Source organism: Anas platyrhynchos, chromosome Z (assembly GCF_047663525.1).
Source record: "Anas platyrhynchos isolate ZD024472 breed Pekin duck chromosome Z, IASCAAS_PekinDuck_T2T, whole genome shotgun sequence".
Lineage (NCBI taxonomy): Eukaryota > Metazoa > Chordata > Aves > Anseriformes > Anatidae > Anas > Anas platyrhynchos.
In genome coordinates, this window is record NC_092621.1 from 61585587 (window position 1) to 61729765 (window position 144179).

The window sequence follows — 144179 nt, forward strand, 5'->3', positions numbered from 1 at the left end:
TGTAGTGTTTGGGATTTCAAATGAGAATAATGTAGATGAAACACCAACTTATTAATATTGTGACAGTACAGCTGGAGTAGCAGGTCTCCAACTGTTCCACCTGAACTGAGGGGGGATTCTTCTGCTCCCTGTCCCAGACTTCCAGGTTGGGAGGCTGAGTACCCTGAGGATAAGTGATCTGCCTAGTAAAGACAGATATAAAGAAGGCATTAAGAACCTCAGCCTTTTTCTTATCCACTGTAGTCATGTTACTCCCTGCATCCAGTAAAGAATGGAGATTCTCTTTGGCCCTCCTATTAATATATTTATTTATTTATTTATTTATTTATTTATTTATTTATTTATTTTGGTTATCCTTAATCATAGTGGTCAGGCTGAGTTCATACTGGTCTTTGGCATTCATTATTTTTTATCTGCATATGCTGGCAGCTTCTTTGTATTCTCCCTGAGTTGCTTTCCACTGGACAAAAACTCTCTTTTTCTCCCAGATACACAAAATGTTCCCTGTTCAGTCATGCTGGTCTTCTTCCCCAACAGGTCGTCTTACAGCACACGGGGACAGCCTGCTCCTGCACTCTTATGACTTTCAGCCTTCCTGGGCCCCTATGTCATCGAGGACTGACTCCCAAGGGACCTTCCCTACCAGTGCCCTGAACAATTCAAAGTCTGCCCTCTGGAAGTCCAAGGTAGCAGTTTTACTGACCTCCCCTCCTGACTTCACCAAGAATAGAGAACTTTACCATGTCATGGTCACTCTGCCCAAGACAACTCCCTACCACCACATCTCCCACCAGTCCTTCTCTGTTCATGAACATCGGTTCTAGCCTGGCACCCCCTCTGGTAGACTTAATGTCAGGAGCTGGGAGGGGACAGAGCCAGGACAGCTGATCTGAAGTGGACAAATGGGTATTCATACGATGTCATGCTGAACAATATGGCCTCATGCTGAACAATTAATATGGGGAGGCTGGCCAGGAAGGGGGGGACCTGCTGCCTGGGGATAGTCTGGTCATTGGTCAGTGGGTGATGAGCAATTGCATTGTGCATCACTTGTTTTGTACATCTTACTAGTAGTAGTGCTATTGTCATTATTATTATTATAATTTTTCTTTCTTTCTTGTCTTAAAAAAATGTCTTTATCTCATCCCACAAGCTTTCATTTTTTTTCCCAATTCCCCCATCCCACTGAGGAGGGGTAGGGTGAGTGACATCTGTGCAGTGCTTAGCTGCTGGCTGGGTTAAACCACAATAGAAGATCTGAAAAAAATCCATGTTGTGGAAAAGTTATACTATATCAAATTTCTTTTTAGGTGTGTTACTGGAAGAGACCACATAGCACAGAGTGCTCAAAGGAGAGTGTCTAAGTTATGTCTTACCCACCCTTATCACTGTGTTTTGTACAGTAATAAATAATTCACTGTTAGAGCTCAGAAATTATCCTCTAGGTTATTCAGACAAAGTGTCTTAATTCAACTTTGCACTGGTAAGTATCAACCAATCAGAACAAAAGCCTCTAAATTTAACTTATTTGGGTTCCACAACTACTGGCAGAGGAAGAGATATCTTTAGACCTGTGGAAACACAGAATATGCAAGTATTCCGGTAGTGCTTGGTTTCCATTTTGATGTAATTTGTATATCACACTCTTACAATGATTTACAGTTTATGTAATTTTATTCCAATGACGAAAGTCTGTTCTTCTGGCTATTCAAATTAAACTTCCACTGGGAGAAATGAATTAGACATCCCCAGCTCCAGCATGCCATTGTTGCTGAAACATACAAGCTACTTATCTAACTGGAAAGGAAGAAAAATAATTTGTCATGATCTGTTGATAGGTAAACAAGAAAAATATGAACTGTCAATGAATCAGGTTGGAGACGTTTCAAGAAAAACACTGACAAAATCAATATTATGTCAAGTTTTAGCCCACATCTTCATTAAAGACCCAGAAATGTAGTAAGCAAACATCAGTGAAGACTAACATATGAAGCAGAGGCATTGGGAAGGTTAGTACAATAGCTGGAAGACTAGCAAAATGGTTCCCCTTGTAAACTGCAGGCTGTTATACTGAAAAGAGTATAATCTGAATACAAATAAAGTACATATGAACAGAGACTTGGAAAGGAATAATGTTGAAAATGATTAAAAAAATATTAATGTACAGTTTATGGACCACATGTTTCACGTGACAGAGCAGGAACAACTCCATCAAAATGTAGCCTGCATTTGTTAAAAATGAAAAGGCCATGCAAAATACCAACAATGATCCTGTTGCAGTTTCATATTGCATTCAGCATGGAAAACTCATGTCAGAAGTCAATCAACAAAACAAACAAAATTCACCAATGAGCAATAAAAGTTACTGAATGTCTAGGAACATGATATTTCTGATTTGCATTTCAGAAAGTTTGAAAACCATAGATTCTGAACTTTTTCTGTAACCAGATAAGATTTATCCACCTGCATGCAGAATTTCTCACGTGAAGAATCAGACGTATTTGTACTTGTAGGCATTTTTATTCCATAGGTCCTACAAAATAAGGCTGTCTGCTTTTGGAGAAGACACAATATCAAACAGTTTTTTCCTTCTGGCAGAAGTGGTAAACCTCTGTGAGCTGTCATTACTGCCCATGCCCAGTTTCCTGAGTTCCCAGCTCAGCCTGGATGCATGTTCCTGTTCACTGGGAAGCTATTGTTGATCATCTGTACTTCTGCATCTATGGAAATATGGGTTCTGAACTTGAAACATACCCTGAGTTTGAGCACTGTCATAATACTTATAGAAGCTGAGAGACTGCAGTGGCTGAAAAAAATAGTAAAGCAACACAAGACCACAGGAACTGGATTGATGCCACTTTTTTGATTGATGCTTTATCAGTAACAGGAAACTACTATTGAATTTGCATTGGAAGAAATTTCATTTATAGCTAATTATGTTACATTTCTTATGGTAGGGACTTTTTTGTAAGGATTTTCTTTGTCAACTATATAAGAATATTATTGTATGTAGAGACAGACAGGTTAATTATGTTGTATTTGGGGTAGATAAAAGAATACAAAGCAGTGACACAGAAGGAGTTAAGAGTAATTTGAAAAAAAAAATCAACATTATCTTCTGGAATAGCTTATTCAAAGAAGTATGTGCTTGTCTCACCAGCTGAGATATTTAAAGTTAGACTGGACAATATCTATTGTGATTATCAGAAAATTATCTATACAGACACAAATGAGATGGTCTAATGTTCCTTCACATATGCACATTCTAGAGTATTGTGACATAAACACTCATATTTTTCTTATATTAACAGTACATATCTAACAGGTTTGCACATATTTAAGTTCAGAATTGTAATGTCATTAAAATAAACTAAATTAAAATTTATCATTTTAATATTCATTGCGATGTCAGTCACAGTTCCTTGAGAACCACAGAATCATCTATAGATTTTAATAGATAAGGTTTACATCTGTAGACATCACACAAGCAGACATTTCTGAGTTTTGAACTTGAAATGTGCTTTTACAGAGAAGTCGTACAGACTTCAAGTAGGATGAAATTAATGAAGTTATATTGCAGAAGCTAAGGTCAACAGGGTCTGTAGTAATAATATTCTGTTAAAGATACTCCAGAAACATACAGAAAACAACATCTTTTAGGTCTGATTTCAAAGCATAAGCAAGCTTTATCTTCCATGAAAAAACTTTTTCCTATTATTGTTTAAATTTTATAGCACTATAGTCTTTTCTATATAAACTTCAGTTTATTACCACTCAGCATACATATTGCTAATTAGTTATGGGGCAATTTGTTATCATAAATTAGATCAACTACTAAGCAATGAAGAGAATCTTGTAATTTTATCAGCTTTGAAAACTGCACTGGATAGGGGCATTTCACAATTTATCTGCTGTCTCAGTCATCTACAGGAATTATCTACAGAAATTAACATAAAGTAAAGTCTCACTGATGAAAAATGAGTTGTTTAGTCCCATTATTGCATGGGTGCACACAAACCACCCCTGCCATAGCAACATTGTGTCTAGAATTAATTATAAACCGAACTGTCCAGAAAAGAAGATAGTCATTGAAGGAAAAAATAATAATAATAAGTTATAAAAAAATATAAAATATGCAGAGAAAAAGGAAAAATAAGGTACAGATGAAACAACAAAAGTAGTAAGCCCAAAGAGAAGAGTAGGCAGGAGAAGGAAAAGTGATCTTTAGATCATTTGCTGTTCATAGTCTAAGACAGCATAGGTTTCAGACTATAATTTTTTTTGAAAATTTGCAGCCCAGATGCAAAAATCTGCTATTTGTATACATCGGTCAATCTTCCTCAAAACCACAGTTTAGTCACTCTATTTTATTTATTTGCTTATTTGTTTGTTTTCTTACAGAAAAGCATTTTAAACATCTACTTCTCAGAGTTGTTGTTCTGAAGAAGTGCCTTAAGAATCCAAGCCTGTGAGATTTCAGGCTGTGACTCTATCTCACAAATGCAGACAACTTGGGGCTACATTCAGTTGAGGTATGAAATGCTGTCTTCTCCTTGGCACAGCTGAACAGATAGCTTTCAGCATCTCTCTGCTGTTGGCTTGTCTGATTCAGTCTGAATCAGCCGACATATGCCTGGGTGGATCAGGAGTGAAATTCTTTGTTCAACAGATCTTATACTAAAATAACTGTTAAGCAAGGACAGAAACTTAAACACAGGTTTGCCAGACTTGTATTCTATAAAGCATCATTCAAGCCACATGTAAAGGGAGTCTGGAGATTATTCTTTTGCCTTCAAGACGTAAAGCAACAGATAATCATACAAGAACATCATGAGCACTTTTTTTTTTTTTTTTTTCTTTCCTTATCATGTGTCCCAGCCAAAAAGCAGGAACAAGCTGCCATTGAACTTTTGTTGCAGCTATGAGAAAACAAAGAGTAGTCACAGCTGAAACCAGAAAAAGGCTATCCACTACGGCTTAGAGTAACCTTACTAATAATATCAGCACCAGAAGGCTGAAAAGTCCTAGACAGATATGGCGACAGCACAGGCAAGGGAGTAAATAAATACAACCAGCTGAGAAAAAGAAAAGCTATTCAGTGTATGTTTTATTAATTATACATGAAAGACCCATGTGATTAAAAACATGTCTTGGAAATAGAAGTTCTTGTCAGCTTAATGCTATTAGATGCACAGGGAAGTTTACTAAGTGCTACTAAGTGCACGGAGACCATGTAAGACCATGGGAATTGATGCGAAGTGGTCTGCTCCAAGAGCACTCTTTTTAAAAAGTGTTCTAAAAAGTGTTCTCCAATATACGAGGTTCTTGGGGTAAAATGCTTGAAGTTTTCCTACTTTGTGCTTCTTCAAATTCTGAACTATTTTTTGTAATTTTTAAATCTTTGAAAAATAAAATGAAAAGTGGAAACCTGCTCAAGTTAAAGCTCACATTAAACACAAAACTTATTCCAGCAGAACATTCAAGTTTTTTCATTACTTGCCTACAAGAAAGTGCAGCAACTCAGATTTTCCCTAAAGACTGAATCTAAACACAAAAATGAAAAACAGCCTTACTCAGGAGTAGAATAATTACATTTCTAAAACATTTTTCACTTATTTAAGCAAAATTCATTATATTGTGCTGCAGCCTTGACTGAACCAGCCAACTCATATATTCATACACACGTACATATGTATGTTTTTAATTCCCATTTGTTATTTATTTTGCCCTAACATCTTACCTTTCTATGGACTCTGGGTCCTCAGATCATCTTTCTTTCAAAGCTGGGATAGCACTTAATATGCAACTGTCACTAACATATACAAATAATTAATTATGTAAATAAGTGGCAGGGAAGATTTGAGAGGATTAATATGCCCTTCAAAGGTCATTTATAAGAGCTGATTAAATATCTAAAAGACTCTGGTTTTGAAACAGTATATGTGGCCTATTTTAATTATTATTTTTACAGGAATCATCATTTATATCTTGAGATCCAAATATCATTTTAGTACTGCAGTGCTAAATACTAATAATAGGGCAGACAGTATACATCTTTAGATAGCAATATATTTAGACAATTCTTACACACTTTATTGGCGTGTAACATAGTCCCCTAACCCACTATATACATTATGTCTGCCAAAGCCAGCAACAACAACAACAACAACAACAACAACAACAACAACAACAACAACAACAACAAGATAAAAAAAAAGATCTACAGAGGCAGCAGATGTACTTAACAGCAGAGACTTTGTACAGCCAAGGCATGCAAAGATGTATACAGCAGTTTTGTCTGCCAATGCACAGGCTGGGCCATCCCTTACATAATTCAAAGCAGGACAGGGTTTATTCTGAACCTGAGGTTGCTCAAAGAAGTGTGGTTGGCCCAGGCTTCTGGAAACAGAAAGAAGTTTAGTCTGAGCTATGGTCTGGGCTCTGTTCTTTTTTTTCTATATATATATCTTGCAAAGGAGGTCTTCTCTTCTAAAGGAAGTAGTACACTTAGGTGAGCTGGTCTAAGCAGCACAGTTGCCCTGACAGTTGGAGGTAACTGGCACTTAGATTGTAGACAGTTATCAATTCATGTAGTAACTCAATTCAAAATCGAGACAATGAATTACTTTACATATGTTGCAGTGCAATGTATTAAAGTATATGACATAAAAAATAGACAAATAAATGATCGGATAACTAATAATAGAATATTTGATAAATAGAATATTAAATAATTGTTTGTTTGTTTGTTTGTTTGTTTGTTTTTTACTACAGAATAAGAAATGTGCAAGTATGAGAGTATGAGATGCTGAAATGCTGGAGATTTGGGCACATCTTCATGCAGATAGTCATGCTCTCTCTCTGAGTTTCTGACTGTGAGAAAGCTACTCATATAGCCAAGCAATCACACTAACATGCAGCTGCCCTTGTGATAATAACTTCACATCAGAGAGCCATGTCCTCACTTTTCTGCTTGGCTTCAATACAGCACTATTTCATGCCTTCACAGCTCAGATCACACAGCAGACGCTGTAGGAGGTACGTGATACATGTAGTGCATGATGCACAGCTTCACAACACCGTCCTTGTTCCTGGTGTTGGGATTTTGGAATCACTATTAACCCTTTTGCTCCTATTTCTGCAAATACGAATCTGAGTTTGACAGCTTGTCTGTGTTGAAAAAAACAAAACAAAACAAAAAATACCCTCTTTATTTCTGTCCTCCTCTTCTGGAAATGTATGAGAAAATTCATTACCACTGAAAGTCCAGACTTATATTTGGCTTTGTTTCCTTCAGGGTAAAAATATAACACTAACATGTATCCAAGTTAGACTAAGGAGTAAGAGAGGTTTTGCAAAGAGGAAGACAAGTGTATCATCCAAAACCCTTACTTCAGTCTAGGAAGACATATTCTTTGGATCTACCCTTTGCTTACTGAAAGGGTTGTTGCTGTTACACAAACAGGTAAGCATTATCAAGTAAAATCAACTTTTCAATGAGATTTCTTATTTACAGTGTAGTATTTTGCTAGAGCTTTCACAGTTAAATCAAAATGTTGGAAATCAACCTCCTTGGTCTTTGGGATGCCTGAAATTAACTATGAAGTCAATAACTATTATTGTAAACAAATTATCCTAAAAAGGAATACACAATATTGTTTCTGCAGCTTTTTTTCAATTGCTTTAAATCATTTTTCTCATATTATAACTCAGCTGAACAACACAGATTTAAAAACTGTGTGTAAGTGTTTGATATTTAAATTAAAAGAAAGCATGCAGGAAAACATTCCACTAAAAATAGTTTTAACAATTCCAAAATAGTTTTTGGTTTAGTTCACAAGTTCGCTAAAATAAATAAATAAGAAAAATAGAATAATATAAAATAAAACAAAAACAACAAAAATAAAATAAAATAATGAAGCTTAGTGTGTTTTATTGAAGGATAGAACATTTCATTTTGGCTGCTTAAGTACTCAGAAAATGAAGTCAACTGTTGTGGTTTAACACGGCAGGCAGCTAAGCACCACACATTTGCTCAGAGCTCCTCCTCCCCCCAGTGGAATGGTGGAAAGACCAGAAAAAAAGAAGGTAAAAATTCATGGGTTGAGATAAAGATAGTTTAATGGGACTGAAGAGGAAGGGATAATAATAACAACAACAACAAATAATAACAATAATGTTGCTGCTGATGATAAAAGATTATACAAATAAGTGATGTACAATGTAATTGTTCACCACCCAGTGACCAATGCCCAGACAATCCCCAAGCAGCAACATGTAAATTGTTTTTACAATAAACATTATATCAGGTTGGTCAATGATGTTCACCAGCTCTTCCTAATAGAGCAGATAGTACTGGAGTATTTCATACAGTTGAGGACATCTGTTGCATACAGAAACCCATATGAGTCTGTATAACAGTAAGGGAAAAAAAAAAAAAAAAAAGTTTCAGACCTTTCACTGATGGGTTATGACTCAAAGAAAAGTAAAACAAACAAAAAAAATGAAATGAAACTCATCACTAAGATCTTTGTTTTTATTTAGTCTTTATATTTGAATCTTAATCACTGTTGCAGCCTAAATGTATACATGTATAACACATTGCAAATGAATATAGTGTCTTTCACAGTGTCTAAAAAAAATAAAGCCTACCCATTTTGTTTTTTCAGGATTGTTCTCTTCCTGTTTTGTCTAGCATGAAGCTTCATCTTCCCACAGACATTTTTTGTTATAGAGTAAGTGTTACTAGTCTACCAAGAAAGGAATCTTATTTTACCCAGTGAAGAACTTCATGAAAATAAAGTTTTAAGTCAGGATTGGTTAAAAGCTCTTAGCAACTCTTAACTATTAAAAGCAGTACAAGTGCTGGTGCTGTTACATATGTTGACAGTGCATCAGAAATGTGGATCAGCAGCCTGTCTATACAAAGCCTGTCTATAGGCTTCAACATCTGGAATCAGATCTCCACCCAAGAGATCTCACACCCTTCTGTTCATGCAGAGCTCTTCTCTGTGGTGAATGTTTACCAATGAAATTGCATTTATGAGGCTGCAGAATACAATCCAAAGCACTTTTACTTATGGCTATATAATTCATGTGTCTTAATAATTTCTTTTGCCAGAAATTTTTTAAATCTCATTCTCCAGAGGATCTTACAACAGCTCAAGACAGACCTGCTAACTTCACTGAAAACAGACGTAGTGCAGTGGTGGAGGAATTGTAACAGATCACTAAATAAATAGTATCAAACAAACTGCATCAATGCTTGAGGGCTTCCATGGCCAAATGAAATGGTGTAATTCTACAAATGTGAGGAAAAAAAAAAAAAAAAAAGCATTTAAAAATTAACTAGTTGCATGTCTGCTTTATTATGTAACTAACCTCTTTATATGATTATTGATATGCATTAGATATTCTCCCACACTGCGATCATAAATTCATTCTAGCTTAGTGTCTTGCTCCTGATTATATCATTCAGTCTTCAAGATGTGCTGGAGTCCTTTGATAGCAGACAGGTGGAAATTTTCCACTGCTTTTGTTCTCATCTTTCTCTCAAAGAGCTGAAAATTATTTTTAGCCCTGAAACAAGGGATTGAATATTCTTTTATAGAAATGTATCAATTATTACAACTTTGGAATGTCCATTTCCTTCTTACTATGAAAATAACTTTGAACTAAAATATTTCAGAATATTTGCAGTCCCTTTGCATGGGCAAATAATGCAACTTGCTGCTAGTACTTCTAGGAACTTATCTTATATTCGTCTGCTGCCAGATGAATCTTTTGATAGTAAAAGTCAACCACCTTAAACTTTATATTCTAAGTAACTCCTAAGCAAATCTGACAGGCAGAAGGTTCATGCAAATGGCAAAATATCCCCATGAACTCTTCTGCTCCTCACTTTGCAGGCATTTAAGTTCATGTAGCTGGAAGGCTGTATTAAGTCTCCTGAGTGTCTCTATATGCATGAATCAGAGACACAGCAAATTCAGAGAACTGAATCTGGATTGAAATTGTTTTTTGAATTACCCAGGGCAATTCAACTGTCACTCATTCTTGCATGCCAAAAGACCCTACTCTACAGTATGGTAAACTATGAGGGATAATTTATTATGCAGCATGCTTTTAAATATCATGGAAAATATGCTTCATTAATTGATTCACCTCTACAATATGTTTTATTTGGCTGCCTGGAACTGGTCTAATATCCTAAGTTCTACACAAGCCTGTTGCTTTTACCTGGGGATTCACAACTACAACAAAGAACAGTAGACCTTGAAATAAGGAAAATAAAAATAGGCACAGAAGAAGCTGCAGCAAACTGCTGTTGAAAAGTGTAGGTGTGTATCACCTATAATTTATTAGCAGCAGTCTCTGGAGAATTGGTTGCATTCAAAACTCTTAGACACATCTGGATTTCAGAGGAGATTCTTTTAAGTGTCAGGTGCCAACATTATTTTTTTTTTAAAAATGGTTACGTAGTTCAAGAAAGGTTGGGAATGGATGAACACTGGACTGTGCTAGATATTCCCAACACTTTCAGTGACTGAAAGAAAGAATTTCAGAGGATATCAGGAGGGTGCTTGTATCAGACCACCCATTTCTCCTGTGATTTCTTTCTCTAACAACCCACGTATTCATGACATGCTTAATGATGAATAGAAGTAACTGTTATGAGAGCATTCACTGTTCTTTTGTCTTCATACTCACTGGGGAAAATTGTTCAGAACGAATTAGCCTAATTAGGTATGATTTTATCACATTCAGATTTGGTCACATAGGAGGTGAAGGGTGTCTCCTTTCAGACTGTTGCTGATGCAGCAAAGACATGGTATGAAGTCCTCTGGCGTCTGTTGTGACTCCTCCCAGCATCCTAGAAAAGCTCCCAGCAGCCCCTGGTGTTCTGCAATGTGACAAGGTGCCCAGGTAGAGTGGGCACTGACAGACAAACTCCATACTATGCTGCTAGCTTAGAATATTTCATCTCCCATGGGTTAAGCTCCTTTTCGTCCCTGAAGCCGTGTGGAGTATGGATACAAAAAGTTGCATAAATCCTCTTTATTTCCATCTGTTCTGGAATCACACACACTTTTTCATGTTTCCCAGTGATACCATGCAAAAGATGAGCTCTTTGCCTTGCTGTGCAATTCATTTAAGCGGTGTCTTTCTTCCTAATACAAGAACCCTCTACAAACACTTTGCACAGCCTTGTATCCAAACAGTTCAGTTATTCCTACGAAAGCATCTCCATTGCTTGGTGATTATTTAAAACAAAACAAAAGAAAAGAAAACAACAAACAATATTTGCCTGAAATCTTAAGCAATAGCAATCATATTACAGATGTCCTTTCCTCATTATTTTGAAGATTTGCAATTAAGTGGAGGATTCATTTTAAATTGTTCTAATTGGTCTTGCAAGCACTTTGCAGTGAGGAATATTCAAAATCTCCATCTATAGCCTTGTCCTGACATAAGGCTTGTAGGATGTGCCACATTCTCCCTCTTCCCATCTGTTTCAACCCCTTGCTCTTCTCAAAAAACAATCCTCCTCCTCAGGCATTTACTTTTTTTTTCTTTTTTTTTTTTTAATACAGTTTGGAATAAATTGGCTTTGGAGAGGAGTAATAATTTTGACATTGTGGCTATTTGTTCTTTTGTATTTTTACCAGTTAGTCTTCCTCCTCCAGCTGCCACAAGAGTATAACGTGTCTTCGGTGTAGGAAATGGAGGTATAAAGGTATTAAATAACTTTTTCAAGGTCACAAAAAGAGTTCATCCAACCAAATTAAGCTTTTCTGAATACCAGGTACTTACAGAAAAGATCATCTATCTGCTGTAAAGAATAAATGCCTGAGAGTCTGCAGTCCTGAGAAGGTACTTCAGAAAATGAAGTGGGAAAACATGTTTAATGATTGCCCCTCTCATACTCATTTGAAAACAGACTAATGTGTACAGCTTATGTATCTCTAAAAAGTAACAAACTTAAATGAAAGCTAACATAACCAACTATATAAAAGAGAGACCTTAACTATACCAACTATATAAAAGAGTGCTACCTGTAATGGTAGCACTGTGACCTTCCTTAAGATACAGAGGACTGTACTTACTAAACTAGCTTGGTAAGCTATTTCAGGCTATGTGTTTGAAATAAGGTTTGTCTTTTGGGGCTGCTCAGTACTCAGGAAAGTTTAAGATTTTAGTTCTGTTCTTCTGTGCATAAAATAGAAATAAATATACTTGCCCTTTGCTGAGAATCTTTGTAGGATTGTAGGAGGAAAAACACAAGAACTAAAAATTATTAATGAGATAAACAGCATTTGTAATTAAACTCTGAGAAGAAAGCCAAAGTGATACTGGTCAGTTTCTGCATGGTGTTATTCTTTGCTCTATAATGATATGTTTACCTGAGTGAATGAAGGCTTGTTTACCCAAGGGACACTACAGAGTTCTTTTGAAGTCATAACAGCCTGTAAGCTAGGCACATAATTAGGCAGTTTTTAATGACATAAATGATAGGCTATTGTGTATCAAGTAATTACGGTCTTATCATTCCCCTACTACAAATAAAGCACAGAAAATAGAGAAATTACTCAGAAATAACCTTCACATGATGCAATACCACCCCTTCAAAGGAAGGGGTTTGAGGCAGCAATGGAAGGAGCTGAGAAATGTAGGCTTCAGACAGCATGCTCAGCCTCTTCCTATAAGAGGTATAAATACCTTATGGCAGATATTAAATAGTCAGCTCCTTAATACTTCATCCCAAATCCATGCTCTTCACAACTATTTCCCATGGTAGCAAGGCTGTTCTAGTCCTGTACAGCCACAGGGCAGCACTGCATTAATTCCCCTGCTTCCTCTGCCCATTGATATTTCTTTCAAACTTTGGATTGCTAGCCTCTACCTGCTGCAGAGTTAGTGACAGCAAACAGAAATTGAAGAGGGAATTATCACCGCACAAGATACCAGGAATTGTATCTCTGTACCAAGCTGAGAATTCTGTTGAAAATTCAGGATGGGATCTTTATGAAATGATCCCATTTCACAAATTCAGGCTGCATTTTCTCTAAAATTAAATTTTCTTTTGTGTCTGTTATTTTGTGTCTATCTGCTGAACTACTGGCAATTTGTCCAGCTAAACTCAGCTTTAATACTTTTCACTGAACTGCCAAGAGTGTTTGTTTGATCACAGTAATCCCATCCAATGCATCGTATATCATCTGATTATGTTTCCCACCATGCCAAGGAGAGTCTGATCTTGTCCTTCTTCCAAGTGTACATCAGATACCGATAATGATTCAGAAGGTACCACAGCACAGCATATGGCTTCTCCTGCCCTCAGCATGAAATGTACAGTTGAGAGGATATTTGGACTGGCTCATAACAGATCATGCAGGCTGGAAGTGCTTTCCCAGAAAAAAAAAAATAATAATAATAATTTGGTGAAAATTTTCTTGTTGTTTTAGAATTTGTTCTGCTTGCCTTTTACTTATTGCATGAGATTTTACTCTACTGTTTTGCAGATAGAATCCTTACCAAATTTACCATTGCATGGATTTATAATTGTTGTATGACCTCTGGTGGTGTAATAAAATACTACACATGTGATCCATGTATAATACAGTTTAATGAAAACTGCAATCCACATACACCAATCTGTCTTGATGGATGGATTTCTATTAACCAAAGAGTAATTGTTGCCTATGAAGCCTTCAGTCAGTAAGGAATCAATCAGTCATAAAATGAGTGCATGCATTTGGGGTATCTCTTAATTGCTGGCCAATTTGATTTTCATAAACTAAAGCTTTTTTTATTTTTTTTTTCTGATGTGACTTTAAAATTCCACATTCAGCAGTAATATACAGATGCTGGTACTTAAAGCATAGCTTCAGTTCTGTCATTGTTGATGTTTGGCACTGAAGAAATAAAGTAATTAACAAGTCTCTTCTATTTGCTTGCATGTATAAGAGATCTTTGACAGTGTGTTACATGCATGCCATTAATGAATTGATAAAAGAGATTTAGCTATTAGCAAAATTAGTCACTGGATATTATACATCAGTGTAAGTATAGGCATTCTTTAAGCAGCACAGGAAAACTCTGAAAGCATTGTTATTATGTGTAGGTATTTTCTATGATCAACTGTCAAGTGTAAAAATTGTAAAAAATAAATAAAAATAAAAATAATAATCAGGAAACAATAATGTATCATTTTTCTAAAAGTGGCTGAATCTTTATGTTTCATCTTGTATATTACTTGCGGCCATGACAACCAATGACAGTAGCAAGACTGCAATGCCTCTGCAGTCTTACCACAGCAGCAGCCTACTGATGCACTGCATGCAATGTACACAAAGGATGCATGCTATAAAATATCATGCAAACACCTTCCCTTAGGTGTCTGTATCAGAGATGTTAACTTAGTAAATTATTGGAACCAAAACTAGAAACAACTTCATTTCTGTCTCTAAGGTAGTCCAAATTGTCCAGTCCTTTGACTAAGGTATCTAACACCTAATAGGATTAGTTTTTATGCCATTTCTGAAGCTAGGAGAAGTTTAAGGGTACTGCAATGTCTTTCCTTCCTTCCTTCCTTCTTTCGTTCCTTCCTTCCTTCCTTCCTTCCTTCGTTCCTTCCTTCCTTCCTTCCTTCCTTCCTTCCTTCCTTCCTTCCTTCCTTCCTTCCTTCCTTCCTCCCTTTTTATTTTTATTTTTTCTATTTATAACAGCAATCTCTCATCACCTGATATATATCATGTCAAAACACTTTCAGAAATGTCTTAACAGGTAAGTAACACTAGCCTTAACCAAACTGCAAACAAAATCTTGATCTGATTAGACTTTTAAAAATATTCAATTTATATTCCGGTACCTCTCAAAATAATTCAGCAATGTGAAATTGTTTTGATTTCCTCCTTTTTTTTCACCTGCTCAACTGCATTTTCTTTTCTATCACGTTTAATTTAACCTGTGTAAAGTGTTGATTGCTTTCTTACATTAGTTGTTAAAATGACATGATTTAGTTAAAGGGACTTTTAGAAGGACATGCTGGTTGTACTGGTAATGTACAGTGCTTTTCCATTTAAATCTGAGTAAAACCTAAGCATAAGTTCTTCAGAAGATTTCAAATGACCAGATAGGTGGAGAACAAGAAATCTTAAAATCTAGACTGTCAAGCAATCAGCCAAACTCAAAATGAATAATAATAATAATAATAATAATAATAATAATAATAATAATAATAATAATAAATGGGAATTTTGCTCAAACCATCAAAGCATCAAACCATCTGTTGTGTGTATCTAAATAACACCTTTTGAGTATACATTTTTTTCTCAGATTTAGCCTACAACTATTTTGAAAAATTACTACCTCAGTATTGCTGCAGTATAAAACTAGAGTAAGAAAGAGTGGAATCCTCTTAAAGTTTACATGTACAGTGTAAATAAGAAATATATATATATATATATTCTGTCATGGGTCCTTCATTTCTCATTAATATTGTGGAACAAATTAACAAGGATATTTTGAGCCTTACTGGGGGGTCTTTCCCAAGGCCAAAAAGAAAAACAAAAATCCCCAGTTTTCTTGCTGAAGAAATCAATATATCTTTGTATGCTAAGGAGTATATGGAATCGAAACACAAGCTCTCACATAGGACTCCTGGGCAAGGTGCAGAAAGAGCAGCCTAATTCGCTGTGACAGAGAGAATTATATTTGTAACTAGGAAAGCAAAGGATATTTTATATAATAAACATCTTGAGAAATACTATATATTTTTTTTCAGTCAGAGGTCTGAGCCTGTGAACACAGGCAAAATGGAAGAATTTGTTCCTACAATAAAAGTTATAGTACCCAACTTCCTATTCATCAGCTTCCAGCTGGACAGTAATAGGAGCAACATCTCCTATGCACTAATGTATATATATATATATATATATATATATATATATATATATATATATATATATATATACCAAGCATTTTAAGTAAATCTTGCTATTTATTTTTGATATTTTTAATTTTCTGGGCTATTATCCTTGAATGACAACAATTGTGTATCCTTCAAAAATATAAAATAGTGCAAATTTCTTTCCAGATCTTTCCTCTTCTATATCAATCATCTTACTCCTGTTATACTTCTTTGAATTGATTTGATCTGTCCAGCAAATTTCAGCATGAGCCTTTTTGTCCCCATCAGCTTCTCTTTCCCTATAGGCCATGTTTTCAGCTTGGAGCTACCTGCAACCATAATTTCAAGAAGACAGCAGAAACCAGCTGCTGTTGCTGCCCTGAGCCACCAGCTGCACTACTCCATCACTCTGCGTGATGCCAGTAGTCAGTGCCTGGCAGCTTGCAGAGCTATTGCAGGGCAAAATGAACAGCCAGAGGTAAGATAAAGGCTAGTCACTGAGACTGAGTTCTTACATATTCTGCTTACATTTCTTCTATTCTTTTTTTTTTCCCTTTACTGGTAGCACAATTGTAATGTGTGTTATATATATATATATAGTCTGTGTATATGAAGCAGAAAGCTTGTTATTTTTTCCTGGTTCAATAATCCTGAAGTTCAAAAGTATTAAAGTTACTTGATAAAAGTAAAAATCTGGAAAAAAAAAATGGAAGCAGCACAGCCAGCTTAGTCTGGCAGAAAGATTCCTGCAAACCATGGGAGCAATCACAGAATGTCTTGAGTTCTTAGGGACCTTAAAAATCATCTAGTTCCAACACCCCTGTCATGGGCAGGGATGCCACCCACTAGATCAGTTTGCCCACAGCCTTGTTCAGCCTGGTCTTGAACACCTCCAGAGATGGGGCATCCACAGCTTCTCTGGGCCAGCTTGTTCCAGGGCCTCACCACCATCTGCGTGAAGAACTTCCTCCCAACATCTAATCTAAAACTCCCCTCTTGCAGTTTAAAACCGTTCTCCTTCGTTCTATCTCTGTCTGCCCAAAGAAAAAGTTGTTCTCTATCTTTTAGACCCTTTAACTATTACCCTTTAAGTATTAGAAAGCTTGCTTACTTAATACTTACCCTTTAAGCAATAGAAAGCTGCAATGAGGTCTCCATGGAGCCTTTTCTTCTGAAGGTTGAACATCCCCAGCTCTCTCTGCCTTTCTTCATAGCAGAGGTGCTCCAGCCCTCTGATCATCTTTGTGGCCTTCCTCTGAACCTGCTCTAACAGGTCCACAATCTCCTTGTGTTGGGGGCCCCAGAAGAGCTATGAGGCTTGATTTCTCTCTCACTTATGTTTGTTTGTTTGTTTGTTGTCATATCACTTACAATTTTATTCAGATTTACCAATTAACAGGGTAGATATAAGCCTGCAATGGGAGACACATTCTATGGCTTTCAGTTTTGCTCATCATTGTGTAAATGATAGAATCTCTTACCAATTTAATCATGGTCAGGATTGGCTCTCCCCTCCCCTTTCTTGCTGTTCATCCAATATAGAGAATTTAGAAAATAAGTAAATTTCCTGCTTTCATAAATTAAAAAGGAGAACAGGAGTGCATTTTACTTCAAAGAAGCTACCTCATGTATGATATTAAAAAAGGAAGTATCTGAAGACCTCTAAACTTCTTATGGTATGGCTTTCAGAATTATTCATACTGCTAAAAAGAGAAACTTTAAAAATGTAAATTGCCATGCAGAATCCCTGGTAGATGCCTTTTATAGTAAATACAGTTTTCATAGAAGGAAGAAACAATCATTAAATAACCAGGTGCTAGCCCTGATGGTTCTCTCTAACAGAATTTTGAAAAGCTAGGAACGTAGAAAATGAAATACGTACTAAAATATATGTTGATTTTAAGCCTGAACAAATGTTTATATGGAAGAAACTTCGGACCTTACATGTTGAATAAAAACTATATGCTGTAAATAAATAAATAAATAAATTCTTCGCTGTTCCTTGAAATGGTCTGCCTTTCCATGGTGCTTACTAGGCTCTTGACCCACCAAAATATTTATATGTATTTCTCTTGCCACAATAAATTTTGCATTGAATTCAACATTAATGTATTCTGAAAATTTCAAGAGATCTTCACATTAATTTAAATCTAGCTGGCATAAATCATTGTCTACTATTCTGACTGCAGAATAGTTTATCTGTAGCTGTCCATTTTCCATATAAAACCACATGAAATGAATTTTTCCATGCATAAGCAGTACTGAAAGGTAAATGTCTTTTTAAAGGCTTGAGTAAAATCCATTCAATCTGCATAAATACATACTGTGTATATTTTTCTCCGTACCTGTAGATATGTAGAGAGAGATACTTCATTCTTGTATTTTACTACTCAAAATAGATTACTCAGAATTGGCTGAACTTCAGACTTGACATGTCTGGAAATTGTTCTTCCAGATATGAGTGGGGAAAGTACATCTTTACATTTCTGAGGACAAACAAGAAACAGCAGAACTTTTCTTTCTTAGACCTCTTCAAATACCACATAATTTAATTTCACTGTAATTTTTCACACTTCCTATCAAAATGATTATCAGGAAGATTATGAGGCACAGGAAAAAAAATAATAATAATAATAGTTGTTCATAAAGGTCATCTGTACTGGGTTTACATAGCAAGGTATGGTAGTGGAGGGTAAGGGGAATCTACAGGGGTGGCCTATGTGAGAAGAACCCAAATGTTGGATACAGCCAGTTCCAGCAAGCTCCAAGAGGGACACTGCACTGAGCCAATCAGTGATGCTGTTGGTGTCTTTGTGACAACATATCTAGGAAAGAGTAAAAAAATGCTGCACAACAGCAATGAGAGAGAGGAGTGGAAGAAAAAAAAAAAAAGTGTGAGAAGCAGCCACACAACATCAAGTAAGTACTTCAGGCAGGCAGATGAAGGTCCCCTGTGGCCTGCAGACAGGCCCCTGGTGGAGCAGGCTGTCCCCCTGCAGCCCATGGGTCCCCCATGGAGCAGATCTCCACGCTGCAGCCCCCCCATGGGTGGAGGAGCCCCCGCTGGAGCAGGTGGATGTGGCCTGGAGGAGGCTGCGGCCCATGGAGAGCCCCCGCAGGAGCAGGCCCCGGGCCGGAGCTGCAGCCCGTGGAGAGGAGCCCACACACAGGCACCGTCAGTGAAGGACAGCACTTCATGAGAGGGACCTCACAAAGGCACAGGTGAAGAGAGGGAGGAGAAAGGAGCAGCAAAGACAAAAAGTGTTGTGGACTGATCACAGTCACCATTCCCCACCCTGGGGAAGGAGGTAGGGGAGTCAGTAGTGAATTTGATCCTGGGAAGGAGGGGAGGAGGAGAAAAGGTGTTTTTAGTTTTATTTTCTCACCATCCCACTGTATCTTAAGTTGGTAATAAATAAATTAATTTTCCCCAAGTTTTGCCCATTACAGTAACTGGTGAGTGAGCTCCCTGTCCTTATCTTGACCCATGAGATTTTCCATCATATTTCCTACTCCCATCCTGCTGAGGAGGGAGGCTGAGAGAGCAGCTGGGTGGGTGTCTAGCAGCCAGCCAAGGTCAAACCGCCACACTATCAAAATAAACCTTACGTTGCTGTTTCTCTGTATCTCAGTTATCTGCCAACAAAATACTACAGAATGATTTAACAAGGAAAATAGAAAGAAGATTCTGACACTCAGGAGAAGATACAGAGATAAGTGTAAAGAAAGCCTTAAATTAAATTGGAAAGCTCAGATTTTAGATGCAGCTCTCATTTGGATTAATCCCATGTGGACATAGATGTGCACATATCCACTGCATCATTCTTTCTGGTGAATGTATAGTATTCTTTCTGATGACTTTATATATATATATATGTATATATGTATATATATATATGTATACATACTGTATGGATAGGATAGAGCAGGTGCAAGAATAAAGAGTTCAAATTTATTTTATCATGATATTTCATGATATATCAATATATTTAAAAAAAATCTTAATTTATCAATAAAGATCGTCATTAAAGGAGAGATAAGATCCATATAAACAGTAGCAAGTACTTTTTTTGCTCTGCTAAGTACTTTTTTGCAGAGGAAAATGTATTATACCACTATCCTTTTAGGATACCAGGAATATAAGTATGTAGCATATGAATAATAAACACATACAATTAGAGCAAAAAGGAGTACAAAATACAAGTACTGAAATGAAGGTATTTTAAGAAATTGCCTAGTTTCTACTCACTTCCTAAGGTGTAAATCAAAAGTATAATGTTTATAAGAACAGTATTTTTTAGTATCAAAAAGCAAAACATATACTGGCAAAATAACAACTTTAAAAATTACATAACCTTTGCTAACTTGTGTTTCCATGAATGTAAGTGCAATTTCTTGTGTTATATCATAGCAGGTTTTAAACCAAACAGATTCCACAGTTAAATGTAAGCAGAGTTCTGAATTCATTGGAGCATGGTCCAAAGAAATTAAAAGGATCTCCAAGGTTTCCACAGTAGAAAGAATCTGCAAAATGAGTTCATTAACAAGAGTCATGAGCACCTTGTGATATTACAGCAGATATACACTGTATTCAGAATTCTAATAAAAAAAAAAAAAAAAAAAAAAAAAAAAAACTGCCTGCTAAATTATGAAGAGATAAAACAATCTGCTTCAGAAATGAGGTTCTCTCTCTGACGAGCTGTATTGAACAATTACCCTGGTTTTGTGTCAAGATGTTACAGTGTTTTATATAAAATTGTCTGAATTAACATCAGAGTTTACTGAGAATGTATAATGAAAGTTGTTTTGAAGATAATGTCATCTTTCTAAAGTTTGTGTAGTATCAATTTCTACTAGATATACTGATTTTTCTACCATGTCAGTGAAAGCAGCCATATAAAATAATGGTTGAAAAGGTAGGATTGTTTTTCATGGTTGAAAAGATAGTTAAATTGTTCTTTCAACTATTTTTTCTTTGAAAATAAGTGATGGCTTCTCTCAGTTTTTGGCTAATGATTTGTGTGAGTCTTCTGTGCACGAAAGTGACAGATTTATAGATCTCACAGGCAAAATTTAGCCAGGCAGTTACTATGCAAATTTCCCCAATTTTGCCTGTCATTGTGCTTTAATCTTTACTTCATCTGCTTTATCTGCCAATTTCTCTATAGGAAAAGAAATCACACAAATCCTGCAAGGAAGAGTGGAAACAGCCTCACACAAATCTTTCAAGTTCAGCACATCCTCTCCCTCATCTTGATCATCCATATGTTATACGATGAAAGAATCAGCCTTTCTCCCAGTCAATTTCTCAACTTCCTCCACTTGTCAAAAGAAGTGGTATTATTATTTATAGCATCACAGCACCTAGAGATCTCAAGTAAGATGAGAAGTCAGGGTGCAATTTGTCTTAGTACAAGTAGATTACTAGCACTGATTCAGATGTTTTGCTGTTTGGAAGAGGATCACCTGAACTCCTGCTCTATCAAGAAACATTTTTGTTGCCTTCACCTACACAGGCATCTATGTTCAGATATTCACATGAAGAAACAGGTTTGGATTGCTTCTGTTGCATAGAGTGTCCATGCATATACATGTTTTTCTAGTCATTTAAACCATGGCCCAGACTGGCCATAATTCAACTCTTACTTATTGACAATTGCAATAAGCTCTTGTTTTTCACATAATCATTAGCATTTGTAATAACAGAACCCACCAGCTGGGCCTCTTTTGAATAGGGCCTCTCTCAAGGTGATAGCAACCTATGAAGTGCACTCAATCATGCAACGGCATGCAACAGCAACAGCATAAGCAGTAACATTAGAAAAAGACAGAAAACTATCTGAATTTTGTTGGGACTCAAGATCAGGTAAAAAGAGAGAGGGCAGGATAGGTTATACAAGGTTTGATGGGAGGCAGTGCTCAGGGCAAGGGGGAATTTCCATTTAGAGGTGGTCATAGCTGGGCTATCATAAGGGCCATGAACTTCCAGATCAATTTAAAAGCCTGTTCTAGTGAGCAGAAACATGCTGATATTGACAAGGTAATGACAAGCTTCAGGCAGCCAACCAAAGCATGACTCCATGTTTGAAAAGCAGTATGCTATTGTCATACTATATTGGTTGTTATATTGTCAACCAATTGCAACCTTTGGTTGCAGGCCACAAAGGAAGGGCAGCAACCTTATGGAAGGATGAGAAAAAACTGGGCTAGGAAGTGCTGGGTGAGCCACAAGTGCCTTGGAGCTTAATGAAGATCCTGAAGTAGGGCACATTAACCCGCCATTATGCCAAGCAACAGGTATCACAGACACCAGTGTTAGTACAGAAACTATAGTGGTTCATCAGGCACAAGATATTGCTGTCACATACTGCTATGCTAATCCAAGGAGATTTGACTCAGCAGATGAGAATGCTCTCAGAAAAGGAAAGCACAGAGAGATTTGTTTAATGCAGCAGGCTGGGGGTGCAGCAGGAGCTGGGAGGGGACAGACACAGGACAGGTGACCCGAACTAGACAAAGGGGTATTCCATACCATCTGATGTCTTGCTAAACAATATATAGGGGTGGCTAACCAGGGGAGGGTGGGTCCAGACTGCTCGGGGTTAGGCTGGGCGTCAGTGGGTGGTGAGCAATTGTGTTGTGCATCACTTGTTTGTACACATTATTAGTAGTAGTACTATTATCATCATTATTGTTATTATTATTGTTGTTATTATTATTTTCCTGTCTTAATAAACTGTCTTTATCTCAACTCACGGGCTTCACTTTCCTGTTTCTCTCCCCCATCCCAGAGAGGGCGGGGGGCGGGGGGAGGGTGAGCAAACGGCTGTGTGGTGTTTAGCTGCCAGCCGGGTTAAACCATGACACTAGTGGAGCAAGAGGAAGAAATGCTTCTTTGTGAGAGCCATGGAAATCGATCGACTGTTCAGGTAATGGAGTTCAAGAGGGTGCCTAGACTGAGAACAGAGACATGGAAATTGGGCATCAGTGTGTCAAATTCTCATACAGCACATAGTTGTCTTCGATGGCTGAGATGGTGAGAGCTTGAAGGATTCATGACAGATATGAGAATGCCCAAATTTCCTTTGTAGGAAAGACGGGGAGAAAGCCAATATTTTCAAGTGGTCAAGGTATACAATATAACACTGTGAAGCCTACTCCCTGTAAGTAGCACAGTTGTCAAGGTTGTCTGCTGGTGCATAAACAGGATAGATGAACTGCAAGTCTTTAGAAGCACCTATTTTAGTAGAGACTTTTAGCCTAAATGTGGATGTCCACTCTTGGCCCAGTGAATTGCACCTTCAGAACCACGGTGCAAATTTACAGTACAGTTCTTATCCACAGTAGTTTATGTCTGTGAACTCTATATTACACCTTAGGAGAAAATCTGTAAAATTCTTATTGTCCTTTCCTCACCAAAATAACAATATAGAAAAATAAATTCCTCTGAGACTTCAAATTTTTTTTAAAGTTTCCTCTCACCATTGCCAGTGAAAGGAATACTAATTTATTTCATAGAAGATGAAAGTAAGCTATTATGTCTCCAAATCAGCACTCTTAGCTTCCAGTCATTCTGTAAGAGCAACTATTTTGCAGATTTATGTTCCTTTTTAGTCATGTTCGTAGAGTTCACACCCAGTCAACAAGTGGCTAAAATGGGGATTGAGGAGTTGGTGACACCATATTGAAATACTATTATTATTGAAATAATCAAATAATACATCTTAATAGAAAGTTGATAACACCTGCTCATTAGGTTGTTTTGAATATTAATTTGATTTTAAAGGGATAGATAATTGGTTTGACAGGAAATGAGGTGCATGTGCTCAACATAAGACTCAGTTCCATGTAAATGAGATTTCTAGAAGTCAACATCTAATTTCAGTTATAAAAGTCTATTTTGCCATCCCAAGTAAATGTGCAAAGATTTCTACCACTAGTGCAATGTAATCTTAAGTAAAAGCAAATCTCTAATATTCCTAGGTTTTATTACAAAAGAGCAGACAATCTAATAATACAAGCTCTGTTAAACTGGCAGCCCAATTTTTGCATTTTCATACTCGTATTTTACAGCTGTCAACTCCAGTATTTTTTAAATGAGATACAATATGACAAAGCATCTTTCCAAACACAGGCTTCTTTAAAGTTTAATTTTCATAGAATCATTGAACAGCTAAGTTAGAAGTGACCCACAAGGATCATTGAGTCCAGCTCCTGGCTCCACAAAGGACCACCCAAAAAACAGACCATGTGTCTGAGAGCATTACTCAAATGATTATTGAATTCCAGCAGGCTCAGTGCTGTAATCACTGCTCTGGGGAACCTGTTCCACTGCCAGATCACCTGCTCAGTGATGAACCTTTTCCTAACACCCAGCATGAACCTCCCTTGATGCAGCTTCATGCCATTCATAAAATCACAAAATGTCTGAGGTTGGAAGATATTGTCTGGTCCAACTCTCCTGCTCAAGTAAGGAAACTTGGAAAAATCAGGTTGCCCAAGACCATGAACAGGGTGCTTTTGAAGACTTCCAAAAAGGGAAATTCCACAACCTCACCAAGCAACCCGTGGCAGTGTTTCATCACCTGCATAGTCAAGAAGTATTTCCTGAAGTTCAGAGGGAACCTCCTGTGTTCCGGTCTGTGCTCGTTGCCTCTTTTCCTGTCACTAAACACTACTGAAATGAGCGTGTCTCTGTCCTTTTTGCACCCACCCTACAGGTCTTTATATACATTGATATGATGTCTCCTGAGCTTTCTCTTCTCCAAGCTGAACAGCATTGACTCTCTCAGCCTTTCCTCAAAGGGGAGGTGTGCCTGTCCCTTCATCATGTTTGTGGCCCTCTGTTGTACTCTTTACAGTATGTCTGTGTCTCTCTTTCACTGGGGAGCCCGGAACAGGACACAGTGCTCCAGCTGTGATAACACCAGTGCTGAACAGAGGGAAGGAATTACCTCACTCAGCCTGCTGGCAATACCTTGCCTGATGCAGCCCAGGACCCACTGTGGCAAGGGCAAATTTCTTGTTCATGTTTAACCTCATGTTCCCCAGCACCCCCATGGTCTTTTCTGCCAAGCTGACCATTCCCAAGCAGGTTGTTCTTCCCCAGGCGCAGGACTTTAGTTTCCTTTGCTGAACCTCCTGAAGTTCCTGCCAGCCCATTTCTCCAGCCTGTCCACATCCCTCTGGATGGTCCTTCTGATGTGTCAGGCACTCCTACCAGTTTTGTATCATCAACAGATTTGCGGAGGGTATACTCTGCCACATCGCCTAGATCAGTAATGAAGAGGTTAAACAAAATCAGGCTCAGTACTGACCACTGGGGTACACCACCAGACTGTTCAACTGATCACCTCCCTCTGGGCTTGCCCATTCAGACAGTTTAAAATCCACCTCGCTGTCTGCCAATCCAGCCCATATATCAACAGCCTGTCTATGAGATCCTATATGGCCTTACTGAAGTCAAGGTACACAGTATCCATTGCTCTTACCTCATCTACCATGCTTGTCATTTCATCACAGAATTTTCTCTAGTTGGTCAAGTTTGACTTCAAAGTTACAGTCTGAGGCAAAGAAGGCATTCAGTACTTCAGCCTTTTCTATGTCCTCTGTCACCTGGTCCCTCATTTTTTTCAGTAGCAGGCCGACATTTTCCCTCATCTTCCTTTTGTCACCAATGTACTTATAGAAGCCCTTATTGTTGGCTGTCATCCCCGGCCAGATTCAGTTCAAGTTGGACTTTGACTTTCCTTTGAAGAGGCCAAAATCTGTTCTCCTGAAATACATGGTTGTGAGCTTGCTTCTCACCCTTATCTCTGCCATAATGATGCTAGACTCCACTATCTCATGGTCACAGCAGCCTTTGATCTTTACATTCCCCACAAGCCTCTACTTGTCAGTAAATGTAAGACCCAGCAGACTGCCTCTCTTTGTTGGCTCTTCTGTCATGTGGAAAAGGAAATTATCATCAACATTTTGTATTACTTATGCCCTGCTGTGCTGACTCTCCAGCAGATATTGCAGTGGTTAAACTCCACCATGAGGACATGGGCCTGTGACTGTAAAGGTGCTTCTATTTGTCCACAGAGGGCCTCATCTGCTTGTTCTTCCTGGTCAGGAAGAACACCCACTATAATGTTACCTTTACCTGTACTCTCCTTAATTCCAGCCCCTAAGTTCTCAGCTGGCTCCTCATCCATCTCCAAGCAAAGCTCCATGCATTCCAGTTGCTCTTTTGTATCAAGGGCGACACCCCCTCACCTTCCTAGGCTGTCCCCTCCCCATCCTATCAGACGGTCATTCCAAAAGAACATATATCTCTCTGCTGCAACACTCCAGTCATGAGAGCCATCCCACAACATCTCCACAATTTTACTTAGGAATGACACTACACTTAAGACTAAAACAACGCAGAGCAATATTTCTACTACAAAACAAAACAAAACAAAAAAAAAAAAAAAAAAAAAAAAAAGAGTGACTTTGCTTTGTCCTACGCATCAACCTTGTGGGCTATATATCATAGATATCGCATATACATTCATCCATCATTTCTGTTTCCTTTCTGCAGGATTAAAACATCTTTTCTTTTGGTCTGCAGTTCAGCTAAAATATATCTAAATAATAATAATAATAATAATGAGAAGAAGAAGAAGAAGAAGAAGAAGAAGAAGAAGAAGAAGAAGAAGAAGAAGAAGAAGAAGAAGAAGAAGAAGAAGAAGAAGAAGAAGAAGAAGAAGAAGAAAGCACATATAAAAAGTCTTTTTAAAGTGTTTACTAAAGCTTCCATACAACTTATTCTACTTAAAGTTCTATGTCTAAGTAAAAGTGCTTCAGTGTATAGTTTACTGTATAGCTTTTCATCTTATCTGGTGTTACCAGTATGATTCAGCTCAACAGAAAGACTTCCTTTTTGTAAAAATATCTTTATCTTAACAGATTATTTTAAAAGTTAACATTCTTATTCTACATCAATATTCTGTATTTTCACTAACAGGGCTAATTAAGAAAAAGGTATAAACAAGATGTTATTTAAAGCTTTGAGATTACTAAGTTAAATTTCTATAATATTCTTTGTTATTTCTGAGGTAGGTCATAAAGAAATGTTGCATAAAAAGCACAAGATGAAAGGTGTTCAAATGAAAATGATTTCACAATTTAACAAATTAAGCTCAAAAGAGAAGATTCAAATAGAAAATGTAGCTGATTCATTGGTAATGTCAGTATATTTTTCTGAAGTTTTGTTCTTCAAGTAAGAAATAAAAGCCTTTTTCATCTTGGCTTTATTTCAAATTTTGTAGTTGAGAGCAATCAATTTAGCTTTCTAAGATTAGTTAGAAAGGTTTAAAGTAATTAACAAAAATATAATTTAAGAAAATTACACCTTTTTGAATATCACATTTGCACTGAGACAGCATAATTGCTTCATTCCAGGTTATTGGAAGATCCACGTGTTCCCCAGAACCTAGATCACTAAGACTGAATTTTATCAGTTTGGAAGGAGAAGGTTCATTTTTGGTTTTGTTTCCTTGGTTCATTTAGCTGATAGTACATCTTTCTCACATTTCTCATGAGCAAAAGCAACTTTATTTCAAAGAATAGTGCACATTTTAGAGACAAGATTAAAAGAGCTCACCGATGCAAAACTCAAGAGTAGAAATTAATGAGATATCACTGTTAAATTGCTAGACTTAGTACTTAAGGAAGAATAGGCATTCAAACCTATAATTACAGTCTTATTACCCATTTTAAACATGTACGAACAAAAACAATTACTTACAACCTCTGTTAACAAATCTGTGACTTCAGCCAAGGTAGTGCAAAGATACTACTATGACAAACAATGTTGCCATAAAATCCCTGGGAAATCTGAAAATGCATTACCCTGCATTATTTTAGGGTTTTGTTTCTCACATTTTCATAGATCAAAACACGTTTTTCTCACTAGACGCCCACTAATGAAGTGTTTTATAACCACACTGTCTTTAATAGCCGAAACATTGGCACATTTTTGGTCATTTAATGAGGAAAATACCTAATCATTAGAACCGTTAACATTTTGCCTATATTTAGCAACTCCTGGGAAACACAGAAGCTTCAAAACATTCTCTACTTTCTTCTACTACCATCATTCTAGCCCTGATACTGGTGGCTGATACTTCATGAACCAGTAATTCCCCCAGTAAGGAATTCAAATGAACCTTTCTCTTCTCAACATTCGTGATGTTAATGGAACAACAGCACCTTTGTATACAAAAGATATTATCTGCTTCAGGCTTAGGAAAACTAGGCAGTTGTCTACAGTGGCAGACTGACAGTCTGGGGTGAAATTACCTCAGAGAGGGGCAGTCAAGGTCTTACTGACTAACTTGTCTACACCAGATCCTCAAAAACCTTTTCTTGCTTCAGAAGTAGGTCTGACTGGAGTAAATGTGTTTGCTGGAAGAGGACAATTTCACAGCTGCAGCATGCCTTATTTCCAAGCCTCTCTACAGTAACATGAAGCATAGTTGTCCAGGTCTTGCTTATTTTATATTTACCCCTAAGGCAACAAAATTCAATACTGTCTACAATACAGAGAGAGTGTGAGCCACTTCTGGCTGGAGACTGCAGAATTAGCAGTGTCAGTAATTTGCAACACTGAGACCTATTTTCGTTTTTATACTTTTGTTAACTAAAGGAGGCTGCTTCTTTATTGCCAAATATGCTGTAAAACATTCTGATACTGAAAACAATCCAGACTAGGACAAAAATTAGTTGCTAAAATCAAGCCCCAAAACAGCCAAACCTCATGAAAATGCTCATTTTGAGGGGCCAATTATAGGAGTTTCTGAGTTCTTTTAGCCAATGCTCTTTTCCTGCCAAGTTTAATAACTGAAACCCCAAAAATAACCCTCAAAATTCATGTCCATAATTTCAAAATAGGGTCTTAAGTGTGCTTCGTAATGTCTGCATTTTACATTTGGAATGTAGGACAAATTATATTAGTACCACAACCTCCTCTTTTGAGCTTATTAAATGCCAAACATTTCGCTTTCATAATATCTTCCCAATTTGAATGACCACTCTTTCTACACAATATCTATTTTTGGCTTAGGAAGCCCCCAAGGAATCGTTTCTGGTCTCAGACTGTGGTGTTTATTGTTTTTTCCTTTCAAACAGTTGCAAAGATTTTAATGGAGACAATAAAATAAAACATAAAATTCATCAAAGCAGTATTACAGATAAACTGTTCCTCATAACACTGCTGAAATTCTCTTGCACAAATTTAGATTTATACAAATATAAGCTAGTTAAAATCTGTATATTTTTTTTCTATGCTCTAAAGTATTATGGAAGCATTAGGACTGGGACCTCAGACAGAAAATTATCTTTTTGATTATACATAAGCCATTTACTGATTTGACATCCTATTGCTGCACTATAGAAGTTAAATACTGTTAAATTACACTTATATTTTCTAGTAGTCCCTGTCATACCCCATGATCATCGAGTAAGACTGAAAAAAAAGCTTGTATTTTTTTGTAAACACCTACTCAGGCAGTGGTTTCACAGCAGTTTAAGCCAGTCATGTTTACACAATATCATGCTCTTAAAGGGTTGTGTTTTCCCAACCCCACAACTGCACTGAGCAGTAGTGACCACATTGTAAATCGGTTCAAGAAGCTCATGTGTTTGAAAACTAACACTTCCAGAGGAAAATAAAGAAATGAAATGTAATGAGATTAAATGCAATGAAATGAAATGTCATAAAACCAAACCAAACCAAACCAAAACAAAACAGACCATTCTCACACAGGCCAGTTCTCTTTACAAGTTGAGCACATAGTCCCACAGAGGATGGTGGAAGGATCCCACCTGTCCAACAATACTGCCCTGCAACTATACCCATAGCAGCCCTGGAGAGCTGTGTGGTCTTTGAGACCTGGAGTGAATTCCTGTCCTTGATGCCATCAGTCTTAACATTCTCCAAGTCCTCTTTGATTGTTGCAAGAAATGTTCAATCATGATGAAGCTTAGGGGGAAAAAATTTTGCATTACCTAAAAGTTTAGCAACAAAGCAGTAGATTGCATTTTAAATCATCCTCTGTTTGCTACTCATCATATTAGACTATCACAAAAAGCATAGAATGGCTGGGGTTGGAAAAGACCTTAAAGACCATCTAGTTCCAACCCCCCTGCCAGAAGGGTTGCTACAGGCAGTGATGCTACTAGATGTCATTAGATTAGGTCACCCAAGGCCTCATCCAAAATGCTTTTGAACAGCTCTGTGGATGGGGCATCCCCAAATTCTCCAGCCAACCTGCTCAACTGATGCAGTCACTCCATCACAGAATGCCACCGGATTGGTAAGGTACAATTTGCAGGCACTCCTTGTCTTGTATATGCCTTAACATTGCTTCCAGGTAGAGTACCCTCCTCCCCCCAATCCCCCTCCAATCCCCCCCCCCCACGCACACACACACACAGTTTCTAAGGACGTTGTCCCAGGGGATCTCATCCACTAGGTCTCAGTTCACTCTACTAAAAGTTCAGGGTCCTGACTTTGATCTTTGTGAGGCTCATATTCCTTGAGATCATGACCTCAACTGGGGCATAGCCCAGACTGCCTCCAATCTTATTGTGGCAGATTGCTGGATAAATAATGTGATGAATCATACCATCATTAAGGTTGGAAAAGATTTTCAAGACCATCTGGTCTAATCATCACCCTACTACCAATGTCACCTACTGAACCATGTCCCTAAACACCAAGTCCAACCTTTCCTTGAATGATGGTGACTCCACCACTTCCCTGGGCAACCTGCTCCAATGCCTGACTGCTCTTCCTGAGCAGAAATGTTTCCTAATTTCTAACCTAAACCTCCTCTGGAACAGCTTGAGACCATTCCCTCTAGTCCCATCACTAGTTACCTGAGAGAAGAGGCCACCCCCAGCTCCCCACACTTTCCTTTCAGGAAGTTGTAGAGAGCTATAAGGTGTCCCCTTAGCTTCCTCTTCTCCAGACTAAACAACCCCAGTTTCCTCCACCACTCCTCATAAGACTTGTTTTCACCAGATTTGTAGCCTCTCTCTGGACATGTTCCAGGGCCTCGATGTACTTCTTGTGGTGAGGGGCCCAAAGTTCAACACGGTTCTCAAGGTTCTACTCTAAAGTTCTGCTCACCAAAGCAGAGTACAGGGGGACGATCACCTCCCTGGTCCTGCTGGCTGCACTATTCCTGATACAAGCCAGGATGCTATTGGCCATCTTGGCCACCTGGGCACACAGCCAGCTCATGTTCAGGCAAGCATCGATCAGCACCCCCAGATCCTTTTCCTCTGCACAGTTTTCGAGCCACTCTACCCAAAGACTTTAGCATTGCATGGGGTTGTTGTGGTCAAGGTGCAGGACCTGGCACTTAGCCATGTTGAGCCTCATCCCATTGGCCTCTGCCCATTGACCAATCCCATCCAGGTCCTTCTGCAGGGCCTTCCTACCCTCTGACAGATTGACACTTCCCCCCTACTTGGTGTTGTCTTCAAACGTACTGAGGGTGTACTCAATTACATCATCCAAATCTTCGATAAAGATATTAAAGAAGATGGAGCCCAACATCAACCCCTGTGGATACAGATAAAAGATACACCCTGACATATACACAAAACCTAAAGAAGGCTGATTACCATACACTCCCTGATTTTGTTTCATTTTGAGGTCAAACTACAAACTTCATAGTATGACAGGGTTTTATCTGTTCCATGCATTGTATTTCTGCATGGAGGTGATACACTCATTAGAAGGAGCTACATCTGGAACTGGAGGTTGCTTGGGGCTTTACTTACTCTGTCATTTCATGACTTTCTAGACCCTAGTTACTGTTTCTTGCATGGCTCTGCACAATGCAGCTCACTTAGCACTAAGCTAGGCATCACTTAATACTGTTGTGTTTTGCACAGAAGAGACATATCCCTGGAGCCTTCCCATTGATTTGTCTGGGCTTTAGATGATCCCTGTAAATACTAAGATGAACTTCAAAAGCTGACAATTCTAATTATGCCTGTCAGGAAGTTTTTCTCTGATATCCTGGCACAATAGCATGCCTCGCAGAATAGAAATGGTAAAAGGTTGTTTTGAGGAGCAATGTCACTGTCTGCAAGCAAGATCACAGCTTGACTTGATTTAATTTCATTTATGTCACTGCTTTTACTGTCTCAGTATTTTAATTATTAAAACTAAACTTTTGTTTCTACTTCTATAGAAAGAGATGATGGATGTGGACAACCACAGGGGAAAATGAATAAATAATGTATATTATGTAGATAGCAGAAAAGTTGATTTCTTCCTTCAGTACACATTGTGCATCTGGCAAGCATTTTTGCAGCTAGTTCTATAAAATATTCTTCCTCTTCTGGACTTACTACTGGATATGTTTTCACAAAATGGTTTGCTGCAAAGACAAGCTGGAAAATTAACAAACAAACAAAAATAAACAAACAAAAAACTGCAATGATGTCTCCATGGAGCCTTTTTTTCTGAAGGCTGAGCATACTCAATTTTCTCAGACTTTCTTCGTAGGATAGGTGCTCAAGCCCCTTGATCATCTTTGTGGCCAGCCCTCCTCTGGACCCACTTTAACAGCCCCACATCCTCCTTGTGCTGGGGGTTCCAGACCTCCAGGTGGGACCTCACATGGGTGGAGCAGAGGGGGACAATCACCTCCCTTGACCTGCTGCCCACCCCTCTGCTGATGCACCCCAGGATGTAGTCAGCCTTCTGGGCTGCAAGCACACACTGCTGGCTCATATTGAGCCCTTCATCCACCACAACCTCCAAGTCCTTCTCTGCTCTCAGTGAGGGCTGCTCTCAATGAGTTCTTCTCCCAGTCTGTACCCATGTCCTGGATTGCCACAATCCAGTCTAGCACCTTACACTTGGTCAAGTTGAACTTCAATAGATTCACATGAACCCACTTATATATCTTGTTCAGGTGGCTTTAAATGGCATCCCTTCCTTCTGTTGTATCAACTGCACCACTCAGTTTGGTGTGATCTGCAGTCTTGCCAACTGTGTACTCAGTCCCACTGTCTATGTCATTGATAAAAATATTAAACAGCACCGATCACAAGATAGACCCCTGAGGGACACCACTCATCACTGGCCTCCACCTGGACATAAAGCTGTTGACCACAATTTTCTGTCTGTGACCATCCAGCCAATTCCTTATCCACCAAACAGTTCACCCTTTAAATCCATTTCACTTCTATTTGGAGATCAGGATGGCGTATGGGACCATGCCAAAGGCCTTATGGATATCCAGGTAGATGACATTGTTTGGTCTTCCCTTGTCAACTGATTAAGTCATTCCATCACAGAAGGCCACCAAATTGGTCAGGTACGATTTGCCCTTGGTGAAGCCATGCTGGCTTTCTAAGGTCACCTCTTTGTCCTGTATGTGCCTTTACATTACCTCCAGGAGGATCTGTTCCACAATCTTCCCAGGCACAGAAGTGGGGTTTACCAGTCTGTAGTTCCCCAGGTCCTCCTTTCTACCCTTTTTAAAAATTGGAGTGGTGTTTCCCTTTTTCCAGTCACCAGAGACTTCAGCTGACTGTCATGACTTTTCAAATAGGATGGAAAGTGGTTTGACAACTACATCAACCAGTTCCCTCAGGACCCTGGGATGCATGGCATAGACTTGTACATGTTAAGTTGCATAAGGTGGTCTCAAGCCTGCTCTTCACCTGCAGTTGGAGGGACATTATTCTCCCTGCTCCTGATGAGAGGTTCAAGGAATCACAAGACATGGGTAGCCTGACTGTCAGTGAAGACTGAGGCAAAGAAGTAGCTGAGTACCTCAGTCTTCTCTCTGTCTGTTCACTCTTTGAAAGTACAGGGTCCTGACTTTGCACCTTGACAGGCCCATATTCATTGAGATCACAAACTCAGCTAGGGCATGGTTGGTGCAGCCCAGACTGTCTCCGTTCTTAACCTCTTTAATGAGTTTATCTGCATTGGTGAGCACCAGGTCCAATAACGCTTCTCCTCTGGTTGATTTGTCCAACACCTGGACCATGATGTTATCCTCGATGCATTCTAGGAGCCTTCTGGATTGCTTACAGACGGCTGTTTAGCTTTTCCAGCAGGCATCCAGGTGTTTGAAGTCCCCCATCAGGACGAGAATGTGTAAGCATGATGTTTCCTGTAGCTGAAGCAAGAATGCCTCATCCACAGGCAGCTCTTGATCAGACAGCCTGTAGTGGACCCTAAGGTCAAGGTGTCCTTTGTTGGTCCAGTCCTTAACTTTTACCCATAAGCTCTCAACTTGCCTGTGGTTGTTTCTCAGAGGCATTTCGTTGCAATCAATCCATCTCCTAACATAGAGAGCAACATCCCCACCCCTCTTTCCCTGTCTATTTCTTATGAAAAACTTCTGGCCTTCAATTGCAGTGTGCCTGCTGTGTGATCTGTCCCACCACATTTCTATGACAGCAATCAGGCATAGTTTTCTGATTGCACAATGGTTTCCAACTCCTCCTGCTTGTTTCCCATGCTGCATGTGTTGGTGTAGAGACACTTCAGCTGGGCTGTTGGTCAAGTCACCTTTTCAGTGGAGCCCTTCCTCATTCTTCTGGAACAATTCACAGATGTTTCCCTCTTGCTTCCTAAAATGTGGTGGTCCCAGGTTCACTTCCATCACTCAGAGGTACAACCCCTTCCCCTTCCACATCTAGTTTAAAGCCCTGCTAATAAGCCCAGCCAGCTTGCTGCCCAGAACATTCTTACCCACCTGGTCAGGTGCTTCCCATCTTGCCTCACCATGCTGGACTCTCAAATGTGCATCTGAGGTAAGAGAACCCAAAACCTTGATCATGGCACCAGCCACATAATTAATTATTCACTTAGTCTGCTCATATCTTTCTTCTTGGGTCCCAGTCATCAACTGGGAGGACAGAGAACAGAGAACTTGTGCTCCCAATCCCTGCAACGTCTTTTTGAGGGACATAAAGTCCCTTTTGGTATTTTGGAGTCTCATTGTTGCAGCCTTATTTGACCCTACATGAAAGAGTAGGAATCAGCGGTGGTCTTCTGGCCCCACTGGACTTGGTAGCCTCTTTGTAAGATCATGAATGTGTATCCTGGGCAGGAAGAAAACCTCTCTGGAGAGCTTATCTGCATGGACAATGGGTGTCTCAGTGCCTCTCAGCAAGGAGTCTTCAATTACTAACACCCTTTGTGCCTTTTTTGTGGCAGTGGTTCTGATGCAGGTGGTTGACTGGGCCAACTTTGCATGGCTGCCCTTTCCTAGGTCACCATTATTCACACGCTCTCCTATTTCCAGCCCTAGAACATTGTATCTGTTGTGTAGAGGCACGTCAGGGGCAAGGGAATCCTCCTCCTGCTCCGAGCAGAGAGGAGGGTCCTGCCTCCCTTGTTTTTTGCATCAGTCAAGTTTTGTCAGTTCAAGGCTGAAAGCCAACTTACCTTCCCGTTGCCAGGACTTCAGGCAGGCTATTTCTCAGTCCATGTCAGTGCCAATGATACCATTTATCAATCTCCCACTCAGATTCCTGGATGTTATGTTGCCTGGTGAGTTCCTCTTGTAACAGAGCCACCTGCTCAAAAAGTTCATCCAGCCAGGCACACTTGCACCCGTTGCACCCACCTTTGCCTTCAGGCCATAGGAGGACTTCCAGGTTCAGGAGTGCCCTGGAACTGGGCAGCTGTTTCAGTCCTCAGGAGGTCTGCTTGGGTGTAGGCACGTGCCAAGCAAAGCTGTGGCCCCTCTATCTGGGCTTCAGCCTCAGCCTGGCAGGCATGGAGGATGGACACCATTTGTCTCAGTAGAAGGCCTTTTCCTCTCTTGCTCTCAGAACATAAGAAAGCAGCCCACCTTCTACCCTCCCAGCACCAACTGCAGTACCAGCTCCCGTTTGCTCCTGTTCCCACAGGGCTGCCTTTGTACGTGTGGGGGTGGCTGCCACTGCTGCTGGGCCTGCCCGCCCCTCCTCAGCTGCTGTCAGGAGCAGGGTTCAGTGCAGGAACTGATGCAGCTCCTGGTGTAGGAACCCCTCTGCACAACCCAGCCTATACCTCACGTGCTGGGGGTGCTGCTTACAAGCAATGCGGCTTGTAGTGCTTGGCTTCATGTGTAATTCAATTAAAGCCTACATTTTAAATGTAAATTTAAATGACCAAAAAATTTCTAGGCTGCTGAACCGGTATCCCATGGAGCTTAGGCCCAGCATGTACACAGGGCTTTGAGAATAACCAGGAGGTGCATTTCAAAGCAGCACGTTGGAATCAGCAATTAAATAAAGTGGTAAATTAAAACAAACATCAGTAAGTGAAGACAGGCGAGAAATAATCAGCAAGTGGCCGGAGGCAGGGTACCCATGAGACAAAACTGTAACTGGAATCAGCAGAAAAGAGGCGTGTGAGACATAACGTAGGACACGGCAACTCAGCTTTGTCCCCAGCTGTGCATGGGGCTGGGGACACAGGCAGCTGGCTGCAGGCTGCCCTTCTGCTCCCTTCCTAACTGCTGCCGTGCACCCAGAGCAGCTCAGCTGCATGGAGGAGAGGCCCGCGATGCCCACAGGGCACCTCATCACCCTCACACACCGCGCTGTCATGAACAGCGAACGTGTGCTTTGGTATGCCTGCACAGCAGGCGAGGAAGCAGCCTGACAACAGGCAGAGCAAATCTATGCTAGCTGTAACACCATTAGGCAGGGTGCCAGCGCTCGGCCAGCAGCACAGGCTAGGGCTGGTATATCAGGAAGGCGTAGGGTCCTATGCTGAAGCCTGGGCCAACACACCGCTAACACTACTGTTGATCAGGATGGCTCAGTTGTGCCTGCACAGACAGCAGCCAAGCCTCTGACTGCGGCATGGACATGCTTTTCTAGCAAGTCGCAGGGTGCCTCAATGTGCCAGCAATGAAATAAAGTTGATCCAAAGAGTTGTTCAGCCTTTTCCACTACTGGGACATATTTACTGTCCTGTAATGGCTTCAGGCTGAATAAAGTCTGTAGTGTGTTTTCTATCTCTGATTTTTAAGATTTAGTAATACATAATGCATGTCAGAAATAGGAAATATTGAATGATTAGATATGGCATTTCAGCATTCCCCAGGCTATGTAAAAATTAAATCAAAGTACGCCGTACTTTTCCCACAGTCAGAGGAAGGTCCCAAGGCAAAATCATCCTCTCTAATCTACTTTTCTATTTCTAGTATGTATTTTACAAATAACTTTTGCCTTATCAATTATTTTACAGATACTAACTGAAGCCTGTGATGCATTATTGAAAAGAAAGAAGATGGCTCATTTGTAGCCTTATGTGTAGAAAGTGAACTGCTTAATTGGATGCTTCTCACAGGCTGCCACAACTCAGTTTAATGAATATTTAATGACAATATAATGTAGCTATTTTTAACCAATAGCTGACTACTGAAAAAAAAAAAAAAAAAAAAAAAAAAAAAAAGCTTTACAAATACAGTCATTTGAATCCAAACCAGTGCACTGCAATAACAACAACAACAAAAATCACAAACTGAAAGCCCTACCAAACATGTATAAATCAAGAAAAGTTATCTAAACCCACTAATTGTCAAATACTTTTTTTTGTCAGTATCATGACCAGCCACAAGAATGTTAATGCTGTCAAAAACAAAACAAAACAAACAAACAAAAAAACCTGTCATAGCTCAATGTTACATTAAGAATTATTAAGAATCACATTGTATTCATGACCCAATGCTATGACAATTTAATGGCTTATTGCACACATTCCACTGCAATGATTGCTTAACTATGCATTTCTTACAAGAAAAGTGAGGTTATTACATTTAGAATACCCTAAGTCTTCTGAGTCTTCTACATATTCTTCATTTAATCATCTGTGGCGATCAGCAGCAGGCAGCTTCCCATATCTTCCTGTCTGCCTTTTGAAAGAGATAGCTAATGAATCTAATGCAAACAGAATATAGCTCATAAATATTGTGAAAATGACCTGGGGCTAACATGGTAGTCAAGCAACCAGTTCCCTGCTAATCACTTCAGCTAGGAATGCAGATAGGTTAGTGTTTATCCAAAAGTCTGTTCTGAATGCAGGCAATCTAGTCTGCTATTAGGTGTGGCCTAGTGTCATGACTCTATCAGCAAGCTTCAGCTGGGTATTTCAAAAGTGCAAAAAGTTTTGACAATTAGGAAATGATTGATGAAGTCTTTTTTTTCTTCTTTTCTCTTCCCCCTCCACCCCCAGCTCCAAACTTGTAATTGTTGGCATAATGTGCCTTGTATGTACTTACTCTAATGCAAAGGTGAACGTTCTATCAAGGTGAAGATCTTTCCAGTACTGAGTTTCACAGAATTAACTGTGTTCTGTACCTTTTTTAAAAAAGGCCTAATTCCTTTATATCTGCTTGTATCACTTCTCATCCTCTATTATGAAAAATTATCATTAAAATTGCCAAGCATACCATCCCAGTCACTTCTTTATATACTTAGTTTTTATTTATTTATTTATTTATTTATTTTAATCTAAGCTGATGAACCTTCTTAATGGAAGGAAGAGACACAACATATTTATCACAGTATGGCTTCAGGAAAGGACTATCAGAACTGAGTACAGCATTCCAGATAAGGAATATATTTTCTCCATATATCCAGATATATACAGAGGGAATATTTCTACTACATCATTTATAAATAACTCCACATTTTTTTCCTTGTAGATTAAATTAATTTAAAACCCAAGTCTATGGAACATTAATAGAACTACTTTGTATTTTAATTTTGTAAGGAAATTTCTTCTGACCAATGACAGTATTTGAAACTATATCTATATAAAATATGGCTAAAATATAACTTTTTTTTTTCAATTGGCATCTTAACACATTTTGATGTAATTTTAGATTGTTCTTTTCAGTGATATTTCTTTTGTCCTCATAATTTATCTACTCATCTAACCCCACTGGGTCTGCCTGAGTTGCTTCACACTTTTCTTTGAATTTGACTAACCAACAGAAACACGTGTTATTTGCAAAATTTGTCTTCTCAACATTCACATACTTTTGCCCATTGAGCAATAAACGCTTTAGAATCACAGAATCACAGAATTTCTAGGTTGGAAGAGACCTCAAGATCATTGAGTCCAACCTCTAACCTAACACTAACAGTCCCCACTAAACCATATCCCTAAGCTCTACATCTAAACGTCTTTTGAAGACTTCCAGGGATGGTGACTCCACCACCTCCCTGGGCAGCCTGTTCCAATTCCTCACAACCCTTTCAGTAAAGAAGCTCTTCCTAACATCTAACCTAAAACTCCCCTGGCGCAACTTTAGCCCATTCCCCCTCGTCCTGTCACCAGGCACGTGGGAGAACAGGCCAACCCCCACCTCTCTACAGCCTCCTTTGAGGTATCTGTAGAGAGCGATAAGGTCACCCCTGAGCCTCCTCTTCTCCAGGCTGAACAAGCCCAGCTCCCTCAGCTGCTCCTCGTAGGACTTGTTCTCCAGGCCCCTCAGCAGCTTCGTCGCCCTTCTCTGGACCCGCTCAAGCACCTTGATGTCCTTCTTGTAGCGAGGGGCCCAAAACTGAACACAGTACTCGAGGTGCGGCCTCACCAGAGCCGAGTACAGGGGGACGATCACCTCCCTAGCCCTGCTGGTCACAGTGTTTCTGATACAAGCCAGGATGCTGTTGGCCTTCTTGGCCACCTGAGCACACTGCTGGCTCATATTCAGCCGACTGTCCACCATCACTCCCAGGTCCTTCTCTGCCTGGCAGCTCTCCAACCACTCATCTCCCAGCCTGTAGCTCTGCTTGGGGTTATTGCGCCCCAGGTGCAGGACCCGGCACTTGGCCTTGTTGAACTTCATGCAGTTGACCTCAGCCCATCGGTGCAGCCTATCCAGATCCTCCTGCAGAGCCTTCCTACCCTCGAGCAGATCGACACATGCACCTAACTTGGTGTCATCTGCAAACTTACTGAGGGTGCACTCAATGCCCTCATCCAGATCATTGATGAAGATGTTGAAGAGGACCGGCCCCAGCACCGAGCCCTGGGGGACGCCACTAGTGACCGGCCTCCAACTGGACTTGACTCCATTCACCATGACTCTTTGGGCCCGGCTATCCAGCCAGTTTCTAACCCAACGAAGCGTGCGCCAGTCCAAGCCAAGAGCAGCCAGTTTCTTGAGGAGAATGCTGTGGGAAACGGTGTCAAAAGCCTTGCTGAAGTCAAGGTAGACCACATCCACAGCCTTTCCCTCGTCCACCCAGCGTGTCACTTTGTCATTTAGGGACATTTAGGGACATTTGTTTAGGGAACATCACATCTAGAGTACCACAAAATAACTTCAGCAATACTGAAAACAATCCAGGAACCATTGCTTTGTTTGCAATCTCTTACCAGTTTCTTATCCAGGACAGTCATGCAACTCTGACCCCATGAGTATCTGCTTTCCAGAATATGATCTTATCAGAGACTGCAGTCAAAGGTTTTTGAGTTAAAAATTACAGCTGGTAGTTTTCCATTCTCAGTTGTGTGAATGGTTCAAAAACAATTATCTGAGACTGCAAAGGTATGTTTTTGTTTTGTTTTGTTTTGTTTTTTGTTGTTGTTGTTTGTTTTGTTTTGTTTTGTTTTGTCTACAGAAATAGGGTTGGTTTAGCTCTTGTACTTTATATTTCATGATTGTTTCAAAAATATATATGATGGTTCAAAGAAAGACCATTGAAATAAAATTTAGCTCATGCTTTTAAAATTAATATCTTTAAAATTAATATTTGTAAGATTTTACTGTCTTGAAAAATCTGTATGAATTCTATTGAGACTTGTCTGTCTTTCTAATAATTATTTTGTATTTTTCCAATGCCCAGAGAGGTTGTGGATGCCCTATTCCTAGAGGTGTTCAAGACAATGTTAGATGAGGCCCTGAGCAACCTGATCTAGTGGGTGGCATGCCTGCCTATGGCAGGAGATTGAAACTAAATAATCTAAATCCCTTCCAACACAAGCCATTCTATGATTCTGTGATTGTCATGCAGGACAAAGCATAACATTATTACTTTTATTTTTTTTCCATAGGATCTCAGTTACTCCTTCCCAAATCATAAAAGGATAAGAGTTTCCCCTTTTGTCCGTGTATACTACCTGCAGTGTTTACTGAAGAGAGACAGAGCTGCAGTTCTTTGCTTTAGTTATGAGCCATTCTTCCCACAGAGTTGGAGCCGTAATGGCATGACTTTATACAAAATGCTTCAGATACAAATTCAGCTTGGGAGTGAAATTGATGTCACCCCAGGTACAGCCCTTTTCTAAAGACTTGGTGTACTATTCCATTTCTGACTTAACTGCCAGAGCCAGTTGTCCTACTGGCAGCAAATGTGCTGCATAAGGAACCCTGCTGTATGGTCAATATGTTCCCAAGTAGCCATGCTGCCAGTTTGTTCATTTTAGATGTAGAATTTCTATGAAGAGTCTTCATACCACTATAAATTTGATCTGAGGGGGAAAAAAAGTACATCATATTAATATCAATTCTATGTTAAAACAACTGTTCCGTTTGATTATCTTTCTGTGCTGACAGAATGAGAAATGATTTAGACCAGTGGGATGGCAGATTTTGAAGAGTTTCTGTACAGAATTCATATCTCCCTCTAGTTATTTGACTTTCACTGTATGTCTGATGGGATTGTACCATCTATAATTTGGTATAGTTTTTGTCTGGTTGTGTATCTAAAATCTTACATTTCTGAAAAAATTAGCTTAGAAGAGAAGCAAGAGAAGTTCTAAGTGAAAGAATTCAAATAAAAATAAAAGGGCTGTTGATCATGAGATACCAGTAGCAAAATATATATATATATATATATATATATATATATATAATATAATAATAATAATCTATTAACAAAGGTAGAAGACTCCAATAGTCCAAAGATCTTGCAGGATAACTAGGAGCTGAAGCCATTTAAAACTTAGCATAGTTAGATAACAAGAGATTTACAATGGCTTGTTGGTTTTAGGGTTCAGAGGCCTGAATGTCCTTCCTGAAGCTGTCCTACATGCATCCCCACATAATACTTGTGAATACCAGACATGATATATTCAGTAAACTAATAAAATCCGTCCGCTTTTCACATCAATATTCAAAGCAAACAAATAAATAAACACGACAGTATTTTATTATTTTATTCAATGTACCATGCCTTTCAGGCTTCCATTTCCAGGTTTTATAATCTGTTATGTAAATATTCCAAAAATAAAAAATAGATAGAGGAAGGAAGTATTATAGGGAGTAAGCATCCTTGGGAATCTCTCTATTTTGTACCTTACAGATGGCTGAATTTTGCTTTTAGCAAGCATATGTGTTTTTTTCCAAATCTTAACCACACAATACAGTCATTTAGGAGATAATGTGTTAGTTAAATCATAAGTTCTTTGCAGGAAGTTAGTTATCTCAAAGAAATGAAATTTTAACATGCTGCTATACATACTTCTTAATATGTATTATTATCTTATTTCTTAATTTATTGAGTTTGAGTGGCAGGGCACACAGGCAGGACAAGCATGGAGGTTCAGCAGGATTGGCCATTTCTATGTTCTGGGATCAGCAGAGTAAGGGCCTTCTTCTGAAGAAATGGCCACCAGCCAAACCTGCTGGTCTGCGGATGAAACCCAGATGGGTGGGTCACAGCCTCCCTGGGCAGATGCCTCCACCCAAACAGACCTCCCAGGGACTGAAAGAGCTGCCCAGACCCTCAAGTTCTGGGGAGATCCACTCTCTGGAAGTGCCCCTGGGGCCTGAAGGCAGAGGAGGGTGTAATGGGTGCAAGCATATCCAGCTTGATGAGCTCTTTAAACAGGTAGCTCAAAGTTGCAAGAGTAGCTCACCAGGTAGCGTAGCATTCTGGAATCTGAGTGGGAGATTGACAAATGGTATTATACACTGTCATGGGCCAAGCAACAGCCCTGCCTTAAGTCCGGGAAAGGGGTAGGGAAACACGCATGCAGCCCAAAACAAGCACATTTGAAAGACTCATAGGGTGAGGGAGAAGGGACTCTTGTCTCTAATAGGAGCTGGAGGAGGAGTCTCCCCCCCTGCCCTGAAGTGCCCCTGAACAATAGATACGAGGTTCTGGGGCAGGAGAGAAGAGACTCTGGGAGAACTAGTAAAGACTTCAGAAAGACCAAGCATGGGGAACTCAGAAAGGTCGACCACATGAAGTTGTCTCAGTCTCCCAACTACATCAAAACCAGTGCCACAAAGAAGATATGAAGGGTGTTAGTCATTGGATACCCTTCTGAGAGGCACCAAGGCTCCTATTTGCCATCCAGACAGTCTCTCCAGAGAGGTTTGCTGCCTGTCTTGGGCCCGTATATCTGATGTTATAAAGAGGTTAAAAAGATGTGTTGGGTCCCAAAGACTACCACCCCTTCCTGCTTTTTAAAGTAGGATCAAATGATGATGTAGCAAGGGAACTCTAAAATATCAAAAAGGATTTTATGTCCCTGTCATGGTTCCGCTCGAGTGGGCAGCTGAGCTCCACGACAGCCGCTCTCTCACTCCCCCTCCTCCAAGAGGAATGGGGAGAAAATATGTGAAAAGGGCTCAAGGGTTGAGATAAGGATGAGAAAATCACACAGTAAATATTGTAACGGGCAAAACAGACTCAGCATAAGGAGATAGTAAGATTTATTGCTCATTACTAACAAGCTAGAGAAGTGAGAAACAAAGGAAAGAAACCAAAAGCACCTTCCCCCCCATCCACCCTCTTCCACCTCCTCCCCCTGAGTGGCGCAGGGGAACGGGGGAATGGGAGTTCTGGTCAGTCTATAGTGCTTCTTCTCTGCCTCTCCTTCTTGGTCACTCTCGTCCCCTGTGCTGTGGGGTCTCACCCACGGGATGCAGTCCTTGATGAGCTGATCCGGCATGGGCTTCCCACAGGCAGCAGCTCTTCCAGAGCTGCTCTAGATATGGGTCCGTACCACGGGCTCCATCCCTCAGGAGCAAACTGCTCCAACCTGGCTCCCCCATGGGCAGCAGCTCCTGCCAGGTCACCTGCTCCACCGTGGTCTCCTCCACGGGCTGCAGCGTGGAACCCTGCTCCACCGTGGTACTCCACGGGCTGCAGGAGGACATCCTGCTTCACCATGGTCCTCACCACAGGCCACAGGGGACTTCTGCTCCGGCGCCTGGAGCACCTCTCCCCCTCCTTCTACACTGACCTTGATGCCTGCAAGGCTGTTCCTCACTCCCTTCATTCTCCCAGCTGCTGTGTGGCGCAGCGTTTTTTTCCCTGTCTTAAATATGCTCTCACAGAGGTGCAAAACAACATCGCTTATTGGCTCAGCTCTGGAAAACAATGGGGCCCTTCCCAAACATGGGGCAGCTTCTAGATCTTTCTCACAGAAACCACCCCTATGGCCCCCTGCTACCAAAACCTTGCCACGTAAACCCACTACAGTCCCTTGGAAAGATGTTGAAGGGATTGGAAGCAAAAGTAATGCTCTCCTCTATCCTCCCAGTTGGTAACTGAAACCCAGGAAGGAGGAGACAAATGGGCCGAGTGAATGATTGGCTGTGAGGCTAGTCCTATGCCCAAGGTTTTGGGTTCTACAACCTTGGACACACTTTTGAGGGACAGGCATGCTGACACAGGATGGGGCACAGCTGACCAGGTAGGGAAAGAGTGTCCTGGACAGTAAGCTAGCTGGGTTTATCAGGAGGGCTTTAAACTAGATGTGATGAGGGAAGAGGATACACCTCTAAGTGAAAAAAGTATACCTGAGAACACTATCACTCTAAGTAGCAGCAGGGAAATACATGTGAACTGTCCCAATGCAATGAGGAAGGGTTCTGGAAATGTGATACTGCCAATTGCCCAGATGAAGAGCCTCTACACCATCACACACAGCATGAGAGACAAGTAAGAGGAATTGGAAGCCATGGTGCAATTAGACAGATATGACCTCAATGCTATCACTGAAACGTGGCAGTATAGATCACATAACTGTAACATTGGAATAGAAGGCTACAAACTCTTCAGAAGGGATAGACAGGGAAGGAAGGGAAGGAGTATTGCCCTCTAAATTAGGGAAGGGATTGATTGTGAAGTTACCTCACACATGGCTGAGAAACAGCCATGGACAGGTTGAGAGCTTGTCAATGAGATTAAAGATGGCACCAATAAAGGACAGCTTGTGGTTGGCATCTACTACAGGCCACCCAATCAAGAAGAGCCAGTGGATGAGGCTTTCTTGCTCCAACTACAAGAAGTATTGCACTCGCATGCTCTCATTCTGATGGGGGACTTCAACCACCCAATGTCTGCTGGTAACACTATACAGCAGGTCGTAAGCAATTCAGAAGATTCTTAGAGTGTGTTGAGGATAAATTCCTGGTCCAGGTATTAGACAAACCAACCAGAGAAGTGTTACTTGACCTGGTGCTCACCAGTGCAGAAGACATCAAGATTGTAGGCAGTCTGGGCTTCAGTGACCATGCCCTGGTTGAGTTTGTGATCTCAAGGAATACAAACCTGGCAAAGAGCAAAGTCAGGACCCTAAAATTCTGAAGAGCAAACTTCAATCTATTTAAAGACCTTGTGGATGAGATCCCCTGGGACACCATGCTTAGGGACAAAGGATTTGAGCAAAGTTGTCAGCTCTTTAAGGATGTTTTCGTTAGAGCATAAGAACTGTCCATCCCCCTGTGTAAAAAAAAGTGTACAGGGAGGGCAGACAACAGGGATGGCTGAGCAAGAACCTGTTGGTCGAATTGAAGTGCAAGAAGGAAATGCACAGGCAGTGGCAACAGGGACATGTGGCCTGGGATGCTGCCCAGTATCCAGTACTGGGATGCTGCCCAGATGTGCAGGGATGGGATCAGGAAAGCCAGGGCACAGATGGAACTGAGTTTGGCAAGGGATGAAAAGAATAAGAGAAAGGAATCTATAGGTACATTGCTCAGAAAAGAAAAGCCAAGGAGTCAGTACCCCTTCTTAGAAGATAAGAAGGATGAACTAGTAATGACAGACATATCATTAGATATCATAAAGACAGACATGTCGTTAGACATTATTGTATGATTCTATGATATGATCTTAAAAGGATTTATTTAAATTTCACATACATGGACTTTCTTTTCTTGATTTTTTTTTGTAAAAAAAAATCACAAATATTCTTCCCAAAATCTCTTTTGGATTCCTTCATACTGTTTATTAAACAGCACTGCAAATCTGTAGACCACAGGAAACTTAGTAACTGGCATCTTCTAGTTCTCAGATTGATCAAAAAAAAAAAAAAAATCAAATACAGACTGAACTATCAATTACAGACCTATGAATTGTTGCATTTTTTGTTTGTTTGTTTGTTTTCTGAAATGTATCCTGATACCATGTGAATTTTCCATTCAAAATTGGCATCTAAAAATGCCAGTATGCTGTGATATTCCCAATCATATTACAGGATTACACTTTTGAAAAGACATAAAAGTGTATGTAGGTGTGACTTTGAGCAAGTCACTTCTCTATATGATTTATAATTTATTTCTTTGTAAATATATATATATATAAAATATAATATATAAGCATATATATTAATATATAATATATATTATATATACAATATATATATGTTTATATATAATATATAATATATAAACATATATATTATACAAAATATAATATATAAACATATATATTAATATATAATATATGTTATATATACAATATATATATATGTTTATATATAATATATAATACATAATATATAAACATATATATTATATTATACATACAATAACATATATATAAAATATATGTTATTGATAATGGTATGAGGATGGAGGATCTTGGGAAGCAGATATTGGCTACTTTAATTAAGCTTTTAATTCACTGTGCGTACCATGAATGAAAACGCTGTATGCAGTGTGCAGAAAGTACCCTTTCATATATTTAAAACATGTTATAATTAATTCCTTTTGTAATGGCTGGAATACAAATAATGATTATTTACCTACAGAATATCTGAGCAAAACAGGATATCTACACTACTAAAAGCTTAAAGACAATGCTTACTAGGAGCCTCTTACTGGCTTCAATACTTGCCCCCACACTATTTTCATGACCTAAAATGAGCATATATCTGATAAAATGCATCAACATAAATACATTTAACCCATTTACAATCTTAGACATCAAATATCCATTAATGTAGCTATAATAAAGATATCAGTCATTGATAGAGTTAGTGTTTCAGCTTCTAACCTGACTTCATTATGCCTGCTTTGTATATCCGTGTACATCTGACCTAAATTAACAGAAGATAGAAAATTAAATGCAAAACTAGGAATTAAATATAGCCATGGTATGGAACAGCAAAATTTAATTGAATTTTTGTAAAAAGCCGAATTTTGGAAACAAGATTTGCTAGATTATTCCCTACTAAAAGAGCATCGACTTAGATATTTTTATAACTTCTTATATATTAAGTGTTATATGTATTTAAATTAACTAATTTTTTATATGTCCTTCTGGAAAGAAAAGTCCTCAAGCTTTTGTTCCAACAACTAGACCTGATGATTGAGTATCTGTTTATTGTGGAAGTCTGGTGAAATTTAAATTATTTGTGGCACTTGAGGTGTGCTTTTTTCTTTTCAAAACTATACTCTCTTAACTACAAGCAATATTCTTAAAGCACTTGGATGGCATTGCATGACAACTGCAGGAACCCAGAGAATCTGACATTTCCCATCTAGTAAAGCAACTTATTATGGTTAATTATAAAGGTGTATAGTGTCAAAGCAACTCATTATAGTGTCAAGACACTGTCAATGAACTAACATCGTCCTTTCAAAAAGAGAAAATAAATAGAAATAGATAGTAACATAAATAACCACCATGCAGTCTTTTAGCACTTCAAAAGTTTTAAACTATTTAGGATTGCAGAAGCTTCAACTGTCACATAGAAATAAACATTTCAGTAAGGGTACTACAGAATCCCAGAGCCTCTAGCCTTTTGGCACAGTCCAAAAGCTTGTTCACTAGACATGAAGGACAGCTGTGGGAAAAAGGATTTGGCCATCTACCTTCAGAGACAATTACAAGTTACTGTAATGATTGTGCTAGGAGAAGCAATTGAGTAATGCACACTTCTGCCTTGTACCCTTGACAACTGCACCTGCAGTTTGGGCATGAGTGTATTCAGTGACATGAAGAATATTTGAAGGCAGCTGGTGGTCATCAATCAGAGCTTCCCTAAATGCTGGGTTGTTTTTTATTTTTTATTTTTTTTGGGGGGGGGGGGATTTTGCCTGATATGACAGGATTCCATTGGAACAGAGTGTACAAGAACTCTCTTGGAAGCTTCTCTGTTGGAAGATTAAAATAGAGACAGCCTAAAATGGCGCCTACATTTGGTACATGCTTCTAAAAATCATTAAATTTTCTGGAGGAAAAAAAAATACAGTTTATGCTTCCTAATGTTTTGAATTTCACCATGATGGGTAGGACTATAAGGTGGCAATTGCATAGGAAAGAACAATCATGACTTTATGACATTCAACAGAAATAAGCAAGGATATTCTTAAATAGTGATGGCTATATATGTACCTTACATATATAAAAATATATATCATAATTAGGAAAATAATAGTGAAAATTACTGAAAGAAAGAGTTTAGGCAGAAAAAATCAACCTGTAAGTGACTCAAAAGAACAAGAACCTCTTCTAGGACCTGCAGGATGACATAAAGCCTGAAAAAAAGGATGCGCAGCAGTTTGGAAGGATTTTTGCTTCCTTCTTTCACCTCCCAGATGAGAAATCATCCTTAGAGAGGGATGAAATATGGAGGTCTCCCTCCATAGAGACCTGTTTTAACCTCTCATTATTCATGATTTTTTCACTGCAGAGTATGGAAATCTGGAAGGTACTTTAAGTGAAAATGAATCCCAATTCATTTATGAATCAAAGATTCATACAGCCATCTTGTTCATGATGTGACAAAAAGCAATGACAAAGGCTCCAGACACATTAAGCAGCTAGCTTCACTTTGCCTTCAGTGTCTTCCTCTGGGCCAGAGAAAGCTAGTCCAAATCTGTCATTTCAGCATTGTAACCACAATGGCAGAAGACTGATATTTTGAAATTCCCTATGGCCCCTCTACCAGTCTCTCTGCTCTTTGCAAATTTCCTTTTATTTCAGTGTGCTGGGTTTATTTTTGTTGTTGTTGCTCTGTTTTGTTTTGTATTTCTTGCTGCAAGCTTGCCTGTGACTAAGTCAGGAAGAAAAAAAAAAAAAAGCCAGCAAAAATGTATCATTTGCTTTCTTTTATTCATTTGCACAGACAATAATAGGCTTGCAAGCATTTCCGTCATCACATTCAGAATTGTAATTTCTCTTTTTTCATTTTCAGTGACATTTGGTGTCAAGCCTATCACAAATTCACCACAGTGTTTTGAAGACAAAACAGCAGTAATAACTTTGGAAGAGCATGACACCCATATAATATCGTTAACTATGTATGACGTTACCAGCTGCATTTGCCCATTGTTGTTGATACTTAACCTTTACTCTCCTTCTGCAACTTGAAAGTGCTTTTCAAATATATGTTACGGCGTGATCAAACAAATTTAGATAAGGCTGACACAGACAGTTTCTTTGTTTGGAATTGATTTTTCCCTACCAGAAATGCTATTAAACTGAAGCAAAAGGCATTTTTCTTGCACAGAGTTTTAGCACTTCAGTTGATTGAATTCAAATGTCTATACTAATCAGTACAAGCCTCACTGTAAATAAACATGAATCATTGTACTGCTTCAGAAGGTTTCTCACCACATAGACACTGCAAAATGGACAAACTACCAGTGTGTGTGCACCTTTGTTGTACAAGTTATACAGATTTCTTCTCTTTTTTGCCCAGAAAATGGAGAAAGTAGTGTTTCCTCCACTATGCTTGAAGCTTTCTAAATAATATTTTGGAAATTGGGGTGCATATGGAGTCAGAGACAGTGTCTGTATCCCTTAGATGCTCTTCTATTAATGATCTATAGAGCATGTTCATATTCAGCCATGCTAAAAAGCTGTATTTGTGCATTCAGTGTCATTGCCAAAATTCATGACTATTCTATTTCAAATTAAGTTAATATTACGGTCACACAAACAGTTGTACCAATACAGCTGAGATGCATCATAAATCCTGCCTTTGCCTGGAGACAGAAATGAGTGGCTGGGGACTGGGGGAGCAGGCCAGACCTTACGTCAGTGCTGCCATTGAACACTTTGTAATACAAATCCACATCCTGAGTTACAGTTTCTTAATATTGTCAGCCTAAATGGCATAGAAGCTATAAATACTTTAAAACTAATTAATATGTTTCTTGCAAACTACAGTAGTGACTCATACAAGGCAGCGATAATACTGTATGCTTGTTAAATGCAAACCTTTAATGGAATGTATTTCCCTAAAGACAATTCCCTCCCCTTCGTCTACTAAACCACCTATATTGTCTGTAGACTCTGTTTGGCAATGATTACTTTTCTCCAGCTTGTTTATAAAAAGAAAATAATGACACAAACTACACAAAAGTCCTAAATGAGACAGGCAAACATTGTCATTGCCAATTATTTCTAAATGGAACCAAATTCAGAGATTCCGGAGGATGTCACTTATCCCACAAATACTTGCTTCATCCATAACATCTATTTTAACCGAGTTCTTCTTATCCACAGTGCACCCTTATCCACAGTCAACCTATCCACCATCCAAATAAATGAACTAGCTTGCGCCCTGATTGTTTCTGTCTGTTGGGAGAAGAAGCTGTGGTGGGGGTCTTTACTTCTGACTTTGGAGGTAGGAAGAAAAATAGAGAACAGACAGCTATTCAGTGCCTTCCTAAGGCACCAAGTCGAAAGCCATCCTATTTAATGTGACAGCTTCTACGGTGGTTCAGAACAAAGCAACCCTTAACCACCTCACTTAAGCCCTAAAAAAAAAAAAAAAAAAAAAAAAAAAAAAAGAATGAAACCCTGGAAGAAGGAATGAAGCCTTCAATGAACTCGCATGAGGGTTATCTAAAACCTGCACAAGACACCTCATATAGACACACCTTCTTCAGTTACATTAAAAATATCTGTTTTACAGATATCCAGGGCTGTGCTTCCTATAGTCTTAGCCAAAATCCTTGAAAAAACAGGAAATGAAAATAGAAGTTTTATGATCAGGACTCTGATATAACCCTAAATTAACTCTAACATAGCAAGATCATTTGGCTTTACATGAAGCAGAGACATATGTGATACTGTTACCATCCTGTCTTGTAAAGCCAACCCCTAAATCAATATGTAAGCTTCCCTGTTTATGACAAGGCTGTCTTTCACAGACAAGAGAAGGTCCTCCATAGGAAATACTAGTTAACCCACCCTTTAAAGTGTAAACCAAGACTACATTAGCACACCCAAACATTACTCAAAGCTTTCTGAGTCATCTAGATCACCATTGTGTATGGCTGATATTTCCACTTCACAGGAATCACATTACCTTCCTATCCTGCTACTTGCTGGAAGGGGCTTTGGAAAAGGGCTAAAGGATACACGGAGAATCATTACTTCACAGAAGATGGATCTTTTTACTGATTGGTTGAAAACACAAGTTCCTTCACTTTCTCCTGCCAGCCAAGATCAAATTTCCAGTGTCTATTGTGTCTTCTCTACCATGACTATTCCTTTGAACGAGATACTTCAGGGAGTCTAGCAGGTAGCAGGGAGTTGAAACATGAAATTCAATGAGCTGCAGAGATCTCAGAAAGGAGAGAGTGGATTTCACGTTTCACATTGGCCCTGGGAGGCAGGTGCACATACTCTTTAAGACAAGAGTGGGGAACATGAAGCTAGGAAAGTTTCACTAACATACCACATACAGCTTTCAGAAACATATAGCAGACTCCAACAATCTCTTTTCTTCTCTGTGGAAGCTTTCTTTTATTTTCATGACAAGCCAAACTCCTACATCCAGGAAGTTTGTTTTTCAACAGAGCATTTCAGCTCTGCTCAAGGTGCTGATTTTATTTATGCCTCACCCAGCAGCTTGTTACAAAAGCTTGCTAAAAAACCTTAACAGCTTAATAATAAAACTGCCTTTTTCTGCATAATAATTAATAAATAATTGCTTTGCATGATAACCTGTATGTATCCTGCTTTCAGTGTTTCTCTGCAAAGGATAAATGCTGCCTGAAAAAAAGTGACTCAAATGGTAGGGCTACTCATATGGAAGCAGACTGTGTTAGGAATTGGAGGTGAAGGGCTAGGAATTTTGTGAGGGATGGCCATGAGTAGGGACCAGGGACATGCAGTATGTAGTAGGGTGGCAGAGCTTAGGGCTAAGTACACAATTACTCTGGACCAAGGTAATAGCATGTGTCCCCACCAGAAAGGGTTCATGTTGAGGAACTGCTGGTGTCCTGGCTAAGGAGCAGCTGGCCAGCATAGGACACTGAAGGCTTCATAGTCTAAACTTGAGGGAACGGCCATTAAAGCTTCACAGGGACACACAAAGATCCTAAGTTCTAGCAGCCAGGCAAGACCAGAATCTGATTTTGGTAACTGCTCTGGAAAGGACAGACTTCCCTAATATAACATTAAGTGTTTCAGTACTATGCATTTCAAGAAAATAGAACTACCTGCTAAACAGAGATGACTGCTGTGGAAAGCCATGCTTAGTTGGAGCCTGAAGGCAGGGCAGAAAGCAACGAAATCTTTTCTTTTAACCTTGCAGGAAAACTCTTATTGTCTCACTGTGAGACTTGAGAAAAACTCTTATTGTCTCACTGTGAGACTTGAGAAGATATAACCTCTGCCAGTTTTCCATTTCCTAACTTGGGGATGATCACTTTTAACAGCCTCAGTGTGATATTGCAGAGACATTTAGTTATCATCTATAATACACTAAGCATGAAAGAATGGATTAATAGGGCAAAGACATAAACAAATTACTTGAGTAAATAACGTGGAAAAGTAGTATCTGCAATGTATTTCTCTCACCTTGACAATAATATTGGGATGCTTTTCCTACATCCATCTTTTATCACAGATTGTGAGCTGCTTCGGAGGGAGGCTGTGTCTGTCCTCAGCACTGCCACAATAGCATGCTACCCAATGGGAAAAAAAAATGCTGTGAAATATCCACATAATGTCTATGAGAAGTATATCAACTTTCATATCCAGGCGTCTTTGTGAGTATCTGAGGTGCTGCTGCTCCAAGGGACTCTATGAGATAAGGAAACACGCTTCTGCCAATGCAAAATGAGGACACCAGATAGTAAACCACTAGAAGCTGTTTCAGAGCAGAGAAACCCCAGAAATCCCAAAGCCCAGGACTGCACCCAGGTAGCACACCTGAGACACCTGTGCATAGACAAGCCAGCCACAGCAGACCAGCACTAGACCTATAGTGGGACAGATGTGCAGGAGGATGTATGCACTCACAGACAGGAAGCCTAACTGTGTTTCCAGGTGCAGACTTTCAATCTGTTGCTTGGAGCCTACGCTGAGGTTATTTCTTAACCTTCAAAAAGCCCCTGACATTTCACATGGATGTCACATACTTTTCTTCTGTACTTCTCCTCAGCCCCAGCAAGGCTGGTAGGGCTCCACATCTGGAGCCCAGTTCACCTTCCTAGGCTACTGGTCTGGGAGCTGGTTTATCACTGGATCAGCTGTCCGTGTTTCACGTGTAAGTTCACGGGACGCAGGGTAAACGTGAAGTAAAGAAGATCAGCGTGATTTGTAAGGGGATCTGCTGTTCGTGTGACCGGAGCGAAGCCCAGCAGCTGTGCAGGGGCTCTGGTGGGGGCAGCACCACCAGGCTCTGGTGGGGTCTGCAGCCCGCAGCTCTGTGCAGCACTGCAGGCGTGTGTCGCACGGTGGTGCTGCCGCGCTGCAAACGGGAAACCTGTCCCAGAAAACTGTACAACTGTACAAATGCATCGGTTTTGTTTGTTGGAGGCTGGGGGAGCGAGAGGGGAGCACTTTCCGACGGTGCAAGAAGGGTTCGTCCGTCTTTTGTTCATTTACTGCATGGCTGATGATGGTGGGTTTTTCTTGTGCTGTACCCGCGTACCTTGTGTGCATCCCTCCTCAAGCCAGATGTTTCAAGATAGTACCAAACAGGTGAGAAGGGGGTCGTGGGTATGATGTGAAAGAGGAGCAAGTTGCCAAGGAACAGAAGAAAGATTGAAGTTCCTTGACCGTGTAAGCAGGAAGCACTTAAATGATGTAGAAAACAGCCTTTTGAATTTCAGTTTAAAAGCATCATTTGACAGGATTAGAGACACGGTTAAATAATCCTTTCCATAAGGTTAAGTTCTCAAGGAAACATCTAAAATGTAACAGCTAGCAGCTAATCTCATCAGTAAAATGGCCCATTTAATCATTATTAAATTATGTTATTGCTTTGTGCCTTTGTCAGAATGACATGACATCATATCCATGGTCATCTAAGGACAAAGACGGCAGGCACATTGGTTGCTGGAAGAAGTGGTGTGCTGTAGCAAACAGCTAGGATGACAGGACGTCTAGCCAAACTTTCAAGTGCTCAAACCTTTCTCCCAGTTTTCAGGTTTGAGCACCCAGAAGCTTGATTAATTTTTCCCATCACACCAGTTTAATCGTGTCTACCATAAAACTGCACTCTGCTGTGTTAGAGTTATTAGTCGGTTTATGAAGACAATGAAGGAGCCTTGATTTCCAGTGGAGCTGCCAACGTACAGACCACTCTGGATGGAATAGGTTCAACCAAAATTTTCCAAAACAGCCTCTAAGTCTCTTAGACACATTCATGTACTGTAAATGACAGTTGTAGAAAAAATATACTGGTGGTCATAAGTTTTTAATTTTTTGTATTGCGTTATTGAACAATAACTGTACTTGTAAGTCTACAGCTGATAGTTGTGATTTCTCAAACACTACTTGAATTCTGGCAACTTGATGAGAAAAATTTTAAATCAAGTGTACTATCCTGATTTTCAATTTCACTTTTCCTGGATTTTTTTTCTCACTATACTCATGCCATTGCACACTTCTGTTGTTGTATGTAGAGATTAATTAAATTAAAAATTTTATCAGAAGCAGGTTCTTTGAGTCCCAAAATGCACTTTTCTTGTCAGAGACAACATGTATATCATCTATTTGCAGCTCTAGTCACCACTTAAACCAACAGGAATCTTTTCACTGCTTTATGTCTGATTGCTCCTTCCCACACATCTCTTAAACATTTCCCCAGCTTCAAGCGGTCAGACAGTGTGAGGAGGTGGTGCAAGTCTGTGTGGGTTCTAGGAAGCCAGCTACAAGGCTTCTGCTCTTCCTGGTTGTGTAGAAAAACAACACTTAGGAAAAATAATAAATAAAATAAAATAAAATAAAATAAAATAAAATAAAATAAAATAAAATAAAATAAAATAAAATAAAATAAAATATAAAATAAAATAAAATAAAATAAAATAAAATAAAATAAAATAAAATAAAATAAAATAAAATAAAATAAAATAAAATAAAATATAAAATAAAATAAAATAAAATAAAAATGCTTTTAACTTTGAGAATTGCTTGTTTTCAACTCAATAAACAAATATCCCTCTGTCAAAAGGATCTGTATCCACTTCTTGCTGGCACAGTGACACAGGTCATTCATTGGTGAGCACTGAGGAGCATGGACACCAGCCCTCACCACAAGGGAGTCACACGAGAGCTTGGGGCAACTTCCCACTTCCCATTCCATTGAGTCAGGGAGTTGCAGAGGTGGCTTCCTCAGGTGGATCCCATCTTGCTCCAGAGCTGGCATACGCACACATCAGTTAGCGAGAAGACCAAGGAGGACACTGCTGGATACACATCCTACCATTTCCACAACCTTTCTTCTCAGATGGTTGGTGTCTATCAGCTGCTGTAAGTGAGACTAAAGTTCAGGTAGATGGGATCAGACTAGTTATGTAGTCCCAAGCTGGGAAAAGTAAGGAAACCTTGAAGAAAACAGGGAGGTTTTTAGCTTTTGTAGTCTTTAGCTGTGAAGCAAGGAAGAAAAGGGACAAAAGGCAATAAAAAAAAAAAAAAAAAAAAAAAAAGAGAGAGAGAGAGAGAGAAAACAGCTGCAGGAATATTCCAGACTGACCTATTGTAACCTTTTCTCATTAAGGGTCATTAAAACCATCAAAATGCTAATGCATGTTAATGTGGGATTTGGTGTTCCCGCTGGTCCTCTGTAATGAGGAAACTCAGCAGAGATAAGTTAGGTGAGTTGTAACAGCCAATTAAAAGTAGCCATAGAAGCAGTTTTCTCAAGTTTGCTGTGTATAAACAACATTGATTCAAGTCAGAGATGTGCTTGCTTTGCGAACGATTGCCAAGCACCTGACTCTGCAGTGTTATATATTTAATTATTTAATTAAATGCCTTTGGGTGGATTCTGACTCTGTGTGCTTATTGGCAGGGCAGACTAGGCACGAACCTACGGATAACAGCTACCACCACAGGATGACATCTGCAAGGAGATGTCGTAGATCCAGATCTGGACTGCCAGCAGGCCCTGAAAAGCCCAGCCACCCTTTTGCTGGCCCTTCTGGGACTCAGGGTTTATGCCCATGCCTAAGAAAAGCAGACCAAAGATTGTCTCCAGGAACTGATGTGTACTTGAGAGCATGCTCATGGGCACGCAGCTGCTGGAAAAGAGCTTTCATGAGACCAGTCCCACCCTGGGACTTGACAAAGGTTGCTGTGGAGGTCAGGGCAATGGAGGCCAGGGAAAGAGCTGACATGTTGGCGTGGAAGGATACAGGCTCTGTAGGAAGGAGGGGGTACAATGAGGTGCATTTGAAGTGCTTCTTCACAAATGCATTCAGAATGAGGAATACAATGGATGAGCAAGAAGTCTTGGCCCAGTCCCACAGCTACAACATCATCAGCAGAAGTGGAACCTGGTGGGATGAGTCCTGTGGCTGGTGTGCTGCAACGCAATGGATGGTTACAGGCTCTTCAGGAGGGACAGGCAGGGCAGGCGAGGTGGTCGCGTGGCCCTGTACATGAAGGAGGGACTGGATTGTGTGGAGTCCACTGTTGGCAATGACAAAGTTGAGAGCCTGTGGGTAAGGATTGAGGGACAAACAAATAAAGGGGATGTCGTCGTGGCAGTCTGTTAGAGACCACCTGGCCAGGATGACGACACTGATGAATTAGTCTTTGAGGAGCTAAGAAATACCTCGAGATCAACTGCCCTTGTCCTTATGGGGAACTTCAACTTGCCAGACATCAACTGGGATTACCACATGGTCAGCCCAAGCATGTCCAGCAGGTTCCCAAAGCACCTCGATGATAACTTCTCGCTGCAGGTGCTAAGGGAGGCAAGTAGGAAAGGTGCCCTCCTAGAGCTGTTGCTGGAGAACAGAAAGGGTCTTGTGGGAGCAGTGGCAATTGGTTGCCATCCCGGTCATAGTGAACTTTAAAATTTTTGGTGACAGGAGGAAAACTGCCACCAAAACATCAGCCCTGGATATGGGGAGAGCAGACTAGAGGCTGCTCAGGGAACTAGTTAGCAAGGTGCATCAAGCACGGCATTGCTAGTTGGTTGAGGGAAGTGATTGTCCGTCTACACGCTGCGCTAGTGCGGCCTCAACTCGAGCACTGTGTGCAGTTCGGAGCACCTCAGTACAAAAAGGGTGTGAAACTATTGGAGAGTGTGCAGAGAAGGGCCACTAAGACGGAGAAGAGCCTAGGGGGGAAGACATACGAGGAACAGCTGAGGTCACTAAGCCTGTTCAGCCTGCAGCTTCCAGCAAAACAGGGCGCATCACGCATAACGGTTTCTTGGGAAGACAAACGCCATTACTTCAGATGTCCTGCCCTTCCTTCCTCCTTCTTTACCCCAGCTTTTACTGCTGAGCATGGCAGCATATGGTATGTCACACTCGACAATAAAAAGGGGGGGCTCTCGTGGGGGAGGGGGCTGTTCCTCCTGAACAACCACTACACGTTTTGAGGCCCTGCTTCCCAGGATGTGGCCGAACATCGCTCGTTGATGGGAAGTGGAGAATAAATTTTTCCCTCTCTACGTGCTTCCGCGCAGACTTATTGTTTCTTTTGTTTCTTTTTTTCTCCCCATTCCCTTTCCCTTTAATTAAATCTTTCTCTTCTCAAACCTTGAGTTCTCTGTGTTGTATTTTCTCCCCCTTCCTCTTTGAGGAGAGGGGGAGTGAGAGAGCGGTTGTGGTGGAGCTCAGCTGCCCACCTGAGTAAATCCACCACACTTGTACTGAGGGACACGGAGCTGAACACTGTACTCAAGGTGCAGCCTCACCAGAGCAGAGTACAGGGGGACGATCACTTTCCTGCTCCCGCTGGGCAACGCTTTCCCTCCCTGGACTTCCCCGTGTGTCCCTTCACAGGCTTGTGACCTCCTTTGTGCTCTGGGCTGGGTCCACTCAGCTCTTGAAAACCTCTGTGCTCAGGGGTGACCCCACCTTGCTAGAAAACCCACTCCTAAGCACGACAGGATTTCCTGAGTGTTCTTCGTAACCCTGAGAGGACTTCTCTGGTTTTCCCTATCGCCAGCCTGGACTTCTCCAGGCCCAGATCTGCCTCCGCTCCTCCTGCCAGCTACTGCTGGGAAGATCTTGTCCCCATTCCAGCCATCCCCTCCCCACAGGCACCACGCTGTGCCCCGAAGCCTACTCGGGTCCATGCTGAACCAGTCCTGACCCCACATGCTCCTCCCCTTGGCCAGTGCTCCAGCCCCACCGCATCAGAGCTCTCCCCTGAACTCCTCCAGCTGGTTAACGCCTCTCCTGCCCAGGACCCCAAGGAGGACGCGATGCCCGGACGAGGCCTGATGGCTGCTAAGCAGAGGGGAACGTCCTGCTACCCCAGAGAGGCTCAGAATCAAGGAGATCTCCGAGGGCAAGCCAAGGGCTGCCGTTAGCCTGCTGTGGGGAGAAGCAGGGCAACCCGAGGGCTGGTCGGCTATGCTAGAGTGTAGGAAGGGCAGTGTGAGGACTGGGTCATGCAGCCTCAAAGGCAGGCACGAAGTTTTATGGAATGGACGCCCTGGCTTTATGGGCCTGGACGTGTCTGCCATGGCCACAGTGATCTGATGGGGCACTGGGAAGACACGGCCAGGGCAGCAGTCACTGCTGGGTAACACCGATGCCCGAGAAGAAGACGAGCACTTTATGGGGCAGAGTGGTAATGCCGTTGTGCTAGACACAGACACAGGTGCCAGGGCCAGAGCGCTGCCAGAGCGAGCGCTGCGGGGCAGGACGGCCCATTGTGATGGCTCCGAGCGATGCCCTGTGAGAGCCGTGAGCGACGCATTGTGACTGCGTGGCCCTGGCTGCTCATATGCGGGCGCAGAGTCCCAGCGCACCGGCTAGTGCCCGCACTCCGGCTGAGCGGTTACGTGAGGTCTGGAGTGAGGAGCGAGGTTGGCCTTGGTGCTGGTGTCGTGCCCTGGGAGTTGCTGCAGTAGCTCTCAGTGCCCTTCCCAGAGCCATCAGAGCTTCTTCCACGGCCCTGCGTCGGTCGGGTCGTCGGGAGACCCAGGAGGAGCGCTCAGAGCAGCAGAGGTGAGCGCGCTGGGGACACCTTGTCCTGGGCCCTGGGCCCTGGGCAGCTGGAAGGGTTTCCTCCTTGAGGGAGCTGCACAACTCTTGCAGCCGCCCCCGGCTCGGCCCATGACCATGGCCTCTTGTCTGCCTTTTGCAGCGTGACTCCTGCTGCTGCAGCGCCGGTGAGAGGGAGCGGCTCGGCATCGCCGCTTCTCCCCAGCTCACCTCAGCAGGTGGACAGCATGGCCACGGAGCTGGACGCCCGCTGTCCCATCTGTCTGGACAGCCGGGTGAACCCCAGCTACGTGCTGCCATGCCTCCACCGCTTCTGCTTCGCTTGCATCCAGCGGTGGGCTGAGAGCAAGCCCGAGTGCCCCCTCTGCAAGCGCAGGGTGAGCTCCATCGTGCACTCGGTGCGGGCGGACAACAGCTTCAAGGAGCTCGTCATCCCACCACCTGCGGAGGCACCACTCAGCGCCCAGCAGGCAGACGCAGCTCCTGCCCAGCCAGCTGCCCGACCAGAGGCTGCAGGACCAGTGCCCACAGCCTCTGTGGGCGGCCTCCACCCCTTCGCCTGGGCATCCCTCTTCCGCGTCTACCCTGCTGTGCTCCAGCCCCTGCTGCCCTGGCTGCGCCACGAGCTGGGGCAGCTCCTCGGGGATGACGGCAGGGCAGCCTCAGAAGCGCAGCGCAATGTCATCTCAGGGCTGCGCTTCTTTGGCCTGGACGAGGGGGCCCTCGCCCTGCTGCTCAGGACCTCCCTGGGCAGGCAGACGGCCGGCTTCGTGCAGCGGCTCCTTGCCGCTGCCGTGCAGCGCTGCAGCGGGGAGGCCCGAAACATCCTGGGCCTGGGGGCCTCCCCAGCTGCCGCAGGACAGGAGGGCAGCCCTGCAGCAGTCCCCAGCCAGGCTGCTGCATCGCTGGGGACACCAGCAGCCCGCCCAGAGAGCTCCGGGGGAACCAACGCACAGGAGCTCTCCGGGACCTCAGCCGCTGCCCTCCGGGGGGGACCCAGCCGCCGTCCATCCACCCCGGTTCCTGAGCCTCAAAACCAACGAGCGCCAGCAGAGGAGCCAGAGGAGGCCAGGCCTGGTCCCTCCACTGCTGGCCAGGGTGGGGACCAAAGACGCAGGGGGCCCCGGCGAGCTGCCAAGAGGAGGGCCCCCACTTCCCAGGACTCTGCCCCACCCGCAAAGAGGCCACCCCGCCGGCGACACTAGCACAGTGCCCCAGGAGCTGGCCTAGCTGGGGCTGGGCCAGCGCATGGGGCACTGCCGGCAACCGGGGGGAACAGGAAGGCTCACAGCAGTCTGAGGCTTTCAGGCAAAGCCAATAAAGCCATGAAAACTGCAGAAAATGTCTCCGTATTTGTGACAAGACAGTCGGTGTCTCTGTCCCTACCCTCGCTGCTTTCTCCCCCTTTTCCTCCTGATCTTCCCACCGCTTCCTCGTGTGTCTGCTGGACCCAAAGGCCACTGGCTTCAGACAGGTGGCAGAAGGATACGTCGACGCAGCCCTTCGCAGGGCCAGCTGGGGTGGCGGTGTTGGGGTGATTTTTCCCCACGTACAAGGCACTATTGAGCTGCTCCCCCAGAAAACACATGCTGTCCATTCCCAGGCCTGCACGTCTGCAGCTCCGCTGTGTCCGGCCAAGGCAGGAACCCCAACAAGTTCAACGAGGTGAAGGGCAAAGTCCTGCACCTGAGCAGGAACGGCCCCAGGAAGCAGCACTCGCTGGGAGCTGTCCAGCTGGGGAGAAGGGCTTTGCTGGGAAGGATCTGGGGTCCTGCTGGACACTACCCCTCCCACCGTGCCCCACCATGGCCATGAACACCTTCCATTCATTGAGGAGGCCCGAATCTCCATCCAAGGTGGTCTTGACCACTTCCAGGGAAGGGCAATCCACAGCTTCTCTGAGCAACCCGTTGCAGTGCTTCACCACTCTCTGAGCAAAGAACGTCTGCCTCAAGTCTGATCTAAACCTACCCTCTTGAAGTTGAGAACCGCCACCCTTACTCCTATCACTGCCTTCCCTTGTAAAGAGCTTTCCCCTCCAAAACAAAATAAACAAATTATTGCCAGGAAAGTCACTCGCCTGCTGCGGCCATTTGACTACTACCCGCTACTGGATTTTAAAGGCTGGTAACGGCAACGTAGCAAGGAGAACTCCGAGAGCGATCAAAACGGACTTCTGGTTGTCTGGTTGAAGCATCGGGGGCACAGGTCGTGTTTGCCTCTGTCCTTCCGATGGGAGGGATCCACGTTGACAGGCAGACTCGGCTTGTCAAAATGTGACCTGGAGACTGGTGCCACCGGCAGAACTTGGGGCTTGTTGATCATGGGAAGGTCTACGTGACACCAGACCTGCTGGCACCAGATGGGATGCACCTCTCTCAGAGGGGGGAAAGGAGTTTTGCCCAGGAGGTAGCAGGGCTGATAGATAGGGCTTTAAACCAGAATCAAAGTGGGAAAGGGATGAAACCAGCCGCTACGATGATAAGCTAAGGGATATGTACTAGAATCAGAGGGAATGTGGGCTACTGAGGTTCTTTGGTCTTTGGATGCACCACCAAGTGCTGCATCTAATGAAGCACATTTGAAGTGCTTCTATGCAAACCCATGCAGGATGAGGAATCAAGTGGTTGAGCAAGAAGTCTTGGCCCAGTCCCACAGCTATGACATCGTCGGCATAAGTGGAACCTGGTGGGATGAGTCCTGTGGCTGGTGTGCTGCAACGCAATGGATGGTTACAGGCTCTTCAGGAGGGACAGGCAGGGCAGGCGAGGTGGTCGCGTGGCCCTGTACATGAAGGAGGGACTGGATTGTGTGGAGTCCACTGTTGGCAATGACAAAGTTGAGAGCCTGTGGGTAAGGATTGAGGGACAAACAAATAAAGGGGATGTCGTCGTGGCAGTCTGTTAGAGACCACCTGGCCAGGATGACGACACTGATGAATTAGTCTTTGAGGAGCTAAGAAATACCTCGAGATCAACTGCCCTTGTCCTTATGGGGAACTTCAACTTGCCAGACATCAACTGGGATTACCACATGGTCAGCCCAAGCATGTCCAGCAGGTTCCCAAAGCACCTCGATGATAACTTCTCGCTGCAGGTGCTAAGGGAGGCAAGTAGGAAAGGTGCCCTCCTAGAGCTGTTGCTGGAGAACAGAAAGGGTCTTGTGGGAGCAGTGGCAATTGGTTGCCATCCCGGTCATAGTGAACTTTAAAATTTTTGGTGACAGGAGGAAAACTGCCACCAAAACATCAGCCCTGGATATGGGGAGAGCAGACTAGAGGCTGCTCAGGGAACTAGTTAGCAAGGTGCATCAAGCACGGCATTGCTAGTTGGTTGAGGGAAGTGATTGTCCGTCTACACGCTGCGCTAGTGCGGCCTCAACTCGAGCACTGTGTGCAGTTCGGAGCACCTCAGTACAAAAAGGGTGTGAAACTATTGGAGAGTGTGCAGAGAAGGGCCACTAAGACGGAGAAGAGCCTAGGGGGGAAGACATACGAGGAACAGCTGAGGTCACTAAGCCTGTTCAGCCTGCAGCTTCCAGCAAAACAGGGCGCATCACGCATAACGGTTTCTTGGGAAGACAAACGCCATTACTTCAGATGTCCTGCCCTTCCTTCCTCCTTCTTTACCCCAGCTTTTACTGCTGAGCATGGCAGCATATGGTATGTCACACTCGACAATAAAAAGGGGGGGCTCTCGTGGGGGAGGGGGCTGTTCCTCCTGAACAACCACTACACGTTTTGAGGCCCTGCTTCCCAGGATGTGGCCGAACATCGCTCGTTGATGGGAAGTGGAGAATAAATTTTTCCCTCTCTACGTGCTTCCGCGCAGACTTATTGTTTCTTTTGTTTCTTTTTTTCTCCCCATTCCCTTTCCCTTTAATTAAATCTTTCTCTTCTCAAACCTTGAGTTCTCTGTGTTGTATTTTCTCCCCCTTCCTCTTTGAGGAGAGGGGGAGTGAGAGAGCGGTTGTGGTGGAGCTCAGCTGCCCACCTGAGTAAATCCACCACACTTGTACTGAGGGACACGGAGCTGAACACTGTACTCAAGGTGCAGCCTCACCAGAGCAGAGTACAGGGGGACGATCACTTTCCTGCTCCCGCTGGGCAACGCTTTCCCTCCCTGGACTTCCCCGTGTGTCCCTTCACAGGCTTGTGACCTCCTTTGTGCTCTGGGCTGGGTCCACTCAGCTCTTGAAAACCTCTGTGCTCAGGGGTGACCCCACCTTGCTAGAAAACCCACTCCTAAGCACGACAGGATTTCCTGAGTGTTCTTCGTAACCCTGAGAGGACTTCTCTGGTTTTCCCTATCGCCAGCCTGGACTTCTCCAGGCCCAGATCTGCCTCCGCTCCTCCTGCCAGCTACTGCTGGGAAGATCTTGTCCCCATTCCAGCCATCCCCTCCCCACAGGCACCACGCTGTGCCCCGAAGCCTACTCGGGTCCATGCTGAACCAGTCCTGACCCCACATGCTCCTCCCCTTGGCCAGTGCTCCAGCCCCACCGCATCAGAGCTCTCCCCTGAACTCCTCCAGCTGGTTAACGCCTCTCCTGCCCAGGACCCCAAGGAGGACGCGATGCCCGGACGAGGCCTGATGGCTGCTAAGCAGAGGGGAACGTCCTGCTACCCCAGAGAGGCTCAGAATCAAGGAGATCTCCGAGGGCAAGCCAAGGGCTGCCGTTAGCCTGCTGTGGGGAGAAGCAGGGCAACCCGAGGGCTGGTCGGCTATGCTAGAGTGTAGGAAGGGCAGTGTGAGGACTGGGTCATGCAGCCTCAAAGGCAGGCACGAAGTTTTATGGAATGGACGCCCTGGCTTTATGGGCCTGGACGTGTCTGCCATGGCCACAGTGATCTGATGGGGCACTGGGAAGACACGGCCAGGGCGGCAGTCACTGCTGGGTAACACCGATGCCCGAGAAGAAGACGAGCACTTTATGGGGCAGAGTGGTAATGCCGTTGTGCTAGACACAGACACAGGTGCCAGGGCCAGAGCGCTGCCAGAGCGAGCGCTGCGGGGCAGGACGGCCCATTGTGATGGCTCCGAGCGATGCCCTGTGAGAGCCGTGAGCGACGCATTGTGACTGCGTGGCCCTGGCTGCTCATATGCGGGCGCAGAGTCCCAGCGCACCGGCTAGTGCCCGCACTCCGGCTGAGCGGTTACGTGAGGTCTGGAGTGAGGAGCGAGGTTGGCCTTGGTGCTGGTGTCGTGCCCTGGGAGTTGCTGCAGTAGCTCTCAGTGCCCTTCCCAGAGCCATCAGAGCTTCTTCCACGGCCCTGCGTCGGTCGGGTCGTCGGGAGACCCAGGAGGAGCGCTCAGAGCAGCAGAGGTGAGCGCGCTGGGGACACCTTGTCCTGGGCCCTGGGCCCTGGGCAGCTGGAAGGGTTTCCTCCTTGAGGGAGCTGCACAACTCTTGCAGCCGCCCCCGGCTCGGCCCATGACCATGGCCTCTTGTCTGCCTTTTGCAGCGTGACTCCTGCTGCTGCAGCGCCGGTGAGAGGGAGCGGCTCGGCATCGCCGCTTCTCCCCAGCTCACCTCAGCAGGTGGACAGCATGGCCACGGAGCTGGACGCCCGCTGTCCCATCTGTCTGGACAGCCGGGTGAACCCCAGCTACGTGCTGCCATGCCTCCACCGCTTCTGCTTCGCTTGCATCCAGCGGTGGGCTGAGAGCAAGCCCGAGTGCCCCCTCTGCAAGCGCAGGGTGAGCTCCATCGTGCACTCGGTGCGGGCGGACAACAGCTTCAAGGAGCTCGTCATCCCACCACCTGCGGAGGCACCACTCAGCGCCCAGCAGGCAGACGCAGCTCCTGCCCAGCCAGCTGCCCGACCAGAGGCTGCAGGACCAGTGCCCACAGCCTCTGTGGGCGGCCTCCACCCCTTCGCCTGGGCATCCCTCTTCCGCGTCTACCCTGCTGTGCTCCAGCCCCTGCTGCCCTGGCTGCGCCACGAGCTGGGGCAGCTCCTCGGGGATGACGGCAGGGCAGCCTCAGAAGCGCAGCGCAATGTCATCTCAGGGCTGCGCTTCTTTGGCCTGGACGAGGGGGCCCTCGCCCTGCTGCTCAGGACCTCCCTGGGCAGGCAGACGGCCGGCTTCGTGCAGCGGCTCCTTGCCGCTGCCGTGCAGCGCTGCAGCGGGGAGGCCCGAAACATCCTGGGCCTGGGGGCCTCCCCAGCTGCCGCAGGACAGGAGGGCAGCCCTGCAGCAGTCCCCAGCCAGGCTGCTGCATCGCTGGGGACACCAGCAGCCCGCCCAGAGAGCTCCGGGGGAACCAACGCACAGGAGCTCTCCGGGACCTCAGCCGCTGCCCTCCGGGGGGGACCCAGCCGCCGTCCATCCACCCCGGTTCCTGAGCCTCAAAACCAACGAGCGCCAGCAGAGGAGCCAGAGGAGGCCAGGCCTGGTCCCTCCACTGCTGGCCAGGGTGGGGACCAAAGACGCAGGGGGCCCCGGCGAGCTGCCAAGAGGAGGGCCCCCACTTCCCAGGACTCTGCCCCACCCGCAAAGAGGCCACCCCGCCGGCGACACTAGCACAGTGCCCCAGGAGCTGGCCTAGCTGGGGCTGGGCCAGCGCATGGGGCACTGCCGGCAACCGGGGGGAACAGGAAGGCTCACAGCAGTCTGAGGCTTTCAGGCAAAGCCAATAAAGCCATGAAAACTGCAGAAAATGTCTCCGTATTTGTGACAAGACAGTCGGTGTCTCTGTCCCTACCCTCGCTGCTTTCTCCCCCTTTTCCTCCTGATCTTCCCACCGCTTCCTCGTGTGTCTGCTGGACCCAAAGGCCACTGGCTTCAGACAGGTGGCAGAAGGATACGTCGACGCAGCCCTTCGCAGGGCCAGCTGGGGTGGCGGTGTTGGGGTGATTTTTCCCCACGTACAAGGCACTATTGAGCTGCTCCCCCAGAAAACACATGCTGTCCATTCCCAGGCCTGCACGTCTGCAGCTCCGCTGTGTCCGGCCAAGGCAGGAACCCCAACAAGTTCAACGAGGTGAAGGGCAAAGTCCTGCACCTGAGCAGGAACGGCCCCAGGAAGCAGCACTCGCTGGGAGCTGTCCAGCTGGGGAGAAGGGCTTTGCTGGGAAGGATCTGGGGTCCTGCTGGACACTACCCCTCCCACCGTGCCCCACCATGGCCATGAACACCTTCCATTCATTGAGGAGGCCCGAATCTCCATCCAAGGTGGTCTTGACCACTTCCAGGGAAGGGCAATCCACAGCTTCTCTGAGCAACCCGTTGCAGTGCTTCACCACTCTCTGAGCAAAGAACGTCTGCCTCAAGTCTGATCTAAACCTACCCTCTTGAAGTTGAGAACCGCCACCCTTACTCCTATCACTGCCTTCCCTTGTAAAGAGCTTTCCCCTCCAAAACAAAATAAACAAATTATTGCCAGGAAAGTCACTCGCCTGCTGCGGCCATTTGACTACTACCCGCTACTGGATTTTAAAGGCTGGTAACGGCAACGTAGCAAGGAGAACTCCGAGAGCGATCAAAACGGACTTCTGGTTGTCTGGTTGAAGCATCGGGGGCACAGGTCGTGTTTGCCTCTGTCCTTCCGATGGGAGGGATCCACGTTGACAGGCAGACTCGGCTTGTCAAAATGTGACCTGGAGACTGGTGCCACCGGCAGAACTTGGGGCTTGTTGATCATGGGAAGGTCTACGTGACACCAGACCTGCTGGCACCAGATGGGATGCACCTCTCTCAGAGGGGGGAAAGGAGTTTTGCCCAGGAGGTAGCAGGGCTGATAGATAGGGCTTTAAACCAGAATCAAAGTGGGAAAGGGATGAAACCAGCCGCTACGATGATAAGCTAAGGGATATGTACTAGAATCAGAGGGAATGTGGGCTACTGAGGTTCTTTGGTCTTTGGATGCACCACCAAGTGCTGCATCTAATGAAGCACATTTGAAGTGCTTCTATGCAAACCCATGCAGGATGAGGAATCAAGTGGTTGAGCAAGAAGTCTTGGCCCAGTCCCACAGCTATGACATCGTCGGCATAAGTGGAACCTGGTGGGATGAGTCCTGTGGCTGGTGTGCTGCAACGCAATGGATGGTTACAGGCTCTTCAGGAGGGACAGGCAGGGCAGGCGAGGTGGTCGCGTGGCCCTGTACATGAAGGAGGGACTGGATTGTGTGGAGTCCACTGTTGGCAATGACAAAGTTGAGAGCCTGTGGGTAAGGATTGAGGGACAAACAAATAAAGGGGATGTCGTCGTGGCAGTCTGTTAGAGACCACCTGGCCAGGATGACGACACTGATGAATTAGTCTTTGAGGAGCTAAGAAATACCTCGAGATCAACTGCCCTTGTCCTTATGGGGAACTTCAACTTGCCAGACATCAACTGGGATTACCACATGGTCAGCCCAAGCATGTCCAGCAGGTTCCCAAAGCACCTCGATGATAACTTCTCGCTGCAGGTGCTAAGGGAGGCAAGTAGGAAAGGTGCCCTCCTAGAGCTGTTGCTGGAGAACAGAAAGGGTCTTGTGGGAGCAGTGGCAATTGGTTGCCATCCCGGTCATAGTGAACTTTAAAATTTTTGGTGACAGGAGGAAAACTGCCACCAAAACATCAGCCCTGGATATGGGGAGAGCAGACTAGAGGCTGCTCAGGGAACTAGTTAGCAAGGTGCATCAAGCACGGCATTGCTAGTTGGTTGAGGGAAGTGATTGTCCGTCTACACGCTGCGCTAGTGCGGCCTCAACTCGAGCACTGTGTGCAGTTCGGAGCACCTCAGTACAAAAAGGGTGTGAAACTATTGGAGAGTGTGCAGAGAAGGGCCACTAAGACGGAGAAGAGCCTAGGGGGGAAGACATACGAGGAACAGCTGAGGTCACTAAGCCTGTTCAGCCTGCAGCTTCCAGCAAAACAGGGCGCATCACGCATAACGGTTTCTTGGGAAGACAAACGCCATTACTTCAGATGTCCTGCCCTTCCTTCCTCCTTCTTTACCCCAGCTTTTACTGCTGAGCATGGCAGCATATGGTATGTCACACTCGACAATAAAAAGGGGGGGCTCTCGTGGGGGAGGGGGCTGTTCCTCCTGAACAACCACTACACGTTTTGAGGCCCTGCTTCCCAGGATGTGGCCGAACATCGCTCGTTGATGGGAAGTGGAGAATAAATTTTTCCCTCTCTACGTGCTTCCGCGCAGACTTATTGTTTCTTTTGTTTCTTTTTTTCTCCCCATTCCCTTTCCCTTTAATTAAATCTTTCTCTTCTCAAACCTTGAGTTCTCTGTGTTGTATTTTCTCCCCCTTCCTCTTTGAGGAGAGGGGGAGTGAGAGAGCGGTTGTGGTGGAGCTCAGCTGCCCACCTGAGTAAATCCACCACACTTGTACTGAGGGACACGGAGCTGAACACTGTACTCAAGGTGCAGCCTCACCAGAGCAGAGTACAGGGGGACGATCACTTTCCTGCTCCCGCTGGGCAACGCTTTCCCTCCCTGGACTTCCCCGTGTGTCCCTTCACAGGCTTGTGACCTCCTTTGTGCTCTGGGCTGGGTCCACTCAGCTCTTGAAAACCTCTGTGCTCAGGGGTGACCCCACCTTGCTAGAAAACCCACTCCTAAGCACGACAGGATTTCCTGAGTGTTCTTCGTAACCCTGAGAGGACTTCTCTGGTTTTCCCTATCGCCAGCCTGGACTTCTCCAGGCCCAGATCTGCCTCCGCTCCTCCTGCCAGCTACTGCTGGGAAGATCTTGTCCCCATTCCAGCCATCCCCTCCCCACAGGCACCACGCTGTGCCCCGAAGCCTACTCGGGTCCATGCTGAACCAGTCCTGACCCCACATGCTCCTCCCCTTGGCCAGTGCTCCAGCCCCACCGCATCAGAGCTCTCCCCTGAACTCCTCCAGCTGGTTAACGCCTCTCCTGCCCAGGACCCCAAGGAGGACGCGATGCCCGGACGAGGCCTGATGGCTGCTAAGCAGAGGGGAACGTCCTGCTACCCCAGAGAGGCTCAGAATCAAGGAGATCTCCGAGGGCAAGCCAAGGGCTGCCGTTAGCCTGCTGTGGGGAGAAGCAGGGCAACCCGAGGGCTGGTCGGCTATGCTAGAGTGTAGGAAGGGCAGTGTGAGGACTGGGTCATGCAGCCTCAAAGGCAGGCACGAAGTTTTATGGAATGGACGCCCTGGCTTTATGGGCCTGGACGTGTCTGCCATGGCCACAGTGATCTGATGGGGCACTGGGAAGACACGGCCAGGGCAGCAGTCACTGCTGGGTAACACCGATGCCCGAGAAGAAGACGAGCACTTTATGGGGCAGAGTGGTAATGCCGTTGTGCTAGACACAGACACAGGTGCCAGGGCCAGAGCGCTGCCAGAGCGAGCGCTGCGGGGCAGGACGGCCCATTGTGATGGCTCCGAGCGATGCCCTGTGAGAGCCGTGAGCGACGCATTGTGACTGCGTGGCCCTGGCTGCTCATATGCGGGCGCAGAGTCCCAGCGCACCGGCTAGTGCCCGCACTCCGGCTGAGCGGTTACGTGAGGTCTGGAGTGAGGAGCGAGGTTGGCCTTGGTGCTGGTGTCGTGCCCTGGGAGTTGCTGCAGTAGCTCTCAGTGCCCTTCCCAGAGCCATCAGAGCTTCTTCCACGGCCCTGCGTCGGTCGGGTCGTCGGGAGACCCAGGAGGAGCGCTCAGAGCAGCAGAGGTGAGCGCGCTGGGGACACCTTGTCCTGGGCCCTGGGCCCTGGGCAGCTGGAAGGGTTTCCTCCTTGAGGGAGCTGCACAACTCTTGCAGCCGCCCCCGGCTCGGCCCATGACCATGGCCTCTTGTCTGCCTTTTGCAGCGTGACTCCTGCTGCTGCAGCGCCGGTGAGAGGGAGCGGCTCGGCATCGCCGCTTCTCCCCAGCTCACCTCAGCAGGTGGACAGCATGGCCACGGAGCTGGACGCCCGCTGTCCCATCTGTCTGGACAGCCGGGTGAACCCCAGCTACGTGCTGCCATGCCTCCACCGCTTCTGCTTCGCTTGCATCCAGCGGTGGGCTGAGAGCAAGCCCGAGTGCCCCCTCTGCAAGCGCAGGGTGAGCTCCATCGTGCACTCGGTGCGGGCGGACAACAGCTTCAAGGAGCTCGTCATCCCACCACCTGCGGAGGCACCACTCAGCGCCCAGCAGGCAGACGCAGCTCCTGCCCAGCCAGCTGCCCGACCAGAGGCTGCAGGACCAGTGCCCACAGCCTCTGTGGGCGGCCTCCACCCCTTCGCCTGGGCATCCCTCTTCCGCGTCTACCCTGCTGTGCTCCAGCCCCTGCTGCCCTGGCTGCGCCACGAGCTGGGGCAGCTCCTCGGGGATGACGGCAGGGCAGCCTCAGAAGCGCAGCGCAATGTCATCTCAGGGCTGCGCTTCTTTGGCCTGGACGAGGGGGCCCTCGCCCTGCTGCTCAGGACCTCCCTGGGCAGGCAGACGGCCGGCTTCGTGCAGCGGCTCCTTGCCGCTGCCGTGCAGCGCTGCAGCGGGGAGGCCCGAAACATCCTGGGCCTGGGGGCCTCCCCAGCTGCCGCAGGACAGGAGGGCAGCCCTGCAGCAGTCCCCAGCCAGGCTGCTGCATCGCTGGGGACACCAGCAGCCCGCCCAGAGAGCTCCGGGGGAACCAACGCACAGGAGCTCTCCGGGACCTCAGCCGCTGCCCTCCGGGGGGGACCCAGCCGCCGTCCATCCACCCCGGTTCCTGAGCCTCAAAACCAACGAGCGCCAGCAGAGGAGCCAGAGGAGGCCAGGCCTGGTCCCTCCACTGCTGGCCAGGGTGGGGACCAAAGACGCAGGGGGCCCCGGCGAGCTGCCAAGAGGAGGGCCCCCACTTCCCAGGACTCTGCCCCACCCGCAAAGAGGCCACCCCGCCGGCGACACTAGCACAGTGCCCCAGGAGCTGGCCTAGCTGGGGCTGGGCCAGCGCATGGGGCACTGCCGGCAACGGGGGGGAACAGGAAGGCTCACAGCAGTCTGAGGCTTTCAGGCAAAGCCAATAAAGCCATGAAAACTGCAGAAAATGTCTCCGTATTTGTGACAAGACAGTCGGTGTCTCTGTCCCTACCCTCGCTGCTTTCTCCCCCTTTTCCTCCTGATCTTCCCACCGCTTCCTCGTGTGTCTGCTGGACCCAAAGGCCACTGGCTTCAGACAGGTGGCAGAAGGATACGTCGACGCAGCCCTTCGCAGGGCCAGCTGGGGTGGCGGTGTTGGGGTGATTTTTCCCCACGTACAAGGCACTATTGAGCTGCTCCCCCAGAAAACACATGCTGTCCATTCCCAGGCCTGCACGTCTGCAGCTCCGCTGTGTCCGGCCAAGGCAGGAACCCCAACAAGTTCAACGAGGTGAAGGGCAAAGTCCTGCACCTGAGCAGGAACGGCCCCAGGAAGCAGCACTCGCTGGGAGCTGTCCAGCTGGGGAGAAGGGCTTTGCTGGGAAGGAAAGCACTTGAGGTGCCCAGACACCTCAAGATCCCAATGAAGTCCAGTGCACAACATCCACGTGGCGTAAATTTGTGCGGAGTGCACCATCAGCTCCTCTCATCTAAGGATGGGGAGTGAGAGAGCGGTTGTGGTGTTTAGCTGCCCAGCACGGTAAAACCACCACAGTCCTTTTTGGTGCCCAACGTGGGGCACAAAGGGTTGAGATAACAATAACTTTATCAAAACGCATACAACTAACACACTTACTTGCTAGTAAACATGTTCAGTGTCCTGTTAATAATGGCTTGTTTGATCATATGTCATGCAATCCATGTCATGGTCGCCTTTCTCCTATACATCCGATCCGACAAAGTGCTAAAATCTGTGTTCGTTTTTTTGCATCTGTTTTGCTGCCAAGCACTGGTCTTGAGTTTAATCTGTCATTCAGGCTCTGTGCTGTTACCATTTGGGTCTCCTGGAAACCATCTTTTAGGGAATATTCAGAACTACACTTCCTTCCTTTCCTCATGTTATAAATGAGGACAATCAACACAATCTGAATTTTGTAATATTTATAAAACAATTTTTTCTAAAAGGTATAAAAGCTATAAAAGTTATAAAAGGCAAGTAAACAGCTCTGGGTGTGCAAGGAGTCTACACTCCACCAACACGCACACACAAACATCAAACATTCTAAATATACAGAACATTGCTTTACATACTAAACCCGAGTATGCCTATGCATATGTACAATCAGGAAAGGTAACAAACAATCCTTTCAGTTCCATGACTTAACAGTCTCCATTTTCCATTCCTTTTGAACTATATGTCTCGCTTTAAGTTGTCAAGCAACTCTGTCTTCAGGCCTTATGTATCCCATTCTTCCCGGATCGAAGAAAAGCATATCCATCCCGTTTTCAAGGCCAATAGGCCTGGGTCAAAAGGCACGTCCAGGTCACCAGGGGGTGTAACAGCAAAAGCCTTCCATGGCTGTAGCAGCAGAGAGGCCCATGGCGATGGCGTAGCAGTCGGATCAGTAAAGGAGCCCGCAGCTCCCTCACTATCTGGCAAGCCACACGTTTGTGATTGTGGCTCCACATGGCTCTTTAAGGCCTCAGAGGTTGCTCGCCAGGTGCCGAGCAATCCCACTGCAACCTTGTCATTTTTGTCACTATTGAGCTGCTCCCCCAGAAAACACATGCTGTCCATTTCCAGGCCTGCACGTCTGCAGCTCCGCTGTGTCCGGCCAAGGCAGGAACCCCAACAAGTTCAACGAGGTGAAGGGCAAAGTCCTGCACCTGAGCAGGATATACACATATATACATCTATCCATAAACACATTTCCTACATATTGGATGAGGCATTTTGCGAGCAGCTTGCAAAAGTTACATGATCAGCAGCACTCATTCTTCTGGGGGACTTCAACTTCCCTGGTATATGCTGGAAGGAAAGTACTGCACAGAGGAAGCAGTCCAGGAGGTTTCTAGAGTGCGTGGAAGACAGCTGCCTGACACAGCTGGTTCAAGAGCCTACCCAGGGAGGTATCCCGCTAGGCCTGCTCTTCACTAGCAGAGAAGGACTAGTGGGAGATGTCAAAGCTGTGGGCTGTCTTGGGCGCAGTGACCATGAAATTGTAGAGTTTTCTGTCCTTGGTGTTGTCAGAAGGGTAACTAGCAAAGCTGGTGTCTTGAACTTCTGGAGGGCGAATGTTGACCTATTCAGGTCTCTTGTTTCAGGGGTCCCTTGGGAGTCACTCCTGGAGGGCAAAGGGGGCCAAGAAGACTGGACACTCCCCAGGAAGGAAATTTGAAAGGCACAGGAGCAGGCCATCCCTGTATTCTGTAAGGTGAGCCAGAGGGGAAGAAGACCAGCATGGATGAACCGGGAACTTTTATTGAGACTCCAGGAGAAAAAGAGAGTTGACGTCCCCTGGAAGAAAGGACAGGCTACTTGGGGCGACTACAAAGAAGTTGCTAAGATATGCAGAGAGGAAGTTAGAATGGCAAAAGCCCATCTTGAGCTCAGATTGGCCACTGCAGTAAAAGAGAACACAAAATCCTTTTACAAATATATTAACAGCAAGAGAAGAACCAAGGAGAATTTCCATCCTTTACTTGATGCAACAGGTATCTTGCAGGTATCTATCTATAGATACTTGATGAAGTATCTATAGCTGAGGAATTGGTAACGGCAGAGGTGGAGAAAGCTGATGTACTCAACAACATCTTTGCCTCCGTCTGCACTGGCAGACGGGCTTCCTGAGTGTTTCATTTCCCTCAACCCTTAGATGGAGGCTGGGAGAGTGAAGTCCCACATGCTCCAAGTGAAGAGCAGGTTCAAGACCACCTGATGAATCTAAACAGGTACAGGTCTGTGGGACCCAGTGACCCAGGGTCCTGAGGGAACTGGCTGATGTAGTTGCCAAGCCTCTCTCCATTACAGCTGAAAAGTCCTGGCAGTCCGGCGATGTCCCTGGTGAGTGGAAAAAGGGAAACATCACAACCCTTTTTAGAAAGGGACGAGAAAGTCTGGTTGTTTAGAAAGCAGAGGAACTCCTGCTCAGGCTGGGGAGGGAGAAGACGACGAGATAGCCTACTCCAAAGAGGCTGGGCCACCAGAGGAACAGGAAAACGAACAGGAAAATGTCATAAGGGCATCAAGAACTACCAAGGCCTCCACCAGCATGAGCCTAACTGGGAATGCAAAAGCACCCTAACTGGGGTGCAAAAGCACCCTAGTGTGACTGGCCAGGGTGCCCTGAGCATCCTTGACATAGGCTCTCTCAGGAGAGGGTATTTCAAGGAGCTTTTTTCTTCAGGGAGCCAATCTATGCAGGGGACAGGAGGAGATGTTTTTTCCCACTTGTTCACTATCCCTCTCTCCTTCACCCGCCTCTTGTCCTCCAGGCTAATTACGATAGCTCTTCAGGTCTTTGAATATCCTTGGGATGTTCAGGCCGGCATGTTCTTACTGTTATTTCTCCTGAGTGTGCTCCAGGTATTGTCCAAGGTTAAACAACGACCTAGGAGTGCCACCCAGGGACCTGTTCTGAGGCAGGACAGTTAGGAGTGGCAGGCAGTGTCGGAGGATATGGGCAGGCATCTAGGGCAGTGCTTTGGAAATTCACCTCGAACAGGTGCAAAAACCTAAAGAAATAAAAATAAAAAATGGCAGAATGCTTGGAAAAGGTGTGTCAGCACCCTGGCAACCCCAGAGAGACGCAGATCCCTGCCACGGGCTGGGGCTTGGCACAACACATGTGCGGACTGGCCCTGGGCTGAACCCGTTTTCCAAGCAGCAGGCGGGGTGGTTTTTACACGCGATTTATTTACACGGCAGTGTTTGGGGTGCTTTTTACACACAGTTTATTTATTCCGCACTGTTTGAGGGGGTGGGCACGGCCCGGGGGGCCGCTGGGTGAGATGGCGCCTGCCCGCCGCTGGGGGGCGCGCTGGCCGCGCCGTGAGGCGGAGCCGGCCGCCAGTGCCAGGGCCGGGCAGAGGAGGCCCGCCATTGGCCCGCCCGCCCTCAAGCCCCGCCCCCTCCCCGGTCACGTGCCCCCGCGCTCGGCTTCAGCAGGGCGCGGCCGGCCGGAAGTGGCGGTTGGGGCGGCCGGGCGCGGGCCGTTGCGCGGCCGTTAACGGCCCCCCCAACCCCCTCACCTCACCCCCCTCACCTCACCCCCGCCATGCACCCGCGGCGCCCTGACGGCTTCGACGGGCTGGGCTACCGGGGGGAGCCGGGCCCCGGCGGCAGGGCCTCGGAGCCGGGCCACTGGGTGAGCAGCCCGCCCGACATCCCCGGCAGCCGCAACCTGCACTGGGGCGAGAAGACGCCGCCCTACGGCGCGGGGACGCCGCTGGGCCTCAACGAGGAGCCCGGCCTCGGGGCGGCAGGGCCCGGCGCCGGTAAGGCTCGGCTGGGCTCGGAGTGCCGCTGGGGGCCGTGTGAGGCAGCGCGGCTGTCCCGGCCGGTTTGTTGTCACCTTGAGGGGTTACGGCGTGGCTGGCGGGGGAGGGAGCCGCCTCCGTGCCTGGCGGTGGAGGAGCCGCGCAGCTGGGGGGTGGGGTGGCAGGAGGAAAGCGCGCTCCGGGGGCGCCGCCAGGGAAACGGGGGAAGCCCTCGGATGTGCGGTGGTGTCGCTTTGTGGTGTTCGTATGCGCTGAGAGAAACTTTGTAAGCCTCGGCAGCTGAACGCAGCCTTAATTAAAAGGGTGTTCTGCAGCAACTTACATACACCTGAGCATCAAAGTGTTACGAAGGACTCACTTAGATAAAATAAACACGTATCATGGATGAATCTTTTTTTCCTGTGAGCTTTTTCAGCTCTACACCAAGTCTCCGTACAGCCCTTGAGCTTTCATCACTGAAAGCCCTTAATTGAGTTTTCATCCGTGAAAGCACTACCCAACACACGACCAATCCGAGGTACTCCAGCTCTACCTTTTTCTGGCCTACCTGTTCCTGGAGGCTGTGTTGATTCTACGTTTTAGAGGACTGGTGAGGAGTTGCCCTATCATTGAGTCCAGTCTCTACAAGTGGAGAGTCTTATCATTCTTTGCAGGAGGGCTTTGTGGAGCTCTGCTGAGGTTACTACAATGACCCACATTTACAGTCAGCTTTCACCCAGTAGTTTTAAGGGCTGAATATTAATCCTCCATTGCATCTATGGTACACATACTGCTCTTCTTAAAAACCTGTTCAGGTAATTCCCAAGGTGTAAATATTTGTTAGTTAACAAACAACAGGGAATTGAACCCATTATTCTAGTTACAATTTTAAAGTTTTTCTTGTACCTATTTTTTTTTTGCAAAGGAGTGAAGGTAGACAACTGATTAGAAAACCAAGTCATATGTGTTATGCTACCTTTCCCTAAGTCTATCTCTTTTTATCGTCTTTGATTTTTAAAATATGTTCACCTTAGACATGTGAGTTTGTGCATTGGAGATGTTGCAAATTTGTCATGCGTGCTAATTGTTTCAGTGGTTGGTTGGAGTTAGCTCTTTTAGATATTAAAAGATTCTGTGTTTTACTGTAATCGTTCACTTTGAGTCCTTTTTTTCCTGGAGCTGTCTTAAGACAAGAAAAATCTTATAAAAGAGTGCACAAACTCAAACATGGTCCAAAGTGCAACTATTCCTGGGTGAATAGTGTTTTATGGCTTTTGCTAAGTTGCCATAAATGTTGCTGTTTACTACCTCTACCTTTTGAAGCAAGTACAGTGTAAAACTTTGTTATTGTGTTGTTGTTGTTGTATGTTTTGTTTAATTTTATGTGTTTGTTTTTTTTGATGAACTGCATGGTACTTCCCACCCTTTTTGATTATCAATGCTGTATGTTCTGTTCTCATGTCTTGCAGAGCAGTTGAACAGATTTGCAGGCTTTGGTATTGGACTTGCCAGGTAAGACTTCTGTGTTTAAATTTAAGTGATTATTCTGTAGTAAGGCTGTAGTTGTCTTTATAATCCCTACAAGTTTTTTTTATTTTTATGCCAGTAGACTTATGCAGCTGAAGTGCCTGTAGAAACCTTTCATTTAAAATCCGTTTAGGTTTCTGTTTTTTCTTTAACTGAAATGTTTCTCAAAGTTGCTCAAGGAACAGTGAATGTAAGGAACTCTTGTTCACAGCAATCTGAAAATCATACAAGAAAACTGTTCGCACCCTTGTCACGTTTTGTTCGTATACTTAGATAATGTGAATGTTTCCCAAGAACAAGATAATGCCCTTAAGTGTAAGTAATATCAATGTATCTTGGGTTAGTGATACTTATCTAGCCAAGTAGTCTAATATCCATTTTATTCATTGTTACGGTGATACTGATTACTGGTAGTATTTTTGAAAGTGGTGGTTTCCAATGTGCACAATTCCCTGAGCAGTTGAGGTTCCTATTGTATACTTCTGTTCAAAGAGAAAGACCTCTTACTTGGCCTCTGGCCTGTCCTGCTTCCTACCCTATTGCTGTCAACCTTGATGACTCTAAGAACTTGTTTTAGTGGATTTAAATCATATAAAAATAAAGACGGGGAAAAGAGCTGGATGATTTTTTGCTGTTTTGTGAAGCAGGTTAATTGAGCTGGGAGCTGACTCTGCAATAGCCAGCTAGTCACCTGGAAGTAGTGCCAGCAGTGGTTCAGAGAGGGAAGAGATAAAGAAGGGGGAGTAGGAATGTCCGTTTCTGGGAAGTAATGAGTTCCCATCTCATGAAACTTTCTGTCTGTTCTCCCACTTCTTCCCTTACAGTGGTTCAGCTTGCACATGGATCAGACTTTTTGTTATGGTAATATTGAAGAGGTTGGAAATTAGGCCAGACATGTTGAGAGTTGTTTATTTCCAAACTTATCAAGCTAGTGAACTCAGGTGTGAGCAGTAAAGAGTGAAGCCATAGGGCAGGAACATGCTGATCTTTTTCACAGGGATGTTAGCATGGCTCAGTTGGCCTTCAAAACATTTAGCATAAATTAATCAAGCATGGGAATTGTTTTCAACATCCTGAGTACTGTGTCTTTTAGGACTATAAAGCAGGCATGTGGTTTTGGTAAAGAGTTGATCAACATTATATCACCACTGAGATCACTTCTACCAGCTTATGCATTTGCATCAGGCCAGGTTTTTTTTGCATTGATTTGCATCAGACCTGCCGTGGCATGGTTTAAGCCAGAAATCTCATAGAAAACACCCAAAAGAAAAGGTTAGTTTTTGCAAGGTTGCTTTTGCAAGGTTGGCTACCAGAAGAGCTAAATAGATAGCAAATGGAGTATGAGGAAAGCTTTACCTGTTTTGTTAGCAGCAAACTGCTGATTAGCTCAATAGTTTATGAAACTGCAGGATTAGTGCTTTATTGTGTAATTTAATACTTGGTTATCCAGAGTCCCTCCCACCTGCCTCAGATGATCCAGTAAGTTGGTGGTCAGAGCTGTTGCCTGGAATGCTCAGGTAAAGGCTTGAGGTCTTAATTTTCTGACCAGTAGCCCAGGTTGGAACCACAAGCATAGAAGTGTTCTGACCCCAATCAGATACTTTTGAGAATCAATTAAGGGTTTCTCTATGTGATTGTGACCAGAAATCCTATTTTAGAACTAAGAAACTTTTTTCCTGTGGAAGCTTGGTTGAATACTGTTTCTGGAACTAGGGGGAAAGGTGTTGGGGCAGTAGCATTTTCTGATGAGAAAGGTGTAACTGAAATTCAAAAGTAGCTGTTGGTACCAATCTGCTTGCCTTGCTAAAGACGGTCATGACTAATCCTGTGGTGTACAGAATTAACATAAAACTGAAAACTAATTTTTCCAATGTCCTGCCTCTGCCTGTTCTTGTCCCCTCATATTTTACACAGGGAAGGCTTAAGAATTTTGGTGCATTGTTTTGTCTATGATAAATACATACATATATGCATATATTCACTATGAGAAAGGCCATATATGTGTTGTGTATTTTTGTATTTGTTCCTGTGTAGTATTGGTATATTTTGAGGTAGCCCTCCAAAATGCCTCATTAATTCACTGAGTAATGTATAATTTTTTCAAGTACTAATGTAATGTTCTTGGAGAACAATAACAAGCCTTTTCTAAAAGATTTACAGTCATTTCCAATACTTTAAATACACTTTTCTTTTAAAGCTTATTTACAGAAAATGTGTTGGCACATCCTTGCATTGTTCTACGTCGTCAGTGTCAGGTATATCTTTTATATTATTTCTTCCAGTCCAATCTTTTGTGTACTATGATATTTTTGTCATCATATTCTGTAAAATATAAGAATGCTTTGTAATATTAAGGAGATGCTGCAGCATTGTCATGTTTCTGTTTGTAGTGTACACGTTTTCTGTTCTGAAACTTAACTTGAGCATTCTTTTTTTGTTTGGATAATGACAAACAAATTACAGCAAATGAGTTCTTCATCTCTGAAACAACTTTCAGATCCCCTTCACTAGCAGGATGTTTTGTTTCAAATATTTTCTGTTTTGTGCTTTCTTTTGTTTACATTTTCAGCATACAAGCATTTGAAAGGTCTGCCTGTTTCCCTAAATTTCATTGAGAATTTATTCCTATGCTGGTCACTTTGACCTTTACAAAAGCAAAGTGCTTTTTTCTTTAGAGTTGTAACTTGTGTGTTTATAAAGCTGCTCTCTTTATATTTTTAACAGGTTAATTATCATGCTCGGAATTATCATCTCACTCCATTTACAATTGTCAATATTATGTACAGCATCAATAAGACACAGGTCAGTGTGTGGTGCAAGTCTGTGTCTGAGCAGGGAAAGTTTGTTTAACATGTTTGTATACTGACATCTGTAGCTCTATACAGTGGGTGGATAAACAGGTGGCAATTGTAAGGGAATATTATATTTATAGTTGCAGAAATGTTGCAAAAAGGTAATTGTAACCTTTTCTTATGAAAATTTTTACTTGGTGGGAAGGGTGCATAGATGATAGTAAATAAGAGGGTCCCTCAAATTAGTTGTTTTTCAGTTAGGAATCTAAAAAAAACATTAATTTTTACATAAAGAGATGTTAAATGACTACTTCTGAAGACAGTATTGTATGATTTTACAGTTCTGCATAGTGTTGGGGAATGGAGTGGAGTGAAAGTTTTGATACTCAGATCAGTGAACATTGGGAAAAGACTTTATGGATTCCTTATGAGAGTGTTTTAACATCTCCAGTTAATTTTGTTCATTGGAAATAGTGTTAAATTTATGGCATAGGGTAAGATAGGTGTCTCCAAGACACCTGTTGTTGACAACTGAAGTTATCTATTAACACAAGTTTCTTCAGAGTTGAAAGTTAGTTGTCCCCTGGGTTTGATGATGCTGAAGTTTAACATTAGAGTTGTACCTCTGTGCAGCTTGGATTTGCTGAAAATATAAAAATTAGTAAGATGGTGAGAAGACTGAGTATTACATTGCATATAACTACATATTTCTAAACACAGGGTCCAAGAGCTCTTTGGAAAGGAATGGGCAGCACATTCATTGTTCAGGGAATAACCCTGGGAACAGAAGGCATCGTCAGTGAATTTACTCCGTTGCCAAGGTATTGCTTTTTTTTTTTTTTTTACTGCTGCTAACAGAATGATCATCAATTGTTGACTTATATTCAAACAGTTAGAAATACAAGGTTGTTTGAAATTTTTCAGTTTATTAGAGCAATCAGATATTAAATAGATGGTTTTAGCATTATGGGGTTGTCTTGGAAAAGACAGCCTTTTAATTAAGCAGTGACAGACGTTCTGGAAGCCATATTTACCTACTGGTCTGACTACAGAAGCAACACTCCAAATTGCTCTTCAGTATAATTCCATTGTCACACGATTCACGAGTTTTTTGTTTTCATTTTGTGGTATGAGCAAATACAATGTATAAAGTAAAAAGTCCTAGTTTCATTAATCAAAACACAGAAAATGTGCATAGCTAATGACCTGTCGCTGACTGCTTGCTTTGTGGTAGGTGAGAAAATAGAGTAGCCAGCACTAATAAATTAAAAGAGGTGCTAAGTAAGAGTTCATGCGGCTGTCAGCACTGTTTTTAATTCTCCTTTCCCAACAGCTGTATCTATGTTGTTATCAGAATACTGAACAAAGGGAATACAACTGAAAAACAAGTGACTTTATTTAAAGAGATTCACCACTCTGCCTGTGTCCATCCTAGGCTGTAGTACAGATGTTTAGTATTTTATTTTGATTTGAAACTCTTCCTGTTTTGAATCACAATTCAAAGTTATGCTAAAACAGTGATGTCTTTCTTCCTTAAGATGTGTGCTAAAGCCTTTTTGTCTGTAAGCTTTTCATCAGTGTTGTTTTGTAATGGTCCAGAGCTGAACAGTAAGGGCTGACAACTGTGCATGTCAGCATGTAATAGCATGCTGTCTGTTTTGTTACAGACACTTCCAGAGTATGCAGCGTGTGTGAGAGATGCTATTGTATAAAGTCACTAAAAATTTAGTGAAACGCAGAGAGACTTTGAGATAATCAAAAGTTAGTAAAAGATAGCACCTTCCTAGGTGTTACCCCCATGCTTGTATGACCACAGTATGTAAGCAGTCACGACCAGATTGGGGAAGGGATCTGGTTAAAATGGTTGTCTTGTTACATGCATCACCCCGTGCAGTTTTCTAATGGATGCTTTTTAAGTGGTAGCATGCATCATTTGGCTGTCACAGGGAGGTGGAGGTTATTCCTTATAACAGAAGTGCCACTGTAGGTGTTCTTAAAAGTTTTGTTTAACTGAGCTCCAAAGGACACAAACTGAAATGTTGATTCTAATTCCATATCGTGGTATTACAAAAAACATCCCTCTGTTAGGAAAGGGGCCTGGAAATGTACTTTATCATTTCTGTGGCAAGTTGAATGTTGCTCTGTAGTAAACAAACTAATTCTATGTTTGTTCCTCCACTTCAGGTACTGTTCTGTCTGGTAGATTGGCATGTTAGGCTTTCACACATTTGTTTGGCTGCGTTTGTTTTCTAAGTTCAGTGGCTCATTAGATACGATCAAAGTGTCTGTAGGACCTAATAATCTTCACTTCCTCATAAGGAGGAGGTGAAATTCTATGTATTTAAGATGTTGATACCTCCTAGTTATCAACAGGTCTTCAAAGAATGAAGCTTTTTCTTGAATTAAAGTAATTGTAACCACAAGCAATGTACAAATGTGGTTTCTGGACAAGAACTTAAACTGAATACATTAGAGCTTATTTAAAAAAAAAAGTCAAATATGTCCAATCAATATTTCAGGTAGAAATATCTTTACATTATATGTATTTACTAAATGTATGGCTGTTGAATATGTATGAAAATGTTGAAAATATATGGCCTTGAGCTAGTGTGGGGTTCTAGTCAAGTGTACTTGAGTAAAGAACGTAACCAAACCAGAACATGGTAAAAAACTTTTGGTAAAGGAAAACTATGGAGATATTAAAACTTCAAATATTGCCTGAAAATGGCTTTAAGAGGTAGTATGCTACGACGCAAAATAAATACCGAACACTAAGATGGTAGATGTGAGAGCTACAGACAGCTTACTAATAATCTAAAACTTTTTTAATTAAAATATCTAGCAGGCCTGAATAAACTTTAAAAGTTGAGCATGATTCACTAAATGTGCATAGGTGACTGCAGGATTTCCCATTGTGGAAAGACACATCTGTAGAGTAATAATAGAACACCAATATGAAAACTGGATGTTGATGTCTCTGAAAGAAATCCATGAGTAATTGTTCTTATCCATAGTACAGTAAATACTGCTTTTCTTTTTAGAGAGCTCTCACATAAATGGAACCTCAAACAGATAGGTGGACACCTTCTGCTCAAAGGGTAAGTATAGCTGTAGTTATTACCTTTTTTTTGGCTAAACAATAGTAAGAAAGCTATTAAATGTATGGCAGTACAATCTGCAGATCTGTTACTTGACAGGGTACTAAGGGAAGTTCTAAAATTCTGGTGGTTTTTTTTTTTTTTTTTGAACCATGTTGATTGTGTGTGCCAGTTTGACGCTCTTTCTCTTACTGGATTCTCCTCTATCTGTATGGACCCAGACTAATTTAAAATTCAAATTCTGCTAATAACTGAATTCTGATATCTGAGAGCCTTTTAATTGATCTGTTGCATGAGAATAGAATTTGACAGAACTTCAGAACATCTTGGCATTTTGTGCTCTAATAATTGAGTTACGGTTTGTTATAGCTTTCCCTCAGGCATGACTAGGTAGATAACTGAATCTGCTTTCAGATGCAGAGTTGGATAAAACTATAATATTGTCATGAACATAATTCTCATTTTTCTTAATTTCTGCAGGTTAACACATGTGATAGCAATGCCTTTTTATTCTGCAAGCCTGATTGAAACTGTGCAGGTAATTTACAAATATATACAGCATTTCAAAAGATCCTGTTATTATTTTTATGAAATAGATTATGTGGAGAACTGAGGCTTTGGATTTTGGTTGTAGTAGTTGCATCTGTTTTACTCAAGACTGTGTGACCTACTAACTCTGATTAAAAAAAATGTACTGTGATAGGTATATTGATTGTACTGTCTTAAGTGGAAGCTTAGAATTAGAAAGCACACATAATACAAACAGTTGGAATATATTGTGTGTGAAATAAGAACAGGTTACGTCTATACATTCTAGAAGAGATCATAGAGAAGTCATTAAGAAGGTATTAAAAGGCTTGCTAGGTAGGTTATTAGCATGGCCACTCCCCTGTAACAATTAAAAAGCTGTTCTGGTAATACAGCTTTGTTTTGTCAAAGTACTGAACTCCACTATTTCAGACTTGCTTTCATCCAGTCAGCTTTTGCTTTTAAACTTTCACCTAAGTTTTTCCTTAGCCATCAAAATAAACTTCAGGAAAATCTGGATGTGTTATCTAGGATACTTGCTCTGTAACAGTACGGAGTAACCCATAGCACTGTATTGCAGATTGTCATTCAGAGAGTTGTTGCATCTCTTTGGGGAGAGAAAGACAGGCTTACACATAGGCCAACGTAATTCTCCCAGCTATATCCATAAAATGAATTGCTCTTAATTATGAAAGCATCTTTGTGCTGCTAGTGGCACTCTTACTTGAGCTTTCATGTGGAAGGTGATGCAGGATAGTCACTCATGTAATTCAGTCTCCATACTAATCACTTTCATTCAGGCAAGTTGTAAGTACAGTCAAGACCGATTTAGACCCAGCTTCTGAAATCTGCAGTTGGACTACTGGTGTGTCTATGAAATAGTATGTTTTCTGTGGAGAAAAGGTGAAAAAAGTCTGACTTAGTTCCAGAATGTAGTATAGAAGTACAGACTGTTAATGGATCCTAATATATGGATCTTAATATATGGATATGTAATTCTATGTAGAGGATCCAAATTTCTTAGAAGGCACTAAGAAGGCTGTATGATCTGGCAACATTTTGTACTAACAGGATAGGTAAGATTGATGGTGCCTCCATGGGGAGGATGGAGGCACCATAGTTAGACTCCAAACAAGCCCACATTCTCTAAAGTTATTTCATATAGTTATTTCATATTTAAGAAACATCCTTCCTCTCTCTTGCTGAATTGTTTTGAAAACAATATTCCGGAGATCTAGCCTGAGTGGATCTTTGAAAGTTTGTGGAAGCCATAGGGAGATTTAACTGGTCTCCTACTGAGATGATCACTTGGGAAGCTCTTGCATCTTAAGAGCTTGACACTGAGCAAATCATAATCCTGGAACTTGAAACAGTGATGGAACAATGTTCCTGTTTCTTGAGTTCTACTGAGCCATGGATGTTTGGCTCAGTACATTCTACTGAGTATATGGATGTACTGAGGATGTTTTGTTCAGGTGCTGCTTGTGGTTTTGAACAAGAGAATGTTAGTTGTGTTGTTGGATGTGGTAATTTTAACAAGTGGTAGACCAGACATGATTTAGAATCTGTCTTCTGGTTACAAGATACAAATTATTTTATTTTTTTTTCGCTAGGAAGCAATGCTTAACTAGAAAATGATCAAAAAGCCAAAACAGCATCTCCCCCAACCTTTTAAACAAGTGATCATCTCTGTAAAGATCTCTGTAAAGCATCGTTTATGAAAGTAATCCTAGTGAGATCTGATGGGATTTTAGGCTTAGTGGGTTCAGTTGTAAGTATTTTATTGAATAGATGTATCTGTGCTGCATGAAATGTAGCCTGCTGTTCCTGGAGGCATAATCATTAATTTCCTTGACAGAAACACAGAAAAAGTAGTCTAAGTTAGCATCTGTCCATAATATATTCTGTATTCATCACTCTAGAGAGGCAACTTGCCTTAACAGGTTTACGTTATACTTCTGTGCTTGCAAGAGGACAATTTTGAATTACAGACTATGAAAGTTAAAGATCGTGGGATTTGTTACTAATAGTTTCATGTTAACTTTGATTGTCTTAACTCTGATAAACCCTACCATTTCTATAATTAATAGATACACTTCTCCAAGTAAATTTTATCAAAATAGATAACGGTAAAAGTTTGTAGTCGTCATATCATGGCTTATGTCTTTTACATTTCAAACCACATGGTGGCGTATTTGACAAAATCAAGCACAGTTTTTAAGTGCAGTGATAGTGATATGAGGGACAAGAGAACTAAGTAGGAGTTATAATGTATTACTTGTATTTAAAGACTGTATGAACAAAATATTCTGAGGTATTTGAACTAGCTTCTCTTTTTGGCAGATAGATCACAAATGCCATCCATCTTTCCCCAGAATACTTAGGAGCATTCTAGTTTTGTACTGGCGTGTGATCAAGACATAGCCAGCATGGACTTCGTACTTGAGGCGAACTCCAAGATCTTGAATTTTGGATGTAACAGTAATGATAAAACACCAAATCTGTATAAGCATTAGGAGGGGAAACAACATATTTTGGCTTAATCCTGCAAGCATAGGTGGAATATAATAATAAAATAATTAGTAAGCAAATTCTGTATTATTTGAACAAAATTATTTTCTGAGAGGTAGCATATGGAGAGTGCTATTTTAGACTCCAAAAGTAAAATGGAAATATCAGTAGTTGAATTTATTAAATTCCGAGTAAAAATGATCTTTCAAGTCAACTTAGTTGAGGTTTAGTTGAGGAAGTCTTTGTTACGCAAACGCACGTTCAAAGACTAGAGTTAAAAACCTTAAACCAAGGATTTTTAACTTAGGTAAATGCTTCCTGGGATTTGAGTTCAGAGTTAGATGTTTTCATTGATCATTGTTGTGCAGAGTGATACTCTCAGTGGTAAGCTGAAAGTTGTATTTCTTTGCTAATAACACAAATGGAATGTAGATGAAAAGAAAGCTCTTTCAGGTGGGATCATTTTTTTAAAGCACATTTACCAGATTGTGATTAAGAATGCTACATACCAAAAACATTAAAGCAGGGAATTTATAATATCAGTAAAGATGTGTAGACATAGTAGTATGCAAATATATAAATATCATAAGGTAAAATTCAGCAGTGGTAATGTCAGCATGGTTTGGAAATGGGCAGCACAAGTTGTAACTAATCCTTTTTACTTGTAGAGTGAAATCATTCGAGACAATCCTGGTATTCTGGACTGTGTGAAAGAAGGAATTGGCAGAGTTGTAGGCTTGGGAGTACCCCACAGCAAGCGTCTCCTTCCTCTAATGGTCTTGATTTTTCCAACTGCCGTACATGGAGTTCTTCACTATGTCATCAGTTCCATCGTCCAGAAGCTTGTTTTGTTTGTTCTGAAAAGGGATAATTCCCACAACCTTCCAACAGAGAGCTCTACTTCTGTGCAGAGCATGCTGGATGCATACTTTCCTGAACTTATTGCTAGCTTTGCTGCTAGCCTTTGTGCTGATGTCATGCTTTACCCGCTGGAGACAGTTTTACATCGCCTTCATATTCAAGGGACACGCACAATAATTGACAATACAGACCTTGGCTATGAAGTGCTTCCGATCAATACTCAGTATGAGGGGATGAGAGACTGCATAAATACTATAAAACGTGAAGAAGGAATGCTAGGTTTTTATAAAGGATTTGGAGCTGTTATAGTACAGTATACCTTGCATGTGGCTGTTCTACAGCTCACCAAAATTATCTACTCAACACTGCTTCAAAACGTTTCTTAATCTGTTCAGGTGTGGATTTAGCACAGTGGACATAATTGAGTTATTTACTAACCTAATTATTGTTAAAATGGCATAGAAAATAAAGCCTGAAGAATCCACTCCGTGGATTCTTGTAGATCTTGTTTTAAAACTGGAAATTTAGATGAATGCCATTCAAAAAGTACTGTTTAAATTTAAAATGATAAACAGGAATATAATATACAGTCATACAAAAGGGGATAATTTCAAATATAGTTGGAATGAGGATTTACCTTTCCTCTTACCAATTAACTGACTTATAGAATGGATATGACTTCTTGATCTTTGGTCTATAAACATCAGATCTGATATTTAATTCGGACTGCTAGACAGTTTAAAGGAATTTATTTCATAAGTTGTAGGTACCTGGAAATGTGAGACTGGGTTTATTGGTCTTTTAAGTGTTTTCAGCTTCACTGTTAATGGACCTGTGAGCAAAACAGAAACTGTAGAAGTAACTTAAGTAGACATAAATCACATAATTTAGAAGTATATAATCTTACTTTGCTGCAGTGTGGCAGAAGATGAATCTTTTGCTTTATACAAAATAAAAACTTTTTTGGGGATAAAGTTGCACAGAATGTAAAAATGTGGCTGTCTCTCAGTCTGTTCACAAGGCTTACAGTAACTAAAGTGTGTGAATAAAGAAAATTAGAAGCTATTGTGTGCATGTGTAAGTGCCATTCTTAGACCACTTTCTACTCATAACTTCAGTTCATTTTTACTCCATCTAAGAGTAGAATAATCTTGCAACTATACTTAGTACCAATGTTCGAAGTGTAGTGAAAGGAAAATCATCAGTTGGCCATTTCTGAAGTTTCTCTTATGCTAGATTGGAGGGATATGTATGAAATTACCTACTTAAGATTTAGCACTCATGTTCTTTGCTTAAAGTCTCTGATGAATTAGATATTTTGTGAAGCAGAATTCAGTCTGTTCATGTGCAAGCAACTACTGAAATGTAACATTTTTGCACTCTTCACCTAGTAAAAAAAAAAAAAATCAGTCTGAAAATGAGTTTTGATCATTCTAAATAACTTATTTGTTGGTTTCGTAAGTGAATATAATGAAAAGTGTTGCAGGGGGGTGTGATTTTAGCAAATAAAGCAGGCATGTGGAGAGTCACTTCTAAATTATATGAGAGGCTGTTGCCTTCTTCACACTTCCCTGTAGTAAGTCTTTATCTTCAAATACTGTAAATTGATGTGCATTTAATCTTTAAACGTTGTATAGTAGCTACCATTTATGGAAAGAAGTAATGGCAAAACGGTGAAAGTGTTGCTGTTCATAAGCTCTGACTTGAAATCATGTGCAAGTCTGCTTTACTATTAAAGTAACTTTCATGTTCTTTTTAAATACATGAGCATTGAAATTGAAAGTGTAGTGATCTTGGGAACTTGTTTTGAAATATTGCTAATGGAAAATTTAGTGTATAGAATGCAAGCAATCAAATAAAGTGAGAATCCATTGTAAAAATTTTGAAGTAATTCACTGAAGAGGCACCCAAAGGAAACCTGGTTTGTATGTTATGCTTACCTGGTATGTATGTATGTTTGTATATACTTCATAATGGCTTTTTCAAATTCTTCAACCTTCCTAAGTGCAAGACCATGTTGAATTAAAACTACGTGCAAGAACGTGGATAAAATACTTGTTTCTTTTTTTTTTTTTAACTTTTCAAAAGTTTCTGTAAGTATGAAGAATGAGCCATATCTGAGAATCATCCAGTTTGGAAAGGATTTTGGCAGGTCATCTACTTCAAATTCCTCCTCTAAGTAAGGACGTCATTGACTTCAGACTAGATTGTGCAGGCCCTTCTCCGTTTTTTAATTCTGCCTTTTAATACATAAAAACAGCCTTTTTGAAGTTAAATTAAACTGATGCCAACTAGAGTTGCATTGAAGAAGTAACTAGGTACATGTTGGAGACCAACAATTCAGATGTTTCTGTGAAATGGGGCAATAATATTTTTCTAGGAAAAAAAATCTAGGGAAGGCATTTTGTCGTATGAAATGGAGGGCATGCTGTTATGTGTTCTACAAGAGGGAAGATAGCAAGTTCTCAGAACATTACTGTATATCTAATATATACTATTATATCAAACACTTAGGCTTTCATTGCCAAGAGTTTACAGCTCTAGTTCACATTGTCAGGCTGAGATCTGTAAGCAGGGTGAGAAAGAGTGCTGTCAACTTTCTGCAGCTGTACTGTGGTGGCAAAGCAATTTGCTTTAGGCTATTATTTTTGGTCTTCTTCCCATCAATTAGAATTAACATATTTTGATCCTTCATGTGTATGTGCTTTAGATTCCAAAAAACCTAATTCATTATGTTGTCAAAGTTGCAATTCTTCCTGTGCTAAAAAGAAAAATGAATGGGAGGAGTCTCTTTTACCCTTTTAATCATAAGTATTTTATACATGTATTTCTATTTTCATTTGGTTCTGAAATCTAGGTTTAATAGAACAGGTAAACAGCTTTAATCTCAAATGAGTAGACATATCAGTGGCTTTATCAGGATTTACTACTGAAAACTATTAAAAAAAAACCTGTAAAATACTGAATTGCTGTTGGAATTAAGCTTTTAAGTTTCATGAAATTGAAAATTTTGTGTGTATTCTTTCTGATACAAACTTAATTACTTTTTTTTATATTGTTTTTCTTCATTTTTTTGAAGTGCTGATTTCAAGAAGATGAATACTTCTGAAGAATGACTCAATGTTCCCACCCAGTGAAGAATTATTTGGCTTCTTACCTATACATCTTAAAAAGCAAATTTTGTTGTGAGGTAACAGATAATAGATCAGGCAGGAAATTTCAGAGGTTACGCCTGCTGGAAACCATTGCCTGTGTTGTTTGACAAACTGCCTTACTGATCAGCCTTAATTTTTGGCTTTGTTAGAACAGAGCTTTTCAGATGTAGTTTTGATGCTGGTACTACAAGTCATGGAAAAATACTGTATTCTTCAGCAAGGTTTCAGCTAAATTCAATCCTTTTAGCAGATCTATTTTGCTGCATGTATGAGTTGATATAGCTCTGTGTCCAATATGTAGTACTTGAGATGTGGAGCATGTTTTACAGACCTGCAGAATTTGAGACAATCAGATTATATACTTCTCTTAGCTCTTTTGGATCTAGCAGGAGGTTAATGGAAAGTACAAAACAAGTATGTAAGCTAATGTTATTTTTCCTGCTTGTTCTGTCTGAGATGGTCTTTAAGTTGCATACAGTATTTCAGCTACTACATGAAAGTGCAAATGAGGCTTTTTTTGCATTGCTATACAATTTCTTGTGTCCAGTAAGATTTTTGTTAATATAATCAAGGGCTAGCAGTGGTCATTTTCAAATTGTTTACCCTTTCTGTGAGTTTTAAGAAGTCACACTAAATTTTCAGACGAAGTATTTGTGCTGCTCTTGAAGCTCGGCAATATAGTGGCAGCATTCCCTCCTCTGTACAGGAAAAAAAGGTGCAAAACCTGAATAAACCATTTGTCTTGTTCTGTTTTAGGAGACATAATACAAATCTCCAGCAGGGATAGAAGAAGGTGAAGTCTTTATTTAATAATCAAGGACTGCTATCATCTGTGTTTTAAAAGCAAATATGATTTTAAGGAGTTGGGTAAGACTTCATACTTCCCACCTACTTTTTGATGGTATAAAAACTATTTGCTCTTTATTCCTGTCTCTTCATAGACAGTTTGACAGATGATGAAAAAGCTTAAGGGTGGGAAAGGTGCTAAGTTGAAAATGGAATGTAGATATTGCACAAAAATGGTGATTTAAGACAGTTGAAAATCAATGTTTACAGTTTCACCAAATTAATAAAAAGTAGAAATGTCTAATGTCTGTTTCTTTAAAGTTTTAAGTTAAAATCACAGAACGTTTTAAGCCCAACGTGCCTTTTCCATGGTGGAAAAAGTTGAAATAACTGGCTTTTCCGTATGAAACAGGCATCTACATTTTCCCTTATAATCAAAGCACCCTTTAAGTGAATGTAAATACCAACATACAACAGTATGTCAGTCTAATACTGCAGTTGTTGTGTTTTGCAGCTTATTCTGGATGAGATATTTTAAATGTTCCCTCCCTACTTTGAAAACGGGAGAGAATATGACCTGTGCCCACCAACGTAATAAAATCATGAAGGATTGTGCAGCTGTCATCTGAAGTTCTGTCTCTTGCTCTTATTTCAACCTCACGCTTTGAAATGAAATGTGTCCTGGATGAAAGGACATGTTGGGCAGGACTTTACTCCTTTCTCATCTGGGGCCTTACATCTTTGCCCATGCAATTTTGCAAGTATCAATCACACTGTAGTGGGTTTGTGTGGCAAGGCTTGGGTAGTGGGCAGCCATAGGTGTGGCTTCTGTGAGAAAAATCCAGAAGCTGCCCCATGGCAGATAAGGGGCCTACTGCTGGCCAAAGCTGAACCAATAAACTATGTTGTTTATGCCTCTGGGAGAGCAGATTTAAGAAAGGGAAAAAAATGCAGTGGAACAATAGCTAGGAGAGCAAGTAGTAAGAAACATCCTTGCAGACCCCATGGCAAGTGCAGGAGGGAGGGCAGGACGTGCTGCAGGCAGGCAGCAGCAGTTCCCCTGTGGGCTGTGCAGGGAGAGGCCCCTGGTGGAGCAGGCTGTCCCCCTGCAGCCCATGGGTCCCCCATGGAGCAGATCTCCACGCTGCAGCCCCCCCATGGGTGGAGGAGCCCCCGGTGGAGCAGGTGGATGTGGCCTGGAGGAGGCTGCGGCCCATGGAGAGCCCCCGCAGGAGCAGGGGGTCTGGGGGGAGCTGCCGCCCACCCGTGGGTGACCCGTGCTGGAGCAGTTTGCTCCTGGGGGATGGATGGACCCCGTGGGACGGAGCCATCCCATGTGGGAGCAGTGCTTGAAGAGCTGCTGCCTGTGGGCAGCCCCCGCAGGCTCAGTTGGGGAAGGACGGCATCCCTGGGAGGGACCCCATGGGGAGCAGGGGCAGAGAGGGACCCTGAGGGAGCAGCGGAGGCAAAGTGCTGTAGATTGACTGCAGCCCCCATTCCATGTTCCCCTGCACTGCTCAGCAGGAGGATGTAGAAGAGGGTGGATGGGGGGAAGGTGTCATTATTTTCTTTGTTTCTCACATCTCTAGCTTGTTAGGAATAGGCAGTACATTTTACTATCTCCCTACTCTGTTTTTCCCGTCACAATAATTGTTGAGCAATCTTCCCTTCCTTATCTCAAAGCTTGAGCCCTTTGCATCATATTTTCTCCCCCTTTCTCTTTGGAGAAAGTTCCAGAAGCACCAATATGCACAGTTGCCCTAATTCCTGGCTCTTAGCTGACATTAGTCATATTCAGTGCTATTCAAAGTCTGTGTGACACATTTGTTGTCCATTCAGATGTGTTTTGTAGGCTGTACAGGCAAGGTTATTAGTCCTGAGAAACAAACACAGTCAGACTTCTAGAGAGCCTTATCCATAACCTAACTTTATGTATACAAAATGGGACAAGGGAAAAAACGAACATGAAAGGACTCTAAAAATTAACTCTATACTTACCAACGTGAGCACCTTAACATGTAACTTTAAGTCATTAGCACATAGTGGAGGAAGGAGGCAACTTCTCATGTAGCTGCATGTTTCAGGAACTTAAATATGCCTTCAGTGTTTCCTTTGCAGTTATCCAAAGATCCAGATGAAGTCAAGTGCATGCGGTAAAACCACGTGGTGGAAGTCTATGAAGCACATCATTGCCATATGCCAAGTCATTGGTAGTAATGACCTAGAAAGAGGGACAGTAAGTAAGAAAATATGAACCGTCTCTCTTCCTCCCTACAGACCTGTGTGTCAATTGAAGAGAAACTGGTTCAGCAGCTTGGAGGGAGAGTAAGTTTACTCCTCTACTCATAAAGGCCAGTGTCTAAGCTATTAGTAGTAAGTGTTCCTCTGCTCAAGAGAGAGGATATAGTAAGTACACACAGTGTGCCACTGTGTGGTTTTACCTGTTTGGTCATAGGGAGGACATGAGAATGGAAAATCTACCTCAATGCTAGAGGCACAGGTACATGAGTTGCAAGGAAAAACAAGGGTAAGAAGAGGTTCTTCCAGGAAAATGGCTGCTCTAGTTTCCAGTGAGAGGTTCTACAGAGACAGACTAGGTGGGCTGTTCTTTCTGACCTTAATGAAGGGATGTCTGATTCACTCTTACAAGAACTGAGTAATGAATTTGAATGCAATGAACAGGACTAGAGGAGCAGTGCCTCCAGCCAAGTGGAGGTAAGGCACAACCAGGTTTATTGAACTGTGTGGATTCGATGGCCTGGCACATAAGACATACAGGCTCTAGTGGATACCTGTGCACAATCCTGATGCCATCAAGCTGTAAAGGGGCAGAACACATCTGTATTTCTGGAGTGGCAGGAGGATCCCAACAACTAACTTAGTTTGACACTGGAAGTCAAAGTAAGCCAAAGTGAGAATGAGCAGTAGAAGCAGCCCATGGTGACTGGCCTGGAGGCTCTGTGTATCCTTGGCATAGACTGCCTCAGGAGAAGTTGCTTCAAGGATGCAGAAATGTACCAGCAGGCTCTTGGCATTGCTTCCTTGTAGATGGAGGGAATCACACAGCTGTATACCTTGTTGTGTCTCTCAGAGGACCCTTCTGTTGTGGGCTGCTGAGGGTTGAAAAATTGCAGGTGCCAATCACTCCCACAACAGTATGCTGCTGGCAATACTGCACCAACCGAGACTGCCTGATTCCCACCTATGAGCTGGTTCATGACACGGACAGTCAAGGAGCGATCAGCAAGACTCACTCAACCTTTAATATCCCATACGGCCAGTGTGAAACTAATGGAGAGTGGAGGCTAACAGTGGGCTATCACGGCCTGAATGAAGACATGCCACCATTAAGTGCTGTCATGCCAGATGGGCTCAAACTTCACTATAAGCTGAAGTCAAAGGCAGCCAAGTGTTATGCCAGGACTGACATCACTAATACATTTTTCTCAAACCCTTTGACAGCAGCGTGCAGGCCACTGCTTGCTTTCACTTGAAGGGGCATCCAATACACCTGGAATCTACTGCCCCAGGGTTGTACACACAGCCCTACCGTTTGCTGTGGACTGATCAGTCTATGTTGGAAAGGGGGGAAGTTCCTGAACACATGCGGTATGTTGATGGTACATGTGGGGTGACACAACAAAACTGTTTGAGAAAGGGAAGATAATAGTCCAAATCCTTCTGATAGCCAGATTTGTCACAAAACGAAGTGACATGTACACGAGATCCAGTTTTAGGAATAGAAGGGCAAGACAGACATCATCAGATGTCAGTGGATGTGATCAACGAAGTAGCAGCTAAGTTTCCACCAGCTAACGAAAAGGAAATGGAAACTTTCTTAGGCATTGTCAGCCTTTGGGGAGCGCACATTCCAAATTATAATCTGAGTGTAAGCCCGCTCTGCCAAGTGACCTGGAAGAAGAATGATTTCAAATGGGGCTCTGAGCAACAACAAGCCTTTGAACAAATTAAATAGGAAATAGTTCATGCAGTTCATGGGCCAGTTCGGGCATGACAAGATGTAAAAACGTGCTCTGCAGGTAGCCTGTGCTCTGTGGAGAATGGCCCTACCTGGAGCCTTGGCAGAAAGCACCTGGAGACACTGAACATCAGCCACTAAAGGTTTAGAGTTTGGGATACAGAGGATCCAAGCCCTGCTATACTCCAACCGAAAACAAGACAATGGCAACATATGAAGGGGTTCGAGCTGCTTCAGAAGTGGTTGGCACTGAAGCACTGCTCCTCCTGGCAGCCTGACTGTCAGGGCCAGGCTGGATGTTCAGAAGGAGGGTCCCCTCTATATACCATGCAATTGGTGCTATGTGGAGTAAGCAGGTCACTCTGATCACACAACGGGCTCAAACAGGAAACCCCAGTCACCCAGGAGTCTTGGAAGTGATGGTGGACTGGCCAGAAGGTAAATACTTTGGAATATCACCAGAGGAGGTGGTGATGCATGGTGAAGAGGCCCCACTGTATAAGAAGCTACCAGAAAATGAGAAGCAATATGCCCTGTTCACTGATGGGGCCTGCCGCGTTGTGGGAAAGCATCAGAGGTAGAAGGCTGCTGCATGGAGTCCTACACCACAAGTCACAGAAACTGCAGGAGGAGAAGGTGAAACAAGACCATGTGTGGAAGTGAAAAGCAGTCTGGATGGCTTTAGATAGCGCTGAGTGGGAAAAGTGGCCAGTATTCTCTCTATATATGGACTCATGGATGGTGGAAAATGCCCTGTGGAGGTGGTTACAGCAATGGAAGCACAGCAACTGGCAATGCAGGGGCAAACCCACCTGGGCTGCCACATTGTGGCATGATATTGTCACCTGGGTAGAGAACCTGGCTGTAAAAGTATGCTACGTAGATGCTCACGTACCCAAGAATCGGGCCACTGAAGAACATCAAAGCAACCAGCAGGTGGATCAGGCTGCTAAGACTGAGGTGGCTCAAGTGGACATGGACTAAACATGGGTGAATCATTTATAGGTTTGTGGGCCCATGACACTTCAGGCCATCAAGGCAGAGATGCAACATATAGACGGGCTTGCGATCGAGGAGTGTACCTGACCACAGACACTATAGCACAGGTTATCCACAGGTATGGAGGATGGTAGCTGAAATCCAAATACAGGGAGGGCTGGCAGACATTATATCGTGCTCCCACAAACCCACCACAGCAAGTGACTTGGCTTACAATGGTGGAAGGAGCTACTGGATGTCTGGAAGCATATTCTGTGCTCCATGAAAGCACCTGTAGCACTGTTCTGGGCCTTGAAAAGCAAATCTCATGGTGACATGGCATCCCAGTGAGAACTGAATCAGACAACAGGACTCATTTCTGAAACAACCCCGTAGACACCTGGGCCAAAGAGCATGGCATTGAGTGGGTGTATCACATTCCCTATCAGGCCCCAGCCTCTGGGAAAATCAAATGATACAACAGACTGTTAAAGACTACGCTGAGAGCAATGGGTGCTGGGACTTTCAAACATTGGGATACTTGTTTAGCAAAGGCCACCAGGCACTAGGAGTCTGCCAACTGAGCCAGGCCTTCCCAATCAAAACTGCCCTATACTGCAGAAGGGGATAAAGACCCTGTTGTGCACATAAAGAGTGTGCTAGGAAGACAATCTGAGTTATTACTGCTTTGGGCAAAAGCAAACCCACCCATGGGATTGCTTTAACTCAAGAACCGGGGTGCACTTGTTAGGTAATGTGGTAGTATAGAAAAGTCTTGTGTACATGAAGGAGATTTGATCATGGGTGAGAATAGCCAATGATTCCAATCCCAGCTTGACTCATTACATATGGGGATGGTGAGCTCTTGCACTCTAAAAGAAGTGTCCTTAAAGAGTTGCAAGCTCTGTTCAGCTCCTTTGTCTCCAAGGACAGTGACCCTGGGGATCTCATCCACTAGGTCTTTAAACAGCTGCAGGTTCACTCTTTGGAAGTTCAGGGTCCTGACTTTGCTCCTTGTCAGGCCCATATTCCTTGAGATCACAAACTCAACCAGGACATGGTTGCTGCAGCCCAGACTGCCTCCATTCTTAACATTCTTTATTGAGCTCATCTGCATTGGTGAACACCAGGTCCAGTAACATTTCTCCTCTTGTTGGTTTGTCCAATACCTGGACCAGGTCATTATCCTGAATGCACTCCAGGGGTCTCCTGGAAGGCTTACAGCCTGCTGTGTAGCTTCTCCGGCAGACAATGATGTGGCTGAAGTTCCCCCATCATGATGAGAGCTTCCAAGTGCGATGCTTCCTGTAGATGAAGCAAGAAGGCCCCATCCACAGGCTGCCCTTGTTCAAGTGGCCTGTAGCAGATCCCAACATCAAGGTGTCCTTTATTGGTCCAGTCCTTAACTTTTACCCACAAGCTTTCAACTCAACCATGGTTGTTTCTCAGAGGCATCTCTTCACAATTAATCCATTCCCTAACATAGAGAGCAACATCTCCACTCCTCCTTCCCTCTTTCTCTCTTCTGAAAAGCTTGTAGCCTTCCATTGCAGTGTTCTAGTTATGCGATTCATCCCACCACATTTCTGCAATAGCAATCAGGTCATAGTTTTCTAATTGCACAGTGGTTTCCAACTCCTCCTGCTTGTTTTACATGCCATATGAATTGGTGTAGAGACACTTCAGCTCGGCTATTGGTCAAGTCACTTTTTCAGAGGAGCCCTTCCTAATTCTTCTGCAATAATTCACAGATATTTCCCTCTTGCTTCCTAAAATGCGGTGATCCCAGGTTCACTTCCATCACTCAGAGGTACAACCCCTTCCCCCACTGCACCTAGTTTAAATCCCTGTTAATAAGCCCAGCCAGCTTGCTGCCCAGAACACTCTTGCCCCACCTGGTCAGGTGCTCCCCATCTGGTGTCAGCATGCCCAGTCTCTCAAAAGCTAATTTGAGATCATAGAACCCAAAAAACCCTGAGTGAGGCACCAGCTGCACAGCCACTCATTGAGCTGATCTGTTCGTCTCTTTCTTCTCTGGTCCCAGTCTCCAGCTGGGAGGATGATTGGACCAGATGATCTTGGAGGTTTTTTCCAACCTTTATGATTCTATGATAAAGGAGAGCACTATCTGTATTACCAACCCCTTCAACATCTTTCTGAGGGATATAAAGTCCCTTTTGATATTTTGGAGTTTCTTTGTTGCAGGCTCATTTGACCCTACATGAAAGAGTAGGAATGGGTGGTAGTTTCTGGCCCCACCAGCCTTGCTAGCCTCTTCATGATAGCACAAATGCAGACCCAAGGCAGGCAGCAAACCTCTCTGGAGAGATTACCTGTATGGCAATGGGTGCCTCAGTGCCTCTCAGCAAGGAGTCTCCAATTACTAACACCCTACCTTTTTTTGGTTTTTGTTTGTTTTCTTTTTGAAGGGGATAAAGTCCTTGTAGTACATGTAAAGAACATGACAGGGAAGACAGTCTAGGTTATTCTTGCCTCAAGCAAAGGCAAACCTATCTGTGGGACTGCTTCTGCTCAAGGACCTGGGAGCATTTGGTGGATAATGCAGAAGGATGGGGAAGTGTGATGTGTGGATTGGATGAAGTCCAATTGTCCCGATTGTCCTGGTTCTGGCTGAGATAGTTAATTTTCTCCTTAGTGGTTTGTATGTTGATGTATTTTGGATTTAAGAGAAAAATAATGCTGATAACTCACCAATGTATTTAGTTGTTGCAGAGCAGTGCTCGCATAGAGCCAAGGCCTTTTTAGCTTCTGGTGCTGCCCTGACAGTGAGGAGGCTGGGGGTGCACCAGGAGCTGGGAGGGGAGACACCTAGGATAAGTGACCCAAAGAGTCCAAAGGGATGTCCCATGCCACGTGGCATCATGCTGAATAATAAAAAGGGGAGGAGGGCAGAGCTCAGGGATGGGCTGTGCATCAGTTGGCAGGTGGTGATCAATTGCATTGTGCATTACTTGTTTTGCATATATATTATTATTTTTATTATCTCTTCCTTTTCTGTCCTATTAAACTGTCTTTGTCTTAGCCAACAAGTCTTTCCTTTTCCTTTTCCTTTTCCTTTTCCTTTTCCTTTTCCTTTTCCTTTTCCTTTTCCTTTTCCTTTTCCTTTTCCTTTTCCTTTTCCTTTTCCTTTTCCTTTTCCTTTTTCTTTTTCTTTTCCTTTTCCTTTTCCTTTTCCTTTTCCTTTTCCTTTTCCTTTTCCTTTTCCTTTTCCTTTCCTTTCCTCTCTCACATCCTGCTGTGAAGGAGTGAGCAAATGGAGCAAATGGTTGTGTGTTGCTTAGCTGCCTGCAGGGTTAAACCACAACACTTTCCACTGCTAGAAAAAAACTGACAAAACGGCTGCTATTGTAGAGATAATTGTTGTGTAACCAATCTGACATGCTTTGAAATGTACTGAATTACTTTTGGTTTGGCTAGTATAAATAGAAGCAACTACACATCAACTTTATGAAGCCTGCTATTACCAAGAAAATGAATGTGTCGTGCCAACATGTATATTCTGTGGAAATTTACTTGCATGTTTTCCCCTAATGTTTGTGTCTGATAAATATTCTCTAATAATGGTGTTTTCTTTGTTATGCCTTTCAGCCTTCAGAAATAGACTGCCACTGAGAAGTGTCTCTCTGGTTACTCCATAAAAATGAAAATAGTTGTGTATTTTATACCAGCTTCAGCACTTCTCAGTGGAAATGGTCACTGACCCTGCTTGGGAAACTAATGCTACTGCTTCTACAGTAAGAGAAGCATAAGCAATGTGGTCATCTCATGCATGGAGGCAAAAGTAAACCCTGACTATGATGCTGTGGAGCATGCCTGCCTTTGTATTCTCTGTAGTTGCAAGTTTTCAGTCTCCTTGCCAGTTTGTTTGTTTGTTTGTTTTGTGTGTGTGTGTGTGTGTTTCCTTCTCTTTTAAATGAAATGTCAATAGCTACTCTCCAAATTTTCAGATTATAAGTAGACTGTAGGGAGTTAGCAGATCAGTTATGTCACATTTAATAATTATCTGGAGAATGATGCAAGGTGAAAGGGAGAGATTTCCTGAGATTGTTACAAAGCTGTGGAGTACAGTAGATGAGGTGTGTGCCAACATTTCCAACATTCTATGTAGAAAGTCTCAGATTTATTGAACTACAGACTTCAAGTAATTCTTTTGGAAGGAATAATTCATACTTGACAGGAGACAGTTTTCACACAGAAGTGTTTTTCTTCCTTTTCTGGGATTACTTTTTCATTTCCTGCCTGATTTTTTATACCATTTCTGTGCTTATTTATTTAACATCTTGTCTACCTCCTATTTTAGTTCATACCTACCACCTTCTCCTCTATCCTGTCTTTTCTTTCTCTTTGTGTTTTTTATATCTGCCTTGTCATTTATGTGAGATCTCCAGCCCTCTGCTCCAAGTGTTACATTTTCTTTGTGCTTTCTTAGCCATGAAATGTCTCACCTGTGTTGTATGAACAAATAGCTGAACGTCATTCTGGGTACTCAAATGTTTTCATAATGCTGTCCATCACATGCATAGAGTACATGCCAGAATTTATCACCAGAAGATACAAATTGGACTTTACATTGAGACAGTAACATATGCTTTGCACTGGTGAACTCACAGGGTGAGGAATCTTTTCTTACCAGATCAGATGGATGAGCTTGAAAGTTATGTAGCTCAGTTAGTCTGAGATATTGCTCTGTTGGCAGCTCTTGTTACATTTTTAACATACATATATATATATATATATATATGTATATATAAATATATAAATTATAACAGACATTTTGTAGAAATATAGCCTCTGTTTAGGGATAGGTGTGCAGATGGTCAGACTTAAAATGTTTGTTTTCCATTCTTTGTAGTTCATGAAGCAATTTTCTAAAAGGTGCCCAGCTTTATATTTACAGAGCTTTTCTGTGATAGTTTTTACTTTCAGTGCTGAAGCTAATGAACCATTCATTAGGAAAGGAATTAGCATTTCAAGAACTAGCTCACAGCCATCAAAGCTTCTCATCTGGGTTTATTAAGATTTGACTGTGGTATAGAAATACTTGCTGTGCGTAAGTGACAAAGGTTCTCATCTGCCAAAAGTTGTTATACTTGCGTTTTATTCTTAAAATCAACAGAAATGTGAGAAGTTACCTTTTGTGTGACTGCACCTGTGAAAAACAAGCTTATGGAATGGAGTTAGAGTGCTAAGTTTTTGTTTTGTTTTGTTTTGTTTTGTTTTTGGTCTGTAGTTGCTTTTTCAGATCTACATGAATTTCCTGCAAGGGTGTCTTTGCAATGCCTTTGTACTTAGTACAGAGTCTCTTTTGACTTACTGCAGCTGGCAGGGTGTTCATGCATCTCTTACATTCTTGGCTTTGCTGAAGCAGTGTTTTCTGTCCTCTGTGTCCATTTCACTTTTTCCTACTGTTGCTGAACACCTTACAGCTGGCTACTCTTCAAGTACCAGAAACAGTGTCTCTCCATTAACAGAGCACTTTGTCCAGGCTCAGTCACTGCTGGAGAATTACCAGGGCAACTATAATAGTATAATCAAATTAGGTTATTAGGCTAAGCAGAGCAATGTTGCAATGCTGCTACACTGATAATTTTTGGCAACTGTTTCTGGCTAATTATAACATGACTAGTAATTAAATTTAAAAGCGATTTAGCCTTGGTAATTGGTTTGTTACATAGCTAGTAATAAATTATCAATGCTAAAATTGAGTAAGATGAAATGTTACTTTTTTGTTTTAAAAAAAAAAATTATGCAACGACTATATAACAGGGTAATTTTGCATTATGAGAAAGAATGTTTCATTGCTAAGTTAACTCCAAGCTCTTCAATGTTTCATTAATATAAAGTTTTTGTGCATCCAGTATGTGTGTGGTACTGCTTTGCTCAATTCTCCAGAATGCATGGGTGAGAAGGGACCTTAAAGATTATCTAACTCCACGCCCCCTGCCATAGACAGGGATGCCACCCACTAGATCAGGTTGGCCAAGGCCCCATCCGGCCTGGCCTTGAACACATCCAGGGATGAGGCATCCTGAGCTTCTCTGGGCAACCTGTGCCAGTGACTAGCTACTCTGAGTAAAGAATTTCCTCCTAATGTCTAGTCTAAATCCATTCTCTTTTAGTTTAAGACCATTCCCCCTTGTCCTATCAAAAGCTGTCACTTGAACTGGGTTTCAAAATTTCTATCAGAGATCTTTGAACTGAGGCTACCACTGGCAGACTCTTGCTCAGATTGCCCGTGAGAGAAGAAAAAAACTTTTTCTGGGAAGATCTTGACTGCTTTAGGAGACTGTGACCTCCTTCAAAAATCTTAATTTGGATGTGCTCTTGCTGGTGATTCCCAGGGAGAGGAATTGTGATGCTACCTTGACCTTTCTTTAACAGTTTAAAGAGTGTGTTCAGATCTTAGGCTGCTAGATGCAAAGTGATCAGGTCTGTTGCAGATTTTTCTGGTTAATCCTTTTTGCATTTCTCCTCAATAATAAACTGAGAAGGATATATTCCAGTATTCCCTCTCTCTAATGTTCAGAATGGGCACTCAACTGCATTATAGGGATATTGCCTGGGTCTACTTGTCTACTAAAGCTGCATCTCATGTCCCTCCTCCTTGGTCTCTTATGCACAATTAGACTTCTCCTACAAGTCAAGACTGACTCCATACTTCACAATGCTAGGTAGGCAGAGCAAGCAGGCAAAGCTGGAAGTGGTGATCTCTATGGTAAAGTGAAGAGCACAGATAAATTTCCAGACAGTTGTTTTGCGTTCATCATTTTTTTGGTCTTTGTGCTCTCAACTGCTTGGAGAGAGAGTCTGAAGTGCAGTCCTGCTTGTTGAAATTACATCTTCATTTTAGGTCTGCATTTTCTTGATTATCCTGTAAGTAGATTCAAAAAGAGATTGAGACAACTGCTTTGTGATGCCAATCTGTTGCCCTCAGCTGAGCAGATAATTTCATTTTCTTTCTGCTAAAGTGCCAGTTTGTGTGGCTGCATTTTGCAGAATGACAACAGCATGAGTAATCATCTGGGAGCGCTTTCTTGTAGCCATACCTCTCTTTACGAGACCCTGCATCAGGAAACAGATCCAGCTGTCACATAACCATGACCCCAAGAAGATCAGTGTACACTCATCTCCATCCAAAACAGATATATTTTCCAGCATAGAACAGTTTCTGAGCTATCAATATACCTTCAAATACATGTGTACTGGTGCTTTGCCTTTCTCTCACTAAGCCTAGCCATAAACAAAGTACTAACTAGTTAGATATCAACTGATATCAACTCTTCTGTGTTTTGTTTTGTTTTGTTTTGTTTGTTTGTTTTTGTTGTTGGTGGTTTTTTGTTTCTTTTGTTTGTTTTTTGTTTTGTTTTGTTTTGTTTTAATGAAAGTGAACAGGATGGAAGCTTCCTTTTCTGTTCCTTGTTTATACGTAGAACCTTGACAAAATCTGCGGAGAGTACACTAAACAGGTAACATGCTGATGATCTGAATACGATTCATATTAAAGCATGGACGGGCAGTCAGGTATTTACAGCCGCGTCTTGCTGCAGGATGAATGAGAACAGCTGTAACAGAAACAGCCCCGGGGAATGACTATTTGTTGCTCTAGAAACACGTTCAGAGTCAGCAGCTAGGTGGAGAGCAGAGCTGCCAGCACTTGCCTGGAAGGGAGACAATGACAAAGGAAACATGCAAGACAGCTTCATGTAGGTCCTTCTTTATCAGCATAGGGAGCAGCAGCTGATCAAAGATCAGCAATCCACAAAGTTTGTTCCATGACAGGTGATTTTCTGGTGCCACAAGGAATACTCATCACCTGGTAGGTACCATGTTACCTTTCTGCTTCAACAGAGGAAAAGTGTCTCTTACATGTTTGGTTGCTGTTTTTTGTTTGTTTGTATGTTTGATTGACTTTGTTTTTGTTTTGTACTGGTAGAGGGGAAGAGGCAGGCTGTGGCAAACTGGTGTGACAGTCTGTGTGGAAGTGAGGAAAGTGCTTTTTAGATGCAAGAGAATAGGAGTGGCATTTGCTTTTATGCGAGAGCAGCAGCACGCTATCTCAGAGGTTGTTTTGCATTCTCATATTGCTGCTCTGAATTTATCAAAATAATATTCCATGATGAGCTTCTCAAAGTGACATGATAAGATTCATAGTTCAAGTTATCTCTCCAGTCTTATATGTATGGAAAATACTATTCTATATGTCCGGGCAAGCCATTTTGAAATAAATCAAACTAGTAACTCCTCCACTCTTACAGCCCCTTTCTCTTTCCAGCCCAATACGAGCACTAATCTTCTTCCTTATATGCCATTTCCCACATATGTAAGGAAGAGCACCAGTCTATACCTATATTCAGACAGGTGCTTCCTACTTTCCTTGGAAAAGAACTGTAGCATTATGATTAGCACAGCTTTGTGGTTCTGTCTTCTTGGAACTGGAATATTCAAAGTGACTCTATCGTACTGTATTATACTGATACTTTCTTGTCAGTAGCTGTATAATTCTTGACTTTCAGCGTGAGGGTGTTATTTAATGGAGGAACAAGAAAAGCATAGGAAGGACACCTAAGACCACTGTTAGAGAGAAAATTTGTCCTTCAGCTTTTTGCAACACATGAATAGGCAATCACAGAGAAAGATATGCTGACTTGCCAATTTCCTCCAGAGACTATGATGAAATTTGATGTCTTAGCTTTGACATTTAGGTAATTTATAAAATTTGCAAAAGCCAAGACTGCAGCATGGTCTTCAGAGGATGCTGAGGGAGGGTTTCCAGACAACTGTCTGGTCTGTTACGACTGTTGGCCAGTGCAATTTGTGAAAAGGGAGGCTGAAAACAACCATCAGTGCTCCAAGAGATGAAATGGTCTCAGCATCACTCTAGTGGGACCTGAACGCAATACCAGCTGCACAGGCCTGAGTGGTGAGAGCATGAGCCTTCACTAGCAAGACAAGGGTCAGACAGGAGGCTGAAGCAGGGAGTGCTGTCTGAGTCCTGCACACCTTCCTGGTCACCAGCCTGGCAGCCTGGCATCAGGGGAACAGCCAAAACCTCTTGTGTGGGAGCGACAACCCAGCTTCTGCAGGGATAAATCTGCACCATGCACATAGGTGGTGGGCTTGTCTCCACTTAACCATTGTGTGGGATTTGCAGATACTGCAGAGCAAGCTGTACTGCCTGTCTTCTGACTTTTCTGTTTTCTGCATTAGGCTTCTCTGCTTCCCTCTATGGTCATTTTGACCCCTGATTTTGTTTTGCAGGTGAATTGTTTTCATTGACATATTCTGGAAACAGCTAAATCAGCAAAGGAAGATCAGGTTTTCCCAAGTCACAACTGACTCAAATAGCTCTTTGCTATGTTAAGGGAAAACCCTGTCTTGATTCCTGCTCTCTGTGGACATCAACACTTATAGACACAGGCACTTACATCATGCTGGATGGCAATCATTCTCCAGATTCCCTCACCAGACAGTAGTGTGTCTTTGTGTGTAAAACTTGATGGTACAATTAGTGTTAGATCATTTTGGAATTAATATTTTAATAATTTGGAATCAATAAAATGGGAATTGAGAGGTCCCCAAAATAGACCTAATAGATGCTGAGGATATACCCAGAGACTTGTATTATTTTGGAAACATTGATGGTAACATTATATAGGTCAGTAGCATCTTTCTTTAGTAAGAACTAGAAAAACTGCATACTCATAGGTACCTATGTAATTACCTATGAATGTAAGAATAGTTTCACAGTTCATCAGAATGTATGGGTAAAATACAAAAATAAGTCCTATTAAGGACTACCTTTTTCACAGTATCCTTGATAAGGCAGCTCCTTACCCTCTGATATTCTTGAAGCATGCCCTTGAACTTCAATAATCTTGAACAGAGATTCAATTGATTGTCTGCAACAGAAATCTGCAGCTTCCATCCTGTGTTGCTCTTTAGACTGTGGCCTCTAGTGAGTACAATAGTTTGAGAAACAAAACTGTATGGTATTCTCAAGACCCTTTGAACCAGGCTGTTTTTATGGCAGTTTCTGAAAAGTATGAGTACCAGGCATGTCTCCAAAGACAGCCAAGAGCAGGTGCTCAGGGAAGAATGGGGCACGTGTTACTGATAAGTATTTTCCAATACTTAACTTCCAGCAAGTATTTTCTCAACTTCTACCAATTACTAATTCTGGTTCTGCCTAAGCCACAAGTGACTTCTGTGTATTTCTTAACCTTTTATGAACTTCTCAAGAGTTGGACTTGATGATCCTTAAGGGTCCCTTCCAACTCAGGATATTCTATGATTCTCTGCCATGGGCTAGTCTGTCACTTTGGATGTATGTACAATGGCATATTCAAGTGTCACTCCACGTGCCATTTTTCAATTACATCCTGTTCCGAGACAATCTCTGAATGTACAGATAAAGATCATGGGCTTGAAGGACAGAATATCTGTGAAAGAATCTGTCAAAACTTCAAGATGAGCCCATGTAGATGCCAATGTACAACTTTTCTGTAGAGTTTTGCAACACCTTAAAAAATAATAGTAATGAATAAAAAAGAAATATTGTGAATTTTGTAGGAAGTGTCTGGCCTCTGCACTGGCAAAGCATACTGCTTGTGAGAACTGTTCAGTGCTCAGTCAAAACTCACAGAAATGATTTGCAAGTGGAGTTCTTGAAAGAAAACCCACAAATAACTACTAGAAAGTTTACAAGTTTGCTTAATTTTTGAACTGTAAGTTAAATACACATATACATAGATATATATATTTATTTAATATATTAAAGTGGTTCTGTCTGGTTCTATTTACAAAGCAGTCCAAGATTTCTAGGGAAAAACAAATAAACAAACAAAGGAACCACTTTTGTAAGATAATATTTTTCTAACTTGGAAAAGCAAACAAGTCAGTAACATCTTAAAATATAGTCTAATTATCTTAATGTTCCTAAATAAACTGATGAAAATATTGATATAGCAAACAGTTTCTAGTGTATTGATTAATGTTAAGTCAACATGCTCTCATGGGTTTCTTACCTAGTGAAGGTCATATGATTCCAAAAGCAAAATTCCAAATGTAAATGTTACAGAAATCATTAGTCTGATAATTGAATTGCTAAGGCAATTGACATACTTCCCTCTGTTCCCCCTCCTACCTATTCTAAAAAGCTTACTGAGTTAGCAGCATGCCAACTGATGCAGATGATATTAAAGGAATTGGAATCTAGAGTCACCCTGAAAATCAACAATAAAAATATAAAAATGTAAATATATATATATTAAATAGGTATTTCATTTGCCCAAACTTTTGCTAAAAATCATATTAGCATAATAATTTCCAGACAGTCAAGGACTGATAAGAAATTGGAAAGCTGAATATGACTACTACGTATACTCTTTCCTTAAGGTTTCTGTGAGCCAGAGTGTAGCTATTTCTCTCCCTCTCTCTATCTCTCCCTCTTTCTCTATCTCTTTCTCTCTCTGTCTTACTCATTGTATTCACATAAAGCAATTGCTCAAGCTCCTCAGATTTTTTTCATTTCTCATTTGACAAATGCTTCTCTCCAAGATATGTAGTGATATACTTTGTTTACATAAAGTAATGTACCTTATTAAACTTACTAGTAATTCAAGAAAAGGATCTCAAAGTTTGAGTGTAGTGGATATTAAAGGGAAAAAATTTGAACGTGCAAGTATTTGCTAAAACAAAAAAAAAGAAGAGAGATTTTTGATCAACATATAAACCATGAATAAAAGTTCAGCACTGTTATGAAAATACTCTAAAACCTTGCATCTTCCTTTTCAGGATAGGATTTGGAGAGTCTCCCTGGACTATTTTGTTATTTTTTTCTTAATTAAAACCTTTCAGCAATCATGTAATTTTTTCTAAGTCTTACATGTTTTTGTTTGTAGTGTCTTACCAAGACAGCTTACTGTCTTACTGATATATTTTCTATGTAAATTGTGAGATCAACATAGAATTAGAAACCCATAGCTGAAGCTCAGTGTCTTCTCTTTCCATCAAAGATCAGAACTACTTGGGTTTCATGTCACTGAGCAGGGTTGGGGGCTGGGTTTGGGGTTGTTTGTTGTTGTTGTTGTTTGTTTTTCTTTTTGATTGACAGAACTTCTGAAAATCATTGTGAGTAATATGGCAGACAAAAGAAGTGATATGACAAAAGGTAACTTACCATAAAGCAGACAAGCTACATATGCAGTGGAAGACAGGCCAATAGAAGAAGCATAAACCTTGCTATTCTTGCATTTTGAGCAGAGAAATGCTGAACATTACAAGCACTGAAGACAATGTGAACTAAAGAGGTGAAAGAACATCGCACAGCAAGCAACTTGGATGGATGCCTTCATGGGAAAGAGAAGCAAAACCCCAGATAACACTACAATTTGGAAACAATATGTGAATCAATGAAGAGAGAATTTGTCTTAGTTTATTAGCCTTTGTCAGCCACGTAGTACTTGCTGTGTAGCCTTATCCTTCCACAGAGGGTACCCAAAACAGTACTGTGTTTTTGCCTCTGTTTCCCCAGCCAGCTGCTATGAATCCTGACCATTACCAAGAGAGTTGTCTTGCTGACCAAAACGTGTTAGCTCAGACTCATGTGGTCATACTTCTTTTTAAAGCAGGATTTTTATAACAATCAAGCAACTCTTCAGCGATGTCAGTAGCTTTGGCATGATAAGACTCAAAAATTTAACATTTTTACTCCATAGCATGAGGGGTTTTTTGTTGGTTTTTAAGTTGGAAGTTAAGAGGATTTATGCTTATTTATTAAGTGAAGTGAACCCAATCTGAATGTTATACTAGAATGTAAACGAGAAAAAAATAATGAAAGGTGTAAGAATGACAGCTGAATTCAATAGGAATCTATTACTAGAAGATTTTTTTTAATGTATTAGGTTGTATTTTAAAAATTTAGAATTGATGATAAACTAGATTTTAGCCAGTAATTTATACAATTAATTACAATAGCAAAAGAAGTATTGTGTTATGACAGTAGACATGGACTCGTCTCTTGGGATTTCCTGTTTGACACCTCAGAAACCAGAGTAATTTCTCCACATGTTGTGTGTCCCCACAAGCAAGTGCCAGCTTTTTGGATGTACCAGTGTGCATCTGGAATGAGGACATGTTTCTCCTCAGCCCACAGGTGGAGGGCACACCAACCAGGCTGTGGTGGATCAGTCTCCCAGGGCAAGTGAGTTGCTAGTGCACCTCAATACACTGCATGTCAGGAAAATGTTTGTGTACGTATATAATTCTCATGCATTGCTCTGTCTGCATGTTGCAGGCAGCAAAAAGCTTGGCTGTTGTTCTATTCCTATTCCATTCCATTCCATTCCATTCATGCATTACACACAGATGTTCCATCCTTCTCTCAGGAGCTGATGGATGTGGTGGATGATGTCCTTTGGTCTTAGCACCTCTTCTCCCCTGTCCCAGAGGATGTGGTTTTTTAGTCTTCTTTATGTCTTCATCACCTCCTGTTCAGTGACTGTCCCTTGTCGCTCCTGAAAGCTGCTGGTGGTGGCATATTGCAATAGTTTTCGCATGCTGCAGCCTGTCCAAATTGCCAGATCAACGAAGGCAAGATGCTGCACTCCACCTCTGTTGTAAAAAGTCCTAGTTGTTTGTTGGGGTCCTTGCAAGGAAATGAAGACCTGTAGACAAAAGAGAAGAGGCTAAAAAAAACGAGAGAGAGAACCAATATTTTTACTGAAGTCTGGTGAGTGTTTGTGTCCTGAGAGCAAAAGAGGCAGTTCCATCTTTTTCTACTGCCTTGGGGTTGGGCAGACCTTGTGATTCTGGAACAGTTGCTTGCAGAATAAAGACAAACATGGTAGTCACCATTGCATTCATGGCATATTTTTGCTGGTAAAAGGCAAATACGGTGATATTTGAAGAGTGGGAAACCACATGGAGCCTTGGTACCCTAGAGGTATCATCTGTGGTGGAGGTGTTGTTGCCACAGTTTATTCTCTTAACACAGAAATAGTCTTCCTGAAGGATCCTAAAGGCAGTGTCCTGGCTGATGCCAGTTCATAGTTTGGCCATAATCTGAAAGAAGCCAGGCTACTTATGTTGGTGTGCACACCAATTGCAATGATGCCAGCCTGCATGATCAAGCGTGTCCCAGGCAAAGTTACAACCTGTGGTCAGGTGTGGCATAAGACTGACAGGCAAGAGAAGTGACTTAGATGCTGAGGGACATTCAGACATCTAAACGCAGAGGCCCATCAGCTGCACACATCAAGTGAATGGCTGAGTGTGGGAAATGAATCCCGGGTGCTCCTGGATGGGCTCAGTAGTGCACGTAATACAGTGAGGTGAGTCTGGTCAATGAGTCATGAAATCACAGAATCATAGAATATCCTGAGTTGGAAGGGACCCACAAAGGATCACTGAGTCCAACTCCTGGTGCCACACAAGTCTACCCAAAAAATCAGACCATGTGACTAAGTGCACAGTCCAAACGCTTCTTAAAAAAGCAATTTCATTTCAACTGTCCTGACACAGAGCAGTACAAGCTCCACACTGTAGTCATTATATACCAGTTCTGGTATAGCTTCAGCTTCACCCTGCACAGGACAAAAAAGAGACTGTGCTGTTGTAACTTCACATGCAGCTAGAAATGGGGTGTTTCTGCTACCTTTCACCAAAGGCAGTTCCTGTGAATGTTGTTCTGGATTCCTTTAATCAGTCTTCTTGAGGGCTCGTTTCCTAGGCATTGGAAAAGTTTTGTGGTTTTTTGTTTTTTTTTTTCCCCTCTCGTTGACTCCTAGATTTTTTTCTTAAGAATTTAGAGCAATTTTAAGTCTAGTTCCAAGTGGCATGTTATCAATAAAAAATCATAATGTAAGTTTACACACAATAACCGAAGCATTGGTGATAACAAATAAATTTCTCTTTTGGCTGACAGCCTTGAAATCTGTCAATTTTTATCCTTAGCTTTTGTTTATCAACAATCTTAGGATCTATTTTTGAGAAGCTGTCAGCAAACACTTCTCAGCTTCATGCTGTCCCACACAGACAACATGAAGTTTTGTTTTGTCTTTTTTTTTTTTTTTTGGCATTTATAACAGAATTGTTTGGTTATTAAGTGAGCACTTTTGTAATTATTTTGAATTAAAACATCCTGGGTTCTGAGCCAGAGCTTCAGAAGTCCTTGTTATTGTGTGCTAACATTTCACCATTACTGTTTTGCTCACATTACTATTTGATCACGTTGCTTTGTATGTTTTGGAAGAACTGAAAGGAAAAAAGGTCACTAAATTAATCACAAATTATGCAGTTATCAGAAATCATTTATTGTATAAAATGTACTCCCATGTGTCTTTTTTTTAAGTGCATAATAACTTCTGAAAAAAATGGTTTTGTTGTTGTTTTTGTGTTGTTTTTTTTTAATAAAAAAAATAAAATTAAAATTAAAAATTAAAAAAATTAAAATGTTTTTTAATTAAAAAAAGGTATTTAAAAATTAATTTATTAAAATTAAGACACATTAGGGTTAAAAATCTGAATTAAGTAACTAAAAATAAATAAATAAATAAAAAGTCAAACACCTGAGATGGAGATGGTGAGAACTATGGAGAATATTTTTTATTAATAATAAAGAAATAGATTTATCTTCATTTGGTTAATGCTTCTGACAGAATGATCTTACAAAGGGAGTCATTCTAAAAAACACTGCACAGTAGAGTTCTGTTCAAAAATAAGAAATACTTGAAGTCACTTTCCAAGGTGTCTGTTGGAATTCTCCAAGGGCAAAGCAGAAACCAGGAATTTTCTAAATGAAACAAAAACACAAACTGAAACAGAAAAACAGAGCGAGTACTAATCGAGTAGTGCAGTTTTCCAATATCTGATGTCTTTGAGAAAAGATTTCTTCAAGCAATATGTAAAATTGCTCAGAAAGCAAACTGGGATTACACTTTCTCCCTGGTGATTACTTAGAGTGTTAATTGTGAAAAAATGCTGATGCTAATTCTGTATGAATTAAACTAACCACTCAAAACTGCTATAGAAGAGTCTTGTGTGTACACATAAAGTTCTGACCATTTGAATCTTATTTTATATCCCATGCAAGATTCAGAAGTTGTATGTATGTTTAGATCTAGAAGGTGTCACCTGATGGAAACAGAACTTTAAGACAGAAATCTTTTTTATTTTGTGCGAGGGATCTGATTGTTAAAGGTGATGTCTGCTTTCCTAATGAGTTAGCGAAGCTACTTCTGGGACCATTTTTAAATAAGTAATGAAAAACTGATAAAAATGTGTGCATTGAATATATTTCTTTAGATGAAAGTGTCTCTTTTTCACTAAAAAACAATTTTGGAATTTTGCCTGGTTTTATTACCATATAATCTTGGAAGTTTTTATAATGGAAAGCCTACCTACCCCAGAAGTACACATATATAAACATATATATATATATATATATATATATAAATAATTAATAAATATATATATATATTTTAAAGGTGCTAGGGTTTAATATTCTGTAATTTTATTTTGACACTCTTCAAGAGAAAGAACAAAGGACAAAATTTCAGGTTTCACCATTTGGCAGGCAGGAATTTTAGTAAAGGAAAAAGATTACTTTGTTTAAACATCAGCATTTTGCCATCTAAGCTTGCCCACAGCATTAAACATTTCGAAATCTGTGAGACTGAGGCTTTCCCTGCACATGCTGTACCAAACAGGGAGATGAGGAGCCACAAGCACGTACCTGTTTGAGCTCACTCTACTCTTCTGGACTCTGGACAAAAACACTTTACAAAGTCTTTTCATAACTTTGCAGAGACATTTTGCATCATACTTAAGCATCCATCCTATAACCTGCTGGGAGCCATTGCTAGTACAGATAGGAGATATGTATCCAGCAACATGCATGACTGGCACTCAGCACTTTGTGGCTGTTGCGGAAAATGCAGGGGTCTTCCCTGGCAGGTGATAGAGATGCAGCACTTTGATGAAGCTAGCAAAGTCTTCACAGAGTTATGGCAATTCTTGTGAGACCTTTCACAACCAGCCACAAAATAAAGTCAGTGCTGTAGACCAGATGAGTGAAACTTCACAACATGATCAAGCTGTAGCTCTTAGGGGATTGGCAGCCAGCCTCCCTGAGTACATCAGGACTTGGAATTGCACAACACAAGCACAAATCTGTGGGTGGAATCCAGTGCATGGGACTAAAACAAGGATTAGGTTAAATGGACACCTGCATGCTGGATGTTTACACCAGGAAAATAAATAAATAAATCTATATATATATCAATGCAGAAAAAAAAAAAAAAAAAAAAAAAAAAAAAAAAAAAAAAAGGCATCTCAGACTGATTTTTAATATTTTGGTAGGGTGACAAATTTTCGCTTTCATGCTGCTTTTCTGAATATGTTTTTTAGGTCTCCCTTCAGAATAAGGACAAAGATCAGAGATACCACACTGTGAGGGTGAGTAACAGTTTCTCCCTGGCAAGTGTGTGTTTCCTTTCTCTCATTTCTCATTCATTTCTCTCATGTGAGTTGAACATGTTGTTATTGTTTGATTGACTTTTCACTTAGTTTTCATCATAGGCTATTGTGTAAAAGAACAAAACCCTTATCTCCTGAACTGCTCATGTGAAATAGTGCCTTTTTCTTATCTGCTGAAATCTGATTGGTATTAACTGGTGGCTTACAGTGTCACCAATGCTTATGTATGCACAATATATGTGTTTAGATGTCCAGCTGCTATTCCGGCAAGCTCTCTGCCTGAACCACTCCCACAAAAATCATATCCCAGCCATGTTGTCATAACCCAGCATATTGACCTTTTTTTTCTTATTCAGATGTTTACTAAAGCACTCCTACCCAGTTCTGTGGACAATTATTTTTGTTCTACAACATGATTCACTGACAATAAATATAAATGTGTCATAGGTCTGTTCTGAGGAAATCGCCTCATTATCCGGTTCTCTTCAAGAGATCGTAAAATCCTTTTACTCGTTCAATGGTTCATTGCCCTTTTTATAAATATTAAGATAACAAGGCAAATTTGGAAATATAAGCAAAGTGGCTATGGTAAAAAACCTGAGAATCCAAGTTTGAAGTTAGATCCAGTATGTATAAATATCTGCTGAAAGACTTTCACTTTTAAAGTCTCTGAACAAAGCTTGGATGCAAAACTGAGAGAAAAAGCCATGCTGTGTAATTAAAGGTTTTTATTGCAAATTGAAAAAGAGAAACAAGTCCAGACCAAGCCAGTCTTTGCAGTGATAACAGTAGCTGCCATGACCTAGTACTAAATCAGGAATGACACACTGCATTTTTTAAATGCTGGTGATGATTAGAAGTGAGTCAGTACATGACAGTATTTGTACTGATATTGAATTACCAAGTAATTACCTTTCACAAAGCCAATAGGCAAGTAAAGAAGCATATGGTAGTAGTACATTTTAATCTGAGAAATTCAGAAATACAGATGCTGCTGGGTTTTAAACATCTCTTAAAGGTCATAATGGCAAAGAGTCAACAGAGGTGACAGAAAGTGACTCATGGAGTGTGACTCGAGCTATTTGAGCTCTGAAAGCAAATGACCTCTGTAGATTCCAGGTATCTTGGGTTTTCCACATTTTTTCTGGCTATAAGTTTTCCCACATGGAAAATGGCAATTGTTGCTCAATGCTCTTATCACAGGCCTGATAAGGCTTTATATTTGAAAAGGATTAATAACTCATTGTTAATAAGAAACAAAATGTCTATGTTAACACACAAATATGCACACTTCTATTCTCACTGTTTGGCAGGGAAAAAGACTATGGAGAGACCCTATAACAACCTTCCAGTGATTAAAGGGGACCAACAGAAAACACAGGGAGGAACTCTGTGCATAGCTCTTTTATCAGAGTATCCTCTGATAGGAGAAAAGGTAGTGGTTTTAAATTGAAAGAGAGTAGTATTAGCTTAGATATAAGGAAGGAATATTTCATCCTGCTTACTGTATTAGCACCTTTTGTTTTAAGACTATGTGCATATAGAGTATTTTAAGATCAGGGTGAATTTCAGTTTCTCTTCTCTCTTTTTTTTTTTTTTTTTAATTTTTTGTTTGTTTGTTTTTCCTTTGCCTAGAGAAAGAGTATTTTGGGCTGAAAAAGCCAAAGACATGTTTTCAACCAGAACTGTTCTTGTGTGACTATTTGTACAGTGCAGTGAGCATGTGAAGTAACTGCTTGACATGGGATCTCAGACAGCAGGGTCCCTTCCAGTCCTACAGACTGCAGCTTTGCTGCTTCTTCATCTTTTCCAAGCACGAATACAGGCCGGATGATGAATGGATAGGGAGTAGCTCCAAAATTTTAACAAAACAACACAAAGGCACAGCTTGTCAACACCCTGCTTCAGTCAGGCATGGCAAGAAACTGTTTTGTAGCAAGCTGTTTCTAGGATTAAAATTAGGGAGCTCCCCATAGCAAATGTGGTACAGCAGTATTATTATTACTTAGCTTTGAGCTTATGTCTTCATTCAGTCATTTGTGATCTAAATCATCTACATTTTTTACTTATTCCTGTGGGGGAAAAAAAAAAAAAAAGTTTTGCAAATTCATCTCTCTCTTTGCAGTTGCCTTTAATTACACTGGTAATGTCAAACACAAAGCAAGTTTTGTTCCTGATCCTGTTATATTTAACAGAAATATGTTTCTGTGAAAACATTCAATGATTCTGTGATTGTATGAAAAAGGAGTGCTCAGGTCACTACCAGGGAGGTGTTGTTCGGGTGACCAAGTGGCAGACACAGTGTGTAAGTGCTGTCAGGCTCCCTTGAACACGTGGGCTGAGGAAGGAGAGAGTCTGGTAGAAGCTACTATCAGCCCTATCTTCTTCTGCAGTGGAACAAACATCGGAAGATGTTTATTTCTCCTGTTTTTTCCTAGTTTTTTGGGGAGTCCAAGAGGCTAGCACAATTTTTCTTGAAACTTTGAAGTTAGGGTTTTAATTTTCTGTGATGTAATCCTCAAAAAAGAGTCAGCATGTCTTGATGTCTATGAATCTGTTCGCCTTCGGTAAGCAATTTGGCAACCTTCACCCACAGTCAGTTTAGGAAGTGTCCTAAGTTAAGCAGTCTTTACCTCTCTAAACCACAAAACCTCAATCAATGAATCCCAGGAACGTGAAGGAGCAGAAGGAAGCTGGAGTTTTTGTAACAACTCGTAGAAACATTCTCTGGGTTGGCTGGAAATCTAATGAAATACCTAGATCATATAATAGGCAGAGAGGTCTTTAGTAAGCACAACCTTACTTGTGGGCAATACCTTGAAAATAAGTTCTCAGTATGTAGCCTCAGGACAGTGGGAGAGATAAATGTAGATAAAGAATTTAATATTCTCTTTAGGGGGTGAATAATTGTCCTTTTCCCCCCAATACATCAATACTATCTTATAAAACTTTTCTTAGAGTCAACACATAGAAGTAGTGATTTTTTACAAAAGAATAATTGGACAGACGAAATATATTTGGGTGGGAACAGTAAAGAGGAAGGACAATTTATTCAGAGATCTGAGCAAAGTCTGTAGAGAAAAAGAGAAATTAGACATATTAATGCATAAGAAATGGTGAATATTTTTTTATGCTGCTACAAGACCCATGTTTTAAAACAGGCTTCCAAAGTGCTTTTGGCTTGCAAAAATTAAGTGAGTGGTTGTCCTACAGAACTTTTTTTTCTGTTTATTCTACCACATCACAATTCTGAGATACCCTTTAGAAGAAACACATATTATACAATGCTCTTGCAGTTATATTTGTAATAGAATTCACGACAGAAATGTTTAGAATCTTGTTTGTTTTGTTTTGTTTTCCTGTAATAATTTCATGAAGTAAACTCTACTAATATTCATGTTCCAGAAGAATAGACATTATTTGTCCCCTTGATAAGGAGAATAACATTTGGCTTAGATTAGGAAAAGAGAAAGATTAGAAAATATTTATTATGTAGCTGATAGTAATTATTAGTGTTGCTGTGATAAGAAGTCCCTTGGCTGGATTTGACAGGTAGATCCATCAGCATTTTCGTCGTAAAGCAAGTGAGCACTCTGATACCTCCAAGCTCAGTTTTGCTAGAACTCAAGCTGGAGAAGATTTTAACTACAGATGCCTTGAAGTGTGAGAGATTGGAAGCATTGGCTTTGCAAGTGAGTCTCCACAACTGTGTCTTTGAAGGACAGGTTGTTCCCAACCCATATGTCCTTATATCCCATAGGGATTTCTTCTCTTTGATGTTTGTGCCTTCACTGTTTTCCTCCAGGCAGACTCTGCATCCCATGGACAAGGGATCATGGAGCAAGATACTGTCGGAGCATTTGTCCTCAGGTTGATCCTTCTGAAGAGTGAGCCTTTGGCAGGACGGAAGCCACATGACTTCAAGGTAAGTCAAATGCTTGATTTGTCCCAGGAGGGCAGGATGAAGTGCTGCAAAAATCATAAACCGTAAGATCCACAGGCCAGGGAGCTCCCCCTTGTGTGTCAATACATTCCTTGTCCTCTAGTGGTGTATTAAATATTTTATTTTCTTCTTTCTTTCCTCCTCCTTTTTGCTTCAGTAGCTGAGAGATATTAGCTGTTTTGATAGTAATAGTCAATTTTTCATTTTCTAGTAGTTGGCTGTTAGACCCTACACGGCCAGGCCAGCTCAGATGCTACACAACCTGTTTGCAACTTTCATGCTCCCAGAGCCTCCCAAAGCAAGAGAAGGAAGGAAAACTCCTGCTTTCCTTGAATGCTGTGAGGAATGACTACAGCAGGCATGTTAGCAAAGAGCTCATTGGATTTGATGACCTGCTGCAGCCCCCTGCTGAGAAGATAAGGAAGGTGAGCCTAAGCTGCAACTGATGGGGACTGAATGTGTTAGCCCTGTGGGTTCTGCAGAAAGGAGTGCTCTGTGCTCTGTTTTGGGGAATATATTTGCTGCTACATGTTGCAGGAAGGTTGATTTTATCAGCTGGCTCTGGCAGCAGCTATAGGACCAAGTCCTCTGTGGAGAAAGCTGGAGGATCGCTTTCTCTGTGGAGGGGAGAGAGGTATTTTTATGGTGATCTTTGCTGAGATCAAAGTGTTCCCTGGAAAACACAGAAATTTAAGTTTAGATGAATTTGTAGCAAAATGTGGAGTGCCTGTGAAGCTTGTGTGCCTCTGACTCTGTTAGCAGCTAAAGATTGGTTTTCCCAACAGCAAATCATTACTTGTGCCTTAGATCTGGTTTGCATTTGAGGTAAGCTTCTTGAATTAAATGAAATGGGAGAGAAAGGTTCCCTTCAAAATGCTTAACCCAATGTTGATATGCAGCTGTTTAAACTCCTTACAGCTTGAGTATTTCTTCCCCAGAGAGCAGTTTGCACTCCTTTGAAAATAAGTTTCTTAGAGAGAAGTGTTTACTTAACCTGTGTCTATAGACCATTTGCAAAGAAGCATGCAGTTGTAGACAGGCAGGATTATGAGAAAAAAATGGGCTTTGCAGGCAAGGGGTTAGTTCAGCAGACCAGCAGGCAACTAACAGCGCAGCAGGGCTCAGAGTTTAGCGTGTCCCTCTGGTGCTGGCTCCCTGTGCAACCTGCAGGGTAGCTAGGTGGGAGGGCTTTTATAAAGGCATATCACACAGCCTATGTATTTCGGAATTAAGTAATATACTTTGCTGATCTCATCTTAACTTGATTTTTATTAAATACAATGTGTATGGTTAAACTAAATTAACTTAATTTGATCAAAATTTTTGAGAGTTAAACACTTTCCAGAGGCCAAACCATCAGCCAAACCATCTAAGATACTGATGGGCCTGACTCATCAGCCTCTGAGTCACATGCTGTTACAGTTCATGTTTACATTGTATTGGAAAATTGTGCAAGGTCTTTTGTTGCTTTGCTGACTTTTAATGTAGTTAATCAGTTCGGGGGGGGGAAGGAGGGGGCGGGGAGGGAGAAGGGAGGAGGGAGCAGGTGCCATGAAATTAACCAGTGCTCTGGGGACAGACAACATGGAGAATATTTGATGTCAAACACCTGGGAGGAAAGAAGTGTTGCACATAGCAGCAAGCAGTCACACAATTTTCACAGCAATCAAATGTTTTTCATAGCCTGTTTTCCTTGGGAAATCAGTCTGCAAGTGGGATTTCAAAGTCCCTTCAATGTATGCGGTTAATTTTTCTCCTCTTTGCACTAGAGGCATTCAGGATATGACTGCTTGGCTAATTACTCATAATGTTCTATTTACTTTTAAACCGGGGCAGAAATAGACATTTCTTCAACACCCAAAAAGCACATAGGGCCACTTTAATATGGTTCCAACACTTTAAAAAAAAAGGTTCTAGTGACAAAATACATACAAAATATAGTCTGAGAAGCTCCTTTTAAGACCTCAGCATCTTGAAATGGTGGGTGTAACTGTTCATACTTCAAAGACAAGATTCTTCCAACAGTAATAATTTCTGCTGATACCTAAACACTGCATTGATTTATGATACAAATTGTAAAATATATTTATTTAAAAAAAAATAAAAAATGGTTAAGAGCTGGCTTGTATACAGGGGTTTTTTTATTTCAATCTGTGTAGAGCTTAGGTTCACAGGGAATTTAGTATGGGTCAGCTTTGTTTTGCTACAGATGTCACAAAAAGACAAACTTAAAGAAAACTAAGACAAAATATGATTTCCTTTTCCAGACTTAAGATCTTGGATAAAGTTTGTTAATCAGGGCTAAAATAGTGGCTAATATACCTCTGACTCTCTATGAAATATAAAGTATAGAATAATAAAGTATGAAGAATATGAAAAAAATCATATTTGAAGAGTATACTACATTATTGTATGAAAAGTACTGTTTAAAATGCTTTCTGTTTTGATGCAGAAGGTTTAGAAGCAAGCACTCAAAGAACTTTTCTCCTTCATCCTTATGAGGAAACTTCTTTATGAGGATACTGAAAACTGCTGCATATCATCTGTTGAAAATTAAAAATAAATAAATAAAATAAAAAACCTATGTTGTGACAAGAAAAATGTCAGATATAGGGAACCTAATATCCACATTCTATTAAAAAATAAAAACAAAATAAAAATTCAAGTATCTCTTTAAATTAAGATAAATAAATGCTTATCATTTGACCTTTTTTTTTTTTTTCCACATTCAAGACAAAGTGCTGAGAACAGACTGTTATGTGTGCTGAATGGTTTCCTTTAATGAGAACTCTCAGCAGTTCTCATAAGATCATAAGAAGAAACTTTTTTTACTGTGGGGGTACTGATCAAACACTGAATACCTGGAGAAACTGTGGCATTCCTGGAGATATTCAAAACTCACCTGGATGCAGCCCTGGCCAACCTGCTGTAGTAGCATGGAGATTGGACTAGATGGTCTCCAGCAGAGCCTGCCAGCCTCAACCATGATGTGATTCAGTTATAATTAGGAAAATATTATTTTGTCCTTTGGTTTTAGCACTAAGAGTAATATTGATCTTGACAATAAAATGAGAAATTTTGCTTCACTGTTTTCATCTCCTTGTGTACATTGATAGAGATGAAAAACACACACACTGATTCTTTGATAGAGTTTTCCTCTCTCCTTATTTTGACACTCATATTAATATCTCATTTATGTGAACTATTCCATCAGTGTACAATGACTCTCCATATTTAATCACTGATGTAATGCATCTTGTACCTATCTCCACCCTCTTTTGCAACTTGTCATTTGTGATGTTGTAGAAGTGTTTTATCCATGTATATATTACAAATGTGCAGCCAGCACCATCCAGGACCAATAGCTGCAATTCTGACAAGAATAGTTGCTAATAGCATATTATTATACATTCTACACTGTTATACGAGGAAGATGACAGGATAAAGCTTTTTGTTTGTGTAAAACCTTTCGTTAAAGAAGTGGTGGAGAAGGCTTTGATGCTTCAATCCTGAAAATGGCAATTTAAGAGTACAGTATAATCATGCTGTGCAGGAAGTAAATGGATAGATCACCTTCCTGCCTAGTTTTGTTCAGAGCAAGAACTTGGGGTCATCAAAGAAAATCAATAGGAGCCAAGTTAAAGAAAGTAAGTAGAGGTGGTTCTTCATGCAATGGTTAAGCATCTCTTGTTCTGATAAATGAAAGTTACTGTTGCATATACTGACTCTTTCAAAAATTAATTTTTAAGCAATGTAATAAGCTGCTCAGTTTCTGCACTTAGAATGTTAATCACCTAAAATAAACAGTACTATGTCCAAACTACATTCTTTCTTTTTTTATTTATCCAATTAATTTCTGTCCTCTGTTCACTGGAGTAACTCTTTAACTCTTTGTCAGGTTATAGAATTAACCAAAGCAAAGCGAAGACACACTTTAGCTACTATAGGCATATTTTCTATTGTCTCCACATCTGCAAGGGGGGAAACCCTCACTATCTCGGCAAATTTGGCAAAGAGGAACCATTTTGCCTCACAACTGCAGATGAAGGACTAAAAGAAGTAGTACCATATTCATTATATTTCCAAGATAATTATCAATAGGACCAGATGGTATCAGAGTGGGAGGGGTTTTTTGCATGCTGCTGTCTTTCTCTTGTTTTTATCTAAGTCCTTAGACAGTGGGTTCACATATCAAACTTTGTGTGAGTAAAAGGTTTGCATTTATTTGGTGATCTTTACATCAAAAGACAATGTTGAGCTTCATCATTCCATAAATACATATTATGTGGGGCTGCACTAAATTTTCTAGAAAATGTGATGGTTTGCAAAAGGCTCTGTGGAAATCCCACAAGGTGTTACTGACAGAGACAGCTCTCTTGTTGACTGAGGAAGTACCCAATTGTCAGACAAATATAACAAGACAACTAAAGACCTGGTCCCACAAATTGTCATTTAAAATTTCATTAAAACACTAATGATAATGTGACAAAGTATCATAGTGTTTTGTTGTGAGTTGTTCTTATTACAGTTCTGTATATTAACACATTTTCAATAATTTTAGCTTCATGGTATCTAAATGCCTAATCCCCTATCTACAGTAGCAAAGAAAAATGCAGCAACCAAACAAGTATTCTCAACACGTGGAAAACAGTTCACAAGTGCTACAAAAAACATTTGCGAGGTCATAAAGAAGAAGCCAGTAAAAGCAAGAAAAAAGTCCCAGATAATTTTGGAATATTCAAAAGAGTTTTTTCCAGCTGTGTGTTAAACAGTGTCTGCTTCAGTTCATTCAACTTCTCTGTTATTTTTACAGTTAATTTGTACTACGGGAGTACCACAAGACCCCGATCTAAAAGAGGGCTCTTCTGGTCTGGCTGTTGTACAAATACAGAGTATAAAAATTGTCTTCCAAAGGAATTTATCACTGTAGTATAAGAAACAAACAAAAAAAGAAAAGGAAAATGAAGAGGAAAGAGCAAAAGAAATGGAAAATAAAAAATAAAAAATGGAAAAGGAATAAAAAAAAAAAAAAGAAGAAAAAGAAAAAGAGAAAAAAGGGAAAAGAAAAAGAGAAAAATTGAGACACTAATTCAGGAACGCAGGTGTAAAGGTAAAGCAACATGGGTCTGCAACATCTGCAATACCCACAATGTAAGAAATGATGAACTCTTGAAAAGACAACAAAGATTTGAGCACAACAGTGTGCATTCAGGACACAGAAGACATGAATACGCACTGTATATAAATTCAGGCATTAGCTTCCTAGTGAGCTATCTGTGTCATTTTCAACCTGAATGGCAAACCCTGGAGGCCACTGGCATTTGTTTAATAAAATCATAAAATCATAGAAATTAATGTTGGAAAAGACCTTAAAGATCACTTGGTCCAACCATCACCCTGCAACCAGTATCACCCCACTAAACCATGTCCCTAAGTGCCAGGTCCAACCTTTCCTTGAACATCCCCAGGGATGGTGACTCCACCTCCTCCCTGGGCAACCCATTCCAAAGCCTGACTGCTCTTCCTGATAAGAAATGTCTCCTCATTTCCAACCTGAACCTCCCCTGGTGCAACTTGAGGCCATTGCCTATTGTCTTATCACTAGTTGTCTGTGAGAAGAGGCTGACCCCCAGCTCCCCACAGCTTCCTTTCAGGCAGTTGTAGAGAGCAATGAGGTCTCCCCTGAGACTCCTCTTCTCCAGACTAAACACCCAAGGCTGCTATTCATAAGACTTGTGTTCCAGGCCCTTCACCACTGAACGTAAACTCTCTTTTTCTCTCAGACGCACAGCAAAAGTTCCCTGTTCAGCCACACCGGTCTTCTTCCCCAACAGCATGTGGTCACAGCCTGCTCCAGTGCCCTTAAGACTTCCTTGAAGATTGTCCAGCCTTCCTGGACCCCTTTACCCTTCAGGACTGAATCCCAAGGGACCCGTCCCTACCAATGTCCTGGACAGTTTGGTCTGCCCTCCGGAAGTCCAAGGTAGCAGTTTTACTGACACCACTCCTGACTTCACCAAGGATAAAGAACACTACCATGTCATAATACTGGAGAGACAGGCAGGAAGAAACTGAATGAGGTTTAATAAGAGCAAGTGTAGAGTCCTGCACCTGGGAAGCAACAACCCGGCGTGCATTAAAAGGAGCGTGGCCAGCAGGTCAAGAGAGGTGATCCTCCCCCTCTACTCTGCCATGGTCAGGCCTCACCTGGAGTACTGTGTCCAGTTCTGGGCTCTCCAGTACAAAAAAAGACAGGGATCTCCTGGAAAGAGTCCAGTGGAGGGCCACAACAATGATACAGGGCCTGGAGTATCTTCTCTAACAGGAAAGGCTGAGAGACCTGAGTCTGTTCATCCTGGAGAAAAGAAGACTGAGAGGGGATCTCATCAACGTGTATAAATACCTGAGGTGTGGGAGACAGAGGGATTTGGCCAACCTCTTTTCAGTGGTTTGTGGGGACAGGACAAGGGGTAATGGCCACAAAATGGATCACAGGAAGTTCCACACCAACATGAGAAAGAACTTCTTCACGGTGAGGGTGACGGAGCACTGGAACAGGCTGCCCAGGGAGGTTGTGGAGTCTCCTTCTCTGGAGATATTTAAGGCCCATCTGGACACCTACCTGGGCAGCCTGCTCTGAGGAACCTGCTTTGGCAGGGGGGTTGGACCCGATGATCTTTTGAGGTCCCTTCCAACCCTTACAATTCTGTGATTCTGTGATAATACGTATTGTTAGCATGTGAATAACTGTATGATTGAAGGCACACTTTGTTTTACCTGGTAAGACTATTTTGTCCTAACAGCCATTGTTTGAATTTCTCTACAGTGTTTATTTTTCATTGTTCTATATCATTTTTACTTACTGCTAAGTGATAGGACAAATCACTTCTCATCAGCTTTGAAGTGAGTCACAATCTGTTCTCCAAATTATTTTTGTTTGTATGCTAGTATTACTTGGTGTGGTCATCTCTATTGCTCAGATGAAATTTGTTCTAATATACTTTTCCTAAATATCAGATTTTGGTGGTCCATATTTCCAGGGAGCATTTACTCTGGAAATCTTTTATTATACTCATATGTAAAATACTCTCCTGAAAGTTGTTGATCTCATGTGAAAGTAGCTTGATCTTTGCTTTTACACTCCTAATGACTGGAACATAGCTCTAGATTGCATACTGCCCAAGAGACTGTTAGGATCATTATAGAAAATAACATGGCATTGATGTAAGAGTTTACACACAGTTATTTATTGCAGTCATCAACTCTTGGAGCTTCTCACTGACAAAATATTAAGTCCTGGTAAATTCTCTCTTAGGTAATTAAAAGCTTCTTGTTTAAGTTCCACCTGAGAATTTAAATGGAATAATTAGTGATTCCCCTTTTAAATTAATGATAAGAAAAATCAATCTATGCAGGATGAACGTCAAATATTCCTAGAGAATATTTTTATTAACTCCTTTGTTTCCCTTCTTCATTTCAATTTATCCCTATTGTATATTTACAATTTATTTCATGGGTCAGGAAGAAAATGAAGACAGTCAGGACTTCAGTTACATTCTGATTTGTACTGTTTCCACAGCCTACATCTATTATGTCCTTGCTTCTCAAATACAGTGGTAGTGACAGCTATGTTTTCCAGGTAAAACACTAGACATTTTTTGCTTTTTTGAGAGATTCAGAGGGAGAAAAAGAAATAAGGGTTGCTATGAATTATGCTGTGAGAAATACATTTCACCCAGTCTCAGTCAGATGAATGTCTAATTTTCAACAATTAAAAATTAAGCAACTAAATACATAACAGAACAGATATAGATCTATGACTTCTAGGGGCACTGCCCAATGATGGCTTTTATTAAAGAGCAAACATGGATTAGAATTGGTGCATATATATTTTATATATATATACATTTATTTATACATGTATGTGAGTATATATATACTCACAACCTTCTGAGCATCTCTGTTTGGTCTGTCCCTATGAACAAATTTTGCCATGAGAAAAAAGGAAACTGCCATAAGGAAACTGAACATTCATACATGTCTTGCAGATGTACAGGGAGCAATGTCTGTGTGTTGTCTTTGCAATACTTCTATAAGAAGCTCCCAAAGTAATGCAAATATTGTTTGTTAGTTTTAGTTCTTTGTATATCTGTATATTAAGATATGAGTGATTTTTAAAAAAGCAATTTGAAGTCTTATACTATTTGCTTATGAATCTTATTTATCTACTAAAATCAGACTTCAAGTTGGGAGCTTGGCAAAGTCTCTGGGTGTGCTTTAGCATTATTGCCAAGCAACAGCATGACTGTATCCCTCAGAGAGTGTCTGCCATTCCTGAGGTTATAGTAAAATATCTCTTTTAACTGTCAAATGGAAAAGCAGGGTCCTTCACAGACATGGTTGCCGTCCTGTGATTCAAGGAAATTGAGCAGAAATCGCAACAGACTTTGCCACAACTCTTTCCCGTCTTCTTCTTTCTCTGTGCCGTGGACCTTATGATGCTGGGTGCAGCAAGATGGGACCAGACACCAAAGGCCAGAAAAAAAAGAAGTCAGCAACTGCCTGCTCTAAGCTAGCAATTAGGGAAAAGCTGAGAACCAAAATACTTGTTAATAATCCTATTCCCAAGACTCCTGAGACAGAGGACACCCTCTCCTCAAATGGATGCTCACTACCTTAAATGCAGATTTGAGTTGAGCTGGAGGCACTTCTTAAGAGCGAAAAAAAAAAAAAAAAATGCACCACTTCCCCTTTTGTCCCTCTCCAGAAAATATTCACCTGAGCATGTGAGAATCATAAAGTCATGGAATGGTTTGGGTTGGAAGGGACCTTGAAGATCATCTAGTCCAATCCCCCTGCCATGGGTGATGACACCTTCCACTAGACCAGGTTGCCTAAAACCCCATCCTGTCCAGCACTGTACACTTCCAGGAATGGGGCATCCACAGCTTCTCTGAGCAACTTGTTCCAGTGTCTCACCACCCTCTGAATGAAGAACTTCTTTAAGTAATAGATAATAACAAATCTAGATCTACCCTCTTTTTCTTTAAAACCATATCCCCTTGTCCTACCACTACACTCACTGGAAGAATCCTTCAACTGCTTTCCTGTAGGCTCTCTTTAAGCACTGGAAGGCTGCTATAAGGTATTCCTGGAGTCTTCTCTTGTCCAGGCTGAATAACTTCAACTCCCTCAGCCTGTCTTGATAGGAGAGGCAATCCAGCCCCCTGATCATCCTCATGGCCATCTTCTGGACTTGTTCTAACTTGTCCATGTCCTTCATGTGCTGGGGGCCCCAGAGGACTCCAGATAGGGTCTCACAAGAGCAGAGTAAAGGGGTACAATCACCTCCCTCGATCCGCTGGCCACGCTGCTTTTGATGCAGATAAGGATATGATTGGCTTTCTGGGCTGCAAGCACACATGCTGGTTCATATTCAGTTTTTTTTTCATCCACCAATATCCCCAAGTCCTTCTCATGGCTGAGTCACTGTTCACCCAGCCTGTATTTATGTTTGGGATTGCCCCAACCCAGGTACTTGGCCTTGTCAAACTTCATGAGGTTTGCATGAGGGCCCACCTCACCAGCCTGTCAAAGTCCCTCTGGATGGCGTCCATGGACAGAGGTTGTTTTCTGTCCTTCTTGATGAAGCCATACATTTGCACAAAGGAATAATTCACTGAACTTCTGAAAGACAGTGAAGAGGGACCATGGCTTTACTTTACATTGGTTTCATTTGGGAGAGAACAAGTAGGGTGTACTTGTTTTCCAGACACAGCTTACATAAAAGTATTAGATATCTTATATGAAGGAAAAAAAAAAAAAAAAAAAAAAAAAGGTGAAAACACAGTATTTCTCATCATCTTTCTTTCGGCTTTAACACTACAGCCTGTGAGGACCTGAGACTCCATGAGCACCAAGTGGAGTATATGTACAACAATCAGTCTAATCTTCTCAGGGGATTTGGCTGGGAGAACATCTTGTCTCTGGATTGAGATGAGGGTTAAGCACAAGTTCAGCCTACAGCTGCCATGTGTAGCTAAGACTGGGACAGCAAAGGGGAGCCTGCATAGGAGCATCACCCCAGTTGTCTGTCAGTAAAAGAGGGTCTCAAAGAGCAGTAGTACTTCAAGGGTAAAGTTACACATGTTTTTGGTTTTTAGCTATCTTGATTTTATGGCTTTAAATTCCTCTTGTGTCCAATTTTCTGTCTTAGGTCTGTGCTGGATCTGAGCTTGTTTCAATGTCAGTCCACTCATAAGCTGCGATACAAAAAAATTGAATTGTTACTATCTTTAGCTCTGGCTTTAAGCAGTCCAGACTTCCAGGATCACCTCTACACAAAAGTTAGTTAAAATATTTATGCTGAAATTATTGGCACAAAAATGCTGTTTAAAGTTTGCAAACCTTACAAGTTAATCCAAAGCATTATAATTACATGTCTTATACACAGTTTGTATTTGTGACTTACTGCAAGATAAATTAATGGCAAGCTTAGTTTTTATGACTCTTCATGCTCCTTAAGGACATTGAAACATAAAAACTGAGCCAAGGATAGCTTCTGAGAAACTTCTGCAACAGATATGAAGAAGAGCAGGCAATATCTGAATCTAAACAGAGTGATTCATATACTACTTTGTGTATTACAGGTTCTTTTCTACTGGAATGGACAAGTGAGTCAAAACTAACAGTTTTGTTACGTATTCTGGTATTTGCTGTGCAAAACAAACACGGGAAAATACAAGTATTTAAGAAAGGTATTTATTGTCTTGGTTTTATCTGATAAGATTACACACATACTTGTAGTCTCTATTTACAAAGAACAAACACTACGAATAACACCTGGATTTTTTTTTTCTATTTCCACAATATTTGCTGTGCTTTTATTTTTTATTTTTTATTTTTATTTTTTATTTTTTGTGTGTTTTAAATTAAAGAACTAGATAGTGGAATTGTAAGATTTGTATTTTCTCTATTGGAGCAGTGCTCATGACTACAGAGAACAGACTCGGAGAAGGATTAAGCTAAAACAGACCTTTGGAGGCCATGTAGTCCAACCAGCTTGTAGGTTAGACCAGGTTGCTCGAGGTTATGCCTGAGGGAGTTTTGAAAATGTGCAAGGCTGGAGGTTTTGTGGTATATGGACCACCTTTACCAGCATTCAACCAGACTTACTCCAAAAATCTTGCATTATGCTCCTATGCAACAGAAAAAATATCTCTTAGGGTAGACTAAATGGTAAATTGAATGAATCCAAAATAATAAATTAATTCTTATAAAAAAAAAAAAAAATAACATTTAGAAAACATGGAGACAGGAAAAAAAGGTATTAGCAGAAGTCAAGGACCTGTGTAATGTAATGATTTTCATGGCATTTTCATAGCATTTGTAAAAGCATTTGAAACATCCACCCAGCTGGAAAGCAGCTCTGCAGAAAAGGCACTGAGGACTCTCTGGTAAACACCAAGTTGAACATCAGCCAGCAATGTACCCTTGCTGCTGAGAAGGTTAATGGCGTTCTTAGTGACATCAGGTTGAGGGAAGTGATCCTTTCCCTCTACTCAGCTCTGTTGAGAAAAGGCATAAAGACCAAAGTATGCACTCTCTTGTGAACTCTCAAGAATCAACAGATGCTTAGCAATGAGTCAGTACCTGCAGGGTGAAAGTAGAAAATAAAAATCTTAAGAGCTGGGGAAGAAACATATACATTTTCACAACCCTAAGCAGCAACAGGGTATGCCCTTCAGTGAAAAGAATAAATGCAAAATCTCTGAGAATTGGTAAATAAATAGTACAAAATCTTATATGACTTTAACTATAAGGAAGAGATACATTTGCCTCTTGTTCTCAAGAGGTAAATATGCCCAACTGAAACCAGTACTTGAGTTGCTCCAAAAGCAGAATCTCTGAAAGAAGATAACCAGAACCTTCTGCTCCATGCTAGAAGGACAGGACTAGGCCTGAAACTGGACAAAAACACTGAAATTACAACTGTTATCAGTACAGTACATGGCCACTTCCTTACTGATACAACATAGCTAACCCATAGGAGAGAAGAGCAAAACAGAACTATTGATGACTTAGAAGTTTAAATTATCTGAATTTAAATTATCCTGGACTCAAATTATCTGAAAATATTTCTTCTAAACATCACAGATATGGAGGAAAATAACTCAAAGGAAATTACTACCAAAATAAGTTATGTAGGCGTGGCTTTTCCAGCATTGTGTCAAAATACATCTCCAGAAGCTGCTTGTTCTTACTGAAATACTAAGGATATGCAGACAATATAAATTCATTCATTTTACAACATAATAGCAAGGTATCAGATGAAATCTCACAGGTTTACACAATAACTTAATCTGGAAGAGACTTCCCAAGATCACACAGTCCAAGCACCCTGCTCAAGAAATATCACCTAGACCTATGACCATGTCTAGTTGGGTTTTGAATATCTCCATGAATGGAAGCTCCATAAACTCTCTGTGCAACCTATGACAGTGTTAGACCATGATCAGAATGAAAAAAAATAAATTGGTTTTGTGTGTTCGGTTAGAATATTTTGTGTTTTCACTTGTGTCCATTGCTTTCTGTCCTGTCAGCGGATGCCACTGAGAAGAGTCTGTCTCCCTGACAATATCCAAAAAGCACCACAAAATAATTCATCTTAAGAACATTCAAAAATTTTCATTCTGAAACGATAAGACTGTCAGTGAGGATTGTATCCAAGATACTTAATATGCAAGCATGCAAGTTTGCCTAGTATCAGCAAATCAGATTAGATGAATTATTGAGAAAAAGTATTCCATGAGCAGTCACCGTTATGGAAAAGACACACGTTTATGAACATTAAGGATATCATATACTAGCCAAATATGAGTCAAGACATTCAAAACTTAGTGTGCAAATATGATGCATATAGAAAATTGCAAAGACCCTTTTCCTGTAAACCAGAAATCCTACATGAGCTGCTTCTTATTCATGGAAACTACTCCAAGGGAAAATAATACACTGCCATGGTTAGACTGTGTCCAGTGCCCTACACAACCTTGTAATGCATAGAGTAATTGCAAATAAATCTAGTCAAAACACCATCTAGAAAAATCTCCAAAACCTTATTCAATTACCTATGATTACCTACCTTTAGATATATTTTTGGGGGGTGTTGTTTTTCTTTTGTTTTGTGTGTTTCTGGTTTTGTTTTTCCTAACAGTCATTCAGTTATCCTTCCTTCCTTCCTTCCTTCCTTCCTTCCTTCCTTCCTTCCTTCCTTCCTTCCTTCCTTCCTTCCTTCCTTCCTTCCTTCCTTCCTTCCTTCCTTCCTTCCTTCCTTCCTTCCTTTTTCTTATGGTGCTTTAGTCACATGAACAATGCCTTAAGTTCTTAGCATTTGCCTACTGACTGTCAATTTTATATCAACTAAGTTGTTTTCCATTACAGGAATATTTATGCAAATGCTAACATGCTTATGTTTTATTTTCTTTCTGACAAATTTAATTAGACAAAACTTTCTTCATCTGTTCCAGACTAATACAGCTGGCCCCAGCTTGTTCACTTATTTAGTCTTCTAAGCCTCACATCTTATACAACAAGGATAATTACATTTGTTATTGAGCCTTATATTAGTGTTCTCAGATTTGGGGAGTTAATGTTGGGCAGAATTTGTTGCAGTAGTTCAGAGTAAAAATGATAAAATCTTTGCTTCATAATGTTCTAAGAAAACGCAATCAAGAATGGAGAAGGTTTGTTCAGTGAAGAAAAAAATAACCTTATCATTTAACAGGGAAACCTTAAGTGTTCTGAGGCAAAAGATCACAAGTCAAACAAATTGTGAGTGCTGTGTTGTGGCAAATGCTCCAGCTCTACCTCCGGGTCTTGGGGGTTCCTGCAGGAAGGTTTGTGCACACTGATGACATTTGCTGACATTTTCATTTCAGAGAAGCATGGATGTGTTTGCTCCTTGTGCTTGCTGCATTCTTCATCACCAATGTAACTGTGTGGTCTATCTCCCCTCTGACTGACTCATGATCTAGGAGAAAAGAAAATGTATCACACGGCTATGTTCTCACATTTAGATTTTACGGTGAAACAATGACTCATCAGTGTGGCAAAAATGCCACAAATTTGACTCATCAAAGGGCAAAAGTTATCACAATGTGTTAAATATTTTCTTATATTCAGAAACATTTTGAGCAAAATATGTGTCTTGTTTCTTCTGACCATAACTTAGAATGTGCTGTCCCTTCTTTGCATTTGGTTGCTCTGAAGATTTGCTTGGGTTGTAATGTTGCTCTTTGGTTCTGGTCAAATACTTATTTTTCCATAGTTGTGTCCTGTATTCTTGATTCCCCAAAACTGCAAAACTAAAAGATTAAATCCTTCCTCTTTCTAGATGCATTCTATGCACTCAGAATGTCTGTGCCCCACTTGTGTTAACTTGGTGTTAAGCAGCACTTCTCAATTGCCAGACCAAAATGGTGGCTATCAGTCAGGAGCTCCTGCTGGAAATTTGGCTCAGAATAAATTGTTGAGAAACTGTTGAGAAACTTATAGCTTTTTCCCTGACTTGAAATTCAAAGGTAATTATTTGCCCTCCAGGTCACAAGCTGCCAGTTGCCTAATGCCCAGAAAAGAGTTGCTGCAGAGTCACTTGGGAGGCAGTCCTGAAGGGCAAAGGAGTCCAGAAAGGCTGGACACTCTTCAAGAAAGAAATCCTAAAGGCACAGGAGCAGACCATCCCCATGTGCCCAAAGATGAGCCAGTGTTGAAGAAGACTGGCCTGGCTAAACAGAGAGCTGTGGCTAGAGCTCAGGAAGAAAAAGAGGGTTGATGACCTTTGGAAGAAGGCACGGGCCACTCAGGAAGACTACAAAGATGTCGTGAAGCTGTGCAGGGACAAGGCTCAGTCTGGTTATTACCGTTAAAGACAATAAAAATGTTTTTATAAATATATATACAAGAAAAGGAAGACTAAGGAGAATCTCAATCTCAATCCTTTTTTTGTTTGTTTGTTTGGTAGTTGGTTTTTTGTTTGTTTATTTGTTTGTTTGGATGTGGGGGGAAACATACTAACAAGAGATGAGGAAAAGGCTGAGGTACTTAATGCCTTCTTTGGCTCAGTCTTTAGCAGCAAGACCAGTTGTTCTCCAGGTACCCAGCCCCCTGATCTGGTAGATAGGGACAGAGAGCAGAATGAAGCCCTGATAATCTATGAGGAAATTATTAGTGACCTGCTACTCCACTTAGATGTATGCAACTCTATGGGGCCAGACAGGATCCACCTAAGGATACTGAGGGAGCTGACAGAAGAGCTCACCAAGCTGCTTTCCATCATTTATCAGCATCAGGGGAGGCTATCAGGGGAGGTCCCAGTTGACTGGGAAATGTAACACCAAGAAAGGGTGGAAAGAGCATGGGGGGAACTACAGGCCTGTAAGTCCGATCTCAGTTCTGGGGAAGCTTATGGAGCGAATTATCTTGAGTGCCATCATGCAGCAGTTACAGGACAACCAGGTAGTCAGGCCCAGCCAGCATGGGTTTATCAAAGGAAGGTCCTGTTTGATGAATCTGATCTCTTTCTATGAAAAGGTGATGTGCTCAGTGGACAAGGGGAAGGCTGTGGGTGTGATCTACCTAGACTTCAGTAATGCTCTTGACACTGTTTCCCACAGCATTCTTCTGAAGAAGCTGGCTGCTCAAGGCCTAAATGTGTGTACACAATATTGGGTTAACAACTGGCTGGGTGGCTGGACCTGAAGAGTTGGGAGTGAATGGAGTTAAATCTAGTTCAAGGACTAGTGGTGTCCTACAGGGATCAGTACTGGGGCCATTTCTCTTCAACATCTTTGTCAATGACCTGGATGACCGGATCAAATAAGTTTGCACATGACACCAAGTTGGGCAGGAGTTTTGATCTGCATGAGGGTAGGAGGGGTCTGCAGGGGATCTGTATAGGATGGACCTATGGGCCAAGACCACCTGTGTGAGGTTCAACAAGGCCAAGTGCTGGGTCCTGCACTTGGGGCACAAGAACCCCATGTAGCACTACAGGCTGGAAGAAGAGTGGATGGAAGGTTGCTCAGCAGAAAGGGATCTGAGGTTGTTGTTCAACAGCTGGCTGAATATGAGCCAACAGTGTGCTCAGGTGTCCATGAAAACCAACAGCATCCTGGCTTGTATCAGAAATAGTGTGACCAGCAGGACTAGGGAAGTGATTGCCCCCCTGTACTCTGCTCTGGTGAGGCCACACCTTGAGTACTGTGTTCAGTTTTGGGCCCCTCACTACAGGAAGGCCATCAAGGTGCTAGAGAGTGTCCAGAGAAGGTCAACAATCACAGAACTGATCCTAATTTAAAATACTGTTTTTCATTTTTTTTAGTCCAAATTAATTTATTGAATCAGTTCACTATAGATCCTCTTGGAATAAATGTCTTTAGGTGCTTTTTATGTATTTATTTATTTATTAGTGTAACGTTAAGGATGACTTTGGATTTCTTAGGTAATCTGCTCGTTTCTGCCAGATGTAGAACAATTTCCCACTTCTTCCCACACGTTTCTGCAGATTTTCTGGAGAAGTTCCATGAGGGTGACTTTCTCTCTTATGGTATTAATCAAGCACTCCTGCCCTGCTTGGTACAGAATAAAACACAGGCATCATTAATTAAAAATATGAAGCTTTAATTTTATGTTAGTAGTTCTGACTAGATCTTTTGATATAATTCAAATGAAACGTTGTCCAATCTTGCCCAGAGCAGGAAAGGATAGACAGGATATCTGTCCTACCCAGAAAAAGCTCATAGACAGATTATGTTGGTTCCTTCTTCTTTCCAGAAAGAAGTAGTACCTGACTTCCCATTTTCCAGACTTCAGGACTTACATTACATCAGATTTTCTGTAGTTACTGACTCTGATATGAAAGCTGCAATATCTATTTATATGTTTTATATAATTTCACTCTTGATTTTCCATAAAGACAATATGTCTCATAACAATATTGATAGTTGACTCAGAAACTGGGCTGTTTCATTTGATCCTTTCTAGAAATTTGGAGTCTTGGTTGATTGCTTCTCAAAAACTGACATTTCAATCTTCTATTCAAGCCAAGTTTAAAAACCACAACGTATGAACTACTAGAAAAAAAAAGATTAGGAGTATCCATCTGCAGGTAGAATGTTCAGAAGAAAATGTACACTGCTCTCCCCTCATCCATTCAGCTAGTCATCTCATCACAGAAGGCTGTAGGGTTTGATTAAACATGACTGCCCCTTGATGTATCCATGTCAACTGCTCCTGATCACCTTCTTTTCCTCCATGTGCTTAGAGATGGCCTCAAGGATGAGTTGCTCTGTAATATTTCCAGGGATGGAGGTTAGGCTGACTGGCGTATAATTTCCTGTTTCTTCCTTCTTGCCCATCTTGAAGATTGGAGTAATGTTGGCTTTCTTCCAGTCTTCAGAAACCTCTCTTCTCCAAGACCTTTCAAAGATGATAGAGTGGCTCAGCAATAACACCCACCAGTTCCCTCAGCACCGTCAGGGGCATCTCATTGGGGCCCACAGATTTGTGGGTGCCTAGGTTGCCTAAATAACCTCTATCCCAATCCTCTTCATCCAGGGAAAAGTCTTCCTCTCTCCAGGTTTTGTCTCTTGTTTCTGGGCTCGGTAGTGTGGGGGGAGTGGCCTTAGCAACAAAGACTGAAGCAAAGAAGGCTTTCAGTAACTCTTCCTTCTCTGTATCTGTCGTCACCAAGGTTCCCACCTCATTTAGCAGCACACCCACATTGTCCTTAGTCTTCTTTTTGCTGCTGATGTATTTTAAGAAGCCCTCTTGTTATCCTTGATGTCTCTTGCTAAATTTAATTCTACCTGGGCCTTGGCCTTCCTCATTGCATCCCTGCATTCTCTGACAATGTTCCTGTATTCCACCCTTCTGGTCTGTCCTTTCTTCTGCATCATCTATGCTTTCTTCTTCTGTTCAAGTTTTCCCAAGGGCTCTTTGCCCATTCACACAGGTCTCCTGCCCCTCCCCTTGCTCAACTTCTTTCTCAAAGGGATACACACTGATCCTGAGCTTAGAGGAAGTAGTGCTTGAATATTAGCTATTAGCCTGTAGAAGGCCTCATCCACTTTCTCTTCCTGACCTGGTGGCCTGTACTAAACACCCACCACAATGTCTCCCTTGTTGGCCTGCCCTTTAAATAGGAAATCCATAGGATCTCGACTCACACTTCATCCCCTCCCCTAGGCTGAGATGCATAGATTCCAATTGTTCACTCATGTAAAGAGCAACTTCACCACCTCACCTTCCTGCCCTGGCCTTCCTAAAGAGCAAAGAGCCATCCATGGCTATATTTCAGTCATGATAACTGTCCCACCATGTCTCAGTAATTGCAATGAGATCATAACCCTGCAACTGCACACACACCTCCAGTTCCCCATGCTGCATGTTTTTTTCCCATGATGCATGCATTTACATAGAGCCATTTGAGTTGAGCACCCAATGCATCTGCCTTCCTAGATGGGGCAACTCTAACTCATCCATGTGGTCCTACAGTAGCTCTCCTGTTTAGCTCTGTTCTCCATTTAGGCTCTGGGGATCCTTTGATGGCTGTGGTGTTCAGCTGGCATGAATGGGATGGCATGTCATCCCATATCTTATCTCCAGCATTCTTCATGATACCCTCCTCCCCAACCCCCCACTGAAACTAGTTTAAAGTCCTATCAATGAACCCTGCCCACTCATGACCAAGGACCTTCTTGCCCCTTTGGTAGAGATAAATCCTATCTGATGCCAGCAAGCCAGGTGCCATGTAAAACTTCCTATCACCTAAGAACCTGAAATTTTGGTGATGACACCAGCCATGGAATCACATGTTAATGGACACTATCCTTCTACTCATTACACTATCAATACTGGGAAGAATGGAGAAGAAGATGACTTGCACCCCTGAGTTCCTTATCATCCATCCTAATTCCCTGAAGTCTGTTTTGATTGTTCTCAGGTTACATGTTGCCACTTCTTCTCATCCCACATGTAAGAACAGCAATGGGTCTGAGGGTTGAACCAAGAAGGGATGTCTCCTGGTGACGTCCTTAGCCTGGGACCCAGGAAGGCAGCAGACTTCCTTAGAGGAGGATCCCCATTTCGGAGCTTGTTGTAGGGTCCGTAATCCTTGTAGTACCCAAAAGTACATATGGTGATTCACTGAGAACTAACCTATAAGGTAGTGGGGGGTGGGGGGTAGGGAATAAAATCTAAGTAGTAATAGGCTACATACTGGTTGATTTCCTTCTTATGATTTTTCATATGATTATGAAAATATTATAACAATGGGATGCCCCAGTTGTCCCTGTGCTACTTTATAAAAAAAAGAAATAACATGTTGGACTATGACTGAGGGACTGAAATTTTAGACGCAATGAATTGTAACTTCTTGGAGCAATTTGTCAGAAAATTCACAAGAAGAGAAATGAATCTTGATTAACTATTAAAAAAAAAAAAAAAAAAAAAAAAAAAAAAAGACCTGGCTGAATATCTGTTTTATATGTCACAGGATTTAGCATAAATTGTCCAATTGCCATATCCTCACGGAAGGGAAAAAAATCTACTGAACTAATTTTATTTAAATGAGATGGGAATGGATGCTTTGATTAACATTAAATTAATAATAAAATAATAATAATAATAAAAAAAAAAAGAGAGAGAGAGAGAGAGAAGTAAACTTGTTAAAGGGAAATTGGGGAAATTGGAAATAACAGATTAAAATACATAATTCTCATGAGTGTTCTGGATACATAGCATCATAGAATCATTAAGGTTGGAAAAGACCTCCAAGATTATCTGGTCCAGCCATCACCCTACTACCAATGTCACCCACTAAACCACGTCCCTAAGCACCAAGCCCAACATCTCATGTTATCTACCAAATCAAATAAATGCTTATAGTAGAGTAAGAAGAACTATAAAGATACCATGTACACACACACACAAACACGCAAAAATAAGTCTGTGTCCATCCAGATAACATCCAGATTCATCAAGATTCATCAACATCCAGATGACAGTTATCAGTTGTAACACAAATAATATTTTAACACAGGAATCAAGTCCAACTGAGAGTCAAAGTCAACAGTGAACTCTTCACAAATTAGACATTAAAAGCCTGTAAGGCATATGAGGAGCAGAACAAATACATGAAGACTTGAAAATAGAATACCGAATGCATTTGCATTTATGCTGGAAGCTGAAAACATGTTAAGGAATCTGTGGAGCTAACAGAAAAACAATACATGAAGGTGTTCTAGGAAAGAAAGGGAAAAAAAATAAAAATCATAGCTGTTAAGTATTGCATTGTTTTCTAATGCAGATACATATACCAGAGCCATATTTGGCAATGGGAAGTCTAAAGAGTTGGCTCAAAATAAAATTCCATCTTTCTCAGAAACTCTTTTGAATGAGAAATTGAACAGCAACAAACAGTCCAGCTGTTCCAAACTAGGTGCAGTTGGTATTCACCCAAGAGACCAAGATATGAAATAGCCAGCAAAGCAGTGGAAGCATATAATAGTGGCTAAATAAACGTTGGTGCTGAAAGACTGGATAGTGACCACCATAACACCAGATTTTTAATGGGGCTTCAGGAGTGGGCCAGAAAATTAAATAGTTATACTTTCAAAAAAGAACCTTGTTTTTGTAAGGAGGGGACATGCCTTTCAGTGTACTGCATTAATTGGAATCAAGAATATATATAACACAAGACAGCTCATCTAGCATAGTTAGATTTACCAAAATCTTTTGAGAAAGTCTCCTGTGACAATCTCTTAAAGAAACTAAGTAGTTGTGCTGAGTAAGGTTGGTTAACAAACAGTTAAAAGTTGCAAATAAATTCCTGGAATAAATTAACAGGTTTCACAATGAAAAAATGCTTTCAGTAAGTTCTCCCAGGAGTTCATACTGATCCAGTCAGATATCAGATATGATCTACAAGAATGGGATGAACAGTGAAATGACAATCTTTGCAGATGGTATAATAATAATTGTCAGGTTGAGGAACAACTTCTGGCAACAAACTTTATGCTTGACTAAGGTTTGCATGTATGAGAAGAAACTGCCCTACCTACACAGTTGTGTTTTCTGGGTTAGGTATTAATGTTCAGGTCCTGGATATTGGGCCATTTTAGATCATAATCCAGAAGAATTTAAAATGCATATAAAATACTGGAAGCCATTGAGGAGGCAAGGCTTGTGGATAAAGACAATATAATTTAACACATCACCTGGTTTTAATTAGAAGCTTTACCTTAGCATCATTTGCTACAATTGATACAGTAACATAGGTAGGAAAAGAACTGAAAGTACAATGATAGTATGTTTCTTCAACTGTATAAATTCACAATAATATAAATACACTGTGAATTTCAAAATAATTGTGAATACCAATCCAGTTCTGGTTCCCTTGTTTCTTTTTTTTCTATCTTTCTCTTCTTTTTTTTCTTTTTTTTTTTCTATCTTTCTTTTCTTTTTTTTCTTTTTTTTTTTTTAAAAAAAAAAAAAAGAAGAAGAAGGAAGATGGGGAGAATGCAGAGGATGGATTCTCCATGACAAGGGAATAAATAACTGAGCCTTTTCTGCCAGATAGAGAAAACCACAGAGGGCTGTAATGGGTGATCCACAAAATCTGGATAGACATGGAAAAGTTTACTGGTGAATGAATAGACACTATTTGTTACAACAAAAGTGACATGACACTATCATTTAAAATAGATGATGGAAGTGGGATTTTTAACATAGATGTATTACACAATGCTGCAGTACAAATTGCTTGGAAATCATGGTAGGAATGAAATCAGGTAGGACTTAGGGCTGGTCCACTGAAGGCTATTGAATATTCCTTCCTGATGGTAGCCTCCAGGTGAGAAAGTCCCTGAGGTAAAGATTGTTAGAAACTGGATTAATAAGCCTAGGCAGCATTCATTTTCTTCTTGACCTGCTTCTAATACTCTTTTCCAAAGTATTTGAGGCAGTATAATAGAATAAATGTTTCATGATGGACTTTAATTTTTTTCTTCTACTGGGTCTGTTTCAGGCCCTTGCTGGGCAAAAGAGACCCTGAGAAATCATGTTTGGGCTTGGGACCCTTTCCCACCATCCACCAAATGTTGGAGGTTTTTAGTAAGACTCTTGCTAAGAGTTTAGCTCGCAGTGGAAATAGAGGAATAATTTCTGGTGTTCTTATCTATGCGCACAACTTTACTGGATCTCTTCCCATTGCTTCCCATTGCAACTGGGAATTTGCTCTGCCCAGTTTCTTCACCTTGACAAGTAGGTGACCCAGCTAAGGTGGGAACAGGCCATCCTCTCTCTCCAAATGTCAAGGAATCCCATGATTTCTCCACTAGGAAGGACAAAACAGGGCTGACAATATCCTGAGAAGTGCATGCAACTGCTGTAGTGCCTTTCTGAAATGAGGGGTTTTCCTGCTATACAAAATAAGACCTCAAAACAACAGCAAGCATACGCAAAAGGTTTGGCCCAGGTAAGAAGTGAACTTCAATACAATCTGTCTTTCAGGGCCATGAGAGTAAGCTCAAAATTTGTATATGGCCATATGAATACAGCTCATTCTCTAAGTAAATTATATACCATAAATTCAAAGTGTATAATGATATGCCACAAGAGGAGTGCCAGTGTCATACAGTGTTATGTTCACACAGAATTCCTCTTCACAGTTATCCTTCCCACACTCTTTACTGTTTGTGTCTTGTTATACTAACCATTATCCTTCAACTTACACTATAAGGACTTTTATTCCTCCAAATTTCTTTTGTACTTTCCACTTCCAGAAGCATTTTCCTTCAGTACCAATCTTCTTAAAATTCCTTTTTAATGATGGAATTATTTTGAGTTTGAAGATGAAAATGTCAATTTAAAACACATATTTTGAGGTTTTTTAAAAGAAAGAGAGAAAAGAACAAGAATCAGAAGGGGAAAATATGGATCATTTGTGAAAACCCTAAAATTTATTTATCTTTCTAATGAATTGAAACAACTCTCCTTTAGCACCCTTGACACTGGGGGGAAGGCAAATAGTAAACATAATACTCATTTTTAAAGAAGCTGGAAATTACCTTCCTTGTTTTGTTTTCAGATATTATCTTTACTTAATTTTAATTACTTTAAATATTTAGCCACAGCTTAACATTTTTTTTTAGGACCAAAAAAATAAAAAATACTATAAACACTGAGCATGATTCAGTAATGTGAGACTACACTATATATATATATATATATATATATATATATATATATATATATGTATGTATATATTAAAAGCAAACAGCATACTATGATTTGTAAACTCAAATGTCATCTATAAAGTCATATGAAATTGATCATTTCTCATCTGCCATGCTGAATCTAATTTCTGTTGCAGAAAAATATTGACCAAAAATGATCTGAAGTTTAGGGGGAAAAAAAAAAAAGACCTTTAAACCTTTTAGTTTTTCACTCCAAATACAAGAACCCTGAAGGGAAATAACATCCCTTAAGAGTATAAAAAAAAAAAAAAAAAATCTGCAATAAGCAGAGAACTACCGTGTTCTCTTTTTTTCAGGTAGAGAAGATAAAGATTAATGGTCTTAAACTGTGCTATGGGTGGGATAGTACAGACATTAGAAAAAATGTTTAAATTGTAGCACTACAGAAGCTTGTCTTAAACATGAACAAGTCATGTTATTTTCATAGCTTGATGTAAATGAGCATGCTAACAGCCCTTCTGTCAAAAACAATGCAAATATGACAGTACCTTGAGAAAGGATTTAAAAGACCACCTCTTGATAATTTTTCCAGGTCTACATGTTTTTTATGAATAATAAGGTGTCACCATTATTTATGTTCCTCTTTTAAGTACTAGATCAGTGCTTTCTTCCCTCCTTCACTGAATGTGAGTAGGATTGTAGAAATTGCTCCCTTTGCCTGTAGTAATCCCTGACAGTTGTAATCCATATAGAATCTTGGCCATTAAAATTTTATCCAAAAACAATCAACAACAACAACAACAACAACATCTTATTCCTGTGTCTTTGCCCTTAGTTATGATTAAGTACTGATTCCAGACAGCCTAAGGCAGAGTTGTGTCTATAAATTGGTTCCAGAGAGACTAAGGTAGAGCTGTGGCTGTAACTAGTAGTGTCAAAGGAGGGAAGATGACCAGAACTGCTGTCCTTGCTTGACTTTGACTTTTGTGCTCAAGATGGTTTCTATCCTAGCTCCTACATTAATTTTTTGTTTGTTTGCTTGTTTTTGACAAAAGCTAACTGCCCTTTCTCTAGGTAAATATTTTATTCTGTACCCTGATTCAGCAATGGGGTAAAAGTCTTTCTCAGAAGGGTACAGCAGTCCCAGGGGACTTCCCTGAAAATCACTCTGTCACTCTCTGAGCAGGACAAATATTTACAGAGGGAGAATATCACAAGCCCACTACATAATAACCTTCTGACTTTTTTTTTTTTTTTTTTTTTTTTTTTTTTTGGTGTTGAAGATCATGTTGGTTTAATCAGGGACTTACAGAAAGTTCATGTTAATATTTCATTAAATACATCCACAGCTCAGGGCCTGTCCAGGGTTTTTCCTGTTTCCAGAAACATTCTCATCCCTCTGTGGAAGACAAGGTTCCCAACAGGTGAGGTGTTGCCCTGGAGAGATGCACGAACTAGTGCAGATCTGTGCTAATCAGCCTGTGGTTTTCTCTTTCTTGCTTGTATTTTCTTAACATGTTATCAATAATGACAGACTCAGAAACTACATGGGCTATGCTACCTTCTCTCCTTCTTGTGCTCATCCAATACTACGTTCCAAAAGCGGGAGTTTAGGGTAGAGTGAAGAAATCTAAGAGTGTGTGGCTGGAGCTTTTATGACATTTCTGTTTGTGGACTAAAAGTGTTACACAGAGGTTACATTACCTGTGGTTAAATAATGTAAAATGAATTTATTTTTTTTTAACTCTGATTGTTTTACCTTGTTACTCAGATAAATCTTATTTTATACTTAATTAGGAGGCTGGAAACAGATACTTCTGTCAAAGGGCAAACCTCTGAATTTTCATTTTCATAGAGTGATATAAGCAGGCTCACCAAATGTAATTCAATTAATGAAATATGTATAAGCAAGACCTATCTCATTTCTCTTGATTGTACATAGCTTTGATAACACTAGTTTCACATTAAATGTTTAAATAAACTGTCAGTCCATACCATAGCTGCAAGAACTGTGATGATGCCACTGCGAGTAGCCAGGGAGTTTCAAGCCAGTTCAGAAATCCTCATGCCTTCTGCATCCACTTCAGGAGCTGCAGTATGATTTCCTTTTAAACCAGTGCCATAGCTACCTCCTCAGCTGTGCCTAGAGATACAGTCAACTTCAAAGGATTACTCTTAGGGGCTTTGCTTCTCATTCTCAGCAGTAAACAACAAAATTGACACAAAACACACAGTGAGTATGACTGAAAGTATAATTTGTGGGTTAGCAGTCAGTAGCCACGCTGAGGTCAGTATAATTAAAAGGATTGTGACCAACAGGTCAAGAGAGGTGATCCTCCCCCTCTACTCTGCCCTGGTCAGGCCTCACCTGGAGTACTGTGTCCAGTTCTGGGCTCCCCAGTACAAGAAAGACGGGGATCTCCTGGGAAGAGTCCAGCAGAGGGCCACAAAGATGATGTGGGGCCTGGAGCATCTTCCCTATGAGGAAAGGCTGAGAGACCTGTGTCTGTTGAGCCTGGAGAAGGCTGAGAGGGGATCTCCTCAGTGTATATAAATATCTGAGGGGTGGGGGACAGAAGGATGTAGCCAACCTCTTCTCAGTGGTTTGTGGGGACAGGACAAGGGGCAATGGCTGCAAGTTAGACACAGGAAGTTCCGCACTGATATGCGGAAGAACTTCTTCACAGTGAGGGTGACGGAGCATTGGAACAGGCTGCCTAGAGAAGTTGTGGAGTCTCCTTCTCTGGAGATATTCAAGGCCTGTCAGGACACCTACCTGGGCAGCCTGCTCTGAGGAACCTGCTTTGGCAGGGGGGTTGGACCCGATGATCTTTCGAGGTCCCTTCCAACCCCTACAGTCCTGTGATTCTGTGATAATCTGAGTGCTTCTGACAGTTAGCCAGAAGCTAACAGGTAAAATACTGCTCACATAGTATTATTGCAAGCAGCATTGGATACAGTCATTTAACATCTATAGGAATGAAGTTTGAGTTGCATGTGTATGCATTGGACATTGTCTACATAACTGTGTTCCAGAAGATATTATGGTGGTTCAAGTTTTCCATGAGGACCACGGTCTGCTATCATGAAGCTTCTGCCAGCTGCTTAGGGAGAATTTCAGCCAGCTCTTTCTCTTGACTGGGTAGTCAGTAAGGGACACGACCATTTTGTCCTCACCTCTGGTTCTTTCTTCTGAGCTCTCCACCAGCCACTCTGCAGCAAAGTTTTGTGCATCTGAGACATCACCTTGTACACTAAGTATAAATACATCATATATGCCAAGTGTGATAACATACTGCTCAGCTGTTCAGTCAAATACAATTTAGGATTAGGGTATTAATTCCACAAAATACCAAGTTAGTGACGAGGAAGAGGGAATGGCTTATACATAACTTCTTATGCTACTACTTCTGTTGATTTCCACTGGATAAGAGGTTGCTAGTGTTACTCTGATGCTTTCTAAAAAGCAGTAGCTATTATCAGGATTG

General features: G+C 41.7%; 4 protein-coding genes across 4 annotated transcripts; all 4 read left to right on the forward strand.

The window, feature by feature from the left end:
- The first annotated feature begins 58846 nt into the window (after positions 1 to 58846).
- LOC140000770 (uncharacterized) lies at positions 58847 to 61210 on the forward strand. The gene is made up of 2 exons (XM_072031514.1): positions 58847 to 59508; positions 59648 to 61210. Exons 1-2 carry the CDS (start codon positions 59285 to 59287, stop codon positions 60708 to 60710), a joined length of 1287 nt encoding a protein of 428 aa, XP_071887615.1. The 5' UTR covers positions 58847 to 59284; the 3' UTR covers positions 60711 to 61210.
- A 3397-nt stretch (positions 61211 to 64607) lies between these two features.
- Positions 64608 to 66532, forward strand: LOC140000780 (uncharacterized). The gene is made up of 2 exons (XM_072031540.1): positions 64608 to 64830; positions 64970 to 66532. The coding sequence occupies exon 2, from the start codon at positions 65055 to 65057 to the stop codon at positions 66030 to 66032; it is 978 nt and encodes a 325-aa protein (XP_071887641.1). The 5' UTR covers positions 64608 to 64830; positions 64970 to 65054; the 3' UTR covers positions 66033 to 66532.
- Positions 66533 to 69490: 2958 nt separating this feature from the next.
- On the forward strand, positions 69491 to 71391 carry LOC140000791 (uncharacterized). Its single transcript, XM_072031565.1, has 2 exons — positions 69491 to 70152; positions 70292 to 71391. The coding sequence occupies exons 1-2, from the start codon at positions 69929 to 69931 to the stop codon at positions 71352 to 71354; spliced, it is 1287 nt and encodes a 428-aa protein (XP_071887666.1). The 5' UTR covers positions 69491 to 69928; the 3' UTR covers positions 71355 to 71391.
- A 4099-nt stretch (positions 71392 to 75490) lies between these two features.
- On the forward strand, positions 75491 to 89151 carry SLC25A46 (solute carrier family 25 member 46). Its single transcript, XM_027446469.3, has 8 exons — positions 75491 to 75800; positions 77252 to 77294; positions 79507 to 79564; positions 80034 to 80111; positions 80822 to 80922; positions 83143 to 83199; positions 83680 to 83737; positions 86907 to 89151. Exons 1-8 carry the CDS (start codon positions 75581 to 75583, stop codon positions 87483 to 87485), a joined length of 1194 nt encoding a protein of 397 aa, XP_027302270.1. The 5' UTR covers positions 75491 to 75580; the 3' UTR covers positions 87486 to 89151.
- Positions 89152 to 144179: the final 55028 nt, after the last annotated feature.

Bases quoted from the DNA above. Each gene is read 5' to 3' on its own strand.
- LOC140000780 (XM_072031540.1), top strand. From the start codon at position 65,055: ATGGCCACGGAGCTGGACGCCCGCTGTCCCATCTGTCTGGACAGCCGG.
- SLC25A46 (XM_027446469.3), top strand. From the start codon at position 75,581: ATGCACCCGCGGCGCCCTGACGGCTTCGACGGGCTGGGCTACCGGGGG. The intron at 80,112-80,821 runs GTCAGTGTGTGG...TTCTAAACACAG, and splicing joins ACAGCATCAATAAGACACAG to GGTCCAAGAGCTCTTTGGAA. The intron at 80,923-83,142 runs GTATTGCTTTTT...TTTTCTTTTTAG, and splicing joins GAATTTACTCCGTTGCCAAG to AGAGCTCTCACATAAATGGA.
- LOC140000770 (XM_072031514.1), top strand. From the start codon at position 59,285: ATGCGGGCGCAGAGTCCCAGCGCACCGGCTAGTGCCCGCACTCCGGCT. The intron at 59,509-59,647 runs GTGAGCGCGCTG...TGCCTTTTGCAG, and splicing joins GAGCGCTCAGAGCAGCAGAG to CGTGACTCCTGCTGCTGCAG.
- LOC140000791 (XM_072031565.1), top strand. From the start codon at position 69,929: ATGCGGGCGCAGAGTCCCAGCGCACCGGCTAGTGCCCGCACTCCGGCT. The intron at 70,153-70,291 runs GTGAGCGCGCTG...TGCCTTTTGCAG, and splicing joins GAGCGCTCAGAGCAGCAGAG to CGTGACTCCTGCTGCTGCAG.